The sequence below is a fragment of the Opisthocomus hoazin genome, chromosome 5, assembly GCF_030867145.1.
Source record: "Opisthocomus hoazin isolate bOpiHoa1 chromosome 5, bOpiHoa1.hap1, whole genome shotgun sequence".
NCBI classification, from domain to species: Eukaryota; Metazoa; Chordata; class Aves; order Opisthocomiformes; family Opisthocomidae; genus Opisthocomus; species Opisthocomus hoazin.
Genome location: NC_134418.1, coordinates 79,659,653 through 79,803,657, shown reverse-complemented (window position 1 = coordinate 79,803,657; position 144,005 = coordinate 79,659,653). Strand labels below are relative to the sequence as shown.

The 144,005-nt window shown below is 39.6% G+C and overlaps 1 protein-coding gene across 4 annotated transcripts; it reads left to right on the top strand.

Annotated features, from left to right (window-relative positions):
• The first annotated feature begins 36,382 nt into the window (after positions 1–36,382).
• On the top strand, positions 36,383–98,597 carry MTNR1A (melatonin receptor 1A). Of its 4 annotated transcripts, none has more exons than XM_075421880.1 (3): positions 36,383–36,714; positions 41,343–41,521; positions 94,972–98,597. In XM_075421880.1, exon 3 carries the CDS (start codon positions 95,106–95,108, stop codon positions 95,838–95,840), a length of 735 nt encoding a protein of 244 aa, XP_075277995.1. In that variant the 5' UTR covers positions 36,383–36,714; positions 41,343–41,521; positions 94,972–95,105; the 3' UTR covers positions 95,841–98,597. The 4 variants fall into 4 exon arrangements, 2 of the variants coding, with proteins under 2 accessions (XP_075277995.1, XP_075277994.1); XR_012764106.1 differs by lacking the exon at positions 94,972–98,597 and adding an exon at positions 93,503–93,575 and having other exon boundaries at positions 36,385–36,714; XR_012764105.1 differs by lacking the exon at positions 94,972–98,597 and adding an exon at positions 46,745–48,088 and having other exon boundaries at positions 36,385–36,714.
• The last annotated feature ends 45,408 nt before the right edge of the window (positions 98,598–144,005 follow it).

Below are 144,005 nucleotides of genomic sequence, written 5' to 3'. Positions count from 1 at the left end.
TCATGACTGACACCCATCTGCAGACAGAGACCAGTGCTGAATGGGTGCAGGTCACCAGAGTGCCTGGGATGCCTCCGGACTTTGGATTCACAAGCTCTGTCCAGATCACGGCTCTGCACAACAAACAGTGGCTGCTCACTGCCACACCAAGGTAAATGCCTATAAATATCTGCAGGGTGGGTGTCAGGAGGATGGGGCCAGACTGTTTTCAGTGGTGCCCAGCGACAGGACAAGGGGCAACGGGCACAAACTGAAGCAGAGGAAGTTCCAGCTGAACATGAGGAAGAACTTCTTCCCTCTGAGGGTGACGGAGCCCTGGCACAGGCTGCCCAGGGAGGTTGTGGATTCCTCTTCTCTGGAGCTATTCAAACCCCGCGTGGACGCAGTCCTGTGCAGCCTGCTGTAGGTGACCCTGCTTCGGCAGGGGCGTTGGACAAGGTGATCCCCAGAGGTCCCTTCCAACTCCTACAATCCTGTGGTTCTGTACCCGAAGCCCCCACACAAGGAGCCTGTGTGCTTCACGGCAAAGCTCTGTGCACACTCCATGCAGAGAGAGGTGGGTGCCTCAGTTTCTTTTCATAGCTCTTGCCAATTTTTAGCATTAAATGGCTTTCAAGCCCACACAAACTTTTGTAAAAAAAAGAAAAAATATGAAGTCCCCATTAAACCAAGTACACTGAAGCAGGTGTAATTTTTGGCAGCGTTACTCATTCTTCCACAGCTAGGGTGGGGGAGAAAAATCAGAGAAGCACAGCACAATATCCAGTGCAGCTGCAAAGCAGGAAAACAAGCTCTTTGCTTTGATCTGGGAGACAGAAGTTTAAGAGAAAGCTTAATAGAATTATTTTCCCCTCATGCAAGGCAAATAAATTTCTGAACTTGCTGATAATCAAAAGCCTGTTGATTACCAGTGCCTAACGTCCATTGTTAACTCTGAGCCACAGAAACACTCCAATCATAACACAAATTTAATAAAACCTCACGCACTAAGAAGTTGGGCATTTGCAGCAGTCACACGGGAATCAAGGCTGCCAGTAAGAACGTGTCATTGTGACTCTTATAGCAAGAGCAAACAGTGTCATTTAAACAGTTATCAAAGCTGAGCCATGTGCCTCTCAACTTCTTGCTGCAGATGATCATTTCTTATTTTTCTTATGTTTGGAACAGAAACCTTCAGTGTGAGGAAAAGCATTGAGAAGCCCAATTAGTGACAGAGTGACTCATTCACACAATCCCCAGGGTACCAGCTGGAAGACATGCTAAGCAGGATGAGTTGCCTTCAGAGCTTGCATTTCCCTTTGAAGAAATACGTAGGGAAAGATTGTGCCGCTGCATCAAAAAGTTTCCCTTTCCTAATTTCATATCTTTTTCTAGAGAACTTGAAACTCCGACAGTAATTTATAAGAGTTCAAATGCTTCCAATTTAAACAATGAATACCTTGCAATAGCCATGTAGGTAACAGGAACTTCTGCTCGGAGTTTCACTGGAGGGGTGGGGGGGAAGGTCTCAACTCGCAGAGAACAGGGCTAAAAATATCACTAGCCTCGTAAGCAGAGCTTGATTGTACGTATCGAGCTGTTTTGTTTTAAAGCCAAACACTGTTCTGTCCCACTGAAATTTCACAGAACTCGCCTCCAGAAACTCAGTGCAGCTGTTCATAAGCACCTAGAAAGCAGAAGAGAGCTTACTTCCCCTCAGTTAGATTAGAAACTTAAAGTGTTTGAACCCACACCTTTCACCCGTTACCCACCTTGAGAGCTCCTGCTGAGTAAGCCAGAAAGGCAGATAACCTGGGCAAGCAGGAAAAGACAAAGGATGCACCTTGTGTCCCAAGAAAACAGCAGCAACAGAACAACGGGGATAGAAAGAATAAACAAAACCCAACCCCCCCTACACCCCCCCCAACAAAAAAACCAAAACAACTCAGCTCAGAGCCGGGTGTGCACAGAAGCAAAGTGTGAGGAATTCTGAAAATCAGAGGAAGAGAGCTACTGAGAGCAGAGAGCAGCTGAGGCAGAGAGAGGTTTTGCTTTAAGTCCAAGAAAGTGTATTCTAACAACAGTTTCAGAGTCTTTTAGTAGGCCATGTCTTAAGTATTTTAGACACTTAAATTGGTAGCCTAGAGGCTGCCTCTGATTTAGCGTGGGGTACTGCTTGCTCAGCGTGCAAGCTTTTCCAAGAGCTAGAGGCAGAGCTGTGTTCCTCAAGCTTAAATCCCAGCTTCCTTTGGAGCTAGCAAACCTTTCTGGGCTGCCCTTGATAAGAATTTCCTCTGAACAGAGCTACTGGAATCCATACGTATCACTGTGTTGCTGCCAGGGCTTCCCTATCAGCCACCCTAAAAATCCCACAATCAGTATCTGAACATCATGAGGAGGCTCAAGGTGAAGCCTGCTCGATCTTGTGGGGACAGCAGCTCATTTCCCCTCCACTTCCTCAGTTCTAGTTGAGGTGAATAACTCCTGTTGCTAAACCCTCATTAAACAGTCCACAGCCACTTTGCAGATCAGCACAAGTCCCTCCCCTCTTCACCCTGCGGCGCAGGCTGAGTTTCCGCTCCCAGAAGGTGATGGTGTTCACTCTTACTGGTAAAACGAATGGAGAAAAGGTCTCGCTTGGAGTGGCTGACGTTCAGCTCAGACTGTACCTGGACTCAGATATTGCTGAGTCACCCCTCAAAAAAGGAAAATGTACAGTTATGCCACACTGTAAATGCCAGAGATTATTTCCCTATATGTGGAATGAAGCATCCTTTTTTTTTTGAGTTTTGAGGGGTTGTTCACCCCTTTTGGCTATAACTAGTCATTTTGCTTGGGAAAAGGAAGAAATATCTTCCCCCAGGTTCATATCAAATTGAACCACTCTGCCAGAAACTTGTTTAAACCAATCCATTTTAGGAACCTACACAGGAAAGAATGGTCTTCAGTGAAAATTCTCGCGAGTGCCCAACTTGGCTGATCTCTCACAACAGGGTTAGAGTCTGAAGGAAAGCTTGTAACAAGCAAGTTTTATCTACCTCTGTACAGAGTATAAAAATGATGCTCGAATTCTGTAGGGTGTATTGAACAGTTCAGTCCGTGCCCAGGGACTAGTGTACAAGATTGAAAATATCTAATTTCTATACCGTGCTTAAGTAGGATTCGCCATTAAGAATAGCTAGGCACATCAGCCTCCATTAGTAGCCAAACACCTACAGATCCGCAAAGAAGATGAGCAAATCTAGTAAGGAATCCTCTCATGAACAGAGCATTTCAGAGTCATTCACAATTCATGTCTTAATTGCTCCATGTTTCCAATGTATTGTTCATTTACCACAAGGTTAACTCTGTAGTACCTTGGCTCAGGATGGGCGGGGTACTCAGTGGGGTACCCACCCTCCCCCGATTCCCGTTTGCGTTGGTATTTGATGCACACCCGCGTGATGTACGACGTCTTTCAACCTCGGCCCTGCCAGCAACTCTTTCACCGCATAAAACATACGATGAGCCCCGAAGCGAAAAGAAGATCTTGAGCTTGTCCTTTGCAACACACAGTACCCAATGAGTAATAATACTGTTGAAGACATAGTATTTAACAAAAGACTTTTAAAATTAAACTTTGTAGGAGCATCAGAAGCCAAAACTTCTTACTGCCGCGATCAGAACCATCCAAGCACCACAAAGGTGAGCGAGCTTTTTAAAGAGAGCTGAGAGAGGCAGCCGAAAGGCAATTCTTAGCGTGGAGCATGGGTTGTACAAAGATGTCGTACTGGCAAGCCTGTACCATTTATCTCAACAGGACTTGAAAGACAAGAAGGAGACTGGCACAGTACGACAGTGAGGCAAGGCAGGCTACAGAGTCCAGGAAGCTGAAGTTGTACAAAAGTGAGGAAAACAAGAAGGGACAAACTCTAGCAAGTACACTGCAGAGTAAGAAATATTTGAGGAAAAATTTGCAGACATCAAAAATTAAAGTTTATCTTAAAAGCATTAAAAACAAAAGTTCTGCCAGAGAATCTATAAATATAAAACTAGTGGAAGATCAAGGTGTAACAGGAACCTCGAAGAATTCAAAACTAACAGATATTTTCCCCTATGCGTCTATGTCCACTGTGAGAAAAGTTGAGATGTTTCATTGCTTTCCAATGTCTTAATGCAAAAATCACACAATAAAAGGATACTAATGAATGACCATAAATGGTACTAATGAATGAGCATAAATGGTACCAAAGACAACACAACACTGCCTCAACACTTGTAAAGCACTTAAGGCTCAGAGGCCCATGTTAGCTGGGGCACAGCCAACTAACTGCCTCAGGACCACCAGACCAGCTGCTGACAAAGACAGAATACCAAGCAAGACCAACCAAGCACCACGTTCCCATGGATGCAGCATTTAAGAAAGAATGTAAACAGTACCAGCAGAAGCAGAAGCAAACGGGTACGTGGAGATTGGCAAGCCAGACATCTGGTCCGCTGGGCGTAAAAGAATTGAATCAAATCACACAGCGCCAGTCTGGGCATCTGCAGATTCTCCATACGATCCATTAAGGTTTTCTTTGTTCCTACACAGAAGAGACAAAAGAGCACCTGCCAACATCACCATTACCAAAAGCGTTCGTCCAAACAGATCGGTCTTATCTAAGGTAAAAGCAGATGCCACGTGGGCACTGTGACGTTAGGAGTGCGGGCAACGTCAGGGCACAAAAGCTGCAAGTTTCTGCTTTCATTCAGACAGTTATGGAACAGGGACAGACACTTGGGTTCAGGTAAAGATATTAGGTTAGAACTACTACCCAAAGATAACCAGATGAGTATTTCCTGAAAGACAGATTTACACAGCTGCCAGCTCTGACTTTGAGAGAGAAAAACGGGAAAAAAAGAGAGTTCTTTACGTAAAGCAGAGTTTTTACCAACGTGTCCCACAAAAAGGACAGCTGTTTAACAGTTTGGGGCACTGAACAAAGCTGTAGAGGAGCTGTACTAGTGCCTTCTCCCAGTTTTTGTGAATTATTGCAGTTCTGTGCCTTCACTATTTTGTTAAATAGAAGAAACAAGTTGCTTTCCTCTCAAAATGAACTACAGGTTCACTTCACCGAAGGGTGTTTTGGGGTTGTTTTTTTTTAGTGTTCATTTCGGCAAAACACAGGAGCTTTCACGCAGCCGTACTGAAGGAAGTTTTCGGTTTGGCATCGGAACCAAGGAAAAGTTCTTTTTACTGCCCTGTTTCTGAAATTGCTTTTCATCTCACTTAATACATGGCAATACTGTCAGCTACGTCCTACAGTGAAGTTCCTCCTTCACTCTTCTAAGGCCACACAACACCGAAGAAGTGTTATTTTCCCCCACTAGAAACAAAGCTCTGCAGCAATCACTGCTGTGGAACGCTCCTGCACAGTTTTGTCAGCATGTTCATTTGCAGCTTCAAATCTTAGAAGATAAAGCCACGGGTAGCAAAGTATCAGTGGTAATTTAAAACCTCTGTCACTACTTCAGGTATTAGCTCGAATCATCCCTTCTTCTATCCCTTCTTCAATTAACTTCAAATCTAAATCATTACAAAGGCCAACTAAGCAGGGAAAGATGATATCAGACTCCACAGCCTGAAGTTAGTAATGCAGCATCTCACAGTATATAGACTATAAGAATGCATAAACCAAAACTGAATTATGGTTGTTTTCCCTTTCAGGGAACATCATAGGTTAAAGGAAGAGTTTGCTTCCTCCCGATACTCCTTCTAAGCACCTGGATTACTAAACAGTAGGAATGAATCCAAATTCAATGTCTTTTCACTAGGATTTACAAAACCAAACATATGTTCTATTTAATAATAAATAACTACTATGTTAGATCCACTTCTGAGTTGACAAGATTTTGTCCACCAATATTTTTATCTCACAGCTCCCCATTCACTCAAAGAGAAGATGTGGCAAATTCAGATCAGCACCCACCAGCAACACAGGGCAACGCAACAGCAACGACACCACAGATTTCGAAAACTCTGGCGACCATAACACCGGCACTCGAGCCCAAAGGCCCTCTCACCTTCTCAAACTGCAGTTCTTTCATGATCCATTGCTGGTGCTTCCTCCTGAGAATTTCAGTAGCATCTCCTACAGCTCAAAGCACACAGGTATGTTCCCGGTGTGTGGAGAAATATTTATGACTCTTGGCAAGATGGACCATTTCTGCAACATCATCTTCCTTTCATCAGTTAGACCTCACTGCTACAAAGTGCCCCTCCTTCAAAGTACACTACTGGACCCGTAAAACCAACAGCAAAAAACCCCAACAAGAACCTTGGAGATTTTTCAAGGGTTCAGTTCTTGCGGCACCTACTGTGCCCACTCCTGGAGGGGCCCGTGCCCCGAAGCAGCACTCGCTGCTGGCCGCACGCTGCCTTCCCAGCCATTTCTCTTTATGGCACTAGGCAATACCTCTGCTTGCAGTTCTCCCCTGTAGAAGTCCAGTTCTGTCTCCCATTTAGGTTCTTCACTTCACTAAGGCTACCTCCAGGCTCCTCGCTGGAGTAGACCCCAGCCGCAGCTCAGCACGCAGGGAAGAAGCCGGTGGCCTTGCAGCCAGACAGATTTCTGAGCTTCCCTCTACCATTCTTTCTTTCTTTCCCTCCTTCTGCTGCTCCCCGTGACCAGTGCTGCTGCCCAGTGCAGCTGTAGGCCCTGCAGGTAGCGAGAGGAGCCACCTCGCAATGTCCATCCACCCTTGCACCGGGCAGCAGCTCGGGAGCCTGCTCAGCCAGTGCAGCCCATGCGAGAACCCCAAGCACCGAAAACTCTGCTTGAGATCACAAGGGGCCGCTGTCAACTCTCACAATCACGACAAGAGGGCTTGGAAAGCACCGCACGCATCAACGTCAAGCAAAATTCATGAGATCAGAGCAGTGAAACTGAGTATTCAGAAACGCAGTAGCAGCTCCTGAGCCATAAGACATACAGGTTTCTTCCAGGCAAGAGATGCTTTTTTTTTGGTACGGGATTTGGGTTACTGCTGCCGTTACCAGGGAACAAGAATCCGTGTACTACTACCACGCTGCTTATCAAGAAGCCACAGAACTACAAGTAACACTTGAACCAACCTATAGACAGTGCAGATGGCACGCCAGCCTGAACTGGCGAAACTGGGTATCACGCAGCAAGATTGTCATGCTTGCCTGGTATACAAATTAGCAAGGAAAACTCTTCCCTGGGGAAAACATGCACATAAAGACTTAAAACAAAAGTAATACACGCGAGAGCTGCAGTCACAGCCAAAACACAGGATCTGACACTGAATGACACAGGACAGACGAAAGACACCCCAGGGACCGCTGTGTTTCAGATCTGGGGATGACGATGCACTGCACAGCCTAGTGCTCGTCACCCAGGACTGCATACATCTGGTCTGACACACCTACAGCACACTACCTTCACGACTACTTATTTTACCAAAGCATCATGACAGTATCACAGAATGGTAGGGGTTGGAAGGGACCTCTGTGGGTCACCCAGTCCAACCCCCCTGCCAAAGCAGGGTCACCCACAGCAGGCTGCACAGGACCTTGTCCAGGCAGGTCTTGAATATCTCCAGAGAAGGAGACTCCACAACCTCCCTGGGCAGGCTGTGCCAGGGCTCTGTCACCCTCAGAGGGAAGAAGTTCTTCCTCATGTTCAGGGGGAACTTCCTCTGCTTCAGTTTGTGCCCGTTGCCCCTTGTCCTGTCACTGGGCACCACTGAAAAGAGTCTGGCCCCGTCCTCCTGACACCCACCCTTAAGATATTTATAAGCATTTATAAGGTCCCCTCACAGCCTTCTCTTCTTCAGGCTAAAAAAGGTGAGCGAACTGCAGTCTGAACCCAATTCAAAAATACTCTCTGAAGCATCCAAAGTGTATTTATTCCTAGCTAGAATTAAAATATAGATGGATTCGAAGATGACTGCAATTTTTCCTTCAACTTTTGATCACACCACCAGACTGGTTCCTTGTGCTTAAAGTATCAGTTCAAAGATGTCTCTACTATTCTGGTTTTACTACCCATTTAGGAACAGGCCCAGCTGAGTTGTCAGCCTCTCAGGCTGAAGCAACTGCACCCAGTCTTTTGGTCTATATGTCTGGCTGTGCTCACTGTTGCTTGAGTAGGAGAAACACCCACACTACTAACGAGAGTTGGAACTACAGAATATTGTTCTGTTGGTGCTTCACTGCATATTGCTGTTCACATACCAGTAGAACACTGGTGCAGCTGCAGAGAGGGGTGCCTCCTCCCAGCTTAGAGGCTCAGGCATCAGCAGGGACGAAACAGTGACCTCGGCCCTCTTCCGCCGAGGTAACAAGGATTTCAATGGGAAAGCAAATTAGTAAAGGCTTGTCATAAAATTGCCACATACAGTCCTGACTGCTGCACAGACTGTTTGGAGGTGGGAGTTAGAAGGAACAGTAGCCAGTCTAGAATCTGCTTCATTAAAAAAACGTTATGACGTGTCTTCTCCAGGACAATAAGACGACCAACAGAAGCAAGACACAGTGAGATCTGGACTGATACCCATTCCTTCATCATGCTTACACACATCATCTTCTCCACCTCCTTTTCAGAAAACCAAAACAGAGATTTTACCCCTCGGTCAGCCCGGCCTCTCGTGCTGCCATGTAGCTGCCGGCTCACCTCCCTGCTTCAAGCCAGCCCCCAGAGCAGCTCAGCTCCTTGCGGGATTCCCAGTCCCACACAGCTCCAGCAAGGCAAGCAGCCCTTCTGCAGCTCACCTCTGCTGGAGGAGTTACCCCCAGCAATTCCCCTCCACCCCCAGTTCACCCCTGCCAACCTTCTCCCCTCTGCCTGGTGCCCGATGAAGGCTGCCAGCCTTCCCCACACATCGCCTTAATCCTACCCAACCCTCAGATGCAGCCCTGAGGACACCCGCTCTGATTAACCCCTTCGTACCGACACGCGGTGCGTAGTGTGAAGCTTCATGGCAGTAGTAAGTTTTCAGCAGGGATCTGAAGAAAATCCACGTGACAGCGTGGATGGGAAACCAAAAGCAAACAGGATGTCAGGGCTTTGTGGTTTCAGTAACAAAGGTTTAAAAGGGAAGCTGTGCACAAGCAGCTCAGGGGTACAGAAGCAACTGCAAGCTGAAAGTGCAGTCCTCCATTTTATTAGTCACCTAAGTGGATAGAAGTTGATGTCGGAACGGGACAGATTAATCCCTTTCCAAACATGCGCGCCGCAGTTTGCCTAAAGCGTCTATGTGTTTCCTTCAGCCACAATCCCGCTGTTGGAATTCCCGCCCCGGCTAATCTCCAGGCTGAAGGCATCCTTCTTGCCACTGCGTATTTGCAGCCTTCACAGCAGAGTAAGCAACGCCACGTTATCCTTGAAGAATTATCCTTTTCCCTTCGGGTAAATCCCCTTGTTAGGCTCATCGAGCTTGTTAAAGAAATTCTCTTCCTGTATTTACTTCATATGAATTTAGGTCAACAATAACAACATTAAATAAGCAAATGTGTACATTGAAAAGAATTCCCTTTCTTAAACTGTTCACCCTTGCCCTTGTTTACTCATCACCGTACATAGTGACTTTTAGAATCAGGTTGAAAGTTCACCGTTTTCCAGTGCTGTCAGCCAGCAAATAAACCTCAGAAATCTTAACATCAACTCTCTGGTGACCGACACAGCTCCGCTCCTAAAATGCACAGTTCATTGGTTTTAGCAGCACATTTTCTTTCACACCGGATATGTTGTATAGTTCCACATGACAACAAGCACACAACAGTATTCCTGAAATAGTAATCTTCTAGTTGTAAACAACATGGTATTTGTATAGTCTGTGCACTGAAGCGGTTGCTTCGTTTAAAAGACAAAATATTACATGAGATATTTCTAGGGTTTGTTCCCTCCCCATAAGTATACATTTTTTGTATATGATTCCATTTCTTTGGTCTGCAATAGCTTTGTCCATTCATTTTTTACACATGCTGCATTGCTCAGTGAGAGGCAAAAAAGCATCTCAGGGTTTCGTCGGCTCTTTGCTGTAATTGCTAATAGTCTGTGCTACCGTGAAGGGTATCTGTTTACTGTAATAGCACCCTTAAGGGTGCACAGAAAATACATGTTGATAGAGAGAAAATTACCTTGAAAAGCAAATACACAGATGGAGGTGGAGGAAAGGCTACGGTAATGAGACAGTCCAGTAAGAAGAAAGTTAAATCAATAGAGAAAGGCAGAGAAACGGGGCAACATTTCTAGAGGACCAACTCTTGATGACAGCTAGTTGCAAGAGACAACTACAGCAAGTAAGGAAACACAGCCTTTTCTTAAATTTCTGGCTATTAGGTAGCTTCATTACGCCTAAATTGCACCCAACAGGTTTTGTCTATAAGAAAGGACAGAGGGCTATGCTGGGAGAGCATCACAAGACAATCTTGCAAGACAGATGGATGCTACATTTTCAGGGACACCTCAAAGCCTCTCAGAAAACCCCGTAAGCGACAAAAACCCAAAAGACAAATACAGCTCTGGATGTGGCCAGGAGGTACAATCGAGAACACGTGGGACCTCCTGCCACCAAACGTACTCAGTGCACGATGCTAGCGTACAACAGTCAGTCCCAGCCAGCACAAACGGGCTGTGCTGCCCTTCCCCTTGCCCCCCACTGCCAAATCCAGCCCCCCACCTCTCCGCTGCCTCGTGCTTGCACAGCCTCCAGCACTGCAACAAGCCAAACCAAGGAGTTGGTCTCAGGCAGCAGCTGAACTTACCAACAAAAAGCAAGCACTCCATTTCACAAGCCAGTTGGCTACGTACCTGCAAAGGGATAGAAAGGGCTTAAAAGAATAAGGGGTTTAGAGGGCAAAAAGTGAATTCTGATTTTTCCTTACAAAGAGCATCATTGTCTTTGTGGCATTCTAAACCAGTGAGGCATTGCTATTATCTGTAACCCACAGAGATTTTTGGAAGCATTTTCCTACCTTTCATAGGTATCTGATCAGAACAGATGCATTCTCTTCTCCACCCTACATCTACCTTATTTCAAGCACCCCTTCCTCCTCCTAACTTGTAACTCATGAGAGGTCTTGGTCACACTCTTATCCGGGGGAAGACGACACCCTCTTCCTCCTTGAACATAACACTTGCAAATCATCAGTTTCTTCACCATAGTTGAAAATTACTTTCCGTGTGCTCTTTGCAAGCTAGCAGATGCCTGCCCTGTGACATGAGGCTCCATTAATACAGAAACTTAACTACAGTAAGACATTAGGGCCCTCCAGACAAAAAGTCTGGATGTCTCCCACAGGCATGTCCATCCACGCCTTTTCCTTCCTCTCCAGGCTCCTTCCACTACTGCTGATGCCTGCATAGCCCATCACTTACCTCGCTTGGGCTACTTCTTCCGTCCATCGACTCCATGCAGTGAAATGAGATGACTGCTGCTGCCCACTTAGCCCATCTTTTTAGACATGGGGATCCTCTACCTGGGCAGCAGGACCTCACCGGATTCAAGTGTCTATTTGCTGCATTCAACACCTCTCACAGAGGAAGATCTGACCTGGTTACACTTCCCTCCTAAGTCTCGCTACGCCTCTGCTACCTGGACATTAACAACTCTCCTTGTGAAATCACACTGGATAATATCTGCTTTGCCAAGAGCTACAAGTTCTGGAAGGTATCAGAAGGAACCCTGTGTGTTACAGGATAAATTAAATAGTACAATGTTTTATAAATATTTACAATTATTTTTTTCTGAGAGCTAATTATTATGTGGCAAGTGTATTCACCAGAGGACAAAACATTATTTCCTTGATTACAAGACCGAAAAAATAAGACGATACAAGTTATTTGTCTTTACAGACTCTTTTAACATTTATGAATGGCAGCTTGTAGTTAAGACTGCATTTGTTCTGCAAGCAGACTGAAAATAAAAGTATACTGGTGTAGTCCGTTTAATAATATACCTAAGACCTCAAAGTATTCCTGTTAGCAGGTAGCCTATGACAGCATACACCGTGTTACCCAAAAAGCAATTTAAGAGGCGCATACAAACAACCTTTCCAACAGAAACAGAGTTTCTTCTAGTACACGTCACAGGAAGGTTAAGGCTTAAAGTTTTTTTTTTTTTTTTTTTTTAAGCGTTCTGTTATGCTTATTGATCTAAGCTTTAAGGTTCGTATGGTGTACTTTAAAATTTCCTTCAGAGCCCTGGAGGAAAATGCAAGGCTAATAACATACAGGGTAATAATAGATGGAAAATGCCTGTCTTATTGATTAAATATGTATTTATACTAGGTTCATCTCCCTGATTTTGCTGTTTCCTTAGATTTAAGCAGGTAAGTCTTTTTCCTCGATTCATCCACTTTTTTTCCCCCCAGGACTCAAGTAATGTCTAAATACAATAGCTGTCCAGAGTTATACATATGAAAGTCTCTGCTGTTTAAACCGTGCCTTACACAGCATAGGATTTTCTTTTCCAGCTCAGCTATGTACTGCTTTGTTTTTCAGTTCCCCAGGTGCAAGAGGGTCTTTAGAGGAAAGGATTGCAGGATGCATGTTCCCAGTGTGTCCATACACCATACACCTAAATTCCATCTGAAAAATCCTCCATTCTAATCAAAACCAGGACGTAGCTAGCCTACCGAGGAAGAGCCATAACAAGGCTTTCACACTGGTAACAAGAAAGTTTTATTGCTATTAAAGCCATGAATCACCACGAAGAAGATTAACTATTAACTGTATAATTACTTCCTGTGCTATTAGCAAAAGCAAGAGGATGTGTGTTAGGAATAACACAACAGGAAAGGCAGAAAGATCAAAGAGGACCTGACACCTATCCAGGGCTTATCCCTCCTCCTTCCACCTCACTGCATTTCTCCCCTTGCAGTATTGGCACCAGTACAACTGACGTCCTGGTGGAGCTGCACTAGGGTTTACGAGACCTCTTCCACCCAGCACAACTGGAATCGCACATTTCTGAGAGCGGAACTGTCTCCTTTCCCTCTAGAGTAGGTCCTCCCAGCAACAGTGTCCACAGAAGAGTCACTTTAAAGTCCAGTCACCTAAATCACCTGAGTTTTTTGGGTTTTTTGTACCTGTTTTTCTTGAGCTTTACGCAGGTATGTAGAGCTCATTCAAACACAGCAGGAACACACACTACACCTGGCAAGTCAGAAGATGTAATCAGTAATGAGTAAATCAGAAATGAGTAAAAAAGGGAAGGAAGAGATGGATCTTGTCCAGCCAGTGACAAAGAAGTTTTTGTTAAGTTATTGAGCACTGTCTTTTCCATACTCATTTGAAAAGAGTATTTGTCTCCCAAATGCAAATTACTATAGGTCAAAGTGATTTCAAGTGGCAACAGAAGACACACGACAAAGAGACAGGGCACAAGTGAGAAGAAATCTTTTCCAGCTTTTTCAACCTGCCACTCCAGACAAGCAGAAAGGATCTTATAATGAGAACTTACCTGGCTTGGGCTACTACTTCTGTCCGTCCACTCCATACAGCGAAATGAGATGACTCAAGCAAAACTGCCGGGCTCTGGCAGACAGGTTCTCCATAGGAACAGAGCTTCCCCAAAAGCACAACAAGTAAAGCGTCTGGAAATACAGGTTCTCTGCTTTCACCCAAGATTTCACTTGTCTCTTAAGAACAAAAATGTGCACTGCTCAAAATCTCGACACTGAATTCAGATGTCCTGACCTAGAATGGGGACACTAGATTTTGCTGCAATGTGGGCTCTGAGTCACCCACCACAGCGAGGATACGGCTGCAGAGTTCAGGGTCTCGCAGAGCCCCCACGCAATCCCACAGCTCCCCCACGCAGGCCCATAAACGTAATCTTCCCCATTACCAGGGGAAGGCACCAGGCTGTGCAGGGTCTCAGGATTGTCTGTGCCTCAACCCAAGCTGGTTGTGTCATGGCTTAACAGCTGTGCAGTGGTCAGTGACTGTTGCCTGACCCATTTTGGCTTGCGAACCAGGAATACCCTGTGTGGAAAAGGCCCAACAGCCCCAGCAGGCTCCAAGACCCAGAAGGAAGCAATTCCCCTCGTCCCATGTCAAACTTTTCCTCGAGACAATGAACTTGAGACAAAGAAGATTTGCTTTGGCACCCCCAAACCCTCTACTTCAGAGATACTGGTGCTATCAGCTATAGAATACAGAGGGTCATCAAAAGGATGAACATGACACCAGAGAAAAAGGGGCTGATATTAGCAAGTTTTCTAGCATAACACTTATTAATAATGAGACCTCTCTGATTTAACGTAGGCTGAGTTCAGCAATATTCTGGTAACACTACTATTACTGGATTAATAATATCTTTGTTATATTTTGACTAGTTAGTTAAACTTTTGATCAGGAGAGCAATAAACTCTTGGCTCCATGTATATGCAGTGTTCCCTTTTTTCCCCCCTATAATAGGATTTAGCGTCTAATATCCAAAATGTGTTTTCAAATTTCATTTACTATTCTGTATACAGCATATTACACTCAGCATAATGTACTCGCTTCTCACCTCCAATGTCACACTCAGAGAAGATACTGTGCATTTGTGTTGCTGGATCTCCACAGTTCTGAAACCATGGATGCCCTTTGAGGATTACACAGGAAAAAAAAGACATGAGTCGCCCTTGAAAAGTGTCTCCATAACAATATTTTCAAGAAGCTGGGAAGGGAAGGAGCAGAAGGATGAACAGTTTCCAGTTTTGGAAGTAAAGAGCAATATTGTAGTAAAATAAAAAAAGTGGGCAAATTCACCTGTTGTAGAGGAAAAATGGGTAAATCCTGAAATAAGGAGATATATTTAAGAAAAAATGCAAAGGAAATATATCAGTCTTTTCAAACCAAATTAAATTACCATAAGAACATCAACAACAAGAAGCAGAGGAGGACAAGAGAAAAATAAATGCAGAAAAAACACACAGAAATCAAACAGAGTACATGCAGTGGAAGAGCAGAACAACAGGTGCAGAAGTCAGGGGCAGAAACCAAGACAGCATATGCACGGTGGGATGAAACGAACTCCAAGACAGACAGCACAGGAAAAAGAGCAGTAGGTGCCACTCTTTGCTTTGAAAAACTAGTCCCCATGTTGTTTAACCCATTTCTAGTGCACAGGGTAAGAAGCTCAGCCTATACGATGTCTCCTCGCCTCCTTTCCCACAGTAACTTCTCGCACACGAGTTTCCAACACATGCCAGGCTCCAGACCCTGCTCTGCGTAACTGTGCGGTTCCCTTCTGCTTGCTAGTCTATGTATACATCCAAATCTCTGCTGCACGCTGTATTCTTTTTGCTGAAATTCAGAGCGGAATTTGGAGAAAACAACATACACAAACCAATAAAAATCGCTTCCCCTCCCTGGCCTTCTGTGTTACCCATTGCAGACAGCGTGGTATGTATTCCTCATTTTTTTTTCAGCAGACTGGAAATACGTATTATCATCTTCATTATGAATTTTGATTCCACCACACTGAAGTTCACCTTGCGCTTCAGTGACAATGTATTTTCTGGGCTGCTTCCTCCAGCTTGTCTCTGAAACAAGCCAGTTGTGCAACTAGCGCGCACAAGACACGCTCATTAAAGGCAATGACACACATGCCCCTGACATGGTCACGCAAGTACAGGTTGATCTGAACAAAGTCACACAGGGAAGAGACATTCAACAGCTGCTGACCCGATGGGAAAACCTCACTTTCATTTTCAAGTGCGGAATATCACTAACAAGCATCAGAACATGCCTAACAATACTGGAAAAACATGCTCGTGACATCCCTAAGCAGCCCTCTAAATCTAGGTTGCCTCTTCTACGCACAGAGAAAAATAAGGCACAGATACTCTCTGGACTCATCGGTAATGGGTATGTCTAGGAAGAAGATATAGCAATTTTGCTGTGACTCTTCTCTCAACAGTTTTCCATTTGCTGTTTCTGTGCTGCACAGGAGGAATGCACCTTACATTTACTGATTGCCACTGCTGCAAAAACCTTATGGGGAAGGTGGTGGTGGGGCAAACAGCCTCTGCTCTCTCCCTCAAAAGCCACCCATGTTTTCACCCCAGTTCCAGGTTGTAGTGATCAATTCTGTCAGATTTATTGGTATTTTGTGTGCAGACTTCACTAGATTGGAAAGACAGATTATACTTCCCCCAGGCTTCCAGATTCAAGAATATTTAAATAAGAAAAACGTTCTCCTCCTGCTACCACCCATAGTTTTATCTGTCTGTGAGTAAGAGCATGACAGTGGGAGAGACACATCTGAAAATGATTCTGGTAATCACTAGAAAGGGTGACAGTAAAATTTGGAAAGGAATTTTCATTTGAATAAATCACATCACAGGCAACGCAAACCAGTGAAATAAGAATAAACACTGCAACATCAACTGCACTTAATTTTCTGCTACTCTCAGTACACCTGTAGTCATGCAAAAGGCACACATCAGCTAAATAAGGGTATCCATAACTGTGCCAAGGATTTTACGAATCACTCATTCAAATTACAAATCTTTTTCCACCGTTTGTTTTTCTCCTTAAAAACTTCTAAATATCACAAGATCTGGTAGTCCCTACGCTAGGGCAGCGCAGTGCTACATAGCGAACTTTCTTAGCGATTCCTGAGGCATTAGCAGCACTGACAAAAAGATGACTAACCGTGCATGAGACAAATGCACACTGAACCAGGCTTGACACTTGTTTTATCTGGATGCCACAGAGCTATACCAAATTAAGGTATATTGAAAAATAACAGAAAAACATCAGCCTTTAACTTAGTGAATGTTGTTGTATCTCAGCAAGAATTCTTTTTATTTGAACATTGCTTTGATCAGTTAACTAGATGAAAAGCACTAGTTTATTTCACACAAAACACTGAAAGGTGAACACTTATCAGATAACTCAGATGGAATAAATGCAAGGAAAATAAGACTTCTTAGGGGACGATATGTTTATATGACATCACAGCTACTGGAGTTTAGAATAAGCGTCAGTGTTTAATACCACTGGAGTGTTTCTATATATTTGCCCCTTTTGTTTGATGCTATATTATTAAAAGATACATAGTTCAACTTTGAAAACCTCCTTTCTTGTGAATGTCTCCATGGTTTCCTCATGCCTTATGCAAATAATAACTACAATTTCCAATCACTGGCCTTAACCTCTCAGTGCAGTGCTACAAACCAGCCCCTCACACATAAATAAGGGGATATATCACAGGAATCATGAATTGTTGGTCACCCATTTTCACCAATGAAATAGCAGATTTGTTCAAAAAATAAATCCAAAGGATGTGTACACCTGTCTGAGAAACCAAAGTGATACAAATATAGCTAAAAATTGCTATGAAATTCTAAAGCAAAAGAGCTTCTCTGCAACAGATCACATCACCATCTTCAGTACTAATTCAGGGAAATTCCACAAAGTCAATGCACATAGTGCACAATATCACAGCCACAGAATTTATTCAATGTCCCTGACCACATAAAAAGCGTATGGCAACTTTATATGATGTTTTTGTATCTTTAGATATGAAAATTACCCTAAAAGCAACACATCCCTTCAAAAAGGGGATCAAAGTTATATGGAAAGTTGTAGAAATCTTATCATTAGCAGAATATTTCAACTTTAGAGCACAACATACCTTCAGCAGACCTTGTAGAAAATCACTGTCGAAATTAATTCGCCACATCACCAAAGTAATTGTAGATATAATCAACATAATGGAAATTGATGGTACTAACAGTCCCTGGCTGCCACATAACTTTAACTAGCACAGATGACTTCTGAACACAATATCTCTGTTTTCATATTTAGGTTATTGTTGCAGATCTTTTCATAGCTGAAGTCCCAGAAGGTAAAAAATTTAGATATGATGAAACTGATAACACAAATCCGATCAAACGCTTTATCCAGTATATATTCCCCATACAAACTACTGTAACAATCTTGAGCATCTAAGTCACATCAAATTCCTTGAAAAGATGATAAATATCAAATACAGTAAGCCTTTGATTACCTTGGTCAGCTAAGAAGAGATACATTACGGAGCACTGGAACAGGCTGCCCAGGGAGGTTGTCGCGTCACCCTCTCTAGAGATATTCAAGACCTACCTAGACACAGTCCTGTGCAGCCTGCTGTCGGTAACCCTGCTTCGGCAGAAGGGTTGAGCTAGATGACCCACAGAGGTCCCTTCCAACCCCTAACATTCTATGAATGTACCCTAATAAAGCTGCTAAAACCCACTGTGACTACAAAAGAAACCAGGATACATCTGACAGCTTTGTTTGGTGGCTCTATAGATGTTAGGAACCTGCAAGCAGATGCAAAGCTCAGCTGTGACTAATTTGCCATAATGAGCAGACCAGGTGGGCCTCCTTAACTTCGGCTAACAGCCTGGTCCTAAAATATCTGGACAAAATGGGGTAGAAAGAATGAGAGGTTTTTGAAGATTGGAAGATTTAACATGATCTTGCACCAACAATTTCAAAGTGCGTGCTGGGTAATCACATTAGTGATACTGATCAACTAGTGAGGAAAATCTTGGTCACACCCACTGGCTTTCAACACATGGTGCCAGAAGTAGAACAAACATTAGAAAATAGTGCCAGTGGAAGAAAAGCATAATCAGAAGCCCCAACAAAACTCAAATTTTCGAGGAAGGTGAAGACCACTCCAGAATGAGATATTTATTTGCAGATCCTTGTTGCTACTGCAACAGGAGCTGCTAAGGATTGACTAAGATTCTGCATCTGTAACAATTTCTTCTAGGGCAGAAAACAGGGTGTTACGCACTCATCTGCCAAAGTGGACTTGACCAGAAGTTTGATCTAGATTCTATTGGATTGACTCATTTTCTAGGTATGAGAAATCCAGACAAATTTTCTGACAAATCTCTGCTTACATAAGGTAAAAGTGCAGGACTCTCCCTTCAAGTGAATATATCATAACTGTACCACAGGCTTCATTCCTGCCAGCATCTTCTTAAATGACTTGAATGTATTGGTTTTGCTTGTCCCTCTAAGAACACTAAAGAGGATCAAAACCTGTCAGTGAAGAGGTTGTTCATACGGCCTTACATGTCAGGTTAAGTTCTGACACTAGACAAAGAGGCAGCAGTATAAATTCCTTTTAGAAATACAAGAACCCAGAGGTCATGACAATCTTCTCAGACTCTGTAGCTTAGCAGACTTTCTGTTGCTGCTGTGGTTTGAGAATATTCAAAGCTAATATAATTCATATATCAGGAACTAGCCATAAAGTACACCATAATCTGATTCTTCTGATGCCAGTAGATATCATCGATACTCTGATTATATTCTCTTTAAGACCTGAACATTCACAGCTGCTTATGACTGGCTGCTCATTATTTAATAAACATATAAATGAATAATTTAAAAGAATGACTGTGTCCAACTCAGTTTTCTTAAAACTACTCCAATGAAAAAAATTAAAGTATGCAAAGCTCACCTACTGTTAGCCTCAAACAGCCAAATAATTCTAGGTTCAAATTAGGTTGCAACAGCTGTTAGCTTTTCAAGCTTATCACTAAACAATTCTGTACTATAAACAACTCTTGGATGTTTGGGGTTTTTTAACTTTTTTTTTTAATGTTAGAAGATATAAGTTAGTCTGCATGTTCATCTGTTAGGAGATTACAAGTAGAAGGAAAAATAAAGATTTTGCAGTTGGTTATCTCAGCTAAACATTCGACTAGAATACGTGTGCTGTGATTTCCTAGTTTCACAACTGATGTCCACACAATGCAGATTAACCATGTCTTTCGTGTGAAAGCAGACCTGTCAAAAGCTTCTGGGCATAATGATCTCCCTCAACGTGCTGGACACTCATCCTGGGCACCTCTGTACAGCTAAGAAGTTATCTGAGGCACTGAATGAGTTCCCCAGGCAGAGCTGCCTCAGCCTTTGACTAAACACACGGTATGATAGCTCAGGCTGTCAGCGCCATGGCTTCACAACTCCTGACAGATGAAAGACAGACCACGCTTTACCCACCTTTGTCTCGGTCCAGCTTGCAGAGGCTCACAGTACCTTTTCCACTTCAGATGGGACCAGGAACTGCAGCAGTTAATTGCAGGTTAGGTAGCCGTTTTTATGAGAACAGACTTAAATCCATAATCTTTAGTCACATCATAGTCCTTGTTCTGCCCGCAGCCTCTTTGATCTTCATAAATCCAAACCCATGCCAAGCAGCAATTTGAGATATACTGTCAAAATATTCCTGTCAAAATAAAATGTTAGTAGTCACAGTCACTCAGCTCCTTTGAGAAACAGCTCTCTATAACAACACAACACTGTAGGGTATGTAGAACTGATTTGTGTAGACCAAAAGAAAAGGGTGAATGTGGAAAGCTATTGCCCACCCTTTTATGAAATTGCCCTAAATGAGGCCTACAGCATCTTCTAAGCAACTCAGGTCCTTAAAGAGCTTGTGTTTTGGCTGCCAGTACAGGCTTTACCCTGCGGTAGTACATCTTTACGCAGCTATAAGCAATGCTAACTGCACAAAGCCTGCACACACCCTCATTTGCTAATGAGCTATTCTCAGCACAAGGTTTTAAAGCCTGTCTTTAATACTTTCCAGGTGCACCATGTTTTTCTCTTATTTTGCCTTTGCTCAGTCTTCATCAGTAATCCAGAACTGTGCTGGTTCATAACCTTTTACTGCTAGACAGGCGCACAGTATTTAAGTGTAGCATTAAGAAAAAAAAAGTTATGCAAAGGCTCTTGGGACCAAACAGAGATGGGAGAGGAAAAAGGCAATGGAGTTTCCATCAGTGTCAGCTGTGATCACTTATGACTGTTCTTGTTAGCTAAAACCACTTCTCTCATCATCTAAACAAACACTTTAATTTGGTTTGTTTAGGGTTTTATTTGTTTGTTTGTTTGTTTGTTTTTAATTCATACTTCATGTCCTCAGAGAAAGAATAGTCTTACTCCTTGTTGAGAAAGGCAAAATTAGACTCCATGAGGGGAAAAAGTGCCTTACAGGATATAGATGCAATAGTGAAGTTCTCTTGCTTTTCACCAAGTGTAGGTAAAATTCTGAAATTTTTACTGGTCATTACTAAGACTAAAATTTTATCTAATCAAAGGTTCATTGTGGGGTTTTGTTCTGGGTTGTTTTTGTGTTTTGTGTATTTATTGTTGGTTTGGATTTTGATTTATTTTTTTTTAAGATTAAGGAATGGCAAAAAACTCATCTAAATGTTCTTATTTGACCTTGTTTGTGTCATAGTCAAATACACATTAGTAGTTGGTTATATTTAAGTATTGCCTAGAGGATTTAGTCAGATAAAATTCCAGCTGAAGTACAATGCAAACATTAATAAGAGGTGCCTATCCTATGCACCTGACAGTTAAAATAGATAAGACTTAGAAAAGTGAGAGAGCATGTATGATTATCTTCATTTTACAGATGGAGAATGAAGCTATGCAGAGACTAAACAACAAGTCCTGGGCAATGGAGAGTGTCTCAGGCTAAAGCAAGACCTGAGCTAAGGGTTTTTCTTTATCCCAGTACGATGCTGTAATTAAAAAGCTGATCTTCCAGGTAAGTTTTAGCTTTATTTCCTTACAAAATAAGGTTTATGCAATTCTGCATTACATATCTCTCAGACATTAGCTCCCTTACCCAATTTACCAATTGCAACTGAAATGGCACTTCCTATGAGTTTTAAGCAACACAGAAGCTGGAAAGACATCAGCAGAGGTGAAGTCACTGTAATACATCTGTTTTTTCTGCAGTTGTATGTGCAACTTCCAATTAGCCACACCTCCAGTGCTTTTAACCTGTCTGGAGTGTCACCGGGCACAGAAATGAGCTGGGAACCGCTTACAGAAAAGTAAAACAAATCTGTGGAAAACCACCGTTCATGTAACAGCTTGATTTTTTTAACTCTACCTCTGAATAGTGTCTGCACTTAAATTCAAACAAAACCAAAGAAAATTCTAGGAAAATCTTCACAGCTATTAAAGTGGGCTTAGGAGAAAGATGGGGACAAACATTTAGCAGGGCCTGTTGCAATAGGACAAGGGGTATTAGTTTTAAAATATAAGAGGGCAGATTTAGACTGGATAGAAGGAAAAAGTTTTTTACAGTGAGGGTGGTGAAATCCTGGCCCAGGTTTCTCAGAGAGGTGGTTGATGCCCCATTCCTGGAAACATTCAAGTCCAGGTTGGACAGGGCTAGGAGCAACCTGGTCTGGTTGAAGACGTCCCTGATCACTGCAGGGGGATTGGGCTAGATGACCTCTAAAGGTCCCTTCCAACCCAAACCATGCTATGATTCTATAGGGATAGTTGAATTTCATAACCAGTATCCTGTGGACACTCTGAGGCCTCTACCCCTGGATGGAAGAATAAGTTAGAAAATGTCAGGAATCAATCTAGTCGACTCTGTCACAGGATAATGAAATACATCAGATAATTTTTTAGTATTTTTCCTAAGCCTATTCCCTATGATGAAAAAAGAGCTTTTCTGGTCAAAACCTAGGTGCTTCACGCACAGGTTAGTGTTAGTTGCTGAAAAAAAATCACGGCTTTGATGGTGTTGTTTTCTCTGAATTGTTACTGCATAGTTTTTAACTCAAGGGTGCATCTGTGACTTCACAGGCAATGCCAAGGGACTTCTTGCATACCTGTCAAGTGGGCCTCTACTTCAAAAATAATTTCCATCTCATGCACCTCTGTCACATCTGGATCCTCCATCTGGGCAAAATGTTCTCTACTTATTCTGTCCTTTTGCTTCTGTTATTGCTTTTTTTTTAAAATTCTATCTGTAGCATGACTTTTCTTCTTATACTGAGATGTTTCTAAGTATATATCTGTACCTTGAACTAATTTTATTTCTCAGTCCTTCCCGTAAGAAGCCTGTTTATTTTCCTCAGTGACATAGTGCATGGCCAGAGTCTACTGTGATGCTGCATAATTTACATGCCAGTTGTGCATTACCCATTCTGCATTTTGCCTGTTTTCATTCTTTCTTATGATGGCATCAAAACACGATTCCTCCCTGCCAAGAAACTAAGGCTATTTTAATTGAAAATATTAATTGAAAAGTAGTAATTATTATCTGTAAAACCTGAAACAATTACATATAATAGAATCCTAAATAAGCAAAAATCATCAAAGCTTAATTCAAAAAACGCAGAAGTGCTGCCACAGAAAGTGGACTTATTATAAGTTAACCAAATCAATCAAACTACAATTAACCAAATACTCATGAAAGAGTACTAGATTTGAGGAAGAATATTCAGTTTTAAACAAAACATAGGCATTAATTGCTCGATTTGGGTTTAATTATTCCCAGCATTTTCATATTGCCATTCCTAATGACTTCCCACTGTTGCTGTTTCCATCTCCTTGGCTCACGCAAGTGATAAAGATCTGTAATTTTCACGTTACATATGCAGATAAGCTCATTTGTTCTCTGCTGTTTGTGGCACAATGTGTACCCTGTGTAGCATGTAGTAGATTAACCATTTTTCTGCAGGCCTGTTTTTCTGAAGTCAGTGGCTTCTACAGGAACACAAGCAACTTGGGACTGGAACTTTGGAATTTAGAAGAAAATCCAAATTTGCTGGTTTGCACAACATTTAATCTAAAAAAAACACCTAAAAAATTCCACTAGCAATATGTAATGCAAATCGGTGCAAAACTTGATCATCCAGGCACTAAATACCTCAAGAAAAGAGAATGATTTCTGCTTCACTCAGTTCAGTAAGCATTCTCTTACGGTGCCTCCAGTTGTTTAACAGCATGTATCAGAGAGAATGTGTTTCTGGACTTGTCACCTCCTTTTTTCTGGTTATAATAACTTCCAAAGATAATTATCTCTCTCATACTATAGATCTAGAAAGAAAAATGTGTCTTTCCAAATGTGAGAAAACATAAAGTGAAAACCTACAGAGATGGAATGGCCTTACAAAGAAAATGAAGAAGATTGCCTTCAATTTAATCAAATCCCAACAGTTTCTCTTTAAAGTATGTTAGAGCAAGGAAAGTGTAACGAGTCCGGTAACAAGAGTGCAGCAGTGCAAACTTCACAATCTTAGTTGTAAAGCCCAAGCTATGGGCTTTCGCATATGCTGAACACTTGACCGGGACAAAAAAAGAAGGATTATGTGAGATTTTATTTTAAATGTTTCTTCTTCTGTGTCATAACAGTACGCAACAAAGAAGCTGCGTGAGTGGAGTGCAACTGGTATACTTGAGAAAAACATCTTGCTGAGACAAAAAAAACATTTAATATGTGCTTTGAAAGCCAAAAATTATAAGGAAAATCTCCGTTAACAATTTGTCCATGGGCATCCCTTGAATTTAAGTAATTCCTTTAGATTTTTTATAACTTTGATTTGAGCTTTTCCACAGAGGGTGAAAGAACTAATGTTCACGCATATTTTCAAGAGCTCTGGAACAATTTTACAGTTGTGAAAAGAACCATTCGACCACATCAGATTACTAAATATTGTATCACAGATTGACTTAAAAATTCTTATGTTAAATAAAACAGTTTTTTAAGAGCTTAGCCTGGAAGCCTTGGCATGTAAGTAGTTATACTCATGTGAATGGTCTCTAGAGTTTTCATGATTAGAGACTAACTGGGTGCTTTTTTTTTTTATAATTTTTTTTACAAACTAGTGAGAATAAATAAACATTACGGGAACTACCATAATTCTCAAGGGGGAAAGATTTTCAGTTAGCTTTTGACAGTCTTTCATCACCATGTGTGTTGTCTTTGCAGGCAGTTTTGATTTGCATATTGTCACTTTTTTCCATTTGTTTTAGAATGCAAAACAGTTTCAGTGAAACCAGAAATATTTTTTTTGAAGGATTAATCATGGATTAATGATGTCAAATTCCTAAGCCAATACTTTTAAGTGGTATCCCCTCAGTGACTGTGTGTAATTCAAATGGTGTTTATCAACTGATTAATCACCAGATTTATTTTTTTCTGTTTTACTGCCTTCTCATTTTTATTCGTCTTTTCTGTACAGATATTAGAGGTTGGTTTCTGGAAGAGGGGAGTAATTACCATGAAAAAGCATCCTCTAAAGAAGCTGAGATCACAAGTTAATGAATACCTCTGTCTTCTTGTCCCAGGCTGAGGATTTAAGGACAGAAGTGAAACGAAAAACTGCAAGTGCAGAAATCACATTGCAAGGCGAGACTGGCTCAGAGCTGAAGAGAACTTCCGTGGCTAAGCACGAGGACGGGGGTAAAGTTGGGCAAACAAACTGGATTTCTCAGCAGAAGGATGGGGATGTGTGGAGGGGAGATAACATAAATACCAAATAAAGCTGCAAGATGTTACCTGTTAGATAAGCACGCACCCACACACGTATCCTGCCACCAGGATGCATAAAGCAGCAGATCAAACGAATACAATCAACCCTGGATAGGACACGTGAGGAATCGCAAGGCACAGTTCATGTTACCTGGAACAAGCTGGTCCAAGTGTGACAGCGAGACATAGTGCTGACCACTGACTTACTGAAGAACTCACTGAAGTTCTCATGGCCTCCCACCAGCACTCCAGATTTTTTCCAGACATAATAAGACAGTCTCTTCTTACATGCCCAGAATAATACTAACTGCCTCGATACAGCCACCATCAAGCTGGGTATCCTGACTGACAGTTTCAGAAAAGATGTCAGGTTCTTGCTGTGAAGGCAGAATTGCCCTCTCACGCATCATTGTCTCCAAAGTATACGTTGAGGTACGATAGTAATAGAGATAGCATTTCTATCCCCTGGGTGTATTGCATTTTTTCCACATATAGGAAACATTTCTCAGAGCTGTTACTTGTCTCTTTGAAGAGCACTGTATGTAGAAGACCACTACGAACTGGTTTTGTCTCGACATTGCCATTGTCATCTCTTCCTGGCCTCCAAAAAACCGCCACAACGACCTGCAGGAAAGCGCTTGAGTGTGGAATAGTGCGCGGACTGGCAAGAGTGGACTTGTCTAAGCGGGCATCACGCATGGCACGAACTGCCCGTACGCGGACATGCTCTGAGCACGTGCAAATGCCCCTATAAAAGGGCAGCGCACGCTCCTCGGAGCCCTCTTGCTCTCCTCCTCACCACCTCGCTGCTGGGCTCCGATCTCGCTGGGGCCTCCACGCCTGCACAGAGACTGAGCCGACCGGACATCGCTGGACATCGTCGAATCCGTGGTGGTGGTAACTGATGTGTGTGTGTGTGTCCCCGCACTCCTTTCCTCGCCCGCTGGGGTTTTTTCTACTTTACTCCTTTCTTTCTTTCTCGTCTCCTCCCCCCGCTGCCGTCCCTGTCCGACCTCCAATTCCCGGCTCACCGAAATAAAGTTTACAAGGTTGCACGGCATCTGACTCTGCGTCTGAATCTCATCCTTGGGATCACATCGAAACCTCCCCGATATTGGATCGGGACACTGTATTTGCTTGAAAAAGAAAAGTGGTTTTTGATCACTGAGCAATAGTAAGTGTGTTGAATCCTTTCTAAAGGACCTCTGATGTGTTTAGTCATTTGAGGAAAACATCACATTTGTTGACTTTGAGAACCCTGAGAAGATTAAGTAACCTTAACTGACCTTGTGGTTTGTTTTGTGGCTAGGTTTTATATCGACACATGACTCTTAACGACACGAGGAGTTACTAATACTAACAAGGATGAAGTCTGGTGCTTCATACTGGGGAGGGAATGAACAGGCTACAGCAGAAATTGTCACTAAACCCATTTTTGTTTCTTAGTGAAACAGAAAGAGTAGGAAATAAAAATGAATTACATAAATGTGAAATAACCTGTTGAAGGCAGTAAGAAAAATTAATATAAAGAGAAGCTGAGCAAACATTCAGCAGTACACAATTGCCAGCTCAAACAAAATTACTTATCTGGCCTTTCTAGCCTCTATTTCTTCACACACCTTCTGTTCTAGAGTTTAAGTTTTGAAACTGCTCACACGGTGTATCACCTGGATGACTTAGTGGACATTTTGTGGCTTTTATAGATGAAGGGGAAAGGTAAAGGTAAATCAATGTCATGAGCCTTATTCTCATCTACACTCTCTATATGAGCCTATTCTGAGTATACTTGGGGGGAGGGGGGAAGGGCGAGCAAACAGAAACGAACAAAAAAATACCCAAACCAAGAAGTTATTTGTAGACTTAAAAAGTTTTTTGGAAATTCTGCAGACAGGGGAAACTGTTTAAAGATCTCGTCCTTGCTTTACTGATGATATGCAGGTCCTCCTGGAAATTATACTAAGGCACATGATAAATAAGGAGGTGATTGGTGACAGCCAACGTGGCTTCACTAAGGGCAAATCATGCCTGATAAATTTGGTGGCCTTCTACAACGGGGTTACTGCATTGGTGAGTAAGGGAAGAGCAACTCATGTCATCTACCTGGACTTCAGCAAAGCATTTGACACTGTCCTGCATGATATCCTTGTCTCTAAATTGGAGAGATATGGGTTTGATGGGTGGACCACTCGGTGGATAAGGAATTGCCTGAATGGTTCCACTCAAAGAGTTGTGGTCCACGGCTTGATGTCCAAATGGAAACCAGTGACGAGTGGCATTCCTCAGGGGTCAGTATTGGGACCGGCACTGTTTAACATCTTTGTCGGCAACATAGACAGTGGGACTGAGTGCACCCTCAGCAAGTTTGCTGACAACATGAAGCTGTGTGGTCAGCTGACACGCTGGAGGGAAGGAGTGCCATCCAGAGGGACTTGGATAGGCTTGAGAGGTGGGCCTGTGCAAACCTTATGAGACTCAACAAGGCCAAGTGTAAGGTCCTGCACATGGGTCAAGGCGGATTCCAAGCACAAATACAGGCTGGGCAGAGAATGGATTGAGAGCAGCCTTGAGGAGAAAGACTTGGGGGTGCTGGTTGACAAGAAGCTCAGCATGACCCCGCGATGTGTGCTCGCAGCCCAGAAGGCCAACCGTACCCTGGGCTGCATCAGAAAAAGCGTGGCCAGCAGGGCGAGGGAGGAGATTCTGCCCCTCTGCTCCGCTCTAGTGAGACCCCACCTGAGACCCCTCCTGGAGCCCTCAGCACAGGGCAGACATGGACCTGTTGGAGCGGGGCCACAGAAATGATCAGAGGGCTGGAACACCTCTGCTGTGAGGAAAGGCTGTTCAGCCTGGATAAGTGAAGGCTCTGAGGAGATATTCTTGAAGCCTTTCAGTACTTAAAGGGGGCCTACAAGAAAACTAGAGAGGGACTTTTTACAAGGGCATGTAGTGATAGGACGAGGGGTAATGGCTTTAACCCGGAAGAGGGGAAATTTAGATTAGATATAGGAAAGAAATTCTTTACTGTGATGGTTGTGAGGCATTGGAATGGGTTGCCCAGAGAATCTGTGTCTGTCCCCTCCCCGGCAGTGTTCAAGGCCAGGCTGGATAGGGCTCTGAGCAACCTGGTCTAGTGGAAGATGTCCCTGCCCATGGCAGGTGGGTTGGAACAATATGGTCTCCTGGGGTGCATTAAGAAGAGTGTGGCCAACAGGTCAAGGGAGGTTCTCCTCCCCCTCTAGTCTGCCCTAGTGAGGCCCCATCTGGAGTACTCTGTCCAGTTCTGGGCTCTCCACTTCAAGAAAGATGAGGAGCTACTGGAGAGAGTCCAGCGGAGGGCTACGAGGATGATGAGGGGACTGGAGCATCTCTCCTACGAGGAGAGGCTGAGGGAGCTGGGCTTGTTTACCCTGGAGAAGAGAAGGCTGCGAAGGGACCTTATAAATGCTTATAAATATCTCCAGGGTGGGTGTCAGGAGGACGGGGCCAGACTCTTTCCAGTGGTGCCCAGCGACAGGACAAGGGGCAACAGGCACAAACTGAAGCAGAGGAAGTTCCATCTGAACATGAGGAAGAACTTCTTTACTTTGAGGGTGATGGAGCACTGGAACAGGCTGCCCAGAGGGATTGTGGATTCTCCTTCTTTGGAGATATTCAAGACCCCAAGGTTCTGTGCCACCTGCTGTAGGTGACCCTGCTTCAGCAGGGGGGTTGGACTAGGTGACCCACAGATGTCCCTTCCAACCCCTGCCATTCTGTGATACTGTCCCTTCCAAGCCAAATCAGTCTATGATTCTAACTGAATGAAACAGCTCAGCCCATATTTTCTGAATAAACTTTAAAAGCAGCTGTATTACTGATTCCTTTTTTGTGAGGTTCTATATTATCAAAAGCATTCAATACTTAGCACAGCCTCTGAAGATTTGAAATCAGATTAAGTCTTTGTGTTTTTCCATCAATTTTAATTGCATGTGTTTCCACATTTCTTAAAGGGCCCATTGCCAAGCGCTCCATAGCATTACATCATGGAATTGTGTCATCATTGTTTCACTCAAGTTTTATTCCACTGATTGCTGTAGAGTATTAATAGCCTGAAACTAGCGTATTGACTACACACAATAATCACACGTTTTTCCATTGCAAGCATTTTAACCTCTTCCATTCCCTCCCACTCAGCACCCTACCCCACCCCACCCCTGGCTCATTCTCATCTAGTTTCATGCCAAAGACTCTCCATCTCAATTCTTCCCATTCATTTCAACCAGTTCTGTTTTAGTGTCTTCACGCATTCTTTGAGCCTGTATGTATTTTGCTGCTTTTCTACACTTGGTAAGAACCATTCTGGCTGGATTTTAATACACGAAGCTTTACTGCAGTCGGTTCTTTTTGTAGTCCCTTTCCAGGTCAGTGATTTCAATTCAAAACATGTCCCCTCTCTTCCCCAGATTTAAAGAGACGGAAAGTCAAATAAAACATTCACTCAGTCTGAGAAAACTGTCATAGAAGAGAATATAAGGAATACTGAAAGGTGTTAAAATTGCTGCCAAGAAGGAAAAAAAACAAACACATGACAGCAGAGTGTTCAAAGGTGGGTATAAAAAATGTACAACCAGAAAGAGAATGTTATTTCTATTTTAAACCATTTTGTATGCTCAGTTAAAGGAATATGCTATTTCCCTCATTGTCACAGGAAGCATGACTCCTGTATAGAAAAAACAAATGTACATATTAAGTAGACAGCCTGCATTTGGTCAGCACAGTGGGAACACTAGAGAAATGGGTGGGCTGGAAGCAGTGTGAACTTTGCTAAATAAAAGAGCACTGTAACAGCATATATAAACAGGTAACAGCCTTGCACGGAAAGAATACCAGCTGACAGTCTGAGTGTGCAGGTCTGTTCTGGCTTTTGGCAGAACTTTAATTTTATTGCAGGAGTATTTCAACTTCTACGGTGAATGCAAGTAAAGGGTACGTACCAGGCAGTGTCTGCAACTGTGCCCAGAAGGCAGGCCAGCAGAGAGACATGGTGTCACGACACTACAAATAAATGCTAGTGCCATGGAAATCCCTATTCCTAATATTTAAAACGCAGACTTGAAGGAAGCAGAAGGCAGTCACAAAGGATCAAACAGTTCTGTCCCCTCGGTGCACAAGTACGCAGTAATACAGAGTGCGCTGTCTAGCGGCTTTGCCTCTTACTCACTGGGCTGCTAACATTTTGGAGCCATCTACGCCAACCAGCTCTCAAAAGCAGTTGTTAGGGACCAATATCCTGAAGAATCACAGGACAAAGAAACAGACAGGGCAGGAAACAGATCATCTATGTAGCAGCGGTACAGTTCGAGACAAGTGACCTCACTCTATACCTACACGTAGCGAGTTAGGTCCTCAGTGTCATCTGCCACCAGAAGCACTGATTTAATACGGCGTTGGAACCACTGATGACAAAGCTGAGTATTAACTCACTTAGCAACTTTCGTGTCAGACTGCAAACTTCAGAAAGTATCAGTTTCCAATCAGGGCTAAATCTATAGCCCTGAACCTTACCCATCATCATCCCCCCAAGTTCAAAGTTAGCTCCAAATTAATCTTTAAAATCAAAATTAAGAGGTAGCATGCTTAAAAGGGTTGCTACAATATGCAGCATTGCACATTCCTACCCTAAAACACAGATTAGCCAAGGTTAATTCTCTTTTCTGCTAATTTTCTAATCATCCTGGAGAATGCTTTAACAATGAGATAATATAATATTCTAGAGCGAGAAGCTACCGTTGGTTCCTTTAGAGGCCATTTAATGTTGCTGGAGAAGAGAGTATTTATGTAGAGAGGAGTCCTAGTACATAACTCCATTTCTACAGAGGACTTCGCCCCGTCCTAGCCATGTGGTGAATGGCATCTCACCTTAGAAACCACAAAGCCAGAAGCAGAAGTGGCCCATGCTGCACAAGGACTGTTGTAACAGCTCGATCTGAAAGCAAAAAAGTGCGCACTAAGGCAGCGCTGAAGGAAGAACTAAAGAGCTGGCACGTTTCCTATCAATCTCTTGCATCCTTTGCCCAAAAACGGTGCTCGCGGACAGGATGCAATTTACAGAGTTATTTTGGGACTTACAACACGTAGGTAGAAGATGCCACAGATTGTAAGTGAGAAAAAAACACTGAAATAAAAGACTTGTCACACAGATGCAGCAGGCAAAGAGAGCTGCAGATTGCAAAATAAAACATGGTGAAATTTCAGTGCTCAGAATCATTCCTCTGTTAAGACTGAAGGAACAAGAGCCAAGTTCACTTGTAGAGCAGCATCGGAACCGATGGTCTGCTGCAATGTAGAGCAGGTACCTCCCACCACAGGACAATACAATTGCCACACCAGTTTTACTGCTGAGGAAGAGGAATTGTCCCACATGTCTACCCACAGGCGTATCAGCAAGAGCTGAGTGCTGAACACCAGCTCTCAAGGCAAGTTTGGGGGGAGAACTAAAGGGCTGTGTCAGCGCTCTGGGAGAGCAGCCCAACAGGCTGGCAAATGTAACGGTGGAAGAGGCTCAGAGCATCACAGTGAAGAGGAGCTATGAGTTTCCTTTTTTCCTAAAGTGCCCAAGAACCATCAGCATCGTAACTGTTCTTCATGACAACGGGGGAACTCTGAAGGTCTCAAAATAATAAACTTTACTATGAAGAACAGCAGCAGACAGAATCTGCACCCACATAATTTAATGCTGAGCATTCAAATGAGCAGCTGCTCCTACTCTGCACACTATTGCCTGCCGCAGAAACGCACTGCCACTTCACTTACCTCATCCCTTTCCCCCTCAGCTCTAAGACAGCTTCTGCATTTCACTACTGAAATGTCTGTTGGGACTGAGCGGAACAGAGTCTGCATTTATTTATTTCATGCAGCTCCTGGGCTTCTCTGAGGAAGAAAAAGGCACCAGAACATAACGGATATCAGAAGCTGCTGCTTCACTGCCACAGGCACCACAGCTTACCTACTTTCCTGTTCCAGTACATCCCTCCAAGGCCTTCCTCCCTGATTTGTGTCCAAGTCATCCTCTTCCAAGGTATGCTGTTGTCAGCCTCCCCAGCTATTCCCTCTGATGGAAGAAAACCATGCAGCAGCCTGGTGAAGGCTTCTCCAGACGGAGATAAGTGTTACGCCTGTTGCCTTCCCACTCAGTTCTCTGCCAGCACCCACACCAGCACATACCAGCACCCACACCAGCACTCTCTCTGTACTTAGTCCTATTACATACTCCAGTCCTGCCTGCCAGGCAGCCTCCATTCTCTTACTCAGAGAACCACCTGAATTGTTCATTTCTGCTCACACTTTCTACATTTCACCTATCTTTTCAGACGGACGGTGTGGATCCATTACCTCCCTCCACTCACCCGGTGTCTCTTGCTGGATAGCAGTAAGACCTGCTCCACATGCCAGGAGCCAAGGGAAACTCCAGCACCGACACTGCCCTCACCAACCAGAGCATGGTCTCATAGGATTTAAGAGCAGCAGACAGAGCCAGATGCTGACAACAGGCTCAACTGACAGCCCTAGACAGGGCAAAGAGATGAGTCAGGCCCAACACCCATCCGGAGAGCCCGGGTAAGATGAACAGGAGACAGGACGAAGACCAAGACTACAACAGCAGTCCAAGATCAGCCAGAAAATGAGGCCAGAGGCAGGGCTGGCAACAGGCACACCCCCAGTATAACTCAGGCGAAGACAAATCAGTGCTCTTCTAAGACAGACCAGACAAGTTCTGTATTTTGTCATGTAACAAAGTGAACTCACCAAAAGCTGATTCGGATCTCTGCTAACTTTGCAGATTACAATGAAGTCAATCCTGATTCAAATTATTATAACAGGGGTGACTGGCCCTAGTGATTTGCTTGTTCTCTTGCCTTGATCACTTCTATGCTGTTTTCATGTAAAGCATAATTTAACTTCACTTAAATATAACTTAAATTTAACTTTACTTAAATAAAAACGGGTGTGTAGAAAAAACATGTGGAAAATGTGAGGAAAGAGAGACCAGCCCCAGAGGACGTAACAGACAGTACCAGAAAAACTGCCCTTAGGACTATCTGACTGACTCTGAATGCTGATGGGTGTGAATTAGCCTGAGCTTGTTAGATCTGCTCCTCTGCGGTTTTAACAGCCTGCTTATTTGGGTGGCATCTCAAAGTCTCTAACTCCCCAAAATGCGAGTGAACACACGTAAAACCCTGAAGAGCAGCAGATGTTCTAGGATGAGGCGTCTCTGTCAAGGTGAGAGAAGGACAGCCCCGGGGGGAACGGGAAGGTAGTCCTGTCTGGAGCCTGACCCGCGTACTGGTGCTCAGTTCCCACTCTCCATGAAGCAAACTCGGCACACGGGGTGATAGCACAAGGCTTCTCGATGTGTCTTGGCCCTTGTTGGTGCTTGGGTCACCCTCAGCTCTCACGGGGTTTCCTGGCAGGACGTCTCCAGCTCCCCTTTCAGGAAGCATTCCCATCCCTAAGCATTGCTCTCAGCAGCACAAGCAGCCTCTGTGCCCAGCGCACACTCTTGTCACAAGACTAAAGTGGGACTGAGTGACGCCTTCACTCCCCTGTGGGTCTAAACTGCAAGCACGTCGCTGAACATCCCAGCAACGAGACAAACGACAGCGGTCCCCGCGTGGACCAGAGGCTCTGTTTTTGAAGCAAAACCCTGGGCTGATCCTCGTCACCACTCTACCTTCTGGTTAAAAATATCCGACCTTGCGAAACTTCGCAAGTCTCTCCGGGCAGCCCCTCCCCGTCCAGTGAAACGCCCGCTCTGGGGTCCACCGAGGGCCAGGCAGCTCTGCAGTGTCCATGTGCGCCCGCCATTGATCCGATGGCCCCCCGATACTGGCTCCCCCTAATTTTAATCCTCTCCCACATCTCGATAACCTGTTTGGTACGCGCCTAGAAGGACGCACACTCTCGTTTTTCTCTCTCTGCAGGATCATCTGCGGGGGGGGGGACGTGGGGGGGGTATGGGGGTGGGTGTGACAGGGTGCGCTCACCGTGTGTGTGTGGGGGGGGGGGTGACAGGGTGTGCTCCCCCCCCGCCCCGCTGTGAGGGGGGGTCCTACCGCCGGCTCCCCTCTGGGGCGGGCTCGGCCGCGCTGCCAACGGCCGCCGGTCCGCAACGGGGCCGCCACAGCCCCCGCTGGCCCTAATGGTTTTTAACCGCTCGTTAACGACGCCCTTAATTATTCGTCACCAAGGGCTGCCGCCACCAGTGCAACGCTGTAACCGCCGGGACGCCGAACCCCTCCCGCCCCGCGCCCACTCCCCCCCGGCCCCGGGGTTCCCCCCCCCGTGCGAGGGGGTACCCCATGCACTCAGCCGGTTCCCCCTCACGGCTGGGCGCGGGTCCCCGCCCCGTGGCGAACGGCGGGGCCGGACGCCACCGCGCCCGCCCGCGCTGCCGGGGGGCTGGGGGGAGGGAGGGAGGCGGGGGGGCTGAGGGCGGGTGTCTGCTCTGCCCCACCGCCCCCGTGCAGCGGAGGCACGGGGTGATCCCGGGACGCGAGGCCTCAGACGCTCTCTGCCTTGCCTTTCCTTTCCCCTTTCCTTTCCCTTTGCCTTCCTTTCCTTTCCCCTTGCCTTTTCTTTCCCTTTGTCTTTTCTTTCCCCTTTCCTTTCCCTTTACCTTCGCCTTTTCTTTCCCCTTTCCTTTCCCCTTTGCCTTTCCTTTCCCCTTTGCCTTTCCTTTCCCCTTTGCCCTTCCCTTCCCCTTTGCCTTTCCCTTTGTCTTTTCTTTCCCCTTTCCTTTCCCTTTACCTTCGCCTTTTCTTTCCCCTTTCCTTTCCCTTTACCTTCGCCTTTTCTTTCCCCTTTCCTTTCCCCTTTGCCTTTCCTTTCCCCTTTGCCTTTCCTTTCCCCTTTGCCTTTCCTTTCCCCTTTGCCTTTCCCTTCCCCTTTGCCTTTCCCTTCCCCTTTGCCTTTCCCTTCCCCTTTGCCTTTCCCTTCCCCTTGCCTTTCCCTTCCCCTTCCCCTTTCCCTTCCCCTTGCCTTTCCCTTCCCTTTCCCTTCCCCTTCCTTTCCTTTCCCTTTCCCTTTGCCTTTTCTTTCCCCTTCCTTTCCTTTCCCTTTGCCTTTTCTTTCCCCTTTCCTTTCCCTTTGCCTTTTCTTTCCCCTTTCCTTTCCCTTTGCTTTTTCTTTCCCCTTTCCTTTCCCTTTCCTTTGCCTTTTCTTTCCCCTTTCCTTTCCCTTCCCCTTATCCTTTCCTTTCCCCTCCCCTTCCCCTTTCCTTTCTTTCCCTTCCCCTTTCTTTTCTTTCCCCTTTCCCCTTTCCTTTTTTTCCCTTTTCCCCCTTCCTTTTGCCTTTTCTTTCCCCTTTCCTTTCGCCTTTTCTTTCCCCTTTCCTTTCCCCTTTCCTTTCCATTTGCCTTTTCTTTCCCTTTGCCTTTCCCTTGCCTTTCTCTTCCCTTTCTTTTCCCCTTCCTTTCCTTTCCCCTTACCTTTCCTTTCCCCTTACCTTTCCTTTCCCCTTACCTTTCCTTTCCCCTTACCTTTCTCCTTTTCTTTTCCCCTTCCTTTCTTTTCCTCTTCCTTTGCCTTTTCTTTCCCTTTGCCTTTCCCCTTTCCTTTCCTTTCCCTTTGCGTTTCCCCTTTCCCTTTCCCCCTTTCCCTTTCCCCGCCCGCAGCGAGCGCGGCTCCGCCAGGAGCTTTTTTTAGCAGCACCGACCCGCTCCCCGACGGGGAGTTTCTCCCCGCGCTCACGTTTCCGTGCGGGTGCGCTGCTAAATAAAGACGAGGGAGGAGGGGAAGGGAGTTCAGCGCACGCCTCATTACGAGACGGCGCTAAGCGGGAGAGCTAAAAATAGCCCCGAGCGCCGCAAACCGCGCAGCGGCGGCCAGCGAAACCCGCCGCTCCCGCTCTCGCTGAATGGAGCGGCCGGCGGCGTGAATGGGCGGCCGGGGCGCATGAATGGGGAGGGGGGGGGAAGGGGGAGAGCGGAGCGCAGGGGTGAATGGGGCCGCGGCGCGGGTGGGGGCCGCGGGGGGGCGCTGTGGCGCCGCCGCCGCGCGGCAGCCGGAACCCCCGGGCCGCGCACGTGCCGGCGCGGGGGCGGCTCGGTGTCACCGGGCGGCGGGCGGGGCGCGAGGCGCGGCGGGGGCTATAAAAGTGTCCCGACGCGGCTCGCGCGCGTGTCCGAGGGAGCTGCCGAGCGCGAGCGGCGGCCATGGGGGGAGCGCCCGGTCCGCCCTAGGGCGGGCACCGACCCCCGACCCCCGGCGGCAGGATGAGAGTGAACGGGAGCGAGCTGAACGGCTCCGTCCTCCCGCGGGACCCCCCGGCCGAGGGCTCCCCGCGCCGCCCGCCCTGGGTCACCTCCACCTTGGCCGCCATCCTCATCTTCACCATCGCGGTGGACCTGCTGGGCAACCTCCTGGTCATCCTCTCAGTCTACCGCAACAAGAAGCTGCGGAACGCGGGTAAGGGGCGGCGGGGGGGGGGGGGGGGACGGGGGATACCGGGGTGCGGGGTCTGCGGCTGCGGGGCGCGGCGTCGGGGCCGCTCCTTCTGCCGGTAAAACTTCTCCGGGGCCGGGCGCGCTTCGCCTTCCTACCCGGCCGGCGGCTGCGGGCCCTGCCCGACGCCGGGGGCTGCGGCGTTCCTACCCAGCCGGTGACCGAGCGGGGAAGGGTGTTTTTAGCGCTCGCCACCGAACCGCCGTGCTATTTTTAGCTCTCGGCGGTTCCCGCCTAGGAAAAGGGGGTGCGCCTTGCTGAGGAGCGGCGTCCCGGGGGCGCGCAGCGTGTGTCTGGGAGCGGTGGGTGCTGTCCTTCCGACCCTGAGTTGCAGAAATGTCTCTGGTAGCAAGTAGACCTCCCCCACTTGCTATCTGGGACTTTGAGGAACACGAAACATCTGGCTGAAAACAGATTTCGGCACGTTCTTAAAAAAAAAAAAAAGAGAAATCTCTGATTTTGACAGGCCAGATTCTGGTCTATTGAGCAAATCCCGCTTAATTCATGGATTATTGGGCAGGCGGGCAGGAACTTCTTCATCTTCATTCTGCTCTTATCGTGTCCGGCCAGCTGCTGCGCACGTGTCCCAGATCTGTGCGCTCAACCCCTGCGCCTCTTTCATTGAGGAAAAAGCTGCGGGAGCGTGTGACGAGAGCTGCGGTGATAACGAAAGCGGAGTTTCACTCCGTGGCGGCTGAGACGCCGCTTTTATTTTTTTCACAGCTGGCTGTCAGGTTCTTTATTATAACCCCACGAAGTTCGTTAGCTAGCGGCTCAGAATTCATGTGAGGGGACGCTTGAGCCCGGGCTTCGCTGTAAGCTGGCCTGATGCAGGGAGCCGGTGCCAGGCTCCGGCGATCAGTGGGTGCTGAACTTTCTGCGGTCAGGTCGGGCAGTTCAAATGGGTCGTGCGTTTTGGTTTCATTCAGCCGGAGCGGATCCCAACGAAGACTGACAGGTTTTATTTTTTCCTCTCCCTCCGGTTGCCGCTGATGTCAATTCTAAAAGCTCTATTCTCTTCTTGCTTTCGCTGACAGAAGTTCCCTTCACCGGAGCTGGCAGGGTTACACGCTGCATGCACTACTGCGTGTCTGAGGGGAGAATCAGACTCCACAGGTCCAAGTCAGCGCTTGACTGCCCGTGTTCCCGGGGAGACTTTTGGAGGCAGGGAGAAAGGGTTGAGACAGACGTGTTACTGGCGTCGCTCCAGGGGAAAGGGTGGCATTCTCCTCGCCCTTAATTACTAAATACATTCTTCACCACTTCTGTGGGGACTTTGCAATGCAGGCGTAGCCGGTGATATGGTCTGAGATAAACGTGGTGCCTGTGTTGTGGAAACTGAATCGCTGGGCTCCGCGTGTGCGCATATTCTCCGCTGTAGCTCTCGCGTAATCCCTCTCGAATCCCGACACGCGCTCACTTGCTCGCGCTTACTGCGTTTCTCGTTCTTGCCTTTTCTGTCGTAGTGGCTGTTCAGAACTGCAGCAACCTGGCAACAGTTAGCTCCTACAGCTAGGAGAATAGAGCGTTCTTCTGAACATAAATTATTTTCGACTGGAAGATGAACTAGATACTGGTTTACCCTCTGAAATTAAGAATTAATTAAAACAGATAGATACTTGGTACAAGATGGGAAATAGTTTATAGTCTGGTTTAGTAAAAAATATTAATAGTACCAAGTTTTTAAAGTCCTTTTTTTCTTCAAAGTAAAGATATTTTTGGTACATGGATGAAAGGAAACTTTGGAAAGAACGTAATTAATAAGCTTCAAAAAGATGTGCGAAGTGTTTTTTTACTAATCCTGCAAAAACCTAGGCCAGTGTTTTTGACTAATCCTGCAAAAACCGAGGCCTGGGCACAACTTTACTTATGTGAGCACCACTATTAAACTTGGAACAGAATAAAGCAGGGGTTACTCAGGCAAGTAAATTTATGTTGAGGCATAAATATTTAGAAAACTCTGGCCTAATATTTGTGAGTATGTAGAAGAAAGTTTCCTAAATCTTGTTCACACTAATTCAGATTATTCAGGAAGAAATTACATTGATAATAATCTGGTTTGTACATACAACTAATTTGTAACTTGCTAATTATAAAGACAGTTGCAACTTTTTACAGAGCTATAATAAGAAAGAAACTTCTGATTTTACAACGACCTTATATCAATAAAGTCTTTTGCTGGCACATTTATTGAGGAAAAAGGACACAGGATGAAAATTCCACTGGAAAAAGGTCAGGGAGGAACAGAAGATACCTCCTGAAGAAAATGTATCCCCCTGAAGACTTTCTTCCCTTTTTGCAAGAGAGGACTAACAGAAATAAGGAATATTTTAACACTGTACCAGAAAGGTGGATTTGGTGGGGGAAAGCACCTTGCACCTCTGTCCCACTCTCTATTACCTAAATATTTTTGGAAGATTACTACAAATTGAACCTGTGGACTTATGATTTTACAAGTGCATTGGGGGATAGTAGGAAGGCCTATAAAAACCTTCTCAACAAGTGGTGTAACCTTCCTGGCAGTCAGAAGGTTAGTAAAAGACACTGGTCAAAGCAGAGAAGTCAGTATCTCAAGGAAGTTTGTCTCAGCAAGCGAGGAGTGTCTGATACTACAGACTCCTTCGTAGCCACAAGCATGGCCTCAGTAGATGCTCTTCTAGACACAGAAGCTGATGATGCAACTGGTAGGATCCTCTTTTATTTAATGTACTTGACTTGTAATAAGTTTCATAGTTCTGGTCTGTTTTGTTTTTTTTTGATGGTGACTTTGTAATCTAACAGGTGCCTGACACCAATTCAGTCCTGATGGGAACAGCTGCAATTTAATGCTGGCCTACACAAAGACTGAATTTGGTTTATGATGTCTGTGGTCTTTTAACTTTGAAACAAAGTTTAAGGGAAACATTCAAGGCATAAGGATTTTAATGCCTATATCTTGATAGCACATTCATGCAGTTTGGACTTTAGAGCGATGTGCTCTCTTTAATAATTAATTTTAAAATAGCTCACAGTAAAAAGAAGTTTGGTGTAAATCATCCTGATGTGTCTTGTTTTCCGTCGCTAATATGTATAGATCATAAATAAGGCCATTCAGCAGTTCCACCCTGAAAAGATGAAGGAACTAGCCGTAGGGAAGGTGGATTAAAGAACTACTAGTACTTTTTGCAACAAGCGGAGTTTTTACTTGAAACTATCAGCATTGGATTAGAGCATCTCAGAAAACTGAAGAGATCATTTAAAGTGATTTATGTAATACTACACAAACTCGGTGATTGCCAGTATCCTTATGCCTTTTTTGTTACCCACGCCAAGAAAAACAATGCATCAAGAACAAGGTGAGGGAGCACTTGTAAGTCTTGGATTATGCAGATTAGTTTACCACTTGTTACATTAAAATCTGTCATTTTGGTGAAAGGGGGATTTGGGCGATTCCCAAACCCTCGGTGACTGCAGGACTGGACCGTTCTTAAGGTCAATGAAGGTAGCTCTTGAGCGCTGTTACACCTCTTGTTCTTCTTTCTCTTCCTTTTGAAACTGTTCTCTTGGCCTGGTGGGTTGCTTTTTCCTGGGTGCTTTACGTGCTGAGGTCCAAAGGTGCCCTGAGTACCCCTCCAGCAGACCCCTGTGCTGGAGGGGAGCCTCCAGCAGGCAAGAAGAGAGCCCCAGCAGTCTGACCCTCGCTCTTCTGTGCCTGTCCTCTCTGCTAACGCCTGACACGTGTTGGGATAACACAGGGACTGGTAACTAGCACCTAGCACATCAGAGCAGAAAGCTGCAATCGCCCACCTCTGTTCTGCGCTGGATGCATTTGGGTTTTTGTACCTTTCCAGTTTCTCGTGTCCTTGACCCAAATGTTTTGTTGCTAAAACTCTTGGTTTTGTTACTAGTGAAGAAGGCAGAGAGGCAGCCTGACATTGCTGAGGCCCCAGGGCCTTAGGGCAGCGCGATACAGTTAACTCCACTAGGACTGCACACGTGATTAAACTTAAGTATGCGTGTTAACTACTTTTCTGAATGAGGTGGCAATGAGAAAGGGAAACCCCGATGTTTGTGTGCTAAATCTGCCTCAGCTGCATTAGGTCCAAACAGTTCTGTAAAGACAGCTCTGTGAGTGCTCAGAAGAATAAAGAACTCAAGAGTAATCTCTGACCAAAGTCTGTTATATCAGTGAAGTCACTTATGGAAGAATGAAGGAATACGGCTGCTTATGATTTTTTTCTTTTAAATCCAGTATTTGTTAAATAGTATGGCCATTGCAGAATTGGGGGATGGGATCTATCAGTAAAAATTTTGTTTTGGAGGCTTTTCAAACGGGCCCTGGATTTTGGTTTGAGCAGTGTAAGAATCTAGCTGAAGAGTGTTCCTCTCTTAGTGCATTTTCTAGAATATAAATTTTAAATATGAGTGGAACTATCTTTTGATAATCGGATTGGAGATCTCATCAGCCTTTTCAGAATGTGATTGTTCTTGATGATGTTTTGTTTTTTAGTTTTAAAATTAGAATGTTAAATGCTCTATTAAAGATTGTGTTAGCTAATAAATGAAACTCCTGTTGTGAATTCAGACTAATGGAATCATTGTTTTTGTCACAGGTGATCCTGGACTTTTTGTGCCCCGAGAGACAATGAGTAGCCCGACAAATATTTGACTCGAGGGAGATAACTCGTAGAAGACCAAGTTGTAGCACAAATTCAGGGTTCTGATGAAAACTTGAGATGTTGATGGCAATGAACGTTATTTCAGACATGAATAACTTCCGATATTAAAAATGGTAAGCCGTTTGGGAGGAGGGAGAATGTCTAGTGGAGATGCTGAACTTTGCCAGTTGTTGAACAGAACTGAGCATAAAAATACAGTTTAAATAAAGCTGTTCTTCAGACTGGTTTTGGTTGAATACTTTGCCGAATCAATAGTTTACCTCAGAAACCTGTTCAAATGGCACTGTGCTGTCAGTGACCAAAGGGAGAGATGAGTATTTCAGATAATTAATACTCCATTCTTACTACTATGCCGGTCGAACTCAGCTATTCTTTCTGCAAGATTCTGCATTCTGAAGTTTTTGGAGGCACTGCTTTTTCTAGTTTGCTGCTGCCAGCTGACAACGGTACTGACATGCTATACTATTTGCTGTCTCTTTTGAGTTATTTTTTTTGAAGGCTTCTCCCTTTTCTCATTAAGATTTTTTTTCATCTTAAATCTTTTCATTAGCAATTTCTGATCTGCTTCTACTCTTACCTCTTTTCTATTTCTTTTTATACTACCCACTTTTCTGTCTTGTTACAACATAGATACTTCATATCTTTCTAGCAGAAGACATCAGCAAATCTAGGTTAGTGACAGCAAATGCTACCAACAATAGGCATCCAGTGCTGATATGACAATGTCTGTTTTGTTTGTACAATGAGGCCTGCTTTCCTAGGGCAATATAGATATTGCAGCGTCAATTCAATGTTATGCATCACAATTTAATTTTGCAACCTCGGTAAGAACCTTGTCACCCTTGCTGTTAGCAGTTTTTCTTTGACTCACGTCCATGAGCTGCCTCAAATTCCACATTTTTCACTCCTGAGAAGCAATTACCTACCTCTGTTTCAGGAGGACAAGTGTTACTAAGAATTCTTTAGGATAACAGAACACAATTTATTAACATTTTAGTGTTTGCTTATTTAATGAACAAATAAACATGTATTTATTTAGCATGTGTAGTTAAGTAATGCTTGGGACTATAATACAAATGCTGCTTTGAAATCTAGCCCTCCTGAAGTCACAAAGATGGGCAGTATTGTGGTTCAGTAGGACAATCAAGGTTCCTGACTGACATGACGGAATAAAGGTCTGATTATCTTCTTAATTAGTTTTAGGAATGGATAAAATACACAAAAATACTTTACCAATACCCTTAAATTTAGATGAATGCTGCAAACTTCTTAATCTTTTCTTTGTCTAAATGAAGGTATAATCAGTAAGCATATTTACAACTTTTAGATAATGATTTCTATAGCTTCTAAATAGTTTTGTGGTAACAGCTGACCAGTAAGTGTACAAAGTTTCATGTCCTATAGTTTTTCTAATGAATTTCATTATCCATAAAGAGAAGGCAAACTTACACCCCTTCCTCGAAGAAACACCTTGCACTGGAAGTGAAAGATTTTCATCTGATTCTTTTCGTTTTTTAAATGATCTAATATAGTACCAGACCAGAGTTGGATATGCTTTTCAAAGAATAGTTATTACCTTATTGGTGGTCATAAAAATGCAGCTCTTTATCATCTCAGCGTCCTTACCTGAGTTAGGAACTTGAATTAGGTTGTCTGGGTTTTGTGGAGGGGGTGAGTTGGGTTTTCTTGTGGAGGATGCCTCATCTTTTCCATTGCTAGAGTTGTGAGAAAGTCCTTCAACGCTTCACTTGAACTTCCTAATCTCCCCTAACTCCTAAGATCTGCTGCTCTCTAAAACAAGAGAGACTAGAAGCAGTTCATTCCATACCCTGCTGTGCGTGACCAAACACTGGAATTCTCTTTCCAAATACATGTTAATCAACTGAAAGGTTCATGGATGGTTCCACATTAATTATATTTTATTTATCCGTCCACACCTTTAAGCACTCCTCGCTTGGTGCTTGGTATTGTGTGAGGTCAGTCAGTAACATTGCTTTTGTTGGTTGACCTTCTCAGATGCACCCAGGTGCTAGCGTAGTGTGGTTACAGTGCGGCTGTCAGTACTGCGTTCTCGGGCCAGACAAGATGGCCAAAGTGATGAATGGGTATGAGTACAGGCATCAGCCTTGAAACTGGTATCCAGTCACACCGTAGAGAAGTTTCAGCGGCTACCTATCTTTGTGTGTGTGTTCTGGGGAAGAATCATGAATGTTCTTTCCCCCCTGGCAGTAGCTATGGATTTTATTTGGTGTTCAGGTTTTCCAGACTGAGCGATGCGGAGTTTTCTACTCCTTAGTCTTACTTGATTTTAAGGACACATTCATCTCCCTGTCTGTGTCTGGGAGAAAAGAAGTGATTTCATTTTCAGAGGTGAAAGAGTATTCTTAGCCCAATACCGTTAGGGTACAGACATTTTTATATTAGAGATATTGAAAAGAAGGTACCTCTTCGTATGAATTTTCCTCATTAGCAGCCACTATTTGCCCCGTCAGTCAAACATCACAAAATCACTTGTAAAATGAAGAATTGTAATACCTTTTTATCCTCCTTCAGCACTCTCTATAGATATTTTTTTTTCCTTAAGTAACAGCATCCACAGGCTTATTTTGAGGCTAGAGATTGTTGAAAATATGGGACTTACATATTATGAAGAATCGAAGCTTGCATAAATGCGAATAAATCAGTTACTTCAATTGATTTTTTTGTTTAAATTTTGTTCAAGAATTAATAGTTTATAAATATAAAACCCTGCCTGTTTTTATTAACAGTTTATGTGTATTTTGCATTAATATGTCTGTCTTAATTATAGCAATTATTTGCATTAAAGGTATGTCTCCAGATTATCTGTGGCTGTGTAATTCTGGGGTCTGCCTTCTGTAATTGGAGTATTGTAATGTCCTGTAATGCCTGCACCTAACATGCAGGTTCACATAATTTCAACTTACAAAACCTATGTTCTTCCTCACATTTCCATTATGACATATTATATCTCTGAACCTTCCCTGAGTCTCTGTTACTGAATTAATTCTCACCTAGAACAAAGGATTGAAAGGGACCTCAATCATCAAATCCAATTTCCATGTGTAGTAGGTGTTCATACAAATCCTTTCAGAACCACCTTTCTCCTCAAGTTACTGCTTTTTCTCCTTATTCCAACTCAGGAAGGGTATTCTCACTGCCTAAATGTGTTTTCTGTCAGTTTATATGCTTTTGCTATTGTACCAATGTTACTTAACATTACTTAACATCTCTCTGCTCTTGTAATGAGTGAGAATAAAACTGTCACCTCTTGGCTGTCACTTTGCTAGTCCAAAAAAGGTGGATATCAAATTCTATTAGTTTATTTACAAAATAACTTTTCCCCTTCTGCAAGAGAGTACTACCCTCAGGAGCATGCCTCCTCTCTGTAAATACTTTCCCTAAAAGCAAAATCCTGGTTCTATTGAAACCATTACAAACCTCTTACCAAGGTCAGTGCCCACCTCCTTTCACTTTTTTGGCTGCGATGCTTGTCTATGAGTAAGAAGGCTGCTATACTGTTAACAGCCTTAAACCCAAAATGAGGCAAGCAGAGAAGTCTTTACCATAACTCTGGAGTCAGAACAGGATTTTTGTTGGATCACTGGTACCCTTGCAATAAAGCTGATTACAGATTAGGGTCATAAGTGCCCGATCTGCATATCCTGATGTGGGTGCCTCATGGGAAGCCACTTACAGTTTCATGTATAGTAGGTACACAAGCTATTAAGTCTGAGAATTGATGCTTCAGGAACACCTCTGGGAATGAAGAAAAAACAAGACCATCTATTACTGCAGTGCTGTCCTTTCTAGGGTTTGTTGGGGTATTTTTTGTTTAACAGATGAAAATTATGTTACTTAGGTCAAGGACAGTTTACTGGTGTTAGAGTTGTCTGGTCAGATCACATCAATTTATCCTTGATATGAATCCTTGTCCCCTTATGCTTTCTAGAAACTCATAGTTCTTTCATATGTTCATTAAGCAGAATAAATTTCAGAATTGGGGTTTTGCTGCTATAGTTTCATCATACAGGTTGTCTGGTGGTTCTGATGCGAAATACGTCATCATATACACGTCTGATGTTCCTTTGGAAATTTCTCTTAGCAGTCTGACTACCTCTGGCCGTTAACTTTTCAGTTCTTATTTTGTTTTTTTTTCTTGTCTAAAAGACCATACTGTTGAGAATCTCTGCAGTGCCTCATGAACCCATCTTATTCTCCCCTCCTGATGATGTAACGCATTCCAATACCTGTTGCTAAGGATTTTCTTAGCATTGGCTGTGCCTTGTTGTGGGGATATACAGAAACACATTTATATTAAAGCATACAAAAATCCTACTGATTTTTACTAGGCTGTAGAAGATAATCATACCAAAAGTTGTTTCATTTTGTGGTATACTTTGGGTTTACGAACTTACGGATGTATCTAGAAACATTTCCTCTAATTATTTGGGTATTTTTGCAGAATGTACCTTTTCATTTTCCTTTTTTTTTAATGCAGCATCAACTGGCACATTGCAACTCATATTTTTTGCATATTGCTTGTGAATATACCCACTCTCTTTAGAAATTAGGATCTGTCGTGTAGGAGAACAATCTTCAGCATGTCTGACAGGAAGGACAGTAATGTTTCCTTATCTTTCCTCCACCTAGACACAGGTGGTGGGTGTAGTTCATGGTATGAATTACAACAGTTTCAGTGTTTCTGTAATTCATGCTTACTGAGACAGTTCCCACAGGGATTTTTGTACTGGTGAATGTCATGTAAACATAGCTTTTACTGGCCAAGCTCGTGCTAACTATTCTCCACGTAAGCGTCCAGGATGAAAGAGTTAACACAGTAATCCTCATCAGGCTGGGTAAAACAGCTTTTCATCTCCTCTGTGTACTGGTAAGTACAGAGAACACAGCAGAACCAAGTTTGTGTCTTCGCATATATTAAATACCTAATGTAGACCTCAAAATGCAGTCAGACTTTCTTGCAGCAAAGGCTTTTGAACATTGTTTTTAGCAAGTAATTGGGCATTTCTTTTGCAGCTTCTCTTAGAAATTTGTGTACATACTACTCCTGTTTTTTGCAGCTCTTCCCTTGGTTCCTTTTTGTCTTGCCCATTCAGTATATCCCACTACTGGGAATCTCTGCAGTGCCTGATAAGATTGTCAACTATGAAAATTGTGTTGGTTGCTGGAAACCTGGCTTGATTTTCATAGTTTTTATGTCCTAATACTTGTCTTGTTCATAGATGCTCTCCTCCAACAATATTTTGTGTCTACCCTAACACGTTTACTTTTGCTCAATTATTTTTTGCCATTCCTAGGAATTTGTCGTGCGTCTGTTCATACATTTGCACTTTTTCTTTGGACGATCCATACCTACTGGATATTATGCTGAAGATGGCATCAAGATGACCACTACTGTACTGGAGAATAACTTTGCACTATCCTTGTTAAATTGTTTGCTGCTGATTTTTTTTTTTCCTCTTTTCTTTTTTCACTGCATTTTTCCATTGAGGATAGATCTGTCAGGTGTTGTCTGAAAGGCTCTTGTTTTACAGTTGTTATTGACTTGGGTCTCTCCCTTTTGGGATCCATTACACATTCTGTGAAAGCTGTTCTTTATACACTCTGTAGCAATAGAATACTGAGATGCTGCACTGTCTTAGGGGCATTACGAATACTAGCATTTTAAAAGGAGGTTGAGTGCAGCTATTGCAATTATTCCTGGTAAGCATTTCTTAATGTGTACTCAGTGACAATCTAGGGGAGATTATACAGTTGTACAAAGCTTGCACTTGCACCTTGTTAATACTGCTGTACAGCAATCATTATCTAAAACGTGCCATAAAGATGTGGCTGAATCTGACAAACATGTAAAGGCACGAGCATGAATGGCAAAAAAAGAAGAAAATAAGCTAAGCTGAAGCAACCTAGTGGATGTAGAATTCGCAGTCTGCTTGTTGTCAGTGTTTGTTTTGTACTGGGGTATCCCATTTGTCAAAATGGTGGTGCATCCCTTCATTGTAAGCTTTTCTAGTGGGTCTTCTCTTTTACTTTTCTCAAGCTGTTGCAGTGACAGGGCTTTGCTGCCAGAATGCTTACTGGAGTCTAGCTGCCTGAGCACATCTTTCTCGTGCAGAGATGACTTCATAGACTACCACCAAAGCAGTGAATTGATTTCTAAGACCCTTTGCTTGTATTCAGATATTCATATTATCTCCTATCCCCGTATTTACTCAGAAAACTTTCTTGATCAGATCCAAATTTCACAGAGGTTTCACCTGTTTCTGTCTTTTGAATTGCTGGCCATTCCTTGTCGTGACTGAACAGAATGTTTGCTTACTTTACTCAAAACCGTGAAACTTGCTTGTCTTGCAAATAAATCTCCCAAATAATTAATTTGCTTGTGTTGCTTTTTAGTCTACAGTCTTATACAGGTATTCCAGTGAAGTAAATGGAATTTCCAGTAGTAACACTGGATGGCAGCTTCAGTAGATGTTTAATTTAAGCTAAAACCCATTCTGAAGAACTATTAATTAACATTATTTTAAGAATTTATTTTGTAGAAGCATTTCTACATACTCATATGATAAGTACAAATGTAGTATGTGACCAGCTACTTTTTCTAGAAACACTAAAAAACAGACACTTTTAGTACATTGGAATGTTACTAGAAATAAAGGATTGTCTAATAATCATCTGTAAATTTAAATAATATTTTGCCTTCTGTACTCAGGAACTCTGAGCCTCTACTGAGGCAAGAAGAGAGTCAGATGAGCTGCCAAGTTAGGAATGCAGTATAACTGGAAAAGTTAGATTAATGTCAGCTGTAGTAGGGCACTAATTAGCCAATAATCGAAAACCAACCTTCCTCTCACAGGTGTAAGTGTGGAGTTACTTATTAGAAGTAAGCTACTATGCTCTTTGCATGTGTGCCTATGTGGTTATGTAGGGCTAGAGTCTGTCTGTCCTACTGGAGACCGTTCTCAGGTTTAAAAGCTCCACACCCCACCCAGTGACTGCAGCTGCAGTAGTGACACTACTCATGGTGGACAGAAAGGACCTCACTGCAAGGTTTCAGTCATTCAAAGTGTTTTTAGTCCACAGGGTGTCATTCAGCTAGCAGCTCCAAAATGACACTGTTCTCTCTCATGCTTTTGTGCTTTATTTTATTTCTTTTGCTCCTGGAAAAAAAAAAAATTGGACCCTTCAGAGCCCAGAACATTTTGGGTTGAGTTTTTTTGCAGTTGGTGTTGTTTGATAAGTATCCTGATTTTGATAAGCACCCTGACTTGTTTTCCCTGAAATTAATTATTCAACTTAGTTTTTAGCTCCAACTTGGAGTTCTCCTCAGTCACCACGCAGAACATTACAGCTACTTCACGGATACCTCTGCACCATCCGTGAGAGATGGACATGCATGATACTAGACCCCATCCATAAGTCTTGTCACGAGGAGACTTTCCAGAAGGAGCTGCTCTTTTGTTCCAGACATCTTGATTCCACCAGGCTCCTGACCATTTTAGATTGCATATTAAGAGAATTTATTTGATTCAGTTCTCCCACCTGTTCATTATTTGACAAGGATAATGAAACAGTTTGCTGCTCATAACTAAAACAAAACTGCATGTTATCCAGAATGCCCTAAATTACTGAATAATAAATGGAAGGGGGCATGGTTCATTTTGCCATTTTCTCTTGCCCTTTATTTCTCTGGAGTTTTCAAGCAGCTTTAGGTTATTTCTCCAGCTCTTCAACAACAAATTGTAGCAAGCTCTCCAGTGTTGTTATTTGTGTTCCTTCAGAAGATCAGACTTAAAAAATCTTCTGTTGAAGTTCTAAAGAAAGGGCATCAGTTGCCCTTTTCCTTATTGTCTTCCATAACCATCTGCTGAGTCCTCTGCAGACTTCATTGACTCTGTATCCATACTCAAAGTTCAGAAGTGACCTTTTTATTTAAGTCTGTGTCAATATACCGAATACTAAATTTCTGAGCGCTTGTGTACATGTGACCTCTATTTCTCATTCTCCCTGGCACTTTTGCTTTTACTACTGTTCTCCTATTTTTTTGTCCTTTTATCTATGGTGATTTTCCTTCCATATTTGTTCCTAGACAAATCTTACAATTCACTACATTTCCTTAGATCCGCTCATAGATCTTGCTCTATGTCATGATTTTCAAACTGTCAGTGTGGAAAATAGCTAAATCCATTGGCTTCTGTTGTTTTTTGCAGTTCATAGGCAATTATTTCTACATGTATTTTCTACATCAAACCCTACATCATTTAAAGCTGTGACTACACTTAGAAAACAATGACTGTAAAAATTACACTTTAGCACTTCATATTTATTCTGCATCTGCAACAAATCCATTCAGTTTACAAATCCTTGTGCAACACCAGGAATGTTCAGCTGTGAAGATAAGTCTTTTCTACGTAGGTAGATAGGCTTGATAGTATTCTAGTTAATAACTACTACTAATAGTATCTGAAAGAAAGTGCAGCAATAACATAATTTCAGTCAAAACAATTTCAAAAGATAAGAATTTTGTAGAGAAAAAAGCCAAAATTGAACTATCTGAAATACAGTATTACTCTGCAAGTGTCTTAGAAACATTTACTGGCAAATGTTCTTTGCTTCTTGCTGTTTCAAGTTCTTGTTTGGATTATGGCCACTGGAAGAAAAAATCTGCTTGGAGTCAAGCTGTTGAAACTGGTACCTAATGCTTTGTAAATTGTCCAGACAGGTTACTTACTTTGTTGACTCAGCATTGCCTTCAAAATTTTGTGGTGTACTGGCACCATTCTGAGAGGAGGGGCTGTGGAAAAAAGGGATTAATACGAGTCTTGAAATTAGTCTCAGTTAAGTGTAGCAAATAGTAGAATAATTCTGAACCTGAAACTCATAGGCACCTGAAATTCCCATCTCCTAGTTTTGTCAATCAAGAAATAAAACCACTGTAAGTTACCTTTGTCACCAATGATTTATACAGCTAACTATTGTTTGGGTCTAAACTGTTTTCTCTGATACCCTGTAAAGCCCTTTGCGCAGTAATAGTGTATACATTCTGCAAACTGTTGACACCAAAAAAATAGGCTACAGAAGTACATAATGAAATAAGAAGAGTAAGGCCTTTCTAAGTATGGAACAAAAATATGAGGTTTTTCAGAATTCTGTATCAGAAAAATCTGGACTTGGCTGTAGGTAGAAGTAGTGACTCTCTTTTAAGGACCTGTGTGTTTCCTGGCGATGATTCTGTCCAAACCTAATTGGACAGGAGGCCTTTGGCTTTGGAACTGAAGATGCCGCAGATGCCGAAGGATCATATAGGTACTCAGTTTCCAGAGCTTGTGAAGTTCTGTAAGAGTCTGTAACACTTTGTAAATGAGACTTGGACAATGTAAAAAGTCAGTTCAGGACAAGAAAGATATTAGATCACATGCTGATTTAAGATATAGGCAGATTTAAGAAAAGGCAGTTATGTATAGGAATGCCATAGGCCAAATTAATCATAGATCTGAAGAAGGAGAAGGACTACGGTGACCTCTTTGATTCCCTTCTATACAGACTGAATTAGGAATATGACTTTAAGGTCTATTTTTTTCAACTGAAGTAATGCTCAGCATAACCTTGGAATGATTTTCCAAGAAAATTAAATATCATCTGGAATTGACAGAAGTATGTTTTATTTTTACCCATATTTTTTATATATTTTTTGACATTTTTTTGAGGCATATATGATGATAAGTAATTTCTTCTCAGCTGAGAATCTGTTTGTTTCTTATGTTACAGCTGTCTGTCTCCTGTTACAGCTACTGTTGTAATATTGTAAAAGCTCAGTTCCTGAGCCATTTTTGGGCTTCACTGTTTGAATGATACTGGCTTATGTGTGGCATCCTAGTTCTGCTGTTGAATTTACTTGTTGCAATACATTGTTATATTCCCATCAACATTTCCCAGCTTCATTCTGGAACAGTCTTTTGTCTCAGCAGGACCGTCAGTGATTCTTTATCTGAAAAAAAGGTGCAGGGAATATAATTTTCCACAGCATTTCTGTGCCATATAGAAGCCTTATACCAGACTATGACTGCAGCTCTTCTGTCAGTCAGCTTGTTTTTTCCATGGAAAGAACATATAGTTAGTGTATTTGATTTCTTTCATTATGTCCTCGACGTTATCTGATCCAACTTACTGTTTTCTGTCACTGCTTTCTTCAGTGCCTCCTCATATTGTCTCTGAGTTTGTATCATGTCCTTAGCTGTTGGACGGATGCCTATAATGTCCCTGAATTAGTTTCTTAGTTCTTTTGTCAAACTATTTCTCTGTTGACAGTTCCACCAGTTGACTTTATCCCCCAAAAAATATGAAAAAATCTGTAATACCATGTATCTAGTGTGCCCAGTTTAGCTGATTCTTCATTTTTTTTTGTCAATATCCATTTTTCTTATCCAGAATAGTTCATTTGATTTCACCACCTATTTGATTATTTGATCTTAAATATTTGTGGTTAAATGCATAGACTCTTCTTATTTCTTAATAGCTATGTTAGGATCTTCAAGATCAATACAAATTGTAGTTGGGAGGGTTAGGGCTGTGCTATTAACCTTCGTCGTGACAAAATCACACTGCTTATGGTTCTTCCCTTTTGAGGTGTGTTTCTGAGTCTCTTGACCAAAATCAATTTTTCTGAAACTTGTGTATTTCAAAGGAGTATATGAATCATTACAAATGTACAATGCTCAGGAATGCCCCTAGCCCCTCAAAGAATTTCAACCACTGCACAATTAGATTTATTTCAGTGATGGATGCATTTGTTCAGAGCATGCCTTGTTTAGCATATTTAGACTTAGCAAAAAGGAAGCTTTTCAGCTTCAGTGGCACTGTAGAACTTTTCAAGAAAAAGTATTTAGAACTGTCCTTATTCTGGACTGTTGCTTCCATTAAGGTCAACTCACCTCACGCTTTTTGGATTCCTTCATATCTCAGAAGCACAATGTCAGACTACCTTATCTGAGGGAGAGCTTTTTTCACTATAAAGTCAGCATCCATAATAATGCTGTACATTGACCTCAGTCCCTTTAAAAAGGTTGAGAGATACATTCTCTGAATACAGTGAAGGATACTAAATTCCAGTTCCAGGCTTTATAGGTGATTTATTCTGTAGTGCTTCAGAGGTGAGGCAGAAATTTGTGAATTTATCTTTTGAGTAAGAAGTCATCTATTCTGAATATGGCAGGTTGTGATTTTGTTTTCCACATTTGTGACCCGTTACTTCAAAACTTGTGTCTGTATATAGACTCGGTTGTGGGGACTGTTGTATATATTCCATATATATAATTACATGTATTAATTTCTGACTTTAAAGTTTGGTGCTCTCCCTGCTCTTTCATGAGTGGTCTATGAGTCTGTCAGTATGCAATTCAGTCTTGTTCTTCCCATACATTTTTAAAACTATTTTTGTGCAGCTTGTGATATTTTGGAAATGTACCTTGCATGCTGCAAGAATGATAACTTTAAAAGAAAACACTGGAGTTTTTCTCCAAATATTCTTCCTTATAAATACCTTTTGTTCACAGAAGTGTTTTATTCAGAGACTACATGTCCAATAAGCTTCAGAAAATTACCTTGAAATGAACTGTGTAATTAGATGTTTTTTTATGATCATGTACTGAGGCAATTTCCTACTTAAGTTTGCACAGCTGTTTTTGGATGAGATGATACAATGAAGATAAACATTAGAAGATGATGGGTTTATTTTTTGTGGAATTGTTCCAAAACATACCATTTTGAGAGGCATCGGTTAGGTGGCAATGGTAGTGGAGTTCATGAGACAGTGATTCACCTGATCTGCTGGATTCCGCTACAGCATTGTCTTCTCAGTATAACTGTAACTACATATCTGTTACTGGATTACAGATATTGCATACCATCAGGTAGATTATGTGGCATCCCTTCAAAAAGTTTATTTCCAGCATTTCCATATAATGCCATTTAAAACTCTTGTCTCCTTTTACCCTTGCTTTGATCTAGGTACACCATGAAGATCATTGAATTAAACATAGGAGTTGGTCACTAATGATACAAAATTCAAAAGCTCATGTGAATTCTTTTACCATTCTGTCAGCCCCTTTAGCCATGCCATTTAACTGACTTTTCGGCCTCATATTGCCTAGCTTCAGTGAAAACACAACTTTTGGATATTTCCCTTCTTTGTGTATCAAATGACAGTTCAAATAATGTCTAATACGCCCTAGAATGCATCTTCTCTCATTTTTTGCACCAGTGCCTAAAGTTCCTGATGTGTCTCACAGAGCTGGCCCTAAAATCTCCATTTTACCAGGTGAAATAAGTGTTGTCATCTCTTCCACCACATTTCCATAGCTTTCCATGCTGTTGAAATCAGAAACTTCACAGAAGATACTGGACTCTGCTGAAAGCAGGAGATGGGCCTGAGTCGCATTTTTCTCCCTGCTAAGATTGCTCACATCAGTGAAGTTAACACTGTTTTGAAGTGTACATAGGTGAAATCAGTGATCATCCCCTCAGTCTGGCCAAAAAACACTTCGCTGTACTTGCCGGGAAAGACTATAGTGCTGCTTATTTACAGGCAGCTTTGTCTGTTTTCTCCTTAGACCAGCATGTCTGATGCCCATGTTCAGAAGACTGCACGTTAACTGTGAATAGATTTACAGTGAGAAATTCCAGTCTCCTTTAACCTGTGAAATTTTAAACTTCTAATAGAATTGTTTATATCCTGGTAAACAAGTTGAAATACCAGTTGATGGTGACTATGTGTGTGTGAAAATTCTACTGACAGCTGTAGAGTAGTCAAAAAATATAGGCATGGCATCGCTTTAAAATCACTACAGGAAAAGCTAGTAATGCTTGCTACTACAGTTATGGTCTTTGCCATACAAACTGCAGACATTGAAACTTATGTTTATCACACTGACGTTGATTTTAAAAGACAATGAATGACTTTGACTTGAAAGTATTATCATCATAGAATTAACACACTTTTTACATTAAAATACTAGTCTAGGACCAGCAGCCAAATATTTTCTCTCATAAAAGCAACAGCAAATCATACAGACTCCTGAAAAAATCTTGTCTCTGAAGAAACTAAACAGCAAAGCTGAGGTCAAATAGAGTAAACCACAAATCAAGCTGCTAGCGTGACTCAGAGATTTGTTAATACAGCTGCAAACTGTAAACAGAGATTTTCTAAAAAGTGTTGGAGTGGTCCCACTCTTGATATGCAGTGGTTTAAATACTGAAACTGTCATGACTAGTATAAGGGGAAAGCACAGATTTGGAAGCAGTCTCTTGTTTTCATTTCCACGAGCCTAATCTACTAATGTGAAGAAGTATTTTCTAAACTGTAGGAAAAACATGAAAGAGACTTAGGTTTATGGCAACAGAAATGAAATTACATAGCAGTAGGAACAATATTTACCAGTGTCATGCTTATCTATACTGCCCCTGTCATGGATTGCGCTTGTATGTAGTAAACATTGTAAAAGCACCAGAAAAGAGGTCCCTCTTAAAAGGATTGTAATCAAGTAATTAGGAATTGGGTTCGTGCAATTATTTATTATTTGAGGTCTGGTCATAGCAGTATTCTGGAATTCTCTGCTGATCATTCATTCCAGATGTGTGTCACAGCTATAACTTGTATTACAGTTGGGTAAGAGATGTGGCAGACTGAAAGCCTGTTTAATGTATATATGTATGTATATATACTATGCATATCATATACTAGGGGAAATACATATACCTGTTATATGACATCTTTTATATTGCCTGGAGCAGCACCCCTTACAATAATAATTTCATTTTTAATTGACACCTGCATACGTTTGGCTGCAGATATTTAGATTATCTGCCCTCTCAGTATGTAAGAATACATCTATCGATATATTTTTCTTCAAACATAACTTCAGATGGACTATCTCCAACTGTTCTTTTCACTTCAGTGCCGTGTTTCATCTATCAGATGAAAATCCAGAGCCATCTGCCCCATTGAATTCACCTATGCTGATTTTTCAAATTGAATTGAGAGTTTCACAGTAGATTTTAATAACAGTGGCATTGTCCACGTTTTGTTGTGGGAAAGTGGGGTGTCTGTCCCGCCACAGAGTTGAGGAGTTTCCTCCTTAATCTGCTTTAAATCAAACAAATAGATCCTTAACTGATCACAGAATCACAGAATGTTCGGGGTTGGAAGAGACCTCTGTGGGTCATCTAGTCCAACCCCCCTGCCGAAGCAGGGTCACCTACAGCAGGCTGCACAGGACCTTGTCCAGGTGGGTCTGGAATATCTCCAGAGAAGGAGACTCCACAACCTCCCTGGGCAGCCTGGGCCAGGGCTCCGTCACCCTCAGAGGGAAGAAGTTCTTCCTCAAGTTCAGATGGAACTTCCTCTGCTTCAGTTTGTGCCCGTTGCCCCTTGTCCTGTCACTGGACACCACTGAAAAGAGTTTGGCCCCATCCTCTTGACACCCACCCTTGAGATATTTGTAAGCATTTATAAGGTCCCCTCTCAGCCTTCTCCAGGCTGAACAAGCCCAGCTCCCTCAGCCTCTCCTCGTAGGAGAGATGCTCCAGTCCCCTCACCGTCCTCGTAGCCCTCTGCTGGACACTCTCCAGCAGCTCAGCTCCTACAGCTGTGACAGTCAGCTGCAGCTGACCTGTAATGATCTTTGCTTATTTAAATTCAATTTCAAGCCATAAGAAGGTATGGTATTTTCTTATTCAGTAAGACATCTGCCCACTCAAGCAAAAACACAACTTGGTTGGATACTATCAGGTAGATTAAGTGGCATCCCTTCAAAAAGTCTTTATTTTTAGCCTTTCCACATAATGCCATTTAAAAGTGCTTACGCACTTTTGGTGTGTTTTACATCTTTGTAGAGGCTTCAGTGATGACACTGGGATTGGCGAAGCAGTCCTCTAGACATCTTTGTTTACAGCTGGAAGCTGTGTAGGGTGGATGGGAATCACCTGTAGCAAGATATGCTCGTGAGAAACTGCTAGAGGTAAAAGACTAAGTTGCGTACCAGGAACTGGAGCTTTGCAATGGGTGTTATCCATGTGCATGCTCTGCATCACCTTCTGCTCTCCCCATCCCCTTATCAAAGTCCCTGATACATCAGGACTCTGCAGTTCAGAAGAACTGAGAGGTGGAAAGAAGTACCAGCTTCACTACCCCAACTGCAGAGCAGAGAGAACAGCAGGACAGCTGAGCTTTACAGGAATATCCTTGAGAGGAACTTTCCAACTGGAGGGTGTATGGTGCACGTACCTCCCATAGTGTTAAGGGCATGTACATAGTTCAGAAGAACTGTAATTTTTAGTGAGTGTCTTTTTCTCCCTGAGAGGGAGGGATCTTTTGTGTTGTGGGAACTACTGACTGGGGAACAGTCCATTCTGTCCACTTCAGGAAAACCTGCGGAGGTTGGCAAGGCTTTACAGTTTGCTAAGAACCTTTTTAGAAGCTTAGTTCCTGCTGTCTTTCAAATATGGTCACCTCACAGGGGACTCATGAAGTTTCTTCTTCTTTTCTCGTGTGACCTTTTTTGTACAAGTGAAGGGGGAAAGTGGTCACTGCTGGGTTTTTTTGTTGTTGTTTCTTCAGACAGTGTTCTTTCTCTGAGCAGTTCTATTTCAGCACACACATTTTAAGGATGAGAATGCCCAAATCAGACAGTGCTTATCCCTGAAGCTGACTTATGTTTAAATGCTTTGCCGGTCTGGGGCTCAGCTGTGTATGTCACTATTGGAATGCCTGGAACTAAAAGCCGTTAAAAAAGACTTTATTTGTTTTCCTTTTTTTTTCTCATCTAAATTGACCTTAGGATTCAGATCTTTTTGAGAGCAGAAAATATTCAGGATACACAAAATGCTGCCACTGAATTTGCAACAAGTCCCAAGAATACTTCAGTTACTTCAGATAGTTCTGCTGTCTTCATCTTATTGCAACATCTCCACAAAAGCAGAGCATGATTGATGTATTAAACATCTAGGGAAAAAAAAAATTAGCATCAGTGCCAGTTACACTTGAGAAGAAGAGACAAATGTATTTTATTTTCTATCCAGATGCTTAAGGCACTTTCTGCTTAAATGACTCGACTCTTCTTCTGGTAAACAAAGTATTCAAAATGAAGTTCCGAAGACGTGTTTTTAGCAACAGTAGCTGGGAGATTTCTTATGTCACTGTATCTACATGCCTAGTATGTCCATGTTCCAGTCGCTCAAATCCATGGATTTATCTAAAATCAAAATCAGTTCTAACACACTGCACTCCCCTTTGGCTTATCCTTAGCTGCTTGAATTGTCACAAAAGTCATATTAATAGAGGCAGCTGCTTTTCATCAAAATAAAGTTTGTGATGCTGTTCTGTGAGTACTGACAGTCCAAAGATGTGCACATCAATTGCAATCCAAAGTTCAGAAAGAGCTTTAATTTTCTGGGGTTTATCTGTCTTTGTTGTTTTAAAGTTAATTTCCAGGTGATTTTATTCCACAATTTTAGTAGTCATTTTCCCCCATGTTTGAATCTTTTTCATATGAAAGCTCTTACTGATGTTATTAATCAGCCGAGGTTTTTCTGGTTTCTAAAGCCAAGTGGGTGGTTTGCAGAAAACAAATCTGACCATATCCAGCAAGAAAATGACTTCACTGTTTTGTGCCAGTGACTCCTTTCACTAGCGTGTCTTTTAAGCTAAATGCACTTTTTGCAAATTTTTTTCCTCCCAAAATTTCCAGAAGCATGACTGTTGTAAGAGAACAGCATCTCTCTTCAGAAAAGAGATGAAGTTACTACCTGTTGGACCGTCAAGCCAAATCTGCCTGACATGTATGCTTTGCCAATTAACACCTGCATGAAGCAGAAAGTCTTTTTAGACTCCACCTATATTGCAGTTATCCAGAATGGAAAAGTGTCTCCCATCAGTATTTTCAACAGTTTGGAAATTACAGAGCCACAATGATTGCTCTCTGGTTTCTACCTGGCAGATTGCAATGCCTGAAAAATGTTCTATGACATTATAATGGCACTTGAATTCTGAATGGGAAACATAAGCATGACCTTAAAATAAATAATTGAAGGTGCTTAAGAACTTACAGTATATATCAATGGTTTTTTCTACTTGGAAATTTTGATATGTTCCATTCTATCTCCTTTCAATCTCTTAGTCTTTTGTGCCCTCAGAATGAAATACTAGTAGCTCTCAACATACTAGATATATCAAATTCTGGAGAGATGAGAGCAAATAGCTGTTGTAGGATTTTCAAAGGGTCATCCAGTCTGCCTCTTATCCTACCTAACACAGGATCAGCTCTAGCAAAGTGACCCTGAAAAAGTATCTCCTAGGTCAATTCGTTATTGTATTTCAGAATCTGCTTGCTTATTTCTGTGCAGTAAGGTTATGGAGTAAAGACTGACTTTGTATCTATGCATACAGTAACTGCTTCCTAATTCTCTCTAGGAAGTGGTGTTTCTCTTCCTGCTCCTAATGGCACGCGGAATTGATGAAGAGAATCTCTGAGGGGTCTTTTTCACATGTCTGTGTCACATACAAAGATTAAAAATGCATAATAATTTTCCAATAACACATACTCATTTTTTCAGTAATATGAGATATATTCCTTTGTCCTTTATCCTTCACCTAAGACTTTACAAAGAAAATTCTCAGAAGACCTTGACCAATTAGAAACCTACTTTGAATTATTTGAATCATCTTATTGAGGTTTATGACAAAAAATGTCTGCATATGTTGGAGTGTTTACGGTTTTGGAAAGCAAAATCTTTAATTTCAAACTGTATTATATTTTTATCCTTCAAAATAGATTAGCATTTCGTAAAAGAAATAAATAAATTTTCAATATTATTACATCTTTTTTTGAGAAGAATAATGGATTTGTATCTATAGTTTGAGAGTGGTAAGATATGGGTTAACCTTGAATGTTAACAGTGAAGGTTGCATACTTGCCCAATGAAACAGTCTTTGTCTTCTTGCTGAAGTTTTGGGGATTTTTTTCCCCTTAAAGTTGTTTCCAGCACTGTACTGATGTTAATGATCCATAACTCTATCAGAACTTTCAGAACCTCATTATGAAAGCTCAGTAAGTTTCATGTCTTTCCAAATTCACCTTCAGATTCAGATTCTGTTTCTTTTATTCTGGTTTAGGTTTTTGGAATTTTTTTTTTAGTCTTTGTAATGATGACCAAGAAAAGCACCTTGGTCTGTTGATACTGGAGTAGTGATACTAGGATCTGGCCTTGGCTGATCACACAAGTCACTAGAACAGTTCAGTCTGTTTTTTGCGGATGAAATCTAAAAAAATAACAGAAAAAAGGAAAGAAAAATATATATCTTTTTAACTGCTTTTCATTCTGCTGATGATAGAAAGGGTAAACATTTTTTCTTTTATTGCTGGTTTCTGAGAGATTTAATTAATCCCCTTTTTGCGTAAGCTAAACAACTGAATATCCCTAGAAGCAAAACTTTCTTTTCTACCTAACAAGCCCTACATATTCTTTACTGATTCTAGGCCTGACAAAATTAATCCAGCTTTTTCACATGTCTTGCCACCTTTCTTACATAATGTCTTAGCTTCATTAGCCATGATTTTGAAGACACAAAATGACACTTCTTGTGGAAAAAAAATTTATAACAGTTCTTTGGTAGGTAACTCTTGCTATTATTTAGTCTTGCTTCATCTCCTGAAACCTGATTTGAGGTACTCTGTTTTGAAAATTTTTCCAGTGATTTATGCAATAATAACTCTTTATATCTAATTGAATCTGCAATTATTTCAAAGACAGCATTAAGATGATGAAGTCAGTTTTGTGTGACCCTTCGTATTTGGAAAGGAGGAGTGAAAGACAATATAAGAACAATCATGAATTATGTAGCCAGTCATGATACCAGTGTAAAACTTCAAATGCTTGAATTGGACAAACACATCAATCTTTAGTAAAGAAACTGAACCCCTTCATTTCAGCCCCTAAATCAAATAAATCATTCCTTTTGATCTAGTTTTGTTGGGGGGTTTTCCTAGAGTCTTAACTTTAATCAGCTTCTGCTTTACAGTCAGTGGACAGCTCAGCCCATTATCTTTGCACCATTCAACCTGTCAGAATTCATTAGCTTGCCATCTACAGAGAACTCCCTCTGCCACCAATTGCTTGTTAATTCATCTACAGCAAACTCTGAGGGATTTTGTTAAAGAGACATTTTAGGCAAAGTATTTGATTTATACTTCCTTTGGCACTATTTAACCAAAGGTTCAACAAACGTCAGATTTTTACAGCTCACTCAAGCTTGGTAAGATTTTTTGCTTCTCCAGATTTTGAAAGTAATCCACTAGCAGCGATTTTGGCAGTAGGTAAATACCACAATAAAAATCTTGTGTGTTATTACGTTGCACTGTTTAGAGCTTTTTTCCCTGTAGGGCAATTATCTTCATTAAAGGACACTAAAAATAATAAGTTGCAGCATCTTTCAATTTGCAAGTTCTGTAAGAGACATTAATTACTTGATGTATATCAAGTATATTTTTCTGAGATTGCTACAGGGTGTTGAAACTTTCTTCTCTTGGAATACAGTTTCTTCATTTTTGTTAAGCCTGAGATGCTTTTGTAAGAATGTCTCCCATTAGGAGGACCAACATCCTCTTTAACTGAAAACTAGTCATTTGATTTAATTCTTCTACTGGAATGCTAAACATTTTAAACAATAATGGACTTCAGTGTTGTATTGAAGATTATTTATAAAATGTCTCTTAAAAACTGAACACCTTTTCTTGTTGCCTTCACAGCAGAGTCATAAGAAAATAATCTGTCATACGCAGGAGTTCTTTCTCGTGAATGTATCCTCCTCCACAGTTTTTTTTTAGGCCAGAAAATACTTAGGCAATCAGAGAATATACAATGTTGTATCAAAGGACTAGGCACCAAAAAGTCTACTGATATGAGGCAGCTACAAACTTTTGAAATTTAACTAGTATGCTTGGGAGATTAAACAGTAGTGTAGAGATCTTATCTTAGACTGTTGACTGGTTTTATTTGTTCATTTGTTTATTATGAATTTTAAACTCTTATATCTCTGCTTCTTCAAGAAGAATGGGTAGTATTTAGCATTCTTATTTTCTTCTATCTACGATTTGTATCATAGTTTCTCTGTTTTTTAGAGTGTCATTCAAGTATTCTGCTGTAGAATACCAAGCAATGTACCTCAGTTAAGAGCAGAGTATCAGAGGACTCTATAAAATCCATGGAAATACCTCAAGAAGGCTGGTCAGCTGAGACAGAATTCTCCATCATGTTTTTGCACAGTGTCTCAGAGGTTCATAAGAGTGCCATACAGATGGTTGATAATAATGAGCACTATTATGACTTTTCTGAGAGCCATCTTTTTCTCATTAAGCAAACATCTGGCTGCTATTTGCTCCATTCCACTAGTAACTATTTCTGGTTCTTAGTTTTGTTATTGGGAGGAAGAGGAAGGCCTATTAATTATAACAGAAAATGAACAAGGTGGGAGGTTTCATTGAAAATGTATGAAGTTTCATTTTTCCCACTAAATATGTGGCAATATGGGACACAGAATGATATCAGAAGCCAGAACAATGAATGTTAGATGTATAAGTTGGAGCAGAGGTACAGAGGGACAAAGGAAAGACACGACAGTCATTAGTGTAGAACTACTGATAATACACGGTAAAGGATTAAGCTACCTGTGAGCTCCTCTTAAAAGGCAAGAAAGAGCTAAGAACTGAGAAATTAAAAACCAGTAGAATCATGGAATAAGAGAATCCCCTAAAGGGAATGTCACTGGAACGGGAGAAGAATAAAATATAGTCACATATTCCTATGAAGGTCTCACAGAAAAATGTATTGTCTATAATATCAAATATGTCAGGATGGTCACAGAACCACTGAAAGTGTAGAGACGTCTTTAATTTTTTAAAAGAGGCTTGCATCAGCACTTTCTCTTCAATAGATAAGAAGCAATGGAAAAGTTTGGAAGATAGAAAGTAGACCTCAAAGAAAACTGGAGTTAAGGAAAACAAAACTAGATGGGGAGAAAGAAAACAAGGAACTTCTAGGAGATCCTGTGATTTTTTTCTCAAAGAAAAAATAATACCTATAAAAAAAAAATAAGAACCATAGTAAGAAGAGAGTATTGTCTTTGAGAAAAAGACTCTTGATGCCTGACATCTTAATACCAGCTGACTGTTTAGTAAAGAATACCTTTATGAATCCTGTGTTCTCCCAGAGCTGAGCGCTAATTCAATGACTCGACAACAACATTACTAGAGTATAACTAATCACTTCCTCCTACAACTAGAAAATCTTTAACAAATGTTATCATAAGCAACTGCATTCTTATTGTGCAAAGTGATGCATAAAATGGAATACATTACTTTGGTTTGCATCTTAATGGTCTGAAAACATGGAACTTTTTTCCCATCTAGTGTCTAGTAGTAGAAATTACAACTAGTTGAATGCATTTTTGAATAATTACAGTATTTTAATTAATTTATAAAGATTTAAAAAAAAATATGAGCATGTTAAAGTCTTAGTTAGACCTAGTGGGTTATTTTGAAATTATTTCCTAGTGAAGAATTGATATCAGAACCAATTCTCATACTGAAATCAAGGAAAGTTTTACTGTTGATGTCAATGGGCTTTAAATTCCTTATTAGAATGAGAAACTAGGGAAAAAGAAAAGAAGAATTTCTTTCTTATAAAGAAGAATATCTTTCTTATAAAAGAAAAATCTCTGAAAAGTCTTTATTCTGGTCTCTAAAGTTTGGACACAAGATTCCAGAGGTGAAAAATAAGAGTGTCAGATTCAATTATTTTATTTTCTGATCAATTTTACTAGAAAATAAAGTAAAAAGAAGCAAATTCTGTGTCTTTCCCAAATATCTGTCACATCTTCATTCTGCTTTAATAAACAAGCAATTAGCCTTCTGAAGGTTTTTTTTGCTATTGTTAAATTATTTTTCTCAAAGACTCTTGAGTCTGATTTTTTAATCCTTACAGAAGCTGAAAATCCATTAAAATACAGTAGCAATTTTGTCCAGGTAATGATAGCTGGTTCATTTCAATCCCATCTATAGATGAAATTGTCATGAACATTTTATAGGTGCATGTTCATTCGCAGAAACTGCGGTTCATCTTTGCTAAGAAACATGCCTTAATTTTCATGATCACAAAGAATTACGTCTGTGATTATCTTTCTCCAAGCGAGTCCCCCAGCTTTTTTCTTGAACTCCTTACTGTCTATGTTCTGCTTTTGCACAAAAAGAAAAAAATGAACAAGAAAAAAATGGAAATTTGGCTTATTTAGACCTTTGCAGAGTCCAAATATTTTGGAGATACATATTAAAATATATATCCAAATACATTTTATCTGAAATAATCTGAATATTTTAGAAAATTCAGTGGTGTTTTCTCCCAGACAGGCGCATGAAGCAGAAGTGTGTAACAGTCATGGGTAACAGGGAGCACAACAGATGTGTGCAAGGGTACTCTTCAAACTAAGCCACAAAACATCCTAACCCAGATGCTGGAATGTCTCCAATACTAAAAGGCAGATGGCATTGTGGGACAGTGTTAAAAGCAGTGGGATATTACCTGCTGTCTTCCTCTATGCACTGTAACTTAAACTTCAGTTATCTCCAGAGTTTCCAGAACCATATTTTTTTAATCGTAGTTGCTAGTCATTTCTTCACTTATTCCTTATAATTGCTACAGTTTTATAAAATATCTTTATGGTTCTTTGTATTACAACTGCTTAATACAACCTGCTGTTAGTACTGCTGAAAAAATGTGACTGAGATTCTCAAAGAAGCCCAGAGAAACTAGATTTCTGGTTTCCACTGAACTTGAGTCAGAACTGGGCATCCACATCCCTGAGGCCCATTTTAGAACCTCAGCCCAAGGCTCTCCTATGAAGACATCTGCTACCTTATTACTTTGATGTCTTTGCTTAGACTGACCAAATCTCGGTCGGTTAGTTTCAGGAGAAGGTGTAGGAATACTCTGTGTAGGGCAGAGGTGCATGTTACTCTGCTCTTCATATTGATAGTAGCAAGCAACAGAGTAAAAGGGAGGAAAGATAAATAGAAGTGTTGACCAGGAGAATTACTCAATGTAATTTGGTTACCCCTTGTCTGAATGCTACAGTGCAGTGAGACGATGCTGTGCTAGTTCCATGAGGTGACAGAAGATGAATTGACAAGTGAAGAAAGATATGAACTTTCATTTGATTGTCATTTGATAGGTGAGAAGACAAGGATGCAAGTACATTTGGGGGTGGAGGGCCGGGAGGAAAACGTGATCAAGCAAAAGACTGACACCTTTCCCCAAAATGATTTGGATTTGTTAGGTTGTTTGGTTTTTTTTTAAGAAAAAATACAAAAAGGAAAGAATGTCAAGATTTTCAGAAGCTCCCAAATTCTTGATGAGGTTATATTCTAAAGTGTAAATATATCTGAACATGAAGGAAAAGAGCTCTGCAAACAGAACGGTTGGTTTAGTCATGTGGAAGTAGATAATTTTATGTAGAGACAGCCAAATACAGAGTTTAGACAGGATTCTATACAGCTACTTTAAATAATTGGGAAAATTTATTGTTTTCATTTATCCTTTTACAAATGTACCTTCACTGAGATTTTTCTGACAGTTCTCTTAGTAATATTCCAGTGCCTCTTACAAAGTAAGGGCTTGATTATTAATCAAAATGTGTAACTAATTAGATAAACCAAGGTACCACATGTATAAAAGTAATATATTTATAATGGAAGGATATGTAAAAGGGAGTACTTCATATGTTAAGGACAGCTTCATACATAATGTATAGCAAACATGACTACTTAGCAAGGCTGAAATGTTCCAGACCATGATTTCCAGAAACGAGTAGTCAGATTATCTGAACGCACATCCATGCAGTTACTGATGCAGTTATTAAATGTCATCTTGAGTTTTAAACATGCGTAAATCACTCCACTTAATATTAATGAGACTCATGTATGTTCAACAAGGGGAAAATATATCCCTAATGAATGAGACTTGTCACTGAGATTTCTGAATATGTTAAATAGCTTAATTTTGTACTATTCTATCACATTGTTTTCTAACATTATTATTCAACAACTTTAGCTATACTATAAGTTATGCTCAAATAAATGCACCTAAAAAAATTAACAGAGTTCAACTTGATTTGTAATAGAGTCAGGCTTCTGCCATAAACTTGATATGGACTTGAACTTCTCTGGTATTCAGAGAGGTATCTATCACAGCTACCTGCATTTTATTTCTTGTGCTATATTTATACCAGAGGCAATGTGGCACTGTGTACCTGTATTTAATACTATATATGTGTATGTAAACATGATCATGTATATGTGTGTATTAAAGACTGATTTTTCTCCTGCAGTTGCATAATTATACATAGAAGTTGTAAAAACATTAACCTAGAAGGGAATGAAGAGACGTCCCTGTGGAAAAGACTGTATATATCTAGGAAACCTTCATTTTGTTCTGTGACTTCCTATTTTTTGTGTCCTCCTATTTCCTAAATAGTTTGTCAGTTGCAAATACAGTGTTTTTCTGGTGTTGAAACCATAACAAATAAAGTATTTGTTATTGAGCTCTACGCTATGTCAGTTCTTAATCTCTACAAACATTTCTGTGTAATCTAGAAGACACAGGGAAATATATTTTGTTGATCTACTAACAAAGATTAAGTGCAATTCAAGCTGGATTAACCTGCATTCCACAAAATTTAACTCTGCTGTACTCAAGGTTAGACCTCCTGTTTCATAGTACTACAGATAATCCTTAATGGCACAAAATGTTACGGAGGGAATTGCTAGTACAGTAACTGAGAATCACTACAGAAGCATAAATGAAAGATCTGGCATAGTCTTAGTTTCTTCATGTTGCTACTACAGTGTTCCTTTCTTTCCTGATGCAGCAATGTGACATACGTTATTTATATAGAAATATCAATCTCTTTGTCTATTTTAAATACTTTCTACAAAGCTGTACTTCTACAAAGAAGGCTGTTTATTGATAGTTTGGAAAAGTTCATTTTGAGTCTAGTCCATCTCATTTTGCCAAGAATGTATCACCTTTGAGTAGATATCTTGGTTGCCAAGATCCTAGAAGTTCATGCTTATCTTTTCAGTATTTTTTGAGCATACTTCTTTAAGCCATCTCAGACAAGGCATGACACTAATTTTCTGACAGTTAAGAACATAAAAAAAGAAGAATTCCATTCCTTTCTATAAATTTTTTGGATGTTCATCTTACTTTCTTAAGATACCTACAAATAAGGTACTTAAACCTAGGTGCCATCTGAGGTGCCATAGATATGAGCCATCACTACTTTATACTTGACTTTTCTTTGAGCATGGAATTTTGAGAGCATGCTGGTTAAGTTGGAAGGGACCTCTTGAGATCATCTAGTCTGACACCCTGGTCAAGCAGGGTCAGCTGTAGTAGGTTGCCTAAGACAGTGTCAAGCCAGGTTTTGAATATCTCTGCCAGTGATTGACGACCCTCACAGTTAGAAAGTGTTTTCTTATGTTCAGAGGGAATTTCCTGTATTTACATTTGTGCCTACTGCCTCTTGTCTTATCATGGGGCACCACTGAGAAGAGTCTGGCTCCTGCAGCTTCGTTCCCTCCCATCAGGTATTTATACACTTTAGTAAGTTACCCCTTTGGGCCTGGTCTTCTCCAGGCTGAACAGTCCTGGTCTGAGGGGTCTGAGCTTCCTGAAGGCCAGTTTTACTGGTAAAGACTGAGGCAAAGAAGGCACTGAGCACTTTGGCCTTCGGCATTTCATTTGCCACCAGTTCCCCAGCCCAACTCAGCAGCAGGGCCATGTTTTTGCTAGTCTTCCTTTTACTGCTTATGTGCTTGTAGAATCCTTTCTTGTTGCCTTTCACATTCTTTGCCAGATTCAATGCCAGCTGGCTTTTCTAACTTTATCCTTGCGTGACTGGACAGCAACTTTATACTCCTCCTAGGTGACCTGCCCCTGCTTCCACTTCTTGTACACTTCTTTTTTATGTCTAAGTTCAGCTGGCTGCTCCTTGCTTATCCATGCAGGTCTCTGCCACCATTTCTTGATTTCCTAATTGTCGGGACAAACCTTTCTTGAGCTTGGAGGAGATGATCCTTGAGTATCAGCCAACTCTCCTGGATCACTCTTCTGTCCAGGGCCATATCCTCTGAAAAGTTTGAAATCTAGGGCTGTGATCCTGCTTTTTGCCCAATACCTTCTCTTAGGATCCTGAACTCCACCATCTCATGGTCACTGCAGCCAAGGCTGCCTCTGACTTTTAAGTTTCCAACAAGTTCTTCCTTGTTACGTATCAGGTCCAGTATAGCATCTTTCTTTGTTGGATCCTCAATTGCCTGTGCTAGGAAGTTGTCTTCAGTGCACTCAAGACACCTAGATTTCTTGAGCCCTGCCCTCACTGCAGGGGGGTTGGGCTAGGTGACCTCTAAAGGTCCCTTCCAACCCAAAACATTCTATGATTCTATGATTCTATTCTATGATTGTCCTTCTGGCAGATATCAGAGTGGTTGAAGGCTTCCATGAGGATCAGGGCCTGTGAATGTGAGGCTTCTTCCAGTTGTTTGAAGGCCTCAGCTAGTTTGAAAAAAACCTCATCTACTTCTTCCTGATCAGAAGGTCCGTAGCAGATACTGACTACAACAGCAGACCATGCTGGTCTGCCCACTAGTCTTCACCCATCAGCTCTCAACTGACTCCTGACCTGTTCCAGGGCAGGACTCCACGCATTCTGCTGTCTGTCACATAAAGGGCAACTCCCCCTCCTTGCCTTCCCAGTCTGCCCTTAAAGAGTCTGTATAGCTCCACTGCAGTACTCCAGCCATGTGAGCCATCCCACCATGCCTCTAATATCCCAGTGAGGTCATAGTCCTATAGCTGCACACAGACTTCCAGCTCCTCCTGTTTGCTCTCCATGCTGCGTGTATCAGCATAGAGGCATTTCAGAGAGGCAACCAAGTGTGCTAATTCCTCAGCACAAGCTTGAGAGCTTTCCCCACAAGGTTGTTCTGCAGGCACTTCCTTCTTTACATGCCTATGCTCAAAGAGATTCCACTTCAGCTCTGCTGTTTTGTTGATTGCTGTATCCCTTCTGTTCCCATCACCTTGGCCCTTGGCTTGCCTACCCTATTCCTTTAGTCAGCTACAATTTTCCACACAACTTCTAGAAACTTTGCACCAGTGTCTTAGAGACCCTCTTTCAAATTTGATTGAAAAGTTTCAGACATTGGAAAAGGAGGAAATCCAGACAAAAGTGTCTTTAAACCATTTTTCTTGAGGCTTTATGATATCTAAAGATTTATCTAAAAAAGAATTTCTCAATATTTAGAACCCAAGTTCGATCATTCTGCTAGCAAATATATGTCAATAAATTATACCTCATCTTGTTTTTCATCATAGTCTGTACAGCAAAAGACTATCAATAGGTATAATATATGAAAAATTTCCAGAAATTTTCTCCTTTACTTTTTTCATATAGATAGGAAAATATTTTTTCCTCTACTCATTCTTGTACTGTCATTTTGGTTCTAACTCAGCAACTTCAGGATAGTGTCTAATATAACAGCTGGGACAGTTTAACACAAGCTGCTGGTAGGGTGAAATGGTAGTTGGTGGGTAATATTTGTAAAGCCACTTCATTGGCTAGAAGGCCAGTTTGTTAAAAGTGATGGACAATGTGAGTCTAAATGCAGCTTTCAAAACCTGAACTAATGTTATAAAAAAGAGCTATGATCTAATCTTCTGCAAGTTCTTATCACTGTTGCCTCTACTGTCAAATCATTACTAAACCCACTCTGCAAATGCTATATGTTGGTTTTGTAGCCCGCCTACACAATTGCTTCTGTATGTACAAAATTAAAGCCTACATTATGCATATACCTAGCACAGCGGGGTGGTCCTTGCTGAGGTCTGTATCGTACATCAGGGCCATTTCAAAGGCAGCTAAATTGCCTGCAGACTCTGTTTCAGGTGGTTCCCCACAGAATTGTAAGAATCATAGTTATGTCTGTGTCCTGGCTAGCAAATAGGTTGGAAAGTACTTCTTTTATAGAGGATGTATAGCCATCATTCTACTGCAGCTCACAATGCAGGAAGCGCATTTGCTTACTGCTTAGAACAGCACACTGAGCATAGTCAGATATTACACACAGCTTTCATAATACCCTAGTTTAAAAAGTAATGGTAAAAATTCAGTGCTACCATACACTGGGTTGTGGCTTGTACACCTATTTGGTCAGTTCTGGAATACTATTAAAGAGTTTTCCATAGTAATCTATTTAAAAAACCACAAAAGTACTGTGTAGACAAGTTCAATTCTATGTTTTTTTTTTAAGAGGGAAGACTAGTGACTACTTGATCAATTGATATGCAGTATATCACTTCTCGATCAACAATTGAACACATCCAGTTACTTCTGCATATTCACAAGTCATCTCTCCTGACTGCGAAGATGGAATGCATTTAAACTAAAGACTCAAGCATTATGAGAGAGCTGGACCATGTTCAAGTTATTAAGTTACTACTTTATTGTATTTTTTGTGGACTCATTCATGGATGCCCATTTAAAATGCTAAATTTACAGAATATTGGCTCAGAAAAGATTTATGACTTCAACTTGGGCACCCACCTGTTTTTCCAACAAAGTTTTTTTTTAGAGATGCCATCACTACTTTATACTTGACTTTTCTTTGAGCATTGAATTTTGAGAGCGTGCTGGTTATTAGTCTCACTTGAAATGAGTGGAACCTGGCAAGTATGTAAATACTATGTGTAATTTATTGCATGAGAAAAGAAGTCCCTAGAATAAAGTCATCCCATATATTTTAATCCACACTAGAAAACTATCTAGGATTTTTTTAAAACATATTACAAATGTAAATTTAAACCTCATGAAGCAACAGAAATCTTCTTTATGGCAAAATTATTCACTGAATTAATGGCATCCTTGAATTTAAACATGTTTCTAATGATGGCTCTGTCTGGCTCTTTGTAGAGTTTTTCACAAGTAGTATGCTACTAACTCTCCAAAAAATCAGTGGGGAGAATTCTGCTGTCAAATATGCAAATTCAGACTGATTTGATCATTTTGTCTCAAAAAAAACTTAAAAATAAATGAGGCTCCTGAAGAGTTAGTCTTCCTTGGATGTGACTAATTCCAGAGACATATTTTGCATATGGATATGATCTGGACCTGAACCAAAGCCTTTATCTGTACACTTTCTAGCTTAATGGAGAAGGAAAGGGTTTAGAATCTTAAATAAAATTCCTCCAACCTCGACCCCTGTCTATATCAAATATTTAGGCATATTGTGGTTAACTTTAGGCATATTGTGATTAACAGACATGCTTTGAGGACCCTGAACACCTTACCTCTACTGGGTATCTTTTCCCTCCATGTAGATCTTCTTACACTAAGTCATTCTGATTTAGCTGACTGCAAGGACTATTTATTATTTTCAGTGCATAACTCTTTGTTCCAGTTCACAGTCATCTGCCAAGAAAAGTATTATGGATTTGCAATAATCGCTAAGAAAATAAAGATTTTTCCTAAATTATAATATAAGCTATCACTCTCTTTCTAAAAATTATTTTTATTTAAATGTACATAGTAAGATCTGATAAAAAATGAAAAGTTGCTTACAAACAGGATTCCAACTGTTGACATAATTGCAATATCCTCTGAAATACTATAATATTTTTATGTGCGTAGCAAGTAAAAAAGAAATACTATTTCACAGACCTGTAGCTCAAACAACTGGCCAGAAATTTCATATATGTTGAACTGCTGCACCTCACAATAGCATGGGATTTGTGAGTATCAGAAATAAATAGACCTCTGAAAGCTCAATGTTTCATGAAATAAACATCTGTTCAGGTTATAGAACAGAAAGTTGTTCCTATGGTGGAACACTATAACCTCTGAGGTTATACCTATTACAGTACCTAGCATATGTCACTATGAATCGAGAATTACACATACTTCATTTCTGAGTTCTTTTTTGTCTGCGCATATTGTTTCGAAATGGCCAATGAACAAGAAACATAGATAGCTCATATTATGATGGATGAGGTGATTTAAAGAACATTCTCACCCAGTGTCTGAACTTACAAAGACCAATACAGCTGAGAAACAGACCATAGAACCAGTGGATTATTTATATTCTCTTGACTTTCTGAAAACACAACATGCACGGATCTAAAAGCGCTGCTGCTCTTTCATATTTAAACTGTTTCTGTTTGTTAAACAAAAGTTAAAAGTTAAACTTGTCAAGGATTTGAACATCATTTTTAGTAAGGGTTTCTGTTTTCACCTACACATCATGCTGAAATAATGGGCTAGAATTCAATGTAATAAAATTATAGCATATCTGTCTATTTTTTTGCAAAATCGAGAATAGCAATGATTGATTTTAGGCCTTGATAAGGACACATTGTCAAATGTGTGTGACTTTAAATTCGAGAAACTGCAAAATAGCTTTACTCTCAGTGCCCGTAAACCTGTACGGTTTCCTTAAAGTTACTGTGATTGCGTTGGTTAACTCAAGCAAACCCAACTGGACCTGAAAGGTTTCCTCCAATACAATTGTAAGAAAATACACAGAAATGGCATGTAACAGAATCACCTCTATTTGTCTTGAATGTATCAGAAGGTGAACACATATCCAATAGCAGTACTTTTCCTGCAGTTACAGTTCCTCTCTGACAAGGAGCCCTCTTTAGAGATGGTAACATGAATGCAGATTAGCACAAACACTGGCTCTCTCACTTTTTATTTTGTTTTCTGGCTGGTCTGTGCCATAGAATACAGGGCTATAGCTGGAAGATTCACTCAGGCTAGCAAATCTCCTGTGTTACTTCTATTAATTCTTAGACACAACTGAGAGCAATTCTATTCACAGAACAGTTCACAAGACAAGATGTCAGGTTTGACAGCTTTGTTAACTTCAGTGACTGCACCAACACTAAACGACGTACAAAGTATTTGCCAGTTAGAATAAAAAATAACCTGAAAGATTAGAAGTAGGTTTCATGGCAAACTTTTCTAGGCAACATATGGATTTTTTTACTCTTTCAAATATTTAACAACTTTAATAATTTTTATAGTCACTCTTCTGCAATCTCCAAGAGACACTGCCATGTGTTTAGAATGTCAAGAATACCAGTATAAGGTATTTGTATTATAGTTTCTGAAGATTTCCAGCAGCTATATAAGAAAGACAATCAAACTCACTTTCTCTTGACACATGCCATTGGCAAAGGCACCTATTTTTTATTAACTGCATGACATAAAAACTTCAGGACAAAAAGCTGTCTACCACCCAATGATGGACACTGCGATACCCTTTCACATATGTACTAGACTAGGGAATATGAAACATTTTTCTTTACGGGCTGTCTTTCCCCGTATACCATCTGCTAGCAATTTATCAGTAAGATAATGAAAGGAAGCAAAAGAGCTGGTCCTTGGGTGATTAAGGTATCTCCAAATGCCTCATTCCTTTTGTTTTTGGAGCCTCTGTGCTCTGGAAGCAGAGCTCATCTTCTAGAGATAACAGGTTTTCCACTACTTGTGCCTCAAACTGCGGGAAGACGGGGAGAAGAAATCAAAGAACAGAGAAGGAAGCAGAAGAATGAAAGAAAGCCAGCATCATTTTAGAAGCAGTCCCATTAATTTACTGTCTGCAGAAGTGATATATCTTCAATAACTTCTGCCAGCTCAGGTCAGGCTGGACATGATCATGCTGCAGCTCTTTGAGGATTACTGGAAGCCCAGAATTTGTTACAGCTTTGTCCTTATGAATGCCACCATTCTTTTGAAAATAGAAGTTTTGCTTTTCTGACCTTTTAGCAAACTCTAAAAGACATAAAGTTTGCTGTACTAAATGTTAGGTTTTTTAAATTAACCTCCTGATCCAGCCTAGTAATCATGAGATTTTTTTTAAAAAACAATCCTTTGCTCAGAAAATGAACGGGGAAAACTAGGTGAAGTTCTGCAGCACGCACTGACCTTACCATATAGCAGGGCAAAGCACCATCTATCAACAAACAGTATACAGTGTCTAAAAGGCACCTAAAATAAACAATCAGCAATTTTCATCCATTTCTCTGGTATTCTGTGTGAGTTTTTTCCACATTGCTTTTCAATCTATTTTCTGCATACAAAGTTCAGCTTAGAAAGGGAAATATTTCTACTTTCTGTAAAAAGCACTATTTTCTTTAAGCTTTGCCAGGAAAACCAAACAGTTGAGATAACTGGGGCTTTACCCTTGAATTTGCTTCAAAGCTTTTTTCAGAACTTTGTATGATGAATCTATTGGGGTGCTTTTCTTCACTCTTAAACACACTTGAGTGCAAATAAATTAATTCCATTTGCAGAATAGGTAACTTCACAAGGAAACAGGTTATGCCTGTTTTGATGTTAATTTTGGAGACTGCATCATAATGAATTAGTATGTTGAAACTTAAAAGATACTATGCTGAAATTTGAAAAATAGATCTATTCAAGTCCCATTAAAGATTTTTGTAACCATGCTACTTTTTCTGAATTTGATTTTAAAAATTCCAAAGCGGATGACTATAGCAAGATTTTAAATAGCCAACAGCTAGTATTTTAAGTCTATTGCTTCTCAGAATTTTCTTCCATAAAAGCACTGGTTTGAAGTCACTACATTCTAGTTATTTTTTCTTTGGATGAAGTGACTAAAATAATAAAATGCAGCAATTACTGCTAATGGAAATTTGCAGGTGTCTTCGTTGCAGGGCTTGATTGTGTGCAATAAGAACGAGTCTGAGAAATCTAAAATACCGGATGTATTCATGGTGGTTTCAGAATTTCGCTAGACTTCTGTCATTGGCTTTTTTGGGAATTGGGACTCCCTCTTTTCATTTTTATGGAGATTAATAGTCTGAATGAGCAAGGTGCTGTAGCGAACACTAAAAGATTACTATATAGTAACTGGTGTTCCCAGTGAATCCTGTTATGTATGAATGATAGGCTTACCACATTAAAAAATACTAATGCACTCACTGAATACTATAAACCATAGTCCAAATACTCTGTACTTGTACAACTAACTGAGTTGCTGTGAGGTTGATTTTTTATTTGAACTCATGGATAGCATGATTTTACAGTCTTAAATCTTGTACTCACTATGATCAAATTTACATTAAAATTTAAATTTTCATTATGAACTAGAGGCAGCAGTGATATCAGATAATAAATGCATGGCAGTCCATGTTTCTTTTTGACAATATAGCTAAGATTATTTCCAGTCTTGTATGTCCCATTTTTGTTCAATAGTCATTGTTACATGTCTACATATGAACATAGCTGTATCAGTTATGGTTTGTAAACTCATTAGAAAGCACACTGACAGAAGCAATATGTATAGATCAGTATCTTACAAATTGTACTTACATATTCACCGAAAACTATGTCAGCATGTCAAACATGTTGAACTGCCATGCTGAGCTTTAGCTCCTGGATACATTTGTGATAGGAAGATGGAGAAAGACCTGCTCCACTTTCCTCCTGCCTTGGGAAACTGCATTTTAGAAAGTCTCTGTGTAGGAGAAGAGCAAGAGCAGCCAGGTTCACTACGAAAAGGCAGCCTCTAATGCTTAGACTCTAGCATTTCTCAACAGCAAGCCGGATTTTGAACAAATGTTCATGCAATTACTTAGTATAACAATCCTGATTGTTACCATAACCTGCAGAAATATAATTTCTATGTCCTTTAAGGATAACAGAATTATATCATTCTTGGGTGATTAGCATCCTGTGCATTTTAGCCTATTTTTGCTCACTGAGATATAGGTAGAACAGGGAGAAGAGCTTCATTGTCACAAAAAATGTTAACTTGTGTATCACAGAATCACAGAATGTTCGGGGTTGGAAGGCACCTCTGTGGGTCACCTGGTCCAATCCCCCTGCCGAAGCAGGGTCACCCAGACCAGGCTGCACAGGACCTCATCCAGGCCGGTTTTGAATATCTCCAGAGAAGGAGACTCCACAACCTCCCTGGGCAGCCTGTGCCAAGGCTTCATCACCCTCAGAGGGAAGAAGTTCTTCCTCATGTTCAGACGGAACTTCCTCTGCTTCAGTTTGTGCCCCCTTGTCCTGTCGCTGGGCACTACTGAAAAGAGTCTGGCCCCATCCTCCTGACACCCACCCTTAAGATATTTGTAAGCATTTAGAAGGTCCCTTCTCAGCCTTCTCTTCTTCAGGCTAAATAAGCCCAGCTCCCTCAGCCTTTCCTTGTAGTAGAGATGTTCCAGTCTGCGAATCATCTTCATAGCCCTCCACTGGACTCTCCCCAGTAACTCTTCATCTTTCTTGAACTGGGGAGCCCAGAACTGGACACACTACTCCAGATGGGGCCTCACTAGGGCAGAGTAGAGAGGAAGGAGAACCTCCCTTGACCTGCTGGCCACAATCCTCCTAACGCACCCCAGGATGCCATTGGCCTTCTTGGCAGCCAGGGCACACTGCTGGCTCATGGTCAACTTGTCATCCACCAGGACACCCAGGTCCCTCTGCACAGAGCTGCTCTCCAGCAGGTCCGCCCCAAGCCTGTACTGGTGCATGAGGTTGTTCCTCCCCATGTGCAGGACCCTGCACTTGCTCTTGTTAAACTTCATCAGGTTCCTCTCTGCCCAACTTTCCAGCCTGTCCAGGTCTCGCTGGATGGCAGCACAGCTTTCCGGTGTATCTGCCTTCCCTCCAAGTTTTGTGTCATCAGCAAACTTGCTGAGGGTACACTCTAACTCTTCATCCAGGTCATCGATGAAGAAGTTGAACAAGACTGGGCTGAGTACTGACCCCTGCGGAACCCCACTAGTTACAGGCTTCCAACTGGACTCTGCGCCACTGGTGACAACCCTCTGAGCTCTGCCATTCAGCCAGTTCTCCATCCACCTCACTGTCCACTCATCCAGCCCATACTTCCTGAGCTTTCCTGTGAGGATGTTATGCGAGTATGCATGTTAAATGTTAACTATGTGTATGAAGACGGCAATGGCAATATAGTAATAAAAAAGATTTTTAACTGTATACTTTTAGATACAGTAGCATTTGTATCCCGGAGAATACAGATTTTCGCCACAGAGTGATTATAAATACATGATACATAGATATGGAAAAGTTGACAAAAGGAGGAATACAAATGCTAGGCAAGAGTAAGTTTTGTAGGACAAAAAAGGAATTATGAAGTTGAACAATGAGGCAGAGGCAAAATCTGATCCTGTGTCTGCCATTTAGTGCTGGTCCCACTTGAGATTGTAAATAACCGATCAGCTATATTTTCTTTTAGAGATGTGGTAAGGGGTAGGTACTCTAACTTGTATCAGAGAAAAATATATTCACAGCAATTTTTCATATGTATGTGAAGGTGCTCACATGTTTGTATCTTTTTTTTTTGTGTTCTTTTTGTCTAATACAGAAAAAACTAAGAGCTTGGTGTGGAACATGGAGCTACAGTGTTAGTTCCATGAAAATTTATGCACTAGAACAGATCAAGGAAACCAAGCCAACCACTGCAAATTGGCACAACATGTTGGACTCAGGTGTGTCCTTTGTCCATGGAACACAATTAAGTTCTCCCTTTGGTAGAGGGAAATAGTAAGAAGCTAACTTCTGACTCCTGTCTTCATATTAGCTGCTCAGTTAATAAGAGCTGAACCTCAGTTATGCCTGCCTAAAGATACTGAACAACTAGCATCTCAACAGCTTTCTTATTTCTTTTCCAAATAGGTCTTGGTGCAAAAGAGTACCGTGTCCTACAGGACAGGATTTACTAAAGGGGAACAGTAACTAAGGAAAGGTGCCATATTATTTTCCGCTCTAATATCTGTAATTTAAATTTAATGTATTTACTTCAGAAGAACATATTCCTCTGTGGCCAAATATTTTCTCCCTACGCGAGAACTCTCATTCTCTTCCAGTGTTTTTTTCATTTGTCTTAGTAGCCAGTCATAGGAAGGAGTTTTGCCATATTGTCACTTTTATCATCTATTTTAGCTCCTATTCTTCCCACTTTAGGGACTTGTTCAGCAGCATGAAACACATTCTTATTCTGAGCAATGCTTGCCTCTCAGTGATATTGCCTCCAAACTGGCCTTATGTTCAGACAATTAATCATCAGAGGAAAGGTTTGGTGACCAAGCTGAGGTGGATACATTGTCAGCACTCCTGAACTTGCTCCTGCTATTCACTTTTATACATCTACTGAAAATATCATATAACTAATTTTCTTCTTATCCTGGAGGAAAAAGGTTGGAAGTGTTTGTTCATTTGTTTGGCTTGGTAGTTTGGCATAGGTTTTTAATTCCATGCAGACTTAAAAGAGACATTTTCAGCAATTGTCCTGAAGATGAAAAGTTTAACTACTATTCTTCTCTCCCTTAAGTCTGACTAAAGGTATGTGTTTCATTTTTCTTACTCTGAGTGTTACATTCTGTTAGTAAAGGTATGTCTGGGAGAGGCTGATCCCCCAGAAGAAAGGGGAGATGACTCTCTCCCTCAGAAGCAGGTAAGCATGGTCAATAAAAGCAAGCACTGACCAAAAGGAACACCAGGCGCAGGAAGGCATCATGAAGAAGAGAGCTTGAAGCTACAGCAGGGACTGAGAAGGCTGAGAAGAACAGAAAACAGATCAGGCCTAAGAAATGGGGAGAAGAGGATGACAGGAGACCATCAGAGTCCTTGAAGTAACTGAAATCAGTCATGGAAGAAAGGAGCTGCCTTGAAAGTACAAAAAAGGCAGGGTGAAACTGGTTTGATTTTAGTCTGTCTTAAATTGTTTTCTTCATTGAGCTCACTGTGAGGAGAAGGTTAATTGATTTATTTTAAAGCTCTGAACAGCTCAACGTCCTGCCACACCAAATTTACAGGAAGCTTGACCTTGTTAATAAAACATACATAAAAATATAGTAAAGAACTGATACTGTCCTATTCCAGATACTGGAATTTATAAAAAAAATCCCCTTGGACTTTCCTAAAATAGGAATTCAGGTCTATCAGGTAACTAATACAATGATGGCAAATACTACTATTACCCATCAGTGGTTGCAACTGATACACACAATTTCAATAAAAGAATTTGGAGGAGTTTTTTTGTGTGTTACCAAAATGGTTACTTCTGCATCATGGACTGACCAGTTTTACTTCACACAAATGAAGGCTGTTAGTCTGGGTTTACATATTTTCTGAAAGAGTGAAGAATCTTCAGATCTTTTGGAGAAGCCCTTCTGCTATTACTGTACAAAATACATTAATCTACTAAAGCAGACACTTTTGTGCTCATAGATGGAAACAGCTGAAGTGGCCCTCTGAGGAGCTCAAGCAGTCTTTCACTTTTAAAACTGTTGAAGGAATGTTTTCACCTAGAAAGCTAAATAGAGATGTTTCTGAAACTGAAGTAATAAAATCTAGGAAGCTTTAGTTGAGATGTGGAAGACCTTTTTTCCCCCCTTTTTTTAGCATTTCATCACCTATAGAACATTTTACATGGATAATGTTAAAAAATGAGGTGATTATTTCCTAATAGACCAAAGTAAAGAAAAATAAAGGGACTGCTCAGTGCTGTCTGAAGCTAAGGCTGCCTTACCACTTGCTCATCACTATCATTTCCAAAATAAACTGCATGTCAGGTTTTGCAACACAGTAGAAATACGCTTTATCCTCGACATACACTGATTGCACAAAACCTCTTCTTTCTGGCATCCTTTCAGAATAGGGATATATTCTTTTTAATATTCATTGAGATAATTATCCTGCATTTCTTTGGGTGCCTCCTTTATTTTTAGCTTCCTAAGTAGAAGTGTTGACTTCTGGTTTGTTAAATTTTGCTAAATAATGAAGTATGTTGGCACACTAAAAACTTGTACCTAAGAAAAGACAAAGAACTCAGGAGTAAGGTTCAGAGGGAGTATGGGCAAAGTTTTTACTGAATATTTAAAAGGATACTATCTTTAGCTGTCTATATTTAGTTTTTCAGCTTGCTTAAAAGCTTTTTTTGGAAGATTCTCTCTAAATTTAAAGAAAGATAGAAAGGAGTGTAAGAAAAAAGTAGGCATTAAAAAAAGTAAAGAAGCTCCAACAGCCAAGATATTAAATATATAATATTATGACACTAAGATTTTATTGATGGTATAGTTTTCCAAACCTATTTTATTTTCACACAGAGAAAGGGTTCACATTTTTTACACTGGAGGTATTGAACTTGTTTTTACAAATTGTGTTTGGATTCTCAAGGTGAGCAGTTAGGATATTACTGAGTCATAACAAAAATGAATGGGTACGAATACTCAGATGAGATGTCATAACACAACTTTTAAATGCTACCATACTGAAATTACCATAATACAAAATCCAATATTTTTGACAGCAAGTATTGGTTTCAGCAATTTACTTCAGTGTACTGGACAGATTTTTCTGGTTCTACATGTGAGAACCCTGAGTGATAAGTTCGGAAGACATACGTAGGTACTGAAAGTCAACAGCATTTATGTATTTCCTTCCTATTAGCTAGTGCCATAGCCTCCTTGTCCTTTGACTACACTGGTTGATAAACAGACAGTTTAGATTTGAACAATAGAAAAATAAATTTTGAGAAATTCCACACCGCTCTTCGTGAAAGAAAAACCCAGAGAACAGGCAAGTAACTAAAACAAGATGGAAAGGAATAATAACTCAATAATAAAATTATGAGATGTATTCAATGCACAGAGCCATTTATTTGCTCACACTGCTTCAACTTGTCTGAAGTCAGTGGAGCTAGCTAAATCATTATTTTAGCCAATTGCTTCTAGTCAAAAGCCTGTTTCTAAGGGTGCAATGGTTTGGCAAATTCATCAGCGTGCTAAATTGCATGTCTCCATGCAAGTGAGCTCTTAGTAAAGAACTTCATTTAATACTGTTAAGACAAAAGGCATAAATCCAAACCTCATTTCATTTCTAATAAGCATTAAATATAACAGTCATGTATTTGTTAATTAACTAACCAAGAGGTTACTGAAAAATTTTGGTGCTATATGTATTTACTAAAGCGAAGGAAAATCCTTTAAGAGGTTGACCTCACTTATGTAAGCTCATCAGGGTATGTTATTGAAATACCTGAAGTCTTATATGATGTCAAAGGGCAATCATCCCTGACTGTTTCTCTTATTAGTTTCTCTCAAATAATTATTGCTTGGAAATTTTATTCTGTGCTGTGTGAAAAATCCTATCATGCAGGGAAAAAAAAAAAAAGCAACAGCAATAAATTAATTCCCCTCCTCATTATAACTTTCAGAGCATGGTCAAACTAGAGCCAACATCTGTGGAAGATTTCTCATTCAGACTGATGGCAAAAAATTGATTAAGTGGAGATATATTCACTAGCTGCAAGTATAACAGCATATCCAAGCCAAGAGTCCTCTTTCTATATTCTATATTCTATCATAAGCAGTAACTATCAGTTCACCCATAGGACATCATGCCTAAATGGAGGACATTCCAAACATTTTGTACTATGAAAAGCTTAGGTAGGTATTTAAAATTATTTGAGCAATTTAAATGTCTTTAAATGCCGTCATGAATCTTGTTACAGAATAACCAGCTGATGTACGTGTGCATCAGTACTTCTCATATTATTGCATACTATAAAGGTATTGGTATGAATTTAGGATAGCTTCATTATTTTTCTGCAGTGAAGTCATAGGCTATATTTTAGGCTGCCCAGAAAAGCACTGAAAAAAGCTCTTATATCTTTATTCATCTGAGGAATTAAGGATAATGACTTAAGAATATTTTTTAAAAACAAATAAATTCTCTGTAGTCAATTTGACCCTGTTATTTCATCTGTACTGCCAGTTGCTTTTGTAATGAAGAAACTAAAGTGTACAAAGATAAGAATCCTGAGAAGCCTTATTTTTTTAGTCATTCAAATGTCATAAATGTTTAAAGTTTTTCTTAACATCTCTGTAGACTATTTCTACTAACAATGGGGATAGAATTAGAAAACTGAGAAACTCTTTTCTCCAAATCCATTTTAGTTCTGTTAGAGCACTAAAAATTAGATCCTTAGGAAAGAAAGAAAAGAGGGAAAAGTTTAGGTGCAGGGAAATTATATATTTCCCCCAACTTTTTAATACAAATTGAAACACAGATTCTCCTCTAAACAACATTTCAACTGTAGCCTGAGGTTTTATCAGTGAGCAATTTTAAAATACACATGTAATATAAGAAAGCAAACATTGTTTCTGAGTCAACTATACTATACAGGTGCTAAAATGTAATAATTAATTACCTGTATGACTCTAGGCAATAATGAATAAACTACCTACTTCCTTAATTTCTTATAATTCTATCCTGTGTCATATGTCTAAATCCATGTTATTTTAAATAATACAAAGGGGGAAAATATACCAATTCTTCTAAGCTTTTCACACACTTCAACTGTCAGCACTATGATTTTAATTGCTTGTTGCAGCAATCCTGAATAGATTTCTCACACCGCCATGCTCTAAGAAAGTTGTCTGAAACCTAAATTGTTGCTTTGTCATAGTTTGAATTTGCTTGACACTCAGTGTAACTAGCTTAGGTTTGATTTGTACTTCTTACCATATTTTCACCCCAGTGCAGCAGGTGCAGAAGCCTGCAGTCAGTGTGGGTGCTCACCAAATTACAAAGACGCATGCTGAGAAAGGGATTCTCCTGGCAGGCTTCGGATATACACAGACACGGGAGGACAGTGTAGGTGTTCCCGTGTGAGACTAGAACAGTCTATGCTGGTTCAATTGCTGGAGTAAATTTCTCAGGGTTTATAAAACTTATCACAGAGGAAAGGAACTGTACATCATGGGGTCTTCACTCTCTCTTATTCCAGAGTCGTCGTTTTCCCATTTCCTTTTCATAGAGAGGAATAGACAAATGTTAGGCAAGACAGGTATTAAGATCCTTGGCCTTACTGCCATGCATATACAAGTTCCACTTCTTTGTCCTTTTAGTTTCCAGTGCTAAATGCATTTCTGATGCTATGGAAGAGCAAGAGCTCTTGACACAATAAGTTACTTTCATCAACAAATCCCACTAATATTGCAGTTAAAATAGCACTTATTCTAGTGAATTCCCCATGATACTTGATACCATTTCACTTGCCCCCTGTGGTCTGGGACCATTCAACTTCAGGTTTTTTGCTGTAGCACAATAGAGAAAATGAAGAAATGAAAGAGAGTCAGGAAGAACTGGAGGCAGCTGGGTCTTTGATAATGACAGAATGGAATATCCCCTAAAAATCATCAGACTGCTGAGGTGGGAGTGTAACATGATAATCTTCTGTGTCTTCTCCCCTTTTTTAAGGAACTTGGGACAGACAAAGAGAGGAAAGGAAAGAAGGGAGCAAAAAAGGTTCCTGTCAGAACCATAAAAGATTTAGCATTGTAAGGCGGTAAGGAAAGCAAAGATGTGATGGAATAAATAAGAGTTGGAAGAAGAGTAGAAAAATAGAGAATGGATGGAGGAAGGGAGAGTAAATACAAATATGTTTATATTTAAGTGATATTTTCTATAGTGCTGTTTTCCAGTTTCCTGGTAGGTGTCCCACCATTGCTGATTTTAGTAGAAAGAACTGGGAAGACTGTAGAACCCTTTTCATTAACTTTTCTGTCTACTGTGGACTGTCTAGTTAAATGTGAGATTAGCTGAATGACCACCTGCACTACTATTAGTCATAACAGAAAGAATATGGATTATGTTGTACTCTTGAGAGTTTTTTAACTTCTTTTTCTTCCCGTGAATAATTCTATGGACAAATTCAGCCACAAAATACTGCTACATAAAACTATGACTTTCAAAGAGATTCGGGAAAGGGATTTCCTGTTTCCGATATTAGATACGGTCTATAAGTCTGTTGTCAGTTACGTGGCTGCACCTTCACTCTCCTGTTTTCTCTTACTTGTTTTCTAGAAGTACATATTACAACTTGGAAGGGAATAGGCTGTATCTTCCCATTTTCTAGCACCGATCCTGACTGATCTATGAGATTTTGTACTAATATAAAACATAATTTTATTTCACAAGCATCCTTCTCTGCCTTTACCTGTTTTCTCCGTTTAATTTGTTTTAGTCTCATAACTCTATTATTAGTTTTATTTACCTGAGCTGTGGTACTGCTGTGATAGTGCCATTTTTGTCCTTCCATTTGTTTCCAGTCTCCAATGCACATACAGCTGAAGGGGGAAAAATGCTCTTATACTCATTGTGCTGCAATGCAGTTCATTAGTGTGCTCCTCTGACATTAGCGGTATTGCTATTCTAATCGGTTTCATACAGCTTGTTGAACTGTGATGACAACCTTAGTGTTCTGTATCATCTAGGCAATACCTTTCTGGAAAACAGGCTGTTCCACAGGATTTTTTTCCTCCCAAATGAATCACAGAAATTACAGACAGAAAAGATCAAATCAGAAGTGGTAATATAATTCCCCTCTGTAAAAGTGGATAAGTTACTCAGGCAAATCTATTTGGTCTCTGAAATTTTGTCATCATGGTAGAAGGGGCTGAGGTTCAAAGGCAAGAGATGTCCTGACCTTGAAAGCGCACCAGCCCAGTAAACTGCAGAAAGAACAGTCCAGGCAGATACCAAAGCCAAAACCAGGGTCACAGAACTCCAGACATCCACCACTACGTCTAACTGCCTCTGTTTCTAATTTCCACCTGCAAGACAGCAGGGTTTGCTGATTCACTTCAATGTCATTACAAGCCTTCTTGATATTTTATGTTATGTACTAGTTCACCTTTGGCTGGGTGGACAAACAAAATCTAAGTTAATAATTATTTAAATAAAATTACATCTGACTGGATTAGTTGCCCTTATTTTGCATTTTGGGAAAGAACACCCACAGAACTGAAAAATCATATATTTACACACTGAATGGGGCACATAACAACAGCAATATTCATTCTGAATGTCAGGAAATATGCATACAGCACTTCAAACTTCTGTCAAACAGCAATTAAACTGTTTATTTTATCAACATTTACTGGAGTTCTGTCAATTCAATGTTTTTTAAAAAACTGAATTGTTCCATTCCAGGACTACTTATTTAACAAGTGTCACTTTCATCTATTATTTCTATATTATAAAACTACAAAACTGTATGACAGTGCCAGTTTTGGTAACTGTCATACAGTTTTGTATGTTTTACTTTGGTAACACAATTTTTTTACCAAAGTAAATATGTATTAGATAGATATTACTCTGATAAAATTTTAGAGGTTTCTGTAAAAGAACAGAAGTCTTGTTCAATTTGCTGCTGCTTCTGAAGCAAAATGTCATAGACATGAACCTACTGTGTAGAGTCTCAATGCAAAACATTTCGTGGCACTGCATAATGTAGTAGAAAGATGAGTGTGTCTTAAGGTTCACTGGTAGCTCCAACTGCTATGATTTAAAGTCCTATCTAAACTGCACTTCTTAAAAATCCTTAAAAAAGACCCAAACCCTGACCACCTCTAGATTTTTAAGTTTAGGTCCACAAAAGATCTTCAGTCAACCCCTGTCTACCCCTACATTAGGTGCCTAAATGTGCAATGGTAGTCTAGGCCTTTTCTTTACTGCTGCTTTTCTCAGGTGCTTTATATTTCATGTCACAAATTCATCCAGTGGATAGCACTACCCTCTTTGGCATACCCAGAAATACCTCAGTCTTGCCAGTACTGAGATATTCAATATCCCATGCACCTACTTAATCTACTGCCTAGTACAAATAATGATGTACTCCTATTGTGTGAGAGGTCCAATACAAGAGAGATTTTCAAAGCAGCCCTGACATGTCACACAAAACTGCCAGGGGCAAGGTACATCCCCAAATCTGTAGCACTCATCCAGCATATGGATTCAATTCCTTTCTCTGCCTGACAGTAAAACTCACATCACTTTCCTCTCATGACTGAACCACCAAGAATAGCACAGACAAATATTTTTAGACTATGAGAAGAAGAGTAGTAACTGTCTCGCTCGCACATGTGCCATGGGATTGCAGAAGAAGATGCTAGGTGATAAAGTCACAGAGAAATCTACGCTATTGGCACATCTCCAAATCTACTTAATCATATCTACATACTGTTTGGCTACAGTCAACTTGGATCTGACACCAAAATCCTCCATTCCTTTATTCTGAGTATTATATAATTCCTCACTGCCATTTTCTGCCAATTACTCTTTCATGCATCTAATTTTCTTGGCCAGAAGATGGCATAGGCATTTCAAATTAAATTGTTGCTGCAGCTTCACTGGAAGTTTCTGTATGATAATTATTATAATCTAAATACAGTTTAACATTTTCTTTTCAGAGTGCTTCGGTATGATCTTTCATTTATGCTGTGCTGATTATGTCAAATTTTCTTCAACTTGCAGCACACTGGAATAAAGTATTACAATATGGATTATTCTGCTAACATGGTCTTTAACAAATCTATTCTTCCATATCTCTCAAATATACTGTTATGTAGTTCTCCAGCTGACCAGAGCTGTAAGGTTCAGCACCCTGCATGTCTATCAACTACAGTTAAAAGTTGAGGTTACTTAGGTTATTGCACTATCTGAACTTGTCTATGACACTCAGAATCTCTACTTTAATTAGGTTATAAATGAGTTCAAATCGTAAATATTTAATACTCTCTCCTCAGTGCTAACAAGCTACCTGCCTGACATCATTACATCTGTAGGCAATTGCCATGGCTGTAATTATATAGCTGGTTTCATTAGTGTCCCAACTAGATGATAGAGGGTCTCTGTATTTGAATGAGGATTTAAGAAAATAGCTAAATAATATGAGGTCTTCTTTCAGCTTAAAAGGAAAGAGAAACATTTTCCTACATGTACTTAAAGCTAAAAGGTTCACTGCGGTCTTTAAGCCTTTCAAATTTCCCTGCATCGCCACCTGCAGCATCAGGGTTAATTTGCTAATAAGAAGCAAAACCCACAGGCCCACCACGCTATTCAAATTTAATGTGCACGTGGACTTCTTGATTCAGGCCACATTTATAAATAGTGCCTTCAGTTTAAAAATAGGCTTTTCAGATCTAAGGGAGTTGATATTATGATCTGTAAAGTGAATGAAGCTCCCAGGAGTAGCTGGAGCTTATGTAATATTTATTCCTACATTTTTGCTCAGCTGTTTTGTGCCATTCTGATGCTGAGCTGCAAGGACTGTCAGTTTCTTAAACATTTAAAATCTTTCTTCAGCGAAGCTGAGACTGTCTGCACACTTTCTTGTCTAGGTAACCTTAATTGGCTTTAGGATTTTGCCTAAGAAACAGTGGTCACTGACCCCATCTACAGGTATTTTCATTTAATAATTTTTGTTGCGTGTGACCTTTGTGGAATCCCAAACTGTGCTGCCAGGTACAGCAATTTTCCAATATTAAATTTATCCTAGAAAGTTTGTGGACGGATCTTCTTTTTCTTGAAACATTATGTCTGGTTAAGGTCCCAGGGAGAAGGGTTACTGAGTCTGTAGAGCTAAACTGTCTTCAGATACATGAACAACCATATCTTATTAAATTTGCATTAGGCACTCACAAAAACAGCTTTCAGTCGTTGATTTTGTAGCTGTTTGTGATGTTTTAGAGGTGAAATACCAGTGCTAATGGAACAACATTCAGAGCAAAAATGTTCATGGACTATGAAACAAATCTAGTGTTAATGTTTGTCATTGAGACACCATTTTGTGCATGGGAACAGCCATGAGGGAAGCAGAGGCCTGACAAAATGCCTTTCTAAGGAAGAAGTTCAGCTCTTAATGGCAAAACAAAGCATATGGTATTGAATATTATGCTTAGCCTTCTAATTTTGCTTTCTTCTTAAACTAGTCCATTGCCTTATTTCACATGATGTCTTATATTCTGGAATTAGAAACTTCTACCATTCAGTTGTGAAAAGGAGTTACTAGTTTTCTCAACCAGGTGTTTTGCCAGCTACCTATCAATGCTGCCCCTTTCACTAGCTGTAAATGTGTCAGTATGACCCTGTGTTCCCTTATAACTAAGTGGTACCACATTTAACTGTTCTACTGCTGCAGGCATTCAGTGGCGTGCGCCTAATCTTAGTCTTGTTTTCAGGTAGCAGCATAAAACCCCAGATTAACATTCTGAGCAAGAGCTGGATTAATGAGAAACATTTCAAATTGCTAAAAAAATCCAAAAGCTATCCTTGAAGAAAATCCGTAGAAGTATTAGTGTGATCAGAAATCAATGCTTTAAAACGTAAATAAAAACTTTAGTGCCATTAAATATATAAAAACTGCGGACATAACTGTCTTGGCAATATGATATTTGAATACATCACAACTTGTAGAAAACCTGATCTAAATTTATAGCAAAGCATCCTTTTAATTAAGCCTAGTTATGAAACAATCAGAAATGACTGTTACCATATCTGGCAGTATCTGACAGGAGATAAAAAGACTGTAGGTAAGAACGGCATGGACCTGTTAGAAATTAAGTTTGATCTTGTAACTGGTCCAACATTGCAAATGTTAACACTACCCTCTCTCCTTAAAGATATACTTAACAAGTAAACATTAAAGGTCTGAGTCATCAGCCACGAAAACAAAAGCATTGTACATGACTTCAGGGATAGCTGCATGTACTCTTTAGTTTTACCTTGCATGTACTCTTTAGTTTTACCTAAAAGCAAAAGCATCTCCACTTAGCACAAAGACTTTAAATCCCTCTTAGCTAAATTTGGTGCAGCCTGAAGCACTAATACATAAACAGGAAATGTAATGTTATATGCTTCAAAATGTAGCAACATGATGTCTGGAAAGCATTTGTTGTAAGAAGCCGATACATTATTTATACAGGAAATAATTTAGATAGGTGAGCAGAGATAGTGACGTAGCAACCAATATTAAAAGGTACAGAAATATCTTGGAAAAAAAGGAGGAGAAATAGTAGCCTTACCAATGTTGCCAGCAAAATGAGATCTCTAAAATTCATTCATATTTGCTTAGTACCAAAAAATTTTAGCTGGAGTCCCTAATGCTTTGTTATTTTATAACAATAACATTGTTATTTTTTTCCATAGATAAGTGGTTTTCCCTTTTTCCTGGAAACTTTCTAATTCCCATTAACTTCAGGAATAAATTTTTTACCATGACATGAAACACTGGCACAGGTTGCCCGGAGAGGTAGTGGAGGCCCCATCCCTGGAAACTTTCAAGGCCAGGTGGGACGGGACTCTAGAGTAACCTGGTCTAGATGAAGATATCACTGTTCACTGCAGGGGGGTTGGACCAGATGACCCCTAAAGGTCCCTTCCAACCCAAAGCATTCTATGATTCTATATTCTTAGCATTATATCTACAGAATAACAACCCACATAGTAATTTGTGTATGTTATGCAGATACAAGTTGCTACTGACATGGCTACATCATGTAGTTCTTAATTGATGCTCTTCTATTTATTTTGACATCATGACAATTAATCGCATAAGTATTTTTTTTATAATGTGTCAGGGTCACAATTTTTACACTGTGTATGTTGTATTTTGCTCTTGGAAAATTCAAATTGTCTAAGAGACCACTTGTTTGTTTTCTATTGCTTTAATACAGTTTTTTATTCTGCAGGTAGGTCTGATGTTGCTATGTGTTTGCCGAGCAGCAGCGCATCTTTTCAGGAAGGGTGGTGAAAATATTTAACGGAATATTTAGACTGCATCTAAAAGCATAGCCTGCTAAAGCTGATTTCCAGTAGATTATCTTTCTTCCCACATACCTCCATAGCACAACATCTGCTTAAATTTCTTAAAGTTTATTTGACTTAAGTCAAAGTCAGGAAATTCAACCTCTACCTTCTCAGTTCATCCAACTGGTGTTTATGCACAGTAACATATTCTTTAGTAATATAAATCACATTTTTTCACAGCAATGTGAGCTCGCTCTCTAAAGAGAACAAATACTTTTTGTTCAAGGAAGAGTTCTTCAAGATTTTGATTTTGTGGCTTTTTTAAGAGGTTCAATATGGAGCTTCATGCTTCATTTATATCATTCTGTTCAAACTTAGCTCTGAAGATGAAAATTAATTTTTTCCTATTATCTTTTCTATGGTACTTATCTCTGCAATACCAAGTCTTCCACAAACATGCGAGTTTAATTTCACAATATGCCATTAAATATGTGGGAATTTCATAAAATATCAATATTTTCCACTAATGGTGGGTGCCTAAATCTAGCATCATAATTTTAAATTGTATATTATATAATGTATGAAAGCTCAACGTAATTTCAGATCCAGCTTCAGAGGCTGAAACAATGAACCTCAAAATATAATACAAACATACTAATCCCATATAAATTTTTACTTGAATTTTCTATTCTATCTTGATGACAAAGTTTCTGTGCTCACAAGGGGAATGTATCTGAACTCAAGTTTGAAGATAACCCTTCCTGAAAGGCAGACTAAAAGTCCTCTTTGCAAGCAGGTATCTGCTTTCCAGGCAGTTTCTAGCCCAGTGCTTTGGCCACTCACCTGGTTTCCAAGCTTATGATTTCTCAAAAAAGACAGGCTCCCAGAATATCCTGCTAGCCTCCAGTTTCCATATGAAACAGCTTGTATTTCCAAGACTTTCAGTTTGTTGCTCTACGGCAGCCAGCTGAGAAGATAAGCTAGGACAACCATGCAGCACCAGTTTATGGAAGCCTGAAGTTTGGCTGATTCGGAAACAGAGTGCCTATTCTTTGTAGACACAGTTGTTTCCAAAGCACAGTGTTGCTTAAAACATTCAGAGAAAAGTATACCACCTGTCCTTTCAACAAAGGGAAACCCTCAACACGCTTTTAGCTTTGTTCTTATAGATGAATCTTTTGGGTCAGGTGGGTAAATAAAGATAATATTAGCAATATTAATGGAGAGGACCAGAATCACAGAATCACAGAATCACAGAATAGTAGAGGTTGGAAGGGACCTCTGTGGGTCATCTAGTCCAACCCCCCTGCCGAAGCAGGGTCACCTACAGCAGGATGCACAGGACCTTGTCCAGGCGGGTCTTGAATATCTCCAGAGAAGGAGACTCCACAACCTCCCTGGGCAGCCTGTTCCAGTGCTCCGTCACCCTCAGAGGGAAGAAGTTCTTCCTCATGTTCAGACGGAACTTCCTGTGCTTCAGTTTGTGCCCATTGCCCCTTGTCCTGTCACTGGGCACCACTGAAAAGAGCTTGGCCCCATCCTCCTGACACCCACCCTTCAGATATTTATAAGCATTTATAAGGTCCCCTCGCAGCCTTCTCTTCTTCAGGCTGAACAAGCCCAGTTCCCTCAACCTCTCCTCGTAGGGGAGATGTTCCAGTCCCCTCATCATCCTCGTAGCCCTCCGCTGGACTCTCTCCAGTAGCTCCTCATCTTTCTTGAACTGGGGAGCCCAGAACTGGACACAGTACTCCAGATGAGGCCTCACCAGGGCAGTGTAGAGGGGAAGTAGAACCTCCCTCGTCCTGCTGGCCACACTCTTCTTGATGCACCCCAGCATCCCATTGGCTTTCTTGGCAGCCAGGGCGCACTGCTGGCTCATGGTTAACCTGTCGTCCACCAGGACACCCAGGTCCCTCTCCGCAGAGCTGCTCTCCAGCAGGTCCACCCCAAGCCTGTACTGGTGCATGGGGTTGTTCCTCCCCAGGTGCAGGACCCTGCACTTGCCCTTGTTGAACCTCATCAGGTTCCTCTCTGCCCAGCTTTCCAGCCTATCCAGGTCACGCTGAATGGCAGCACAGCCATCTGGTGTGTCTACCACACCTCCCAGTTTGGTGTCATCAGCAAACTTGCTGAGGGTACATTCTAACTCTTCATCCAGGTCGTTGATGAAGAAGTTAAACAAGACTGGGCCCAGTACTGACCCCTGGGGGACACCACTTGTTACCAACCTCCAACTAGACTCTGCGCCGCTGATGACAACCCTCTGAGTTCTGCCATTCAGCCAGTTCTCAATCCACTTCACCAACCACTCATCCAGCCCACACTTCCTCAGCTTCCCTAGGAAGATATCATGGGAGACTGTGTCGAAAGCCTTGCTGAAGTCAAGGTAGACAACATCCACGGCTCTCCCTTCGTCTACCCAGCCAGTCATGTCATCGTAGAAAGCTATTAGATTGGTCAGGCATGATTTCCCCTTGGTGAATCCATGCTGACTACTCCTGATAACCTTCTTTTCTTCCACTTGCTTCATGATGGCCTCCAGGATAAGCTGCTTCATCACCTTTCCCGGGATGGAGGTGAGGCTGACCGGCCTGTAGTTCCCTGGGTCCTCCTTCTTGCCCTTTTTGAAGATTGGAGTGACATTGGCCTTTCTCCAGTCCTCGGGCACCTCTCCTGTCCTCCAGGACCTCTCAAAGATGATGGAGAGTGGCTCAGCAATGACATCCGCCAGCTCTCTCAGCACTCGTGGGTGCATTCCATCGGGGCCCATGGATTTGTGGACATCCAGATTACTTAAGCGATCCCTCACACAGTCCTCCTCGACCAAGGGAAAGTCGTCCTCTTTGTAGGCTTCTTCTCTTACCTCCGGGGCCTGGGATTCCTGAGGGCCAGTCTTAGCACTGAAGACTGAAGCAAAGAAGGCATTCATTAGCTCTGCCTTCTCCGCATCCTCCATCACCAGGACACCTGCCTCATTCAGCAGCGGCCCCACATTGTCCCTAGCCTTCCTTTTGCTGCTGATGTAGTTGAAGAAGCCCTTCTTGTTGTTTTTGACATCCCTTGCCAGCTTCAATTCCAGGTGGGCCTTGGCCTTCCTCGTCGCATCCCTGCATGCTCTCACCACGTTTCTGTACTCTTCCCAAGTGGCCTGCCCCTCTTTCCACATGCCATGCACCTTTCTCTTCTGCCTGATCTCCGCTAGAAGCTCCTTGTTTAACCATGCAGGTCTCCTGCCTCCTTTGCTCAATTTCTTTCTCAGGGGGATGCATTGCTCTTGTGCATGGAAGAAGTGTTGTATAAAGAGCGACCAGCACTCATGGACCCCCCTGCCTTCGAGAGCCCTGGCCCATGGGACTCCTCCGAGTAGCTCCTTGAAGAGGGCAAAGTCAGCCCTCCTGAGGTCCAGGGTTTTGATCCTGCTTATCGCCCTGCTTCCTCCATGCAGGATCCTGAACTTGACCATTTCATGGTCACTGCAGCCGAGTCTACCTCTGACCTTCACATCCTCCACCAGTCCCTCCTTGTTTGTTAACACAAGGTCCATGAGCACGCCTTTCCTTGTTGGTTCCTCCACCACTTGCATCAGAAGTTTCAGTGGATGGCGTAGTGAGAAGCTTGGGATGGGCAATCTCCAGCTAAGCAGAAAATTTGTAAGCAAATATAAATAGAAATCTTTTAAGTATTACATTTAAATAAGTGTTCCTGTTCTTTGTCCCATCTGGAGTTTATATGGTGCTATTTCATCAACCCTACAATATTCTGGGCAGGGAAAAAAACCTGCCAACAGCAACTTTTCATTCACTTTCCACTTCTCCATTCACAAGATAAACACAGAGCTCTGAGTTTCATATAGTCTCTTTATCCATTCTTGTATCACTTGTCAGTATGTCAAGGGTAAATTCTGAAAGCAATGTTTTTTTCCCTTTTCTTCTGCTTAAAGCAGCTCTGCTGTTTGTGCTGAAATGATCTGGAATTCTGCCAAAGCCTTCAGGACAAGCATATTTCAGTCTGGCAGTGAATTCCTGAGCAAAAGAAGACACAACTCCACACACCATAAAGTTATTTATAAATCCACATACAAAATCTACGAAAACTAGTGTAGCAGTCTTTTTACTGAGGCCTTTTGTCCCAGCTGCCTTTAGTATAAATATCAAATGTGGTTCTTCATGCATGTATCAAAATTTAAACAAATGAGAATAAGTAGAATAAAGACAAATAAGCAATTTTAAGCAAAAATGAGTAAGTAGCGAAAAAGAATAAGTGAGCCAGATAATTTCTATGTTTTTCTCTGTATTTGCAGATTTAATATTTCCACCTGGCCATTTAGAGCATAAGATCAGTGAGAGACTATGCATTTTAAGATGTTTGAGACAATATATTAAAGAAGTGGTTTTCAGAATTATAGCAGCTGAAATGCCCTGTTGGTCCATAGGTACTTTTACTTTTTCTTTTAACCTCTTTTCATCTATTTGTATTTTGTCTGCTCAAAATAAATGCATAAAACAGTTCATAAAGCCCACTTTGGATTAATAATGAAATTCTACACCATCTAAAACTAGCAATATATTTTCTTACAGGTTGCAATAGGAGCTCATATTTCATCTTCAGTGAATCATCTCATAATTCCAAAGTATAATCTCAAACACACACATATTATGTATACATGCATTTCTATACCTACACACATGCATGTGTATATACACATTAATAGCTTTCTGTAGATATGGGTGTGAATAACTAGACCAATATATGTAGTAGTTATTTTTAGAAAATTAATAAAAGCTATATCAATGAATCTTGTGACCTTCTTCTTAGAAACTATACTTTGGGAGACATTCAAATGAGCTATCATTTATGCAACTGAAAAAAGAATATATAATCTGTGCTCAAAATATTAATTCAAAACCTATAGTTATGATGGGTTCCATTGTCTTTGAAGAACAGAAAGGGGTTCTATCAAGAACTAACACAGACTAAAATAATCTCCCTTTGTTTAATTAAAAAAATGAAGCAAGAGAATGGATTGTTGCTTAATTTTCCACTTTGGGGACAGAAAAGAATGTGGGATCAATTGTGTCTGGGAACTGTCCAGGTCACTGCTCAGCACCACTTCTTTTACTGAGGAGTATGTCTCTCAGTTTAGGAAAGACAACTGAGGTTGTGTTCAGCTAGACTTTTAGAATCTAAGTTTAGTTAAGTGCTAGCCAGCAGATTCAAAAAAGGTCACTTGAAAAGTCACATTAAAGTCACGGAAGCTTGAAATACAAATGGGCTAAAAAAGATTTTCATATCACGACTGGAAAAGTGAAGGGGTAATGTAAGGAAAGGGAATGAAATTAAATATGGAAAGTAAATGTGAGGTTCAAAATTTCTTAGTAATCATTATTTCTGTTGATTTTTCAAGAGAGACTATCTATTTAAAACCAAAGCAAGGCTTAAAGTTATGAATATTTTAATTTGATATGAATTCTGAGTCTGTGTTATTGGAAGAATTCAAATAAATGAGATGATAAAAATATTAGGTCATAGTAACTAAATTTAAAGACAGTTTTCTTTTAAAAAGTGCATCTTTAAGTTAAATTGCTTCCATTTCAGATTAAAAATTAGTGTCTTATTTCTGATATATAACAATGAATTTTGATCTAGAAAGCAGAAACTAATTACATTTAAAGTGCTCCACTAAGGCTGCTCATTAATATATTCAGAGCAGAAGTGACAGAAAAGAGCAAAAGAAAAACTAATATTTGCCTTTTTATATTTATCTTACAGGAAATGTGTTTGTTGTAAGCCTGGCAGTTGCAGACTTGGTTGTAGCAATCTACCCGTATCCACTGGTCCTCACATCTGTATTTCACAACGGATGGAATCTGGGATACCTTCACTGCCAGATTAGTGGCTTCTTGATGGGCCTAAGTGTCATTGGATCAATCTTCAATATTACAGGCATCGCTATCAATCGGTACTGCTATATCTGCCACAGTCTCAAATATGACAAGCTGTACAGCGACAAGAATTCATTGTGCTATGTTGTTCTTATCTGGGTCCTAACATTTGTTGCTATCGTGCCCAACCTGTTTGTGGGATCGCTACAATATGACCCCAGGATTTACTCATGTACTTTTGCGCAGTCGGTGAGCTCAGCATACACAATAGCAGTTGTGTTTTTCCATTTCCTGCTTCCCATGGCCATAGTTACTTTCTGTTACTTGAGAATATGGATCCTTGTTATTCAGGTAAGGCGAAGGGTTAAACCAGATAACAACCCCAGGCTGAAACCACATGACTTCAGAAACTTTGTAACCATGTTTGTGGTATTTGTACTGTTCGCAGTCTGCTGGGCTCCTTTGAACTTCATAGGCCTTGCTGTGGCTGTCAACCCAAAAACTATAATCCCTAGGATTCCAGAGTGGTTGTTTGTATCTAGTTATTACATGGCATATTTCAACAGCTGCCTTAATGCTATCATATATGGACTCCTGAACCAGAACTTCAGAAGGGAATACAAGAGAATTATTGTCACTTTTTGTACAGCAAAAGTTTTTTTCCAGGACAGTTCTAACGATGCGGGAGACAGGATGAAAAGTAAACCTTCTCCATTGATTACAAACAACAACCAAGTGAAGGTGGACTCTGTCTGAAAATGGGAATCTTATTATTGTCACTCAACAGCATCCAAATAAAGTAACTGTTTTTTTAGACCTACTGTTAAATATTACAATGAAATGTCTCTTCTACACTGAAAGCACTTTGATCAAATTCCTTGCATGATATTTGGGAACTCAAGTTACAGAGCCTTGACATACAGATCCTATTATACAAGGGTATATCTCATATATAAACACAATGATTACCTTGAGGGAATTACAGCATTATGCATGGATACTTTTTTTTCCTTAAATGGACATAAACAACTAGAAAGAGATTGAAACAGAAATATCCACATTGCCTGGCTCAATAAAAGAAATCACAAAACTGCTCCTACCACTTTCTGCCTGGTTCTTCTGGCCGGGTTATGGTCCTGATTCTAAAACCTCCATGAATTTCTTTTAAAAGATGACATCTGACGTTTATGAAATATATTATGAAACGTGAAATAAGAAATCAAGGTAATATTGAAAATTCATTAGGATTTTTTATAAGTACTTCTACCTGTATTGCTTTGCTCCTAACATGGACACAATTATTCATTTTTTGGAGATTAAACCTCACCAGCCTTCCAAGGAATGGCATTCTCAATTGAATTATCAAATTTTAAATAGCTTTTAGAGGGAGAAATACCTGACTCATTATCTTCAAAACTACAAAGGCAGGAGGATAAACAGCAAGGAAAGAAAAAGAGCCATGATTCATCAGCTCAAGCCATTTGGCCTGAAAAAAAACATAGGAGGGTTGGGAAGAGAAATATAAACCACCATTATTTCTGAAGAGGAAGTAATTCACGAAACTGGGAGGTGCCCCAGAGTTGTTTCTGGGGAAACACCTCCCAGAAACATAAGTGAGGAAGGACTGTTATTTCTCCCTTGTGTACAGTATAAAAGTTCTAAACTTCTGTGAGAAGAAGATTAATGCATTTAAGAGGAACAGTGGGTGCGGATGACAGTTGTGTCTGGTTAGTGGAATCTTAACCTCATGAAACCCTGGAAAATGAGAAATATTTACAAGATGAGAATTTAACATCTTTCTCAACTTGATCTCCTAAGAATAACCTGAGACTACAGGTTACTTTGTAATCTACCACAGATAAGCTTTACAAAATAATAGCTGGGTGTTTACCACAATGCTGAAAATAGTGTAATCACCTAGAACAATTAGACACCTTTAAACAATAGAAAAGAGAACATGCTACTTATGACCCTGGTACAAGGAAGAACACGTGACTCTCAGGACGGGGCCTGCTACGTGGACTTTCCACAGACAGCAGGCACCTCTTCAGTGAGGGGAAGCATATTCTGAAGTGAGGAAGAATAGCTAGACAGGCTGTCTCATACAAGAATGAATCTTTTTTTATAATGAAGTCCTCTGGTGGAGGAAAGCAATTCACAACAATAGGCTTCACCTTCAAATTGACCTTAAAAATAAGGAGCATTTAGTTCTGGAAAGATGCTCCAACTGTCGTATCTTTTAATGCTCAAATGTTCATACCTACGCTGATGTTCAAGTACACTTGAGCTTTGCCAAGGCGCTGGCCTAAGACTTTCTGAATAGCCATCAGACTTCTGTTAATCTGTCTTACAATGTGGACTTTACATAAATAGTTCATTAAAATTACTTGCTGTACTGGAGATTTTCTTGAGCTTATATATGTCTTAGAAACCAACAATCACTCTATGTCATGTAATTCCTTAAACTGCATACAAATCTAACAGCATTTCATCTTTCTTGGATCATAGATTAGTGTACCCTTGATGTAATAATGAACTAAAAGGGAACATTTACTTGAAAACTCCACTGACGCTTCATCAACAGATCAGTTTCTTACCTTAAAAACAGGTGCCTCACGTCAAGTTGACAACGGAACTAATGAACAACATTGTAAAACCCTGGAGAAGAACTAGCAAGTCAATGCATTGCTGAGGTGCTTGACTCATCTTTGTTTACATTTTGCAGTCAGAACCACTGTGTAAATAACCAGCTCTCTTCTATTGTGGTATCATCATATGACACAATAGAATACTACATGATTAGCAGCATAAAGTATATCACAGCTTTCTTCGCTGTGATTTCATCCTTGGAGGATGCTTAGGTCTGTAATTTTATTGCTTTGTGTGTAGTGATTTCAGAATAGAAAGGGAGGCATGACCACCTTATAAGAAAAGAAGTTTTTCATGTAAGAAAAAACACTATTTAAATTCTTACAAAACTTGCCTTATTTAAAGCATATTTTCAATGAAAATAATGTCTTACGATGCATCTAATAAAGTAGCATAAAGATAGTTTAAGTAGGTTAATCATTAGTAAATTTGGAATTCTCAAAGATATTTCATTTGCCATTTGCAGCAGAAAAAGTACATGTTTATCACATCTACATATTTATGATCCAATTCAAGATACTGTATCCAATATTGTGGGTTATCTGAGGAATGAAAGTCCTCTGTAATTCACAAGTGCTAAAATATATTTTTGATGATAACGAAAATGGTTTGCTATATGCAATAAAACATATTATGCCAAAGGTATATATTTTATTGAATAGGCCTGTAATAAAAATAGAGAGCATTTTTCAGATCTGATGTTTTGAAATATTTGTATTAAATCTAAATCACAGAAATGTGCATTTTGGTGATGTTATGAGCTGCTAAATATAGCAATAATTTTAAGAAATTAATCTCTTGTTCTTCTTTGGGGGAGGGAAGAGTGTTAGTCTTTAGAATTTAAATTAATACAGATGAAAAATATGGACAATATCTTCAAAATAATTCTGCATTTACTGCCATTCTGAAGTATGTTTTAGGTAAGGTTTGCAAAACCACTCATTGCGAAAGTGAAAGAATAATGATATTTAACTCTGCAGTAATGATTTCTTTTAATCAGATTCTATTGCTTCAAAAGAGTCAAAGTGATTCATGTAAGACAATCAGCAGCTTCATCAGTTGCTCATTGACAATGAGCATGGCAATGTAAGTCAGCACCTCACAAGATCAGACTCTTTACGGTCAACATAAAAATGACTGATGAAAATAATCGTAATTTCCATCCATTCTAAGGAGATGGAGTTAGAAACATCCAAAATGATTTGCTTCTCTGCAAGTGGACGAGCCACAACATGTTTTTTGCCTTCCAAGTCATTAAATTTTCCCCTGTATGAAAGGCTAGCATAGCACAAATGCATTATTTAGAGTTCTATCTGAAAGTTTTAGATAGTGTACTTGTCCTATAGCAGTCATCAGCCCTGGATGGATTTAATTCGAAAACATGAGTCTTCGCAGTCTACCACACCTGCAGGGACCCATCCCTTTCCTACTTCCTATCCATTTCTGATCTGAGCCCCAGTGAAGCCAAAGGACCTCTTTGAAGGAGCAGTGAACGCCCCGCATGCAACACACTGAGACTTACACCTTAACTGACCCCAACCTTATCCTACATGAATTTATTTCTTATATCACAATGTTGATTATGTTGACAATCTGGATATGATCTTATATCAACACCTCTTGAACCCTTACAGATAGATAGTTTTACTGGTGGTCAGCTTCATTGCAAACCTCACGTTAACAAAGAAATTTGGCATTTGTTCATATTTACCAGCAAAGAGAATATTAATGAATATTTTAGTATCAATTAACAGGGTATTTATTGTAGTCAGACTGTAACTGTATGACACAATGTAATTTCATTTGGAATAGCTCACTTAAAGAGTGTTTTGCACATTTGCTTCTTCCACTGAGCTAGTGAAATTCCATAGTTATGAAGCAAATACCTTTATATCAATAGGCATAATATATAGCAATGATTTTACTATTTTGCTTTTTCTTATTTGTTTTAGAAGGTAAGTCTTTTAATCATCCATAATAAATATACTATCATAAACAATCTGTATAGCAGTGTATAGCGCATCCTTCTATAATTAGTTAATATTGCTCCTTTTTCTTCTTTTAAACCACTTTTGAAATGGTAAAATGTAAATCTGATTAATTATGACATACTGAAGGGAACTACTACATCCCTTAAAATGCACTAAAAATAACAATAATAAAAATAGCTCCTTAAAATATATTTCACAAGTACATAAGTATATGTGGTCACCAAATCTAGAACAAAATCTCAGAAACACTTGTATTGGAATATCTCATTCACAAACTGTAGTAATACAGATGGACTGTTACTCTTTATTTTCTAATAATAGCACTTTCTAAGTATCATTAATACAGTTTACAAATAATTAAGAACTACTAGTGTCTGACATCTTGGCACTGAGGCTTGGAAAATTACATATGCTAAAGCTGATTTTCTTAGAACAAAAAATATTCAAGTAGTGGCCTGGCTTATAGCCCATGTACTGTATCTCCAATTTTTGCCTGTGTTAAGAATTCCATTATGTTGTTTTATGAATTTGCTTATTAAAAATATTATTCCTACCTCACATATGTGTCTGAGAGATTGCAATATAGAATAGGGTGGAAAAGACCCAGTACAAGTCAAAAGCCTTTAGAATTTTCAATAGAAAGAAAAGTAAATTCACCAAATAAGCACATATATTAATAATGGTTGCAAAAAATATCTTCCCAGTTCAATAAAATACTCATCCCTCAAACCATCCCTATTACTAAACACTGACCAACGTATGCATATTTTGAGAACAATGTTATTCATACATGTATATACCGATTATTCATAAAGTTACAACCAAACAGTATTTGAGGCAGAATGTCTCATTTTCAGCTCACATAAACCAGCACAGCTTCACTGATTCATGTCAGCTGAGGATGTTGGCATATTAGATTTCATAAATCTAAAAATTAGCTATTTTACACTATTACACAAGCAATATACGTTTTATTTCTAAGGAACTCATCAATTGCCAGCTGTCCAGGTTGTAAGAGAATGTGAATTTGTCTGCTAAATATCTGCAAAATTAACCTCATTCAGTGGAACTCTCTCTGTGATTTGTCATTTTTCTAGGTAAATATATTGTCAGCAGTCTTTTATTAGGCTTCATTCTTAACTGTATAAATAGCATCTATTTAGCAAAATTTGTACCAATACAAGAGATTGGGCAATCCAGAGACAGGCAGTGTACTTACTGTTCTTCTTTCTCCTTATATTGCATATCTGCACAAGGATTTCATTTAATTGTAACAAGAATTTTTACCTTGCATGTTTGTTTCCAGATTCTAAAAGTGCTTAAACACATACTCTTCAAGCTTCTTCAATATGTACAAATATTCAGTTTTTCACAACCTATATAAAAGTCAGGGCAACACAATGAGATTATCAGGTCTGTGGTTCAGACCCAAATATTCTTCCATACACCCTAAGTTGTGGAATTTTCTGCCACAGTGCACTGCCTATACAAACCCTAAATAGGTACACAAAAAACAATTGCACTGATTCACAGCAAGAAGATTCCCTAAGACTAGCAAGCACAAAAATACAACTTCAGCCTGAGGAAATCCCTAAACCAAGGATTATTGGAATGATACCTGGATGAAGTATCATTATATTCTTGCCCTGTTCTTATCCTCTTCCTCACCATAGATACTGTCCAAAGGATCCTGGAGTAGATGGACCTGTTATCTGACTAACTAAGTATGATCTAGAAGTCTAAAGCTGATCCAACACAGTGCACTTTTTGAAAGAGAAAGGGCCTGATCATAATTCATTTGTTTTGAGAAACTGACAATGTCTTTTTTTTTTCCCCTGCTTACTGCTAATACAGTAAGAACCATGTTTTAAATACATAGCACAGTCAAATCCCAGGAAAGTAGGGTAGGTTAGGATAGGACAGAGCAGGACAGCCACTCAAATTACAAATTACTAAGTAGGCTTAGTAACACAATAAATGGGTGGGCAAGAATGACATAAAAATCATAATTAACTCATACTAAATTAATAAGATATCTTTTGTTCACTTTTTAATGATACAATATCAGATGCTTAAAAATTCACATGCAAAAACTTCATCAAGCCCTTTGTGATTATTTTTAAAGTTACATAAAAATATAATGTAGATCTATGGATTATATATGCATGCTTCATAACCTTAAAGTCATACAAAAAGACATGTCCCACAAATACTATACTCAAATAGGTGTTTGCCTCCAACATAAGAAAATATAGCTACTACAGGAACATTAAACCACCTATAAAGCCCCTAGATCCCCAAACTTCTGTTTCAGACTGGCTAAAAGACTAACAGGCCAATAATTTGTTCACTATTTTCTGGTCTTTTGTGATAGTTTAATAACATTCAATGTCTCTCTCACCATAAATTTTGTCTAGCTTGAAAGCAGAACCATGAACTGCTTCATTAATATTTATGTTCTTACAAAACATCTCTCCCAACCAATTTTGATGTTAATGCAATTTTCCAGGACAATTCCTAGAAATACATCTCCTTCCTAAATTAATCCTTTCTCCTTTCCAATCCCAGATGAAGTGCTTTCGTTCCTCAGTTCTGACCATGCTGTAAGCTTGGCTGACCTGATTCCATCCGTCCAATTCCAGTGAACATACGACATAATGTTCCGACTCTGAAATGTTCCTGTCCTATTGTCATCTATTATGACCACTTGTCTTTTTTAAGAGTTGATTGATATCAGTTAAAGACCATCTCACATGCAAATTAAATACAATAGTTTCAGTACTAGTTACCCTCAAGAATATATGATTGAATACAAGCATGAGAATTTATAACATTAATAAAACCCCACAGGGGCTCTAATTCTTTAAAGGGAAACCTTGCTTTATAATCTTCAGAATAATTTTGTTTCTTTTAAATGCTCATGAATCCCATTAATGCCTCCATCTTTTTTTCCACATGTCAAGAAGCCAGTTTCTATACTGAGGGAGGAATTAAAGAGTCACTAGAAGAAGGGTTGCACATGAAGTCTCCTATGAGCTGTGACAGGAAGTGAGATCAAACTCGGAGTAGGTACCACTAAGTATTGCAGCATTTGACAAAAAATAAATGTCTGTTGCCTAAGAGTTTAAAGAAAGATATCAGACCTTGTTTCAGGAAAAGCTCAGGAATAAGGAATAGTTAGTGAGGAATCATCCCTGATGCTACCATCAAAAGGCTGTTACAGGAAAAAGAGAGCTCATCTTATATATGAAACCAAGATTTTATTGCTAGTCTAATGAATATTTTAATGGTCTAATAAAAAAGTGCAAGTTATTCTTAGTCCAGTTACGATCAAACTAACACTCCAAGTCCAAATCATCTAATTATTATAGAAAATCCTTCTTGATGATATGATTCAAGTCATGTATATGACAACACATTAAGTATATTCTTCTACATAAAACTTCCTAGCATCTACCACTTTTTCCTGTTTTTTGTGCTCACCTTTCCACAGTACCCCTAGGTCATTTTTATGCTCCTGCCTCTGGAGATGAAGAAGAGGCTATAAAGTTTTTTGCATCCCATAAAGTCACTGAAACCTCAAAGCCTGAAGGAAAAGACCAGCATGGGTGCAGTTTCTATGTGCATAATTTTGTTTAGAACACTCTTTTGTTTTGATTCTTAACAGCATGTCTGACAGGAATAGTGGAACAGTCACTCCCTCATCCTACAGGAGACAGCATTTGAAACAGAACAGTGACAGCCCATAGTGAAAAGCCCTATGTTTATTGGGACATACAAATAAGGAAATTCAGAGCAGTGTCTGTAGCCACATGAAAGCATTCTTAAACAGGAGTTCAGTTTCAGCCTCATCAGTACTTTATTTTTCAGTTTTTTCTTCATCATCACAACCTTTGGGCAGTGTTCCATGGTACTGAGAAGAGCAGTTTAGCATCTGTGACATTCCTGGTTTCAGTTCTTCCTTCTATTTTGGAAGAAGAAAATGTTCAGGGAGAACCTTGATAATGTATTCCAAGTATGTTCGGATACAGCTGGGTATACATAATTGTAGGCAGATATGAAAATTAAGTTTGCATTCAGTAAAGAGTAAGTAACAGCCACAGCGAATGACTAAGGCATTTGAAAATCATACACATTACATTTGTTTTGTCAACACCAAATACCAAACTAAGCTATACTGAACTACTGGACTTGCATTTCGCCTGTTATCCTACTTTTCATTTCATTTCATTCAACCCTGATGCTTTCTAGCTGGTGGTGAAGTCAACGTAAAATTTTAGAGTGGACTTTGTGTGTGTGTATGTGCATGTGCATGTACGTGGGATAGAACAATATCTTATAAACTAAACCAGTAAGGTTACTCATTGTTATCAAGAAGATAAGAATCGCTAGATGCTAAGTGTAGAAAACCAGAAAAGAATGGTTTCTACCTTGCAAATCACCCTGTAGTGAGTCTCCCTTCTTTCTCGGCCTGATTTTCTGTGTGCTTCTCTCTGCCAGCTTGAGGAGAGGCAAAGGGACCAGCTTGTGGCCACTCTGCAGGCACACCAGACTTCCCACTCCAGGGCATACCTCCTGATCCGGTGTGCTGCGCTGCTGGGCTTGGTGCTAGCAGAAGCACCATGCATGCTTGGTGCAAGAGGGAAATGATTCTGAAAGGTTTTGCTGGTGTTTAGGAAGTTCTGGTGGACATGGACCACACTAACCCCACACTAAAAGCCATCCCTGTTTCATTTTGCCATCTACTAGTCCTAATTATTTCCTTTCCTCAGCAACAGAAAGCACAACTGCTAATACCAGGGATCAAGGTATTAGTTGATTTCAACTGAGTCGTGACAGCAGATCCTGTGAAGTTTTTGCTTTTTTTAAGGCTTGCAGCAACAGAAAGTGAATCTAACTGGTAGAATTTCATTAGTTTTCAGACATGGAAATTTAGAATTTTGAGAGTTTGCTCTTCTGAAAAGCAAGCATTTTAACTCTGGAGATGAACTGAAATAAAATGGAAGTAATTTGTACTAAAATAACACCATTCCTTCTGTTGAAATTTGCTGTCTCACCTTTACGTCAGCATATCATGCAGGTAATGCAAGTTTGAAGCTGAACAGGACATTTAAATGAAAACTTTTCAAGTGTTATCCCTGAATTTTATCCAGTCATGATAATCAATACTAGTCCAATTTTATTGTGGGAGACTGGAAGACATTGTGGTCTCGTTCAGATGGCACCACTGCTCATCATCAGGGCACCACTATTTGTCTTTTTTTGAAAGGACACAGCATGAAAGAATAAGTAAGTTATGCCCAAATTCAAGCCTGAGTTATTACATTCTCCCTGCCTAGAGGTCTCTTTTCTGCTTTAGAGCCAACCTAGTATGTTTTTCCTTTCATGCGACAAAATTTGTTTAACATTGATATGCATTACTACTCCATCGCAACAGGAATTACACTCTCAGGATGGCTACACCTCAACACTAAATGAAGGCAGCACAGATCATTTCTTTAACCAGCCATCAAATACATATACACTTTTACTTCCAAATAGTGTAGGATAAATTCACCCTACTCAAATCCACGCCATGAATTTTATTTCTTGCTGGAAAAAAAGAGTGACAATCAGAATTAAAAGGAATAGACTTCAATTGGTCCTTCTGGGTCACTTTGAAAGTTGGGATTGCCAGACCTAATTCTTCACAAACGATGAATCAAGCACACAAAAACCTTAGAGTGGCATTAAATAGAAATGTGATTTCAAATAATAATAATAAAAATAGGCACTTCAATTTGCCTTCCATTTTCAGGTCTTTAAGATGCAATCATATTTGTATTTTTAATCCTTTCTTAAAACCCAGATGACTAGACATTTGCCTGTTTTTTTTCTCCAGTGAAGACTGATATTCTCCTGTAACTCTTGGTAGCTGAAAAACACCAAATATCACAATCATGCTGAAATTAGAAGACCTATACTCAGATACATATTTGAAAACCAGGAAAAGCACTCTCCATGTACTTCTCCCATGCTCAACAGCACAACAAGAAGTGTCAATAAACTTTAGTGTTCCTTTATCACTTGAATGCAAAGTAGCTTGTGAATAGTTGGGTGGATAAATCATCGGACTATCTTTTAACACCTCCACTCTGTCATTCTTTTCATCTGTTATTTGCAAATAATCCTAGGTAGGATGAGGCAGTGTGAGGAAACCACAGTGAATGAACTGCACGTATATCATCTTTACTAAGAATTTTATTACTATTCATTACTAAGAAAAATATGTGTATTAAAATATAATAAAAATAAAATAATAATAAAATAAAATTCGCACTATTACTGAAATAGTCACCTAAGAATTAGGTATATTACATAGGTTAAAAAAATATTTTCTCATAAAAAATAAACACAGATGTTTTTCTTCCAACTATTTAGAGGGTTTTTTTCCCTTAGATAACTTCTAATCCTGTTTTGTTCTACCCTGAATATCTGTAATATTAAAATAGATAGAGACAATTGTACAACAAAATTCACTTGTTTTTATTATGGATCCTATACACCCTATAAGGCCTGCAGGGCATCATGAGTGCATGCCAATTGGGAGACCTGGAGGAAAGGCTTAAGTTCAGCTAGCTCATGCATCTCTTCCAACACGTGCGCATCTGGATGAGCAAAATACTGATGAAACTCTACTTTTTTCAGGTCTGTACAACCTTTTGTACAAATCAAGAGCAGCAGGTAATGACAGGTCATGTAATTCCCTTTCAGGAAGTATTTATTGCAAGTCAGTCCCAGAAGTCTGACTGTGGAAGCATGAGAGTACTTCAAGACTCCACATGGGGACAGCCCTTAGCAGCAATCAGCAGAGAAGACATCTGTGCCAGTATAATGAAAGAATCTTGTGGAATTGGTTTCATAAGATCATTCAGGATTTTACAGCAGCATGCAACTCTTGACAAATTTTATCTGTACTCTCCTTACATAACAGCTCCAGGATTAGGAATTATTTCTAAAAGTTTCAGTGGTTTAGAGCTATCAATTTTGATTTGGATTGAATGATAACTGCCTTTGCATTGTCTCCAAACAATTGCTTTGAAAATTAAAACCAAAACAACCCAATAATATACAATAATTTCAAATACAGATAACACTTGTGGCTAAACTTTTTCAATCCTAAAAAGTACACATTTTCATATATATATAAAAAACCAGGCCGTTATAAATATAGGAGCATATTAGAACTGAAGCAAGAATTCAAAACAAAACAAAACCAAACTCAGAATGCCTTCTTGAATAAAAATTATCATTTTACTCAATCTGTTTTTGACAAAGCCTAATTCTGCTACGGGGGCAGTCTAACATGCTTAAGATATCCAACTTTTGGTTGATTCTTGAGAACTAACACGCAACTACCTGCATTCATGAACCCAGTGTGATTTTTTTCTAGCCTTAAGCAAACTCTCAGATCATTTCCCTAGCCTTGTTTTCCTTTACAAAAAGCCACTATTCTTACCCACTCAAATTCCCATGAATAATTGTGTCCTCCATGTACTGTAGATAAGAACCCTCCAAGTTCTTGCATAGGACCTTTCCAGAAATAACAAGGGAGTGAGCCATGTGCTAGGTAAATTGTTCTGGCATGTGGCCCACAACTGCAGCATCTCCAGTATGGAACTGCACATGAAATTCTTATATGACTCATGTGCAGTCATTCTTTCACCTGGCAAATGCATATTTACTTACTTCATGCAGTAAGCATTGAACTCAGCACGATTCTTGCACTGTAAATCAACTTAATCAAGGCTGGAGACATCCAAGGTATAGGAGTGGAATAATTAATCTGCTGGAAGTTATTTGGAAGTTCAAACTCTTCTAAACTAACCCAACAATTTGAAGTAGTTCTTAGACCTATTGGTATTAAACTAAAGACCCCGTATTCTTTTGTTTTCTCTTTTTGCTAATCTATCCATGCATTCCCAAGCACACTTAAACCAAGGTGCTTGCACATCATTCTACTCTTTTTTACTAGAATATCAATCTAAAAATATCCATTTAACTGTAACTATCCACAAGATGTTAGTACATAAGATATCGAACATTAACTCAAAACTTTATAAAATTAATGAAAATTTAAAACTCCCTAATTACTGACCATAAATATTGTAGTTGTTGCAATCTTAGTTTTTCCTTACACATTTTTAACAATCTCTCTTCATGTCACACTGTAATAGATCATAAAACCAGGTGTTTTTTTAAATTTATTTTCTGAATTCTTAGGAAACTTCAGTAATATGACAGATTCTAAGCTGATTTATGTGAAAACTGAGGCATAGGTTTGTCAAGTTTTTGTGTCTGAATAGTGTTAATGCAAGCTTTTGGCTTACTGGAACACCACTGTGGTTACATGAAAGCACATGATTTTTTAAAAGTTTTCTGGAATTTATAAAGCCTGCGTAAGTTGAGTTTTCCTAATGTAGAAAAGGGTGGAGACATCTCTGTCAGAGAAAATTTACTTACTTGAGCTGAGGAAATTTTTGTAAATGTACACTCGAGACTCAATTCCAATAAAATTATCATTTAATTTGCTTTCTATTGCCTGTTTTAATTCAAGTGAATTTTTTTTTATTTCAATGTATTTGGCCAGTGTGCAATTATAAAACTTGTAACCTATATTTCCATCACAGTATGACATACAGACTAGAGTGCAGAGGACAAAACCCATGTATATTCAGTTATGATTGGGATTTAATTATATTTTTTAATGTAACACAAGATATGCTGCTATTCAAGATTTTTTAAGTTATAGTGAAAAGCTTTGTGATAAATTACTTGTTTAATTTAAAGTACAAGGTTAAAAATTTGCTTGGAGTGCCTAAGAAAACTAGATAAATTCAATTACTGAACATATGTATTACTATTTTTTTTAAGGTTCATAGAAGAAAAAAAAAATTCTTCAAAAAATGTAAATAGTTCAGTTTTCATTTCCTACAAATGCACAGGTACCATAAAAATGAAAAGCGTTACTCAGAAATAAAAATACAACTCTATTTCAGTCCAGGGATGAGTTATTTTAATCCCAGAACGCACGTTTATCTAATGGATAGCAATTATATTGTGTATTGTTTTTTCATTCCAGCCAGAAAATTTCAAACGAGCACTGGAAAGACCCAGCCATCTAAATTGTTAAAGAGCTCTTTTCAGAAGCCACAGAAAATGTTGCCATCGTCTGTCTGCCTGTAACTGCGTACATTTGCTTCAGGATCTGAGATATGTATGACAGTAGTAAGGTTTGATGAGCTTGCCCCTCTGAAGGAAACCAAACTTTGAGAAGATCTGATGGAAACTTATTTATTGCTGTACTTTCAGTCATAAGGTCAAGCACATGGAGACACCTCAGGAAGCACTGTAATAAAACACAGTAGGAAGGAATGCTCTCTGATTGTCATAACTTGAACCATCTCCTGCTTTTACAGCAAAGCAGCACTGAGGTAGCAGCATGATGAATCAAACCCAAGGGCCAAATTCACTCACTGCGTAGGTGATAACAGCTCTTTCTACCCCAGCAGAGAATGAAATCTCAGCCTTCATCTGACTAAGCTTTCCCACCGCTGGCTGAGGCTCTCTTCTATTTCGCACAGTGAACCACAAGATAAATATAATTACACACACCACTATACATACCCTGCCAATGTAAGTGCATCTACCACTGCCACTGCAGTGCATGGGAGTCAATAAATGTGTTTAGGATTTTAAAGGCTGTGCTGGAGCGTCTGTGAACTCCCAGGGGGTGGCTGGCCCTGTGGGTGTGTTAGTCCAGTGTGCCCTAAGCAAGAACACAGGGTGCAGACCTCCACCCCTGGAAGTCTGTCGCCAGGTCTCCGGGTGCTAATCAGTGCCTTAGCTACGTGACTTCAACTCCTACCACAACCCGAGCCGAAAGCACGTGGTGAGCGCCGGCCCTGTGAGCGGCTTCAGGCCCTCAGACAGCACAGAGGTGTGCGAGCAGCCACACAGAACCTTGCCCAGGTGTAAGCCCACAAAGGCCTCAGACTGCTAATAAATAATTGCCTTCCTGCACTCAGCTCTGCTTACACTCTCCCAGATTATCTGGGGAGTCCCTGAAAGCTTGAGGGTATCCACGATTGTCAGATTTACCTGAGCTGGACGTAACAGCTCACCTGTTGCCGCCATATCAGGCCTTCTATGGCCAGGAGGCCCTGTTGCTATGGCAACCAGGAGCCCAGCAAAATGGCTGTCCTCAGGGCACCTGGGCCCAGGACTGCCGTGACAGGGTAGCTGTCCTTTAACAGCAGTTCACCACCCCTTGTCCAGATGCCTGGTTCCTCTATCCACCCAGACACCTGAGCTTCAGCACCAGCTGTTTGCCTTTTACCTTGGCCAAGATGGCTGCAAAATATTCCTGTGCCGTGCCTGGTACAGCCACTGTTTGCGTGAAGCAGAAGAATGTCAGGATGTTAAAAATTAAGACCTAGGTTATTTTGCAGAATGCTGGAGAGGGTGCGTACTACCCAAAAGCCGGAGTATGGTGCACATCGACTAGCGTTAGCTGAAGAGAAGCGGTAAATGAGGAGGGAAGCCCATGGTTTCAGCTCGATCAAGCCACAGGCCAGGCAGTGGATTATTTATAGCAATTCCCTGTAGGGTCCTTCATGTTTGTCTTCCCATAACAGCCCGACCTTACTCACTTTTCTGTGATCCACATTCTTGTCAAGCACCCCCCCCCCACCACAAACCCTACAGGGAATTGCTATAAATAACCCTGGCCTGTGGCTTGATCGAGCTGAAACCATGCGCTGCCCTCCTCGTTTACCGCTTCTCTTCAGCAAACGCTTGTGGATGTGCACCATACTCTGGCTTTTGGGTAGTAAGCACCTGTTCTCCTTCCCCTCTACTCTGCCCCGTTGAGGCCCCATCTGGAGTACTCTGTCCAGTTCTGGGCTCCCCAGTTCAAGAAAGATGAGGAGCTACTGGAGAGAGTCCAGCGGAGGGCTACGAGGGTGGTGAGGGGACTGGAGCATCTCTTCTATGAGGAGAGGCTGAGGGAGCTGGGCTTGTTCAGCCTGAAGAAGAGAAGGCTGAGAGGGGACCTAATATATACCTACAAATATCTGAAGGGTGGGTGTCAGGAGGATGGGGCCAAGCTCTTTTCAGCAGTGCCCAGCGACAGGACAAGGGGCAATGGGCACAAACTGAAGCACAGGAAGTTCCGTCTGAACATGAGGAAGAACTTCTTCCCTCTGAGGGTGACGGAGCACTGGAACAGGCTGCCCAGGGAGGCTGTGGAGTCTCCTTCTCTGGAGATACTCAAGACCCGCCTGGATGCGGTCCTGTGCAGCCTGCTGTGGGTGACCCTGCTTCGGCAGGGGGGTTGGACTAGATGACCCACAGAGGTCCCTTCCAACCCCTACCATTCTGTGATTCTGTGATTCTTTCTGTGATTCTGTGATTTTGTGAAGGCAATTTTCAGTTAAAGTCCAGCATATTCTTTCAGGCAAAACATGGCAGGCCAAGCAGAGCACCTGCTCCTACTGCAGCCCAGAGGCACAGTGATAAGCCAGCTGCGACCAACATCACCTCGGCTACAGGAGGAGCTGAGGCTAGATTAGAAACAGAAAAGGGCACCACTGGGAACCGGGCACGGATCTCTCAGCACTGGCGAGCGATGCCGCAGGTGTCCCTGGTACACATCTGCTAATGCCAGCACCAAGGTGAGTGTGTCAGTATTTTGTGTGGTTAGGGGAGCTATCTTGCCAGACTGGAGGCTCTGCTTCCAGGTGAAATTTAGCTGGAGAGCGATGACATGCAAAAGGTGGCTGGACACGGACTAGAGAGCTATCCTGGCAGAGTCCTCAACCTGCAAGAGATAGGTGGTTTAGATGGCAAAGGACCTTCAGCCTTTAAATGCATTCGCCTCAATTTAGGCATTAAGTTAGGGTGAGGGGAAAATGGGTGAGCTGGTAGAAACTGCATGTGGGACATAGCTGCTCAAACATCAAGCAGAAGGTTAATTTACCTGTTGTTAATCTGGATTATTTCTGCAGAAAAAACATGCACTCTTACAGTCTTCTATTATTAGCCTTATGCCAAAACTTAGAAATCTAGGGTGAAAAATTTTGAGGAAAGAAATCCTAAATTTATAAACAGATTATTTATTTTAAATATAACCTCTAAACTAGGAAGAGAGACTGAGATGCTATCAAACACCAGGGAGAGCCTACCATGTTGCAGAATTTGCACAGATGCCTTGCAGTGGGAATGGCTCTGGGAGAATATCCGTAGTGGCTCCCATGAATCCTACTCCTTGTTTCATTGTGTGTGTCATCACCATTACAATTTGCATAAAGCTGTTACTGTATTTTCTTCAACCACAGGATTATCATTATGATAAAATGGACCATCTGTAGAAATCACATAAGGATGTGTCTCTGTATTTAAGATGATGACTTGGAGGTTCATGTTCACAGGCATTTGCAAAAATTCATGCATTCTCTTTTCCTTTAAAAATACTAATTCCTGTTTTATCAGGGAAGACTTGCTATTCAGAATGTATAGCTATACATTACTGTAGCAAAGTTTTTTGTGATGTGCTGTGTAATGCAATATAGCTGGGAGCAAATCATCACAATTAATTCAAGGCAAACAGGCTTGTTTTACAACAGGTACCTCCAGATTTGGGGCTGCATGTCAACTAAAATGTATTTTTAGATCTCTTATTCTTTCTGTCTGGCTTACTTATCAAGGGGACATCTGGAAATAAGTGTCACAGTGCAACTACTGATATCCTAATCTACAAAAATACTTGTTGGAGGCCACAAAGTCCCTTTTACCTCATTCGATATAATTACATGGTCATGCATTCTGATTTTGAATGAGATGAATGAGAGGATGGCTTTAATCCCTCGCAGATATGTCTGTAATTTCTATAACACTTTCCATATCATGTTGTTCTTGATATTTATTTGATTTGTATTTCTGAAACAGCACGAGGACTATTAAAATGAAGTGACAGCTACATTTAATTATGGCATGGCTGATGTATCTGCAAAACATCTGAACTGAGAATTTTAGTTTTCTTTTAGAACACTTGCAGAGAGAATATGATTTCCTCTGGCGTTTTTTGTTTAACATTCTTCTCTTGATTTTTCTGTTGCTTAAGGAAATATAGTATTGCATCTCAAATCAAATAGTTAAAATATCAAGTGCTACCAAATAGTTGCTTCTGGTTGACACATGAAATTGATTTGATTAGTCACATCTTGGTGTTGCTGGTCCTGGATTGTGCATGCAGGCAATTCTAACAAAAATATTCCCTGTGTGCATTAAAAAAATGCTGTTTTCAGGACGAGCTTCTTGTAAACATTCCCAGTAATAGAGACTGGTCAGAGGGTATTTGAAGAAAATAAACCAAAATAGAATATGGCCACAGCTGAACAGAATTCACTTAAATATTCAGGAAACTATTAATAGAAAATGCTGCTAAAATCTGTCCAGCTCTAACATCTGGATGGCTTGGGTAAAAAAAAATAAAAATTCTACTTTGAAATATATTTTATTAAAGTTACCATAGTATTCTGGGACCTTGTGTCAGTTATTCCAGAAATCCAATTTATTGCAAATGTATTGAAGGTTCACGGAAGAGGTAAACAGTTGCTGTGGTGAAAAATGCTACGAGAATAACTAAGTAGAGGATAGAAAAGTTATATGTTCAGATTATTTGCTTTAGGATATTAATTTCATGCCCAAATTAAAACCGCGCAATGGTATTTGCATTAGCTGTGCTTTAGTGCAAAAACAAATCACTTTGTTATTATGAGTTAGTAGTTTTTCTTCTTAGAGGAAATAATGAAAAGCCCTATTTCTTGGACATATAAGCAGATGAGCCATCACCATAGCAACCGAAGGACGTGGCCATTGCGTCATTCTGTCAAACAGCCCCTGCATGTGACTCCAAGCTCACATTCCTTACTTCCATCTGAAAGTAGGTTTTAGTTCTGCCATTCAATAAAATCAGTACTCAGTAGGATGTTTTCTGCCTGCCATAGTTTAGAAATAGGAAGCTACTTAAAGTAGCTTTTTTTGTCTTAAAGGAACAGCAAAGGTTGTTTATCTGTCAATATACTGAAAGTTAATGAAAATCAGAATTAACAGGGAAAAGATCATTTGCTTTCAGGAATGCTAAGGTTCCTCTTGCTCCTCATTGTGTTTAGTGGTTCAATCACATCTTTGTTACAGAGCATTATCACAGGTTCTTTGAACAGCTGCCAGCAGTGAGTCTGGCTTATTTAAACACCATGTTTCTCTCCTAGAGTTATGAAAGAGGCTTTGATTTCTCCACCAAAAGCAAGAGCGTTGCACTGCAAACATGTTTTATAAATCAGACAGCAGGAACCAAATACAAATTGCATAGTGTTAAATAACTGTCCATGTCCCTTGCAAACCCTAAAGCAGGATTTTATTTTCCTTTTCTTCCCATCTTCAAAAGTGCTACAAGTCCAGCTTCCCTTTCAGACTCTAGAAGGTCATTTTCACCTTGCCTCTGCTTTACTCTTCATCACCCTCAGATTCTAACCTTCTCTACACCTGCCCTGTAATAAGAACCAAGACATTTGCCTCTGCTTTCCTGGCTAATTCCCAAAACAGCCAGGCTGAGCTTTCCCAAGTTTTACAAAACCAATGGCCACTTATGCTTGTGTGGTTTCTGCATTTTGCCTCAAGAAAGTCAGCCCAGGTTCAGTTTCTGTAAGACAAATGCCTATTTCAACACTCTCTGGAAGAAAGACATAAACTGTTGCCTCATTAGGTAGATCTGGAGGTAGCCTTGTTGCTTATGTTTTGAGCAAATGTTCTTTGTTTGCTGAGTTGTTTATGACAAGTACTGGTGGTACCTAAGAATAGCACATAAATCTTCACTGAAATTCAGTCTGAGTTCAACTACAGAGTGATCAGACTCCAGGATCACTTGTGTCCATACACCAGTATGACAGTTAACAAAGACATAGAGCATAAGAGAAGCAAAAAATTATGATGGAGAGAAGGCACCATCTCCATGTACCACTACACTGAAGTCACGGAAAGGTATACCCTCCACTAGGATGTGTGGCTCCAGAATCTGAACTTTTTCTTTTCCCCAATAATGCTTTCTTCAGTCTTTCCTAAGATTAAAGGAGGTATATGAAAATTATGCTCTGTCTTTCTCTCTCTCTGAAATTCACAGTACATTTTAGGTTTATAAAAATGTAAAATGTATTAGAATGTACATAAAATGTAGCAAGATTCCATATTCTAGTGAATTAACAGCTACATGATAAAGTGATTTGCAAGATGTCAATTTGCCACACCTGAATAATGTTCTTGAAACCCTAAACAACTTCTGACTGTCAGTTTCAGTTAAGATAGATGGACTGGTAATTTTCCAAAGCAGATTACACGGAATCACACCAGTGAAACTGTTTCCTATAAATACGGCAAGTTTGGCAACCTCCAGTAAAAAGAAATCAGGCAGACCATGATGTATACCCTTTCTTTGTTAGGTGTCATTAGCAAAAACAAGAATCAATTCAACCACGATCTCTACCAGTTCCTTTTTTTTTAAATAAAACAAAATATTGGGGTTTGAATCCTGAGCCAGAAACTTTCAGGAGTTATGAACTTCGACTCTAAATCAAAAGAAAAAATATTTTCTTCTTACATTCAATCTGGTTAGCAGTTCCTGGGAAGATGAACACCTCATTAAGGTGTGAGAGGTAAACAACTGTTCTCATAAAAATAAATCAGCAAGGCTAAAAAGAATGGATGACAGCCTGCACAGTTTGTGATGGCTCAGTTACTTCACCATGCTGTTCAAACATAGTGTTAACGCACAGGACTCCCTTGTGAATTTGGACTGCTTCTACCACCAAATCTGATTCTCCTTAGCTGCCATCAGGTCATGTCTGCCAAGTTCAAGGTTTGAGTCAACAGATATGCTATATTTCTTCCCAGTCTTGAAAAGACTCATTTCTCTTAGTTTTGGTTTTGCCTAGTTGTCACCTGACACAAAGAGGACACGAGTCCTTCACCAGAGGCATCAACCTTGTCAGCTGTCCCATTTTATAAACGCTGCTGCTATGTGCTGACCTAATGAAGTTTGTCCCACATGACTCCTCTGCTGATAAGTCTGGTTCAGCAGAGCCATCTTGCCTCATTTTGTGAGTTCTTGGTTCGCTTGCACTCTCTCTCAAAGTCCAAATGTAAGTGGAAGCCTGGGCTGTCACTAGACATTGATTGTGCCCAGTTCTGGGCTCCCCAGTTCAAGAAAGATGAAGAGCTACTGGAGAGAGTCCAGCAGAGCGCTACAAGGATGGTGAGGGGACTGGAACATCTCTGCTATGAGGAGAGGCTGAGGGAGCTGGGCTTGTTCAGTTTGAAGAAGAGAAGGCTGCGAGGGGACCTAATATATACTTAGAAATATCTTCAGGGTGGGTGTCAGGAGGATGGGGCCAAGCTCTTTTCAGTGGTGCCCAGTGACAGGACAAGGGGCAATGGGCACAAACTGAAGCACAGGAAGTTCCGTCTGAACATGAGGAAGAACTTCTTCCCTCTGAGGGTGACGGAGCACTGGAACAGGCTGCCCAGGGAGGTTGTGGAGTCTCCTTCTCTGGAGATATTCAAGACCCGCCTGGATGCGGTCCTGTGCAGCCTGCTGTAGGTGACCCTGCTTCGGCAGGGGGGTTGGACTAGATGACCCACAGAGGTCCCTTCCAACCCCTACCATTCTGTGATTCTGTGTGATTCTGTGATTCTGTGCCTGATCATTTACTTGGCCCTCTCAGTTTGATTATATGCACATGAACAGAGTGCCAGTTTTCCAAGGTTCCTATTAATCACCTTATCTATACTTACAGAACTGTTATCTTGACTGAATTAGAAAAACAAAAAGATATATGACCACCATCCCTTGAAGAAAGGACTGCCAAATCATCCTTATGGTCCACACACTTTGTGTTCAGGGGTAAACAAAAAATAAATCAATGGAAAAAATTATTAGCATTATGAAAGCCATGCAATATTTTTCTGAAATGTTTTCTGCAAGATGTGTTCTGTACAGAGAGCATCAAATTTTAACTTTAAATGCAAGTGTCATGTCTTTAGCTGATGTAATACTAAGAAAATAGATCTGTGGCTGTGTTCAGAAAAATCAATGTTGCGATTTGATTCAGATACACCATTGCTTCCCATTTTCTCATAGATCTGCAGGCATTAGATCATGTCAGTTTCCATTTGTGAGAAGGTTCTAGATGTGTAGATGTGTGACTTAGACTGTAATTTATTATTGTTTTATATTTAAAATCTAGTAGCTTCCAGTGCCCCTGCTCAAAGCTGTGGCTTTGCAGTAGCAAGTGCAAAATCTCAAAAGCATGTAGCCCATGTGCCGGTGATTGCCAGTGGGTGTGCTGTGTTCAGAATTTGCCTGCTGGTATTTGCTTGAAATGCCTAGCATACTTTCCAGACATCATCACCATAACAAATGCTTTTCCTCGGAACTTATTTTGTGGATTTTTTTTCTAGAGTTAACACCTTTCAATTTAGACTCTGTTTTCAAGGGTGTGTAAAGTTGGCCATTAATTTTTATTTATTTATATCTGCATTCAGAATGAAAATGTCTTCCTCAAACTTGCCTGTCTGTTTTTAAGATGGAGGCTAAACTGGAATGCCAGCGATGGGCTTGTGTAGGAATTCCATGATTGGAGTATCTTAGATGTGTTTAAAACTTTGAGTGTTACCTAGTAAAAAGTAGTTGATAGTGTAAAGGTCATGCATATTAGTGATACATACCATGTGATTTTTTAAAAGAAAAAACAACATTTACTGCTTTCAGAGAAGTTGAAGTTTACATTTAACACTTCCTACATTGTAGGCCATTGTGAACAAATCAAAGGACCCCCAGGGTAGTCATTCATACCTTACAGGTTTCTCCTGTGACCCAGCAATGAAGCGGCAGGTAGATTGTCTGAGCTAAGACTTTCATCCATCACAGGAAGTTTAAAAGCTTGTCTGTGTGGTTGAGGACCTCAGAGCTTTCATTTACGGTTCCCTCGTTCTATAAACTTTGGCTTTGCTGGCACTGACAGTGGGACTGAGTGTGTCCATCCAGCTTCTGATGGAGAATTACTGATACACTGGCTGTGTGACTTAAATAAGTTCCATGCACATCAAAGACAGCATAAGATGATGTTCTGAGACTTTACAGAAGACATTGTGTTGGAATCATAGTACTTAAAGTGACTTACTGCCATCCAGTATCTCTTCAACTCACCTTCCCAATATTCAGTCCCAGCTTCCTCCAGGGCCAGTAAAAGATGCAGCCTGCAAACTGTTGTGGTTTAGTTTCATTTGTCAACTTTCATCTTTGCCCATCCCTGTTCGTACTGGGAGATGGAACTCCTTGCAATGTAGTGCAGATGGAAAGAGCATAAGTGCACTAAATAAACCCTACAGTAACAGTTTGTATTGAAGCCATCTTTTCTGTTTTGCTTTAAAAATGTAAAGTACAGCTCAAATGAGCAAGCAGTGGTTAATCATATGACCAGTTTTCAGCAAGCAGGTAGTCCCCAAAGCTGACACTAATAGCGAAAAATTATATAGCCTACCCATTACAAAAAATGTCAAGAACAGTTCAACATACAAATATTCAGATGAGTAAGCAGACATAAAGCATAGGTAAACTAATTTCTCACATGCAATTCCTCCAGCTAAATAATTCTTCCTAAATACAGTTCATCCAGAAACTTAGTGGAAGAGGAAAATCACACACCTGCACAGGAAACCAGAAAGTCAAGCAGATCTGGAACCATTAGCACTACATTTTTAATCACAATTAAATACTATGTTTTCAGTATTTGAAAAAAAAGAACTTAAACACAAAAACGAAATAACAAAAATTATGCATATTGCTAGTACTCCATAAAAAGTATCTGATCTCATTGAGACTTTTTTTTTTCTTCACAATATACCACTATATTGGATCCAGCAGGGAAACAGCAACAAAAACTAAGCAACTAGAATGACAGGCTGACCTCTGTGGCAACATCAGCACTTATTCGTCATAATCATCTTCAGAGCTATGAGATGGCACCTAGAGAATTTCTTCTGAGATTTTTCTTTTTCTAGCAAAGATTCAGCTTAATTTATATTTGCTACATGTAAAATGCAGATTTATTGGTTTAAATTACATTACTTCTGTACCTCTTCGCATTAAAGTCCTTTTTAAGAGAAACAAAGTATTTTCTTGCACAGGTCATTGGTCTAAAAGAAAAAAAAGATTTCTTTATAGTTCCTCCACCTTGTCCTGCATGTCAGACAATCATGGCATTGTTAATGCTTTTCTTTCCTTCCCCTGGGTTCCTCTAGTTCTTCTCTCTGTATGCAAGAACTTCAATATTTCATTTAAGCAAATTTAACATTGTCCTCTATAAACCCACAGAGAACATCACTGGCATTGCCAGTGTCTTTATATAATATATTTCCTGTAATTTTCACCTATTTTTGAGCTTTGTTGTTTGTCTGATATGACAAGTTTTTTCAGGTTATTATACAGTCTAAGATAAGAAGTCATTGCCTAATAGCAGCAGACAATAGACTGGTAGCAGTGTCCAGCGGACGAGGCTGGCTCAAAGACCACCAGCTAGAAAACACAAGATTTCAGGAGATTTGGCAGTGAATACTAAAGCTAATGTTGCTGTTATACTGGATCATAGAGAAGGAAAGATTTGCTATAGCATGAGGACAGTTATACAATTACTTCTTTGTAAGTAGCTATAGCATGATAGGAATGAAGCGCAAAGCTTGCTGTCCTTGTGAACGAAGAGCAAAACTTGATGTCCTTGTGCATAGACAGGGCCAAACAGGGCACCAGTCCTCCTTTTACTTTCTCTCTTACCTGTAACATCATAAGTTGTGAAGTGTTGTCAATTGCACTATAGGCAGACTCAAAAACCAGTGATAAATATTCCAAGTTGGCACAGCAAATAGGAATGCCTTGGAAAGGAGTCTTCTACTTTGACCTGTGTGTGTGTAGTCTGTAAAGTGCTAAATGTTAAATATTCATTCACCTAAAAATTGACCTGATAGAAGAATATCATAAATAGTTTTAGAAAAGTTTAGCATCTCCATACAGCTATATGCTGTAATAAGTGTCATCCTCTTGGACTTCTACAGGTATAACAGCAGGCACCGGTAAAAAGATCTTAGCAACAATGTGTGGGATGTCACGTATGCTCATTAGAGGTGTATTGGGTGGTCATGGAGAAATGACTGACTTAATTTATTTTTATTTCAAATCTTTAAGTAGAATTGGGAGTACAATCTTATTTTTCAGGTTTCTTTCTTGCGTTTTTATGCGTTGTGTGATTAGTTGAAAGAAATCGTTATTTCACCAGACAGGGAATTCAATGGCATTTCAAGGTCAATTGCTTTGTCTGTGGACTCCATAAATCTCGGTACTCTCTGTAGTCCCCAGTTTGATATTCCATTGCCTGCCCCCACCCTCTCCCCCCCATCAAACTGCATCACATGTTCTTTAGGAAAGTACAATATGTTGTAGCAAAAGCAGGCATACAGAAACTTAATGGAAGAGGGAATAGTACCAACCAAAGTACACTCCGTGGAAATAAACTTCTTAGAATTAGTTTGCTCTTGCAGTCTGTATACTGTTTACAAGGTAAAGTATGCAGCTTGCAACACCTTTGCTATGACTCAAGATGGTTTCCCCATATTGAATTGTTTTTGTATATGATCCCTAGAGTTGGGATTTGCAAGAGAGAAGTGATTTCAGTATTTGTAGACAGGAAATTGCGCCTATGGGACATTACTATTTCATCACTTGCACCTGTACTGAGGCTAGCCCACCAGCCTGTTGGTCCATTTCAGCACAAGTGTAATACACAAGCTTTCAACCTTTAAATGCCTTTAGACTGAAATAAGCCTCCAATTTTCCATGTTCTTCATATACCCTTTGAAAAGATAATTGGCTCCCAGCAGTGTGAACTATGCAACACAGGTTGTGGATTTGCCTTGTTTGATGAGGTTTGGAAACTAGCCTGCCCAAAAGAAACAGACTTTTCCTCTTCTCCGATTTTGTCTCAGAAATTTTGATGCTTATTTTTCATAATTTAAACTTCAGGTGAAACTTCAGATTCCCTCTTTTGTAAAAAATTCAAAGAATTTGTAATGCTACCTACATGGCTGCCTGACTTCCAGGACCATCTCTCATAGGACTGAGGAAGCAACTTCACAATTTCTTCCTTATTCTTTTTTTTTCTCTCGTACAGAACTGAAAATACATTATCAGAGTCTTTTCTAATTTCTAAACTGATCTGGAAATATGAAATGGCTGGAAGTGTGAACAGCTGCCAAATTACAGTCATCTTGAGGACTTTGGAAGAAGGCCATCTGGTGAAAATATCTCTGCACTGGGGTTTAAAGCAGTAGGCACCTAAATGCATGTAGACACCCATGCATACCTTCCAAAATGAGCTTGTTCTGCAGCAAGGTGTGGTATCTGGATGGAGTTACACAATGCCCAGAGCTCTCAAAGAGCTTGCACCAGCATGTCCTGCAACCACATTTTCATAGTTCTACATTTTCTGAGAAATAATTAATTTTATTTAAAATACAAAACATCCCTTGTCTACCAGAAACATTACCAGTTTCCAGAGGCTTTCCATTTCCATGCATCGTGCTCCATTGATGCTTCAGAACACATCTCCATTACAAAGTCAATGCTAGCATAGCTGCAATGGCATAGCTTCTACTGGAGATTCAGCTCAGGCCGACAGGAGAACCTTTTCAGCTGTCATAGCAACACTACCCACCCTGCACAGTGTAACCTAAAATGGCAAAAGCACTTTTGTGTCAGCGTGGCTGTGGCAGACACCAGGGCAGTGTTGATAACACTCTGTTTGCTAAATACCCCGATATAATGCGCAATATCCTAGTTCTGAATATTACGAAATGTGCTATTTACACCACTATTTTTCTGTGTGGTGGTGGCTTTGAAATTATCGTACAGAATATTCTGAACAAGTGCTGAAAAACAGAGTCCTTATCACAGAATCACAGAATGATGGAGGTTGGAAGGGAACTCTGAAGGTTATCTAGTCACTTACGCCAACCATCAGTCTCAGCCAGAAAATCACCAGGTTCCGGTCTGGGTTACAGGCCTGCAATTAGACCTTTGAAGCTCAGAGAATGAATAGTATTAAGATGGAAATGTCAACTAAAGGAGTGAACTAAACAGATGGTGTCCAGATAGAGGATCCCCTGTACAGAAAGCAGTTGTAAACAGAACTTGTCGTGATGGTCTTCACACACAAAGCTGGCTTTCAGGAGGGCAGGTTTGGTGCCATGAGAAAAGGGCAGGCTGCAGTCTGCCCTGCATACCCTCACTGTCAGAAGGAAATTGGGACATGCTGAGATTTTGCTCAGACTTGAGAGATGGAAAAAATTCCACACTGCCTCTGCAGTTAAAAGGACACAGTTTGCTTTCTGAGGATTTCAGGTTGTTGCAAACAACAAGCAAACAAGCAAAAAGGTAGTACGACGAGTCTCAGAGCATGGTGTCTAGAGAAACAAGTGCAAACATCTTTTCAAAGAAATAAAACTTTCAACTGTTGTATCAACAATAGGTTGATGTGGTAGATGTGGAGTAGTTCTCCATATATAATACTAGGTTTAAGTATATACTTATAAGGTAAATTATAGCCAAATTTGTGTAAGCCTTACGTATAAAAGACTATGTGGGGTAAGAATTTTCCTGACTCTTTACAAGTTTACTTTTTATTGAAGGAAAAGTAATTCAACCAAGCCAAACTCACTCAGAAAATTTTTTTAACCAGTTACTAAGCCCCTTGTTAAATAACATGGTTTCCACAGTTCTGAAATTAAAGCTGAAGTAAAACTGCTGATCTAAAGTATTTAATTTCTAAAATGTAGAAATATTTTGCAGCCACGCTATCTGATACGTTGGTTGCATTTGCAAAGGCATGTAGTCACAGCCCTCCCGAGTTTGTCTTCTTACTAGCCTTGGAACTGTGTAAACCTGAAAATATCAGAAGGTATAGGAAGTTGCTTACGGGGACTATTTTAAATAAAGGAATTGTTCTTTCTTTCACAGAATGAGACTATATGAAAGTTCCTTCCTAACAGTGGAGAAAGCTATTAGCCATTCTCAGAGAACCTTCAACTAGACCAAAGACCGTGATGCAAAGCAGATCACAGACTACTTTTACCCTGAAGAGTTAAAGAAGGTCAGTGCCAATCAGAATCGTGTCTAATTAATTGCTGTAGCTATTAAAAAAAGGGAGAGAAGGAAACAATGCTAACAAAACATCGCTATGGATCTTAAATTACACAAGTTAGGTAGACGCTTCTTACATCGGTGATATTTAGACAAGCTATTTTTGGTGGGAGAAAATGAGTGATGTGTTCTTTTGGATATTTGAAGTTGTGTTTTGTCTGTTTGTTTCTTCAATTGCGTTATATATTAGTCTGCTCAGCAGTGCCTGTGCTAGCAGCTGGATTTTGGAGAGAACAAGAAGGTTCTTTTCTAGAGAAGAAAAAGAGGTATTTTAAGTGTAGCTTTTGATCACTGTAGTTCTGAAGAGCGTAACAGGCCTAAACTGGGCAAACCAGCAGTAAAGTGAAGCCTGTCCATAAAAGTCATTATTTCTCAGTCATTGTAAGAGCCAGTCCACTTAATTTTTTTAATGATGGGAATTGCACATATAACACAGATTTATACCATATGTTGACGTGCCTTTGTTTTGGATTGTAAAAGAAGATTGAACTCATCTTGCTAACAGGGCAGCAATGGTACTAGGAAATTATACAGCCTCCTGAGGAACGTTTTAGCAGCAGTCTTAATTTGAGCTGTCATCTCAGCACTGTCATTGTATAGCTGTGTTTTAACAGTTATTTCTTTTTTTCGCTTCATCACACTCAGTTCTCTGGCAGTCAGAGTCCACACTGAGATTAGCCAGAAACTTGTAGTACCAGGAATATATTTGATGTAGCCCTTTTTACAGCGTAGATGCTGAACCAGGGAGGGCTTTGTCAGAGTCCATTGGCAAGATGCCACTATCTGAAACTTCATTCTCAGTTTTGTCTTCCAGTTGGATGATAAATCCAAGGTAATTTAATTCCACACTGTAATCTAAAAGCACCTCTGCTTTTGGAGAATGATTAGTGGCATATGGTACTTTTGCACTGCAGAAGCATCCTTAGTGACTTATGTTACATGAAATTTAAAGAACTACTATTTTAGAGAACAAATATATGGTATTTTTCTCTTCTGTCACTGTTTCTGTTGGATATGATTCAGGGATTAAATCTACACGACATTTATGTTTGATGAGTCTTCTACTCTGTAAGGAACCATTACAGCACTTTAGAAAAATGTAGTACCTATAGCTTTCATGATTATGCATGGAAACAACATTAAAAAGATTTTTTTCTATCTAAATATATTGGAAAATAGTTAGCAGTCTTATTTTAAAGCATATTGAAATTGTTACAAAGTTAACACAGACAATATCTCTTAAATCAAATATATTTCAAAAGTGACTATTAGATTTTTGCTAGTTAAATCTACCAAGTCTCATGCTTTTATTTGGTAATTCATTGTGTATAAACTGATTTTCTAGACTTAGGAGGACATATTTAGTTCCTACAGCTTTCAAGAGCTATTCTATGCAGTTGCTGTATTATTTATAGAAGTGTGTCCAGTACAGACACTGTTAAAACAGGTGCCAAATATAAAACCTTACCTAACATTCATATTGGTACAAGCCCTACGATTCTAAAATTACTCCCGAGAAAGGAAACCAAATGTTTTTTCCACAAAAAATTAAACCAAGGTAATTTGAACACATGTGAAATGGTGGATATTTGTGATGAATTTTGAACAAACAACTACTCACCCAAAGATTAATTAAGAAAAATATTCTGAATAAGAAACAAATGTGTGAAAATGGCAATCTGTTCCTGGACAAATCTCAGGCAGAAAGAAAGAACCAAGTTAGCTAATTAAATTGCTCATTATGAATTATTCATTCAGCTTAAGATATCATATCTTTTTTATAAATGACTTTTTGGTAGTAGATATTAGTTTTCCTAAGGCTGTTTAAAACAGCGTGATTATTAATAGTATCTCTTGTTTCAGTGAACCCCTCAATCCCATTTACAGCCAGGGCTAGTTACTCTTAGGTAGGCAATAATGATTTTGTTTCCCTGTCTTGGACACATTCACATTTATTGTTATATATTTATAGGATGAAAAGATCCTAGGACAGTTTTGAGTTTGTCCATGCTGACATGGCGATAGATATTATTCCTAGAACAAATATCCTTTCCACCAAGTTCTGAGAACTAGCTTTATTTTTTGCATTTAAAAAAAAAATATTATCTGGTGGGGAAAGATATGAGATTGATCTTCTCAGGACTGTGAAATTGGAATGAAATGGAAAATGTCTTTTTAATTGTATATTTCACTTGTACTAAAATACTGGAGAGAGTTAAAAGAGCTTATAATACAGATGAGGCTACTAAAACTCTAAAGTAGCAGTATAGTTTCTCTTTCTTCCCACTTTTGATTTCCCCTTACTTTGTTTTTTTTTTTTGCCTGGAGCAGAAGAAGGGAAGGAAGAAAGCTGAAAAGGAAATGTGAGGAGTTGAAAGATATGAAATTTGTTACGGTCACAAAAGTATATTTTTGAAACCAGTAAGACAGTTCATTTCTTTATGGAAAAGAAATGCTCTTAATGGCTCTTACTTCTCAGAAATGACAAAAGTCCTGCCAGGTCTCCAGCATCTTAACAGAATTTTGATCCTGCTCTGGCTGCGTGTTATCATTTATGAAACCTGCAGCTTTGTGGCCTACTGCATTGATTGCTGCAGTGTTTGTTGAAATTAAACCTCTGCCTCTAGTGAGCAAAGTGTTTACTTTCATCAGAAAATAAAACTCATTCAAAAAGATCTTTGAGACTGTATCTACAGTTGAAATCAGGGTATCATTCCTCTTCCAAGTTCTCTGGTTTAGTGATTCAAATTACTTTTTTGCCTACATGAAGTGCCCGAGTGGCCGTGAAGTCCTGCAATAGTTACTTTCAGCCGCAGTGATGGGACTGTCAACTTCCAAATGCCATATGTCTGCTCAGGACGTAATTGTTCCAGCAACCATTCCACAAACGTAGGACTTGGCCCTAGAGAGATCAGAACAACCATGAGCCCTATTCGCTGTAAAACAAAACTTTAGAACCACTTGGGCAGAAAACCTTCCCTAAATAAGTCTACAGACTGTATGCTTACAAGAATCACTGCAGACTGGAGATAGGAAGGGAATCAAAGGAGGACTTTTTATATTTTCTACAATAAGCAGTCACTTCAGATAAGGATTAAATATTTAAGCTAATGTCACTTCTTCAAACATCTGATTTTACAGATTTCTCACTTATTTTGTTACTGTGTTTTTCTCCATTCTTCCCAGTGTCTATCCAAATCCTCAGACGATATTTATTTTCTGCATATGTGTTGGCACATAGCAGCATTTCTATTTGCTGTGGTTCCACTGTTTTTTCATTTCTGAAGTTTTGACTAATTTTATTTGCTATATATTTTATCTTTTTGCATTAATATCATTAACTTGCTTTGGCTTGAACTTCTTGATATATATTCCCACCTTGTGTTAAAATTTATGCTACAATGTCCATCTAGCTTTGCTTTGGCTTACTTTCTCATATCTTTCCACAGTACAGAATTTGGTGTCTTTGTTTCTTTTTTTATGGTGACTTGCAATACTTTATTTTTCTCGCCTATGCATCGCTTCAGATTTGCCCACCTGAGTTTTCATTTCACAGACTGCTTCTCAGCTAGCTGAGAGACATCTAGTCAGTTTTGTAATGATTTTGATAGATAAGTTCTAAGCATAAATTGTGTATATATATATATATATATATATGAATACTTCATACTGAACAACGTGCCAGGTATGTAGGAGATTTAATAGGGGATTATTCACATGATATATATTTGTTCAAACTTCTGAAAATGTACATAAATAGAACAATTGTGGCTTAATATGAAAAGCAAACAAGTGCAGTATGTTCAAGTCTCATATAGCGAGATGTATCTGGAGGTAATATGTCAAGGTGGCAGACAAAAATTTGGTGTGGAAAGTTGGGAAAGGTTTCAGAAACAGAAGGAAGTATGGACAGGAGGCAAAAAGATATAGTGCTAAGTTAACTAAAATTTCATTTACAGTTCTCTTTTTAAAATTCTATTCTTTGAGGGCCTGTTTTGAGCTATGTGGGACTTGAGCATAAACTGCTAAAATGAAAGGTCTTTATGAAAACCATTGTGAATGGTAATTTTTCTTTTCTGTTTACTGCGCTGTACTACTGCACTGAAAAATGGCTGCAGGTCTTATGGAATACATAGGGGATGGAGACAGATGCATATCTGTTTATCATTATTCTCTGAATTCAAAATAAAATTGTTTTGATTAATATGTTTCATTTTTGCAAAATCATAACTGTATTTCTACCAATTTTACTATGAAATACTGATGTCAAATATTATGCTAAAATGATTGCAGAAGCTGTAAAGTTTATTCTGTATTATATGTATTATGTTACAATGCTTTTTTATGGCATATGTAACAGGTATTGTTCTCATAGGATTGTTTTTTAATGAGAAGTGGCTATTTGTGTCTAATACATGGTAGTAATATGCAGATTATCTGAATACATAACACAAAGCATAATTCTTGGCAGCAAGCAAGCCTGGTATGATTTTACCAATGGTTTATCATGGATTCATTATGATACACTGCAAATGGAAGATGATAAATTACATAACTAAGGCCCGGGGAATTCTGGATCTCCATCGGTTCTGGATAATTGCACATTGGCTAGGTTTATTGCTTTTTCCCTAATCAATATAAAAATTCTACAGCTCATCTCAATTATCTCACATATATTGGAAATTATGAAAATCTGAAGGTATAAATAATGGGGTAGCTTATTTATTTTGGTAAAGTACATTGATTGCTATCAATAAAAGAGGTAGGCTTTGTATTTTTCTTTCTTTTTACTCTGAAAGACAGGTAGTGTTTTCTAGAATTGAGGATCCATATTTATTACAGATATCTTTTCTCCAAATATTTTGTCTTGTGTCTCGCTACTGAAGATTTGGCAGCCTATTTAAGATCAATGCAGCTGAAAATCAAAGAACAGACTACTGCAACTTCTTATTGTGTGTCTGACTACCGCTATTTTGCATGTTTCTTCCTCATGGTTTGTATTTAAATTCAGACACAGCCATTACTCAAATGGGTTACGGAGTGCCAGGATCCAGTTTGTCCTCACCGTCTTTTCTAGAGAGCTCTACACTCACATTGCCTGTGCTGAAAATTGATCAGGCCCTGTAGCTTTGGCCTCGGTAAGGTTTACTGGAGTATAGCACGATGTCTTCAGATGGGATGGATTGGCATCCGGTAGCCTTGGAGCACAGGTGGAATGATGCAGGCAGTATTGCAAATGAGTACATGCAGACTTTCCCCAGAGATTTTGGTAGTGTCTGCTTGCTGGCCAGATTCAGAGGTGTGACTGCCCTTCAAGCTCAACATTAATTGAGCAGCTATGTTAAATGTCCCCGAAATAACCTCATATTGGAGATGGATGCCACAACTTACATGTGGAAGATAAATGACTTTCAGTGCTCTTATGATACCAACGAATGATCTTTAAATAGCTAAGAAACCCTTATACTTGTAAAATCTCTGGGAAGAAATCCATGTGGTAATGTCTGGAATTACAGAGGTGCAAAAGTTTTGTGGAAAGTGTCTTACATGGCTTTCTCAATTCACTTATGGTGTGATGGTGGTATGCTTGACTGCAGAGCTGAAACAGCTCTAGAGCTGAAGTGAGGGTCTTTGCCAGAAATGCCTTGCTGCCACTCCTTTTCAGCTTTTGTGGTGGTGCAAGTACCTCTGTAATATCTATTACAGAGGAAATGCAGGAGTGAAGAAAAAGACTCATCAACATATGTTTCCTGTAATTCCTCTGACAGAAAACTTAAGCGTTCTAAGAGTGGATGTGTCAGCTGGAGAAGATTGTTTTTGTCTCCTGATATGCGCATCTCTACAGTGACATTTTGTTCTGATTATAACAGCTGATACACTCTAAAAAAGAACAGTACTAGGAAGTGAGAAGTCCTTTAGGATAGTAATTCTACTTCATTTCCTACTCTGCTTCATAATGGTGTACACAAGAGAATTCACCAATCTGTGAGTTTAAAAAACTTAAAGTGTACAGGCTTCATCAGTTTAACTAAAAGACTTTTACTAACAAACTAAATGAATTTTCTTCAGTCTGCCAAATACTTTTTAAAACAGAATTGAAAGTCATATAGTGATGCTGGTGACCAGTAAAAATAACATGAACTCCCCTAACCTTTTGTTTATTTATCTATTTAAAATATTATTTAAAAATTAAATTGAAGACAGAATGACACACAGTAGAAAAGAATAAAACTTATTATAAATTTGAAAAGAGTACCAGTTGTTGTATTCAGTCAAAGCCCAACAATAACTTATTTCACATGAAAAAATAAGGTGGAAGGTCCACACGGAGTGCTTAGGAGAAATCTGGTGTTGTTTTACATGTATTAGCAGAAGATTTTGGATTTTTAATTTTATTATTTTCCAATATTGCTTTTTGTTGATCAGGTTACCTCCTAAGAACGCAGTGGCAAATGACAGACATATTGAAGCTTAACTGATTATAGCATTATTGCAATGTTAATAAAAGGGTAAATAATATATACGGGCTTTCTGACTTGGTAATCATAATTCTGATATGAAAGAAACCTGTCTATCCCACTCCTTCAAGCTCCATGTTCTGCCTAAGGTCTTACTCCAGATTAATGCTTTCAACAGGAGTAGAAATGAGTCCTCAAAGATTAATTCTGTTATTAGAGTGACTGTTTCAAAATAAATCATGGGATCTTAAGTTTCTAAAATCTCACAGATTTGTTTCTCTACTTTTTACTATCTACAAGTAAGGAAGTGTGCTTTGCTGGAGCTTTTTTTCTCTTTTTTTTTTTTTTTTTGTATCAGTTTTGCAATCTCAGCTTGGAATTTCTCAGTTACTTGTGAGCTTTCCTGTTCCTTCATCATTGCCACTGCTGCAGGTCCAACAGGGCAGTACCTATCTCCAGGATTCAAAAGCCAGGGCAACTGAACTGTCATTAATTTCTCTCTTCAGTTACTGCCTTTACAGCTATGTTGACGATAGATTTCTGTAGGAGTAAAAAGCAGGCAAAGCTCATTTTAGTTAGCAAGTTAAGTGGATATTACTACAAAAGCATCTGAAGAAGTGATATTTTTCATTTTTTTCCCCAGAGTTTATCTGCTCTCCAAAGTTTTCTTGAAGAGATTGAAAAGCAGGTTGTTAGCCATACGGTCCTGAAAGTAATTAAATTTTGACATAACTTTGACATAAGATTCATCAGAGGGATACATACTACTTAAGTTCTTTACAGAAGTAGTTATTGCAGATATTAAGATACTAAATTCCACAGACTAAAGCTTAACTTTCCCAGCAGTTCATTACACAGTTTCAAGCCAAACACAATTTATATTAAGAAAATGTGTACTGAATTTATAAGATAGATCTTTTATCTAGTGTTCAATTTAAAACTTTGTCAAAAGATCCCAGTCTTTTCCCTGAAAATATCACAGGTAGATTTGCCCCTGTTTTATTAAAGATAGATTCCTGAAATGCAGAAGAATGCAAGTAAATGTCCCACATTTTTACAAATAAGAAGTACTTAATTATGAATATAACACTTTAGATCATGCATTTTTATGTTGGATGTAGATAGATTGAATAACAACAAAAGTACTTTGCAAAGATGCTGTAGTTCCAAGGGGGAGCTCCTATGTTTTGAAATGACAGAACTAAAATTTGCCTTGCTCATTACAAAAAGTGTCATGAGTGTCTTCTTTAAGTACTTTTCTTGTTCTGACCATAACCTCTGTATCTAATAGCTCCACTATGTCTTGTGAAGAGCCTTTCCTGTTCAACCTAAATGCCTGCCTCCTTTCATGTGCTGCTCTTGTGAGGTTGCTTTCCTGTCATGAATAAGTAATGATACAAATTTCAGTGGTATTTACTTTCTGCATTTTTTGTGGCTTGTATGAGCTTTCTTTAATATAAGATATTAAAGTTGCCACAGACTGCAGCAGAATATCTTTCGTATAACCCTCAAACGATTTCAAATGACTGAACATCTGTACAGATTTCATCTGCTATTGTTGAGGGATGACTACAGCAAAGTTTGTAACAAGTTTTATATGGCTATATGACTGTTCATTCAGATCTGTGCTATAAACTGTACTGTGGTGTGAAACCAAACACTCAGAAATCAGAAAGGTTGTTAGTAATAAAATAATTGTCATTGCCATTGCTTATAAGCAATTTATTGCATTGAGAGACACAGAAAGATAATCTTTTCCGTGTATGCTTGCAAGTTCTTCAAAATTTACTGCCAAAAGTTAGGAACTAGACACAGTTAACAGCCTGAAATGAAAATCAAATCAAATTTATGAGGGTTATAAGATGTCTTAAATATAAAAGCTTCAGAAAGTGTAGAATGGCAGAAGAAATTATTTAATAACATACAAAGCCCTTCAGTTCAGTGTCTGAGAATTATGTTGATCTCACTTTAAATGTTTATAAATATTCAAGTCCACTTTAAAAAGTCTATTATGGGGTCCATTTTTTATACGATAAAAATATGAAAAATGCTTATTTTCTTCTTTCTAAGACCCTTTTACACAAAACTCAATTCAAAGTTTACATAAACTATTTGAAGATTTGAAATGCATTTGAAGGAAGGAATGTCTTGTCTCTGGAAAAATCTGTATTTCTGGAGTGTTTTTGCTTAATTAACTGAGGTACAATTTTTTTTAGCTTTTATTAGTTTGTTTTTCTGTTTTCCCTTATTGTTGATAACTATTTTGAGAAAAAATTATTCACCAAATTATGTTCTTTTACTGGAAATTCTAGATGAAAATACTGAACCTATATGGGAAATGTTTACAGCTGTATTTCAAATGTATTTACACATTACAGTTGCACTTAATACGTCAAGCCTTTATAATTTTTCAGAATTTAAATAAATTTATTTCTTCCCCTTTTTCTTGAAGTGCAAGTGTGAGTAAAGCACCCTGTCTGAACTAAGCACAGCTCTCGGACACAGTGTATAAATATATATATATAGATCTATCACAGTGTATAGATCGATATGAACACATTTCTGTCCCGAAGCGCTTACAATCTGAACAGAGAAGGCAGGTTGGGAGAATAAAAAAACACTTATTATCTCGCATTTGTAGTTACCAAACTGATGCAAAGAGAATTGCCGCAAGAAATTGCCCGTAGGAATAGTGGAGGAAAGGTTGATCTCCTGGATACCGTTGTGCTTAACTACCTTCCTTTCAATCAGCACAATAATTCAGTCTGTGAGCCATTGAAGCCAGAGAACTACTTCAAAGCATGCAATAATGTCTGCTGATCTGTGTGAGTATGTAAATTCAGCAGTATTATTGGATCATTCTGCCTGAAACGCAGAGCTGAATTAGGAATGATTTCTTACAAATGAAAGTGTCAACTATGGATTTTTGTTGCTTTAAATAAATTAACAAAAATACCAGTTTTAGCTCTGAACAGTACCCACAAAAATCTACATTTGCTGGACAAGGACAACACTCTCCATAGTAATTAAGAAGTCTTCTAACAGGAACAGGATCACCATAAAGGTGATAATGTAAGTGGGCAAAACACCCACCACATTCACCAATGAAGCTCACATGAACCGCTGTGTATTCGTTACTATGCACTACAGTACTGTGCTTGCACTGATGGATTAGAAGTGAACACTTTTCCCTAACAAATTCCAGCAAATCTTTGATTTGATACAGCTTGTTTTGAAAGGCAGTGCTTTTGGCACAGAGTGGGGGGAAATAGGTCACAGCTCATCTAAATTCCAAAGTGCAGTTAACTGCTATTTCAAAGCCTGTAGCAACAACTTCAGAGATGAAAAATTAAAAGGACAGTGAGTTTAACATTATATAAGTATGAGGAGACAGGCACAAACAACTAGATTGAAAAGATATTTAATTCTGGTAGTATTGAAAAATTATTCCCCCAAATATGTCTCACTTTTCCTTTAAATGTTGCTGCAGACAAATGTGAAAAAAAGAGAGTCTATAGCACAATTAGAAGAGAGAAAAATTCAGGTTTTGTCCAGTCTGAGACGGGAAATACTAACGTAAATCTCTGTCAGATGCACTAGTGTGGATTTAGCTGAAGCAGTTTCCTAGCCCTTTTACCAGAGTTCACCACCATCTCAGTGGCTACAGCAGAATAGGGTGCTTGCCAGCTACTGCGCTTTGACACATTAATAAAAAGTCCCTTTTATTAGGAGTTGGAGACTCACAGCCAGGCTGCAAACCAAAGCAACTGTAAGAAAACGCAGTCTCTTCTCTGCTGTCTCTACAGGCAATAACCTTTGGCAGAAAGATGGTTCTGATCTATCAGAGATTGTGAAGTTATGAATTTTTCTTTCTTTCTTTTGGATCCAGCTGCAGCTTTCACAAACTCAGATTTATCTAAATTGCCATCTAATCTTTACCTATATCAAAAAGGTGTATGCTTTTTTGCATAAAAATTCACTTTCTAAAGCCTATGACGTGATTCAGTAACTTGAATTCATTTGATTACAGTACATCTTCCTTTTTTTCTTCATTTTACTTTCCAGGAAATGAAACCAACAAAATTAACTTGTATTTAGAGGCATGCACCTTTGACTATGCTGACCCAACTTTGGTTCCACTTGCACACTCTGACCCCCAAATATTTGTCATATGATGAACATTAGTCTTAGTGCAAATTTTAACAATGCTCCATGATATTTAGAGAAAAGATTTGAGGGGCACATCTGAAGCTTATACAGATCCACTGGATATGTAAGAATATTTGAACCTGCTTTTCACATCCTTGTCATTTTCAAGTCCTGTACTGCAAACTTAGGTGATGTTTCTGCATTTCACATTGGTAGCCTGTCTCCTTTTATGCCTTCCATACAGCATATTTTTATTTTTCAGCTGAGTCAGCAATTTCTTATTTAGCCAGTTTGGCCACCTGCCATGCCTATTCAGCTTCTTGCACACTACAATGGACCATTAAAGCATGCTTTGTGGAGGTTATCCTCCTAGAAGATCAACCAGCTGTCCTGGACCCCTTTCTTCTGCCCAGCAGCATCCCATGGCTTCCTGCCTATTACTTCCCAGACCATGCCAAAGCCTGCCGTGCTGAGGTCTCCTGCCTCACTTCCCTGAGGACATTAAATCTCTACTGTCTCACGATCACTTCAGCAAAGGCTTTCGTTAGCTATTACACATCTGACAAGTTCATCCTTGATTATGAGTAGCAGATACACTAAAGGACCTTCCAGCTTGTTGTGTCCAGCCTGCATTAAAAATTGTCCCTAGAAAGTTGCTGGATATGGTGTACCCATCATGTATAAAAAAAGTATTTGAGCAGTTGAAGTCAGAAGGCAACTTTTTATGGTGCCTGGTTCCCGGCTGCAGTTGTCTCGCACTGTTCACCCTGAACACTAGGACCACTGCCCTTTCATTCAACCTGTCCTGTGCTCCCCACATACTCTAGATTTACTGATGATTTTTCTAAAACCATGCAGATAGTTCCTGGAAATTTACTTAGCACTTATGTGCTTCGTCTTTGATCCAAGAATAGAGAAGTTTTAATCTGAGAGTTTAGACAAAAGAATTATTACTAACAATAATCCAATGAGTTCTCTTTTTACTGACATTTTTATTATTCTCTTCTTGATCTATGAAGAGATATTTTCACTTACAGCGAACAGCTAGTTGACAGCCTCATCTTCTATTATTCTCTTTGGATGTGCAATCAAATACCTGGCTGTATTTTTGAGGAAAGGTACTTGAACCCATCAAACAGGAGTCTCACTTCAAGCAAAGAATGTAATCGTCTATAAGCACGGATTTCCTTAATTCATCACTGGTTGGTATAGTCCACTGAAGGGAAAAAAAAATATTTTCTGTATTTTTTCCAGAGTTCATAAATGTAAGTCTTTCTCTTCAAATACTTCTAAATATTTAGGTTTCATTTTTGGAAAGCTGTCTTCTAAGCTGTTATTAGAAATATCTGGGTATTTTTATATAGACTTCAAAGTGCTTTACAGGGAAACCCATTATGGCTAGCATTGTTTAAGTTACAGATAGGGAATCTGAGGCACAGAAAGGGGGCTTGCTTTTAAGTGTAGAAGATCTTGCCATATTAAAAACATAGTGTTTATTCTCTTTTTGAAAATTTTCTAGCCATTGTTTAAGTTTTTTAGAAGGCAATTCTGAAACATATGCATTTTGTTAGGTAGTGTCAGGTACTCTACAGAGTTGCAAAAACTATTGTTTAAGTTCCAACCTAAGAAGTATTTTCTGCTCACCAGGACAGTATATCCATGAAAGAAATTTCTACTCTCTCTTAGCCTTTTCTGATTCATCATCAACAAGGCTGTTTACATTTTCTTCCATTTTGTCACCTCTTTATTCCCAGTATCTATTTTAATTCAATATATGATTTAGATTTCTTTTCAACTCTAATTAAGTAGTTAACAAATCTCTGAGGTCACAATTTATTTATTACACAGGGACTGATTTTGCTTAGGCTTGCCTTGAAGACTCTTTTCACATTGCTTTTTCAAGATACAAATTGAATGATTGAAGGGACATTACTAGATTGTAGGGACCCTTGAGACCTTTGTTCTTTGTATATTAAGCATGTTCATTAATTAATTTCCCTTATGTATAAAAAAATCACAGACTGGAGAACACAACTGGAATATTTTGTGGTCACAGTCTCCTACCATGTCTGTCTAAACCTTGTGATTTTGACAAGCCTAGATATAGAATACTTTAAATATCCTTAATGAACTTCACAGTACCTAAAGTCTAAAACTTTTGTGATCTTCAGTTTCTCATACTTAACCTCAATACTGAACGTGGTCAACAGAATTCATTATTTAGTACATTAAGATCAACAAAATTATGTAATTAAAACCAAATTTTCTCTTTTGAGAATGCAAGTGGTCTCTGACTTGTACAATTGCAGGTTGTTATAAACTTAAGTTTAATGATGATAATTACCCCAAAGATCTACTGAATGCTATATTAAATTTATGTTACCATAGATTATACTTCTTATTAAAATTCACCAATCCACTGTGTTATAGTTCTATTTGTCCTATACGTTATACTTGCACGTGGCTTAAGTCAGCTGATGATGAAATAGTGATTTAAGGAAAGCAACTGGCAGAGATAGCATTTGCTTATCTGATAAAGAGAGTGTCTGCTAGAGTTTAGGTTATTGGTTTTATGTTAAAAAGTTCTAAAACATCTATGATAATATTTCCATTTGTGATCATTAAGATCAGATGGTAAGGGATTGCTAGTAGGATCCTTTCCAGAATTAAGAACTTGCAATGGTTCTGTGAATCAAAAAGAGCCTGGAAATTTTATTGCCCTCCTGCATGGAACAGAAAGAATTTTTGGTTTTGGTTCTCAAAGCTTTGAAAGAGACTAGGGGATTTCTATGTGGGGTAAACTGGGGACTGAAGAGCAGTTTATATGACTCTGCTTCGGCAGAATATATTGAGCTGCATTTGGTTTTACTGCTTTTGCATTTGGAAAAAGGATTCATTAATATATTGTACTGGAAAATCATAAGACGTCTTAATTGTTATTTCGAAATGTTATGATACACCTAAGAACCTGGAGAGAGGCCAGAGACTGCAGTATTAGGTTGTACAGCATACACTGTAAAAAATCTCCAGCAATCTTAAAAAAATTAGAAGTTCACAGAGCCTTTGCTGGTTGCTTTTTTAAGGGGAATTTCAAATTGCAGGTGTTCTAGAAAAATGAGTAAATCCAGTGACTTGCTTTGATTAATGCATCAGTTAGTTGACTTCACCTCAACCTACAAAAGAAAGAGATAATACCATGATTTCTTGATAGCTGACTTTGATAACGTGTGATCATTTCATCAGGTGGACGCTCTGGTACATTATAAACCAGTTGAATAATAAGTGACACTTTGTGTTTATTGTTTCATTGCTGAAAAGTGACTAGACAATGTGTGATCTGCCAAGCTTGCACATGTCACACAGCTCCATGCATAATGCTGTTAGGTGGAGAATCAGGAAAATCTATAAAATGCTGCTTGGTTGTTCTGTTTGAATTTGCAGAAGAATTGTACCTTAGCATGTAAGGTTTGAGGCTTTTCTTTAAGCATCTCTGAGCAACTGGTTTTGAAGAAATGTTGTAAAAGACTGAACCAGAGGTAAATCAAAAAGCGGTGTATTCCCTTTTGTGAAAGGAGCTGTGAGCAAAGCCATGAACTATATGAGTTTGTTCTATTCTTGTCATAGGATTTCCCTGAAAAGTGATCATATAAAACACCTTAACTACTAACGTATTTAAAATCTCCCCACGTACTCCAGTAAACACTGTTACCAAGAGAAGGTGCCAAGCTTTACACTAGCCAGGCAATGCAGGGTCTCAGTCCTCGCCTTCGCTTGCCTTGGCCTGAGCTGATTGTGCCTTGGTTTAGCTTTATGAAGTGGTCAGCAACTGCCACTTAACCTGTTTCAGCTTGAGCCCTGGGAATACCTAGATTAAGGCATCTGTCTCATTTGGAAGATGAGAAAGGAGAATTCACTCTCTCCACCGAAAGATTAGCTGTCTTGTGACAGCTTCTGACATAAACATTTCCATACATCTGAATCGGTGCTGATTAGTTATTTTAAAATACATTAACTATTATCTCTAAATCAGTCTCTTGAAGGAATGCATAAAAGCGCATCAGTATTTACATTTTTGTGTGTGTAATCTCTATTTGACATTTGCTAATGCTTTCTAAAATACTTATCTCTGAATTCTGAGTAAATTGTACTTATGTACATTGTGTCTAGGATATTTTTGAATCTGCAGCAAGCAAGTACTTAGGTCGAGTCTGGATTGAGACATTTTTATGCCAAGTTTAATATGACTTTGCTCTGAAACCATATAAATCATCATACCTCCGCAGATTACAGTGTTTTAGATTATGATGTATGTGCATGTCTTGCTTTGCTTGTAACATAATGACATATGTTTGCTGATACTAGTATATTATCATTGTGTAGGAACACCTGAGGAGTTCAAATGGAATACATGGTTTATCCTGTTACTAAGAACATATCCTAGTACTGCATCGTATATTGTCCTTTGTGACTGCATGGTCCAAATGCATACCTAAAATTTTGGGCAGATATCTACCACGAGAGTGCAGTTTTTTTAGGAAATGCAATCTGCTTGCATCATCAGAACTTTTGCTACAGTTCACTTGGATAAAATGACCAAAGAATGACTCTCAGCTTTTTTATTTCAAGCAGTTGACTAGAAAGATTGATGCCAACTTCTTATCAGAGAATCAATGGAAGAGAGAGAGGCTTCTGAAAAGCAATCCAAAGCTCTGCTATAGGATCTCACCAGTGAGAAAGAGAGATTACAATGCTCTTTGGTCCTCTCTGTTGTGGTATACGTTGTTCAAACACACATAATCTCTGTCCCAATGATATAAACATCAGAACACCAATAGTCTTATTTCCTGTTTTCCAGTCATTGCAAGTTATTCAGTACAATTCTTGCAGAGTGAGGTCATAAAATATCAACTAATTTTTAAATAATTATTCTGACTTTCCTATTAGATTTGGTAATGATATTTGCATCTTTATCCCTCCTGTAATGTTTCTCTTTTTTGAAGTGTGTATTTAAATAAAAACAGAGAGTCTGTGGCCTTAATGGTTGTTATTTGGTGTCATTTACAAGAGAGAACCTAGGGAAGTCTGCAACATAAAATCAGGAAAGTAGCAAAGCACAATAGTAGAGAGCCACAGACCAGTCATCTTAAGCAGGTTTAAAATGTGGGGACAAGTACAGGTGGGAAAGAAAATCAATTAATCTAAATTGAAAAAAAGATTGGAAGACAGGTTCAACTAACTTCAAAATAGATGGAACCGAAAAAGCTCTGCAGTATTGTGTGATATGCAACAGGCAAGCTATGTCTTAAAGGCTGAGTTTAACAGAAGTTATACAGAAATTTTTTCAAACCCAGGTACACACAGAGCAGATTAACAGAATGATGCCTCTTCTTTCAAAGTCTGTGGGTGTTTTTATTTTAGACTTGGGTTTCTTTTGGAATCAAGTGTATCTATATTTTCCTCATAATGAAGATGAAAATTACATTAAGTAATTACATCATTTTCTCTTTATTTTCTCCCCAACAATACATCAGATATTCCCCTGGTATCTGCCTGAGAATTGCATCAGTTTTGTTTCTCGCTTTTGTAACTGCTAGTCATCGTTTGCAGGATGCTCATTCACATCCATCCTTATCCTTATCACCATGCAGTATCCTTTTTGAATTAGATTTGTACCTTGTAATTTAATATCAAACCAGACAGTCTGGCCACCAATATCTATCCATTGTTCTGCCTTAACCAAAGAACAGTTACTCAGCAATAGATGTCTTTTAATTTTTACAGATGTTCTTATGAAGAAGCCTGTGTGCTACTGTCCTGCTGAAAGACAACTTGATCCATCCTGTTCCTTGTATCTTTGATAAAAATCCACAAATAAAAACTACTATCAATCAGTAGTTTGGAATATTTAAGCAATCAGTTTTTCTTGGCTGTCCTCATTTTCCCATATGTCATACCTTGCTTGAGTGATTGCTTGAAAAAGCATGCATCTTTTTTATAGTACTGTATAATTTTTTCACATACCCATAAAACCACTATTGCTTTTACACCTGCTGTCCCGTATAACATATTCACTGTCTTAGTTCCTTATTTTGTTTTAACTTCTTTGAAAGACAAATCTGATTTTTTTCCTCTACTTTCATTTCATGGATATGACCAAATTCTGATTTCACAAACGCTTTTCTTTAAATTCTTTTATAACTCCATTTACTTCAACACGATTTCTTCTAATATACTATGTGTGGAAGAATACAATTCATTTTCTGCTAACATTATTTTTTTACTTATCACTGTGCTCAGAACTCTAGAGTTTGTTTTCCCATTTCACTTTATCATTTTATCATTTCAGATGTATTTTATTCCCCAGTGTTTCATTAGCCTCTTCATATGTATGCATGTGTTTACAAAGATTCTGCTGTAACTGCTCTAGTTTATGTGGTGTCTCTGGCTTGAGATTTTTTCCGGCACTTATTCTATGTCTCAGTTAGTCAGTTTTTAAAGACCTATTTTCAGAAGTGATAGATCTTTTAAAAAAATCACGTATTTTTCTGCAGGACTGGAAAGTATGTGGTTAGCTTTATATCTTCAGGTTTTGGCACTGAAATCTCTTTAGACTTACTCAGTTTCCTTGTAGCTGGGATAACTTTAAACTAACCTATCTGCTACCTTAGGTGATCGGTCAGGAAGTGTTATCTTAACCCAGCAAATGCTAACAACTCAGACATAGCTTTATGACCTCCAACTGATTATTTCATTGTATTTTATCTACCGATCCAACTTGGTGGTACAAAATGCCACAACCTGTTTTCTTAAAAAACCAAGTTGCCAAAAACTTACCACAATGTTCTTTTTTTGCTGCTGATCAATCCCCATCCTCATATTCAAAGCATTCTGAAGAACTAATTCAAACTTTCAGTCCCAAGCATAATTAAGATTTCTTATGAATGTTTTTCCATTTCAATACATGAAATATTGGTTAGTAACAGAAACTTTTCATAAGAGGAAAGAAGATCTGGTAGACATTTGTTATTTCAGGACTCTGACATGCATGTTTATCAATAGGCTACACAGGAACATAAGAATAGGAACCCACCACCCTTTGAAACTAATGATTTTGTCCTTTGAAGAAAGAAGAGTGAAGCTTGCAGCCTTGTTATCTTCCAGAGAGATATTCATAAGAGAAGATTGTAAAAAACACTTATGTTTATGGTTGATTGTATCAACAGTGTAGCAAAACCAGTGATAATGAATACATCTTCTTCAAAACCGTGAAGTATACTTTCTTTGCCCTGTAATTTTTGGGAGAAAAGTGTCTTACATTTTTTAAGTTTTTTGTTATATATCCTAGTGTTTTTGCTGACTTAAAGCTATGAAAATGGAAAGAGAAATCTTACATGAAGGACACAAGTTTACTAAATATTTCTGTGGAATAACATGGAGTTCTCAACACATACAGAACAATTACTTTTTAAGACATACTAAAAAAATTAAAACCTTCATTCTGAAATGAACTAAGCAGCTGTTTTGGTTGACAAGAATCTGTAGCACTGTAGGTTCTTCTCAGTAGGACTGGCAGCGTTGTAGTTTCCAACACTGGCAGTGTTGGAGAGAGGGTTAAACTGTACTAGAAGTTAAAGTGCAGCGTGTTTCTGCATACTGGTTTTGTAATTTGTCTTTAAAAGAACAGGATCTATCAAGGGAGAGAGAATGACACTTCAAACTCCTACACGTGAGCACTGTTTACAAGCTCTCTTTGAGAAAATTCCGGAAACTGTTGGTGTGAATGCCAAGGGGACTTTAGAGATTTCTGTTGGTAATGCTGTTGGAGTTTACCAGCTCGCCTCGCGTAAGTTTACACAGTGTAATGATCCAACAGCTGTTATCAGCAAATTAGTGCAATAGCCTTCTGCTATGTTTGTTTCTATCCATAGAACAACTTTACAGAAAATTGCCAAACATCTTCATTTTATGAACAGATGACTTAAAATTATTGTCAGACTTGTAGGGACGTGTTTTCAAAACATTTTTAATCTTAACTAATAAGAATTTATTGCTGAAGATTTTACAAATTATGATAAGGTGACTTCAGACATAAAAATATATAGGAATGCATATTAAAAATGTATAAGGAAAATTAATCTTTTAGAGATGAATAACACTAGTCATTAATAAAGTTTATTATGTATTATATATGCTCTGTTGTCGTGGTTTAACTCGACAGCTGGCAACTAAGTGCTAGACAGCCACTCACTCTCCTCTCCTTCCCCCTGCTGCAGGATGGGGAGGAGAAATGGACAAAAGGCAAAACTCATGGGTTGACATAAAGACAGTTTAATAAGACATCAAGGGAAATACTACTACTACTACTACTACTACCACCAATTATCATAATAATGAATATGCAAAATAAACTCTATACAATGCAATTTACTCACTACCTGATGATGATTCACAGTCCATCCCTGAGCAGCGATCGTGGAACCTGCAACTTGCAGGTTTGGCAAATTTTGCGGAACTCCCAAAAACAAGACCGAACTCATAGAAAAGTTTGAAGTCCTGGACAAGAGAGGATTTGAACTCATGGAAAAGAGAATTAAAAAACGAAAAAAAGAGAATTCCTGCCCCCCCATGCCCAACTCCCATTTATAAACTGAACATGACATCTATGATATGGAATATTTCCATTGGCCAGCTTGGGCTGGCTGGCCATGCTCCCTCCCAGCTCCTGCACACCTGCTCATTAGCTGAATATGAGAAACTGAAAAAAGTCCTTGATATTTTAGCAACAACTGAAAATATCAGTGTATTACCAACAATCTTCTCATACTAAATCCAAAATACAGCAGCTACTGAGAGGAAAGGTCACTCTATCCCAGTTGAAATCAGGACATGTCCCTATATTGTAGTTGTGTGTACATATATTTAAACTATATGTGAACAGCTACACAGCTTCAAAGTTTATTAGAACCATTAAAGAAACCGTTGTGAGAAGTGACACACTTTTATTCAGCAGGCATTCTCCCTCTGGGGGAATTTCTGCACTCCGTCTCTGGCTAAGTAAAGATGTCGATAGATGGATTCACTGGGTTTGAGGGGAAGAATCTCTCTCAGGCTATTAATAATAAACAAAATACCACAGTAATTGTACCATATGCGAATGCCATGACCCCAGTGATCAGCTGTGCTTATCCGTACTGAATAAATACTAACGAAGCTCTATGGAGAGATTCACAGCTCATGTTTTTCTTTTTTTTTTTTCTCCTGTGATGTTCTCACACCATGCCTGTATACTTTACAGGGTAGAAAACAAAGGAAACATGTGTCTCTCTCTTTTGGTCTGCCAGGCTTGTGAACTATTGTATGTAACAAATTAACAAATTGCTGCAGCAAAAACACAAAAGTTTCTCAATCACAAGAAATTTTTGGCAGAGTTTTCAAAGAGTCGTCACAACTGCTCCATTTTGGAGAATTTTTTTTTACATAAAATTACATCCAGCTTTTCCATATTCTGCCAAAGATCGGTGAACTTTTATGTTAGTTTCAAAATCAGTTTAAATCAGTGAGTGATTTGCTCCCACAGGTTCAAATTTTGTCCCACAATGCTACACATTTTCTGTCTGAAAAGACAAATATTCTGAGCATGTATTTGATACAACATTTTTATTAATTTTAATAAGGTGAGGCACTTCTATAAAGAGAACAGGGGATTCTGGGCAGCAGTTTTAGATATTGCTATGAGCTATCCAACTGAAGCAAAACCTGTTCAAGTGAGCAGGATAAGTCCTACAATATTGCAATAATTTTGCATCCATATTTTCCAGCAGCACTTCAAATGAAAAATTGTATGACATTTTGAGTGCGTAACTGTGATGGGAAAAACGCTTACTGTGTCTTTGCCCAATTCATTTTTCCATACTCTTAGATTACTAGGTGTAAAATGGTGCTATTATCAATTATTAAAATTATTATTAGCATTATTATCACAGGAAGAGTAAAGACACGAAGCTATTCAGATGCTAAAGAGGACTAAGTAAGAATCTTAAATATATGTGGCATAAAAGCTTCCTGTAGGACTATTGTGATAACTTGAATGTGGTTCCATTACTATGTCATCCTCTCAAGAGTTTTGGCTTTTTAATTGATCTATTCTGCTTTGAAAGATTGATATACACATCTATAATGGTTCTCATTTATTGATGTACCTACGTAAATGGGAACCTTTAGTCCCAAACTTTCACCGTAACACTAAAAAATATTTTTCGGGCTCATAAATGAAGCCTCTGGAACCAATTTACCTTAGGAACATATCAGTAATGTGTGTGCATCTTGTTGCTGT